The sequence below is a fragment of the Styela clava genome, chromosome 3 (genome assembly GCF_964204865.1).
Source record: "Styela clava chromosome 3, kaStyClav1.hap1.2, whole genome shotgun sequence".
Taxonomy (NCBI): Eukaryota; Metazoa; Chordata; class Ascidiacea; order Stolidobranchia; family Styelidae; genus Styela; species Styela clava.
The window spans coordinates 294,778-438,956 of NC_135252.1; the positions used below are offsets into that span (position 1 = coordinate 294,778).

Sequence of the window (144,179 nt, forward strand, 5' to 3'; positions counted from 1 at the left end):
CGTAAAGTTCAGTTGTGAACGAACTTAACATTATGTCAAATGTAAACATATTTGAAACATCGTGCTTTAAAATACAAAATGAAGAACAATTAAGTCAAATTTCGTTTAATTGTGTACCGGCTCTTCAGTTACCGCCGTGGAAAATTGAACTTCAAATATATACTGATTCATCGCTTGCTAAAATTCTATCAAAAACAAATTTCTTACCTAAGTGAAACAAGCATATGATGAATATATTTCCGATAATTACGGTCAGTACCTATTAATTTATACAACGGATGGATCAACGGCGGATACGGGTTAACAAATTTAATCTTTCATCACATTTGTGTGTTGCCTGTTCTATATGAGCATTGTACGTCAACTTATTGTTGAATACAACGCCAAGGTATTTATATTCGAATTAAATAGGCAATTCCTGTCCATCAATGTAGATATGTATTGGTAGTGGCTTAGGTGATCTTGAAAATAATACAGCACACGATTTTGTCATCGAAATGTTAAATCCTAACGCGTGACACCACGAACTGATTTGATTTAGTGTCGTTTGTATGTCTGATAAATCTCCCAAGTGGCACAACCGTCAGCAAATGTTTTGGACGTCGTGGAAATATTTTCGGCAGATCATTTGTCACAATTGTAAATGGCAATGAACGCTTCCTTGAACACTATACCCTTTCCGATTTAAAATTGTTAGAATACGTAGATCTAAGACGTACATTCTGGGAAGACCGGTTTGATAAAAAGGACTTTATCCAAGATAAGATTCGACCCCTTATAGTTATACCAAGGTTATGAAGTTTGTAAATTAGTCCTTCACTCACGCCAAACCATATGATATATATATATATATGTTTTTTCAATATACCGATAAACATTACAAAGGCGTGTGGCAGACTAATATTATTATATTATCCAATGTTGATCTATTTGCTCTGAACCCAGATTTGTGTTCAACTGGCCAGGAAACCATTCCAATCCGTTCCATATTTTTGTTCCGCCATTCGTTCCAAAACTTTACAAAGATTACTCGTAAGTTATAAGGCGATGCGACGAAGGAGAACTATTCTTCTTCCCTCATCCGGTATCAAAATCGAATGCTATCACTGCCACGCACTCGCCCCCAGGCCCACGATCGGTTAAAAAGCTGTAACAAGGTTGGAAGCATTCCTGTTGTAGTCATGAAACATAGGGTAACCTGTTTGATATTGGTCTGGCGCTGTGCTTTTACGCGATTCGAGCACGTTTTTAATTCGTGCCAACCGGTAGTAAACGGAACATTCAGACAGTTCTTATACCGTGATTCCCCGAAAATAAGCCTGTGACTTATTTCAATTTTCTTCCGAAAAATAACACTAAGGCTTATTTTTGAGGAATGTCTTGTATAATATTTTAATTTATCAAAATCAAAATTACAAAGAAGAGAATTACGAGATTTTCAAATATACAAAATATGAAAACCGATATCCACTTACTCATGAATAACACGCTTTATTCAAAATAATTGCAAAACATAGATTATCAATCATTTAAAACGTGTCGGAGAGATTTCTTGCTATCGACTAAATCAAAAAAAAAATCGCGTTATTGGCTAGGTCTTATTTTCAGGGTGGGTCATATTTTCGGGGAAAACACGGAAGTCGTGGTTTAAATTCATCGTTTGATATATACCCATCTCAAACTGTCGTTTTCTATCCAAAAACTGAATGATGTAATTCAGCACTTGCCATACAAAAGTACTGGTAGCTAGTTTCAGCCTTTCTTAGATTTTCAGTGCATGGCCGCTAGTGGTTTGCGTGTATGCCAGCAGGTTGATCCATTAAATTCAAAATTTTATTTTAAAATGTATGGATATTCCAATAAAAAGTACTTTAAGCCATTAGTATAATTCTAATATATCTTCGATTTCCGCAGCTAGCATTGGATTTTCGTATTCATCTGGGGGTGAGAAAAATCAATAAGTCAGCGTATTCATTTCGCAAATCTTAGCCTAGTCGCGCCGTTACCAGTTCATGTCGCCCATGGGAATTCGTTTGCATGGACTTGATGCTGAATTTAAAACTGCTATAGATGAAAACTGCTATCATAAACATAATTTTAATTGATACATAGCCTACCTAAATTTATGATTTTTACCTAGGGTTGGATAGCGATTATCCGGATAACCGGGAGTTATTTTGCTATCTGATATCCGGATATTATTGTGACGGTTAACCGGATAATACAGCAGTATAAATATTGCATATGCGCATTAGTGTTCTTTGTATTTTTTGTTAAGTGGCGACTGACATCTCGCTGAGAATATAATAACAACTTTTATTCACACTACTCTGCCTATATTTTGGCTATCCGTGGAATGCTGGTGTGAACTTCACTATTACATCACAAAACACGCAGAACAAATGTGATTATTGCGTATTTGCGTTAAAGCAGAGCTCATTCGCTTTATTGGACACGTTTAGTGGCCATAACGATCGTTTCAATATTATGTTGTTGTTGTTGTTGTTCTTTGACACGTTTTTAAAAAATCGCTTTTCTCTTCGAATACTGGACCAATTGCTTTGAAATTTTCAGTGGTTAAAGATTAATTTCTTCGCTAGAAGGCTATTACTTTTATTTATTTCAAAATTTTGCGTGAATTCTATGAAATTTGATATTTCGTCTAAAATTTTGCTGTATTATTTTTTATCCATGGGAACACGGATTTTAGTCAGTTTCATGACTGGCTGTACGTTTTGATTCTGCAAAATTCTTGCTACTGGAAATTCAGAACTTTTTTGAGGGTACCGGTAGCGTCAAAGGTACCGGTAAAGACTGATTCGCTCTGGTCTAACGTGTCCATATATTTGTGCGTAGCTCTCTTGTTATAAGTTAGATTGAAACTGGGGGTTCTGTATAAACCAGACTAACTTAAACGAATTCAGTTGAAAAGTATTGAATGTGTTGGTGTGAATTTGTCGCTTTTTGGTCGGGTGTGGCTTTTAGTTGTTGTGTAGTAGTATATATTTACGGTTGTTGCGTGCATTGAAGGAACGCATTTCGTGATGGAATAAGCCAGTTTGAATTTCGAGGACAATACTCCAAATTCCATGTGATCTGTGTAGCATTTCAAAATTTTCGGTACTCGGACTAATTTTCTATTCCGCAAAATATTCAATTTGTGGCCGATCAGAGCATTTCAAAATGTCTTTCCATAATAACTGTGTTTAGCTGTAAATATATACCACCTCGCGATTGCATCGACGTACGGTAAAATAAAAGCACTTATACTTTAAAATGCCACCACATTTGGCAGATATGAAAATACATGGTAAGCTGCACGAATAAATCCAGTTTCAATTCGTATTTTTGCGATCTTGCGAATTTGTCAAATTTGAGTTATTCATAATAGAATAGAACTGTGCGGTGGTGGTTTTTGTTCAATTCACCGCAAAAATCTAGTGAAATCGGTTCTTTGAAATCAGCAGCATCTATCCGGTAAACCGGATAGTTCAAATACGGAATATCCGGTATCCGGATAGTAAAAATTATAAGTATCTGAACTAACCGGTTCCATTACATTTGAACCCACGTACATTTGAACCCATGACAATTGCACCTGTATGCTATTGCACCTATGGAATTTATTTTGTTTCACGGATAGTTAAACCCATACTAACCCTAACCCATTGGATTTAGCACCCGCATATAGATTGAACCCGTGGATATACGCATGGGTTCAAATGTACATGGGTTCAAATGTACGGTCACCGAACTAACCTATTCCTTAACTACAGCGGAAAAATAAAACCCCAAACTACAACAGGAAAAACATGCTTGCAATGCTTTGTTGCTTAAAAAACCTGTCTGAGGGAAGAAAATTAGCTTCTAAAACTAAAAATACATATAAAATGAACATCTCAACAATTTGAATGGAAAACTTGAATTCATCGAAGTTCTATTGAACAGCCAACCTGAAACCTTCATTTGGCTATAAAAAAAGCATATTAATTATGCTGAAAACTCGACAAAATTTATCATCGTGAAAGCCTAAATACTGGCAACGATGTCGGCTTCAGATAGAAAAAGGCGGGAACAATACCCAGACGATGGATGACGACTAAATTGTTGCGACCTTGGCGCAAAATTTGTTGAAGATAGTTAGTCGGCAATCACAAACACGAGTTATGATTAGCGACTTGTTATATACTTCAAATAGACTTTTCCGTAAACTTGTACAACAACATAGCTTAAATGGTGACCGTACATTTGAACCCATGTGTATATCCGCGGGTTCAATCAATATGCGGGTGCTAAAACCCATGGGTTAGGTTAGTAGCCTATGAGTACAAATATCCGTAAAACCAAAAAATTTCCATAGGTGCAATGGCATGCAGGTGCAATTGTCGTGGGTTCAAATGCAATGGAACCAGCTTAAATACCGGGTTATCAAACTAGGTTAGGAGTTTAGTTAACGTTACTGGTAAGTTAACCGTAACTAGTCCGTCTGTCCGTAGCATGTGACAACGCAAAACCAATATAGTTCCAGATCAGTTAGGGGATATTAAAAAAATAAACAACCGCTTTTAGTCCTTATAAATTACACAAAAATGACGTGGACGGATGGCAGTAGGCTACTTAAGCTCAAAAATGTTATGCGGGAACTGCCGATCTCCTGCGTAATGCTCGCAGGTTAGTTGTGACGTTAGGTTAAACTAAATAAAAAAGTTTGAGATATAGGCTAGTTATTGTGAGCTTTGAAAGTCGGATTCGTCACAAAATCAGCTGTTCGCGCAAAAGACAACCAACTCAGTAGAACTAGCCTACCGGTTATCTTTGTCAGTAATTGATATAATTTTTAAGGTTTGCTTGACGACTAAAAATTGACATCAGTACTGAAGTAGCAAAATCTTCATTTTATATTGACAGTTATAGTAGACTGATATAATACACTGACGAAAACATCAGTCAATTCGTAGGTTTAAAATGACAGAAGCGAAGACGAAGCCAACTTTTAAGCCTAAATTCTCCGTACTTACCTCCACACAAACGTTACCGAAAAAAGGTATGTGACGTTGAATAGACAAATCAGGTAATCGCATATCTTGTAGGATATATAAAAATGAGTCGTTTACCCTATTATGTATTTAGAATTTGGAGTAACAATCATTGATTGTAATACAGTAATTATAAGATAGACTATATCACTATAAAGTCATGAAATATATATTTCGATAGTCCTATTCAAGAGCTACGAACTTGTACTATCAGGCCTAACATGGCCATAACAACCTTAACTCAATTACTGAAGTAAAAAATAATTCAAGAAAGCATGGATGGATAGATAGTCTTTTACGTGAAAAAATAAGAGAAATTATCATCTTAGGTTATTAATTCGATTACAAAAATTAAATTTATTAAAGTTTCACTATAATGGATATCTAGTAGTTCTCGATGAAAATGACTGAAAAAATCAATAAAATATTTTAACATTTCGTTGTTTTGCAGAGAAACATCAGACCAATGATTTAAAAAAAAATCAAGTACAAAAAGATGAGAAAATCCGAAAGAATATTGAAACAAAAAATACTGTGAGATATATATCAAAACCATCACTAACCCAGTCACATTAAATTCCTTCTGCCAGTATATGCCACTCGACTAAATTGCCGTTTTAAAACTCGAAACCATTTATATAATTTCGTTTACGTATGTGACTCCCTTTTTTTGAATATAATCAGATTGAAGTAGTCTTGGTATAACCTAATGTAGGTATTGAAAAATTAGTTTCGCGCTTAACGATAAATATCAAGCGGCGAAACATCGATTTCGCATATCGAATTCCACTAGGATAGAAATTAAATTTGTGTGTCGCATTGCAGGATAAATCAAATCAAATCACACAGAATAAACTGAAGCTGACATCGCTTTCGGATTCGCAGTATGAAGACATTTTTGCTTCAGTAACCGCCCGAGTCCTGGCGGAAGATTTTTTGACACTGGATGACCGATTTCCTGGCACGGAAAACGTGAAACGTAACGGTATGCCACGTCTCGTTGCATAGCTTTAGTTTGTACTTGACCTTTTTCCATTTTTAGTCGATATCTGTCATACGTATAGCATAATTAAATGATTTTACAGATCCTACGGACAAAATACGCAAATCTCTAACGGGTGGTAGAAGAGAAATGCTATATAATTACAACAAGCACTGTAGCGCTATATTTGGGTTATAACTGGTAGAATTGAAATGGAAGTTTGATTTTAAACTAGATATTTCGCTAATATTTACTAAGAGCATATTACAGCACAGCATATTAAAATTATTTGATGAGATGAAATATTAATGATAGACCATTCATATGTAAGGTTCCGAACCCAGTAAAACTGAAGAGATGCCTGACAAACAATGTGATGTACGCCCTGAAGAGACGAACAAACTTACTCCTGCGGAAAACTTTACCAAGGCGATGACGAATAAGTCACCTAGTTTGTAAGTACTTAAATTTACTTACCAAAGAATATTGCCTTTTAATTGATACCGTGATTTCTTCTTTTCATTGAAATAATTGTGGGTGTGATCCAATAATATTACTGTGAATTTTCCCAGAACCAAACGAACCAATGAGGTGACGCCACTGACAAGTCCATTGGATGGGAATGAAGAGAGTGTTTTGGTGAAACAACCAGTACTCAAGAAGAAAGAGAAAAAAACGAAGAAAAAATGTAATAAAACTGAGAAGAGAAAAAGTTTGCAGTATTCATCAGGTACACAAGTGGAACGAAATTTGATTTATCACACTTTCGCCCCAGCATGCACACAGTCAAGAAGCAATTGATATTTAGGGAACTGCTATGTTGGGAAACGATGGAAATTGTTAGGGCACATCATTACTATCACGCAACGTTAAATACAGGAGCGCCACGCCGATATTTGCAGCGACAAATTAATTAATTTCAAATTAACGCTATAATATCGCAATCGGTATTCGCTATTTGAATATTGTGCCCAACCCTATATCGTATACAATATACGTCAAATGACTCATTTTCTCATGTGTCCCTAATGCTTTAATCGTGGTTTCAGTTTTATTCTATATATATATACTTAATATAGGTACCCCTGAAGATCAAAATGTGAAGTCGGGACAGAATGAACATAATGACGGTGTAACCGAAGAAGGTTCTCCTTAAGTTTTTAACTGAGAAATTATTTTATTTTTGTTGTAAATGATCTTTGAACCTTAACGAAGAGTTTACAAAACGTGACCTAATCATTTAAATAATAAAAACTATTATGATGAACTCAAAATTTCTTTATATTGGCAAGCTCCATGATCACCGGTTACTACGCCACAACTGTCTTAAATACTTACTTACGATAAGCATTGAATTATTCATCCGTTTACCATTGTGAGACGAAATACGAACGCGATTTCCCCTTTTTTCTATATTGTAGCCTTGTTCTGTTTTGTTATAGGAACATGGGTGCAATGCGGTGCATGTGACAAATGGAGATTCCTATCTGAATGTTTAGATCCGTCCATATTGCCGGAACAATGGATTTGTTCATTTAATCCAGACAAAAATTTGGCAAGGTTAGATAGTACGGGATTCTACATGTTGTACATACTATTTAAGTCCTTCCTGTCTTTATTACCTTCTTTCTTCTGTTGAGGCTGACTTTTTTAATTTAATTTAATCACAGCTTGTACTCAAATTAGTTGGTTATTCGGTGATGGTTGGATTAAATTACAGAAGGCGTTTGTATGAGAACAATAATTTTATGTCTCTTTTTCAGCTGCTCGGCAGTCGAAGAAGAGTGGCATAGTTCGTCACAAGATAGTTTTATCTACACGCAATTCTCTCCCGGGTCTATCGTTTGGGCAAAGATGGCAGGATATCCGTCGTGAGTATTTTTGCATGGCTCTTGTTAGGTCATTTACGTACTTGGAGATGTGAAGTAATATGTCTATTGCACAGGTGGCCAGCGATGGTTGACATAGATCCAGATTTCAATACCTTCTATGAAACCTTCCCAAATGGAGAAGTGGTACGAACTTTTATGAAATATTTTAATCTCAAGACACAATATATATGCTGATAACTAAAACTCCGCTTTCGGCTTAGTCTAATGAAATAAATATACATTTTTCCTATGCCTGAATCAGTTTATCAATGGTCTTAGAAATTTGTTGATTAACTTTAACCAACAATATTTGTTTAGTCTTATTACCATGTTGTGTTCTTGGACGATCGGGTCAGCAGAGCATGGATTTCGCACCGATATATTGAAGCATATCGAGCAAGTGATACTCCGGTGAAAATGGTACGTATTTATCAAGTTGTTTAGAGGTTCTTTCCCAAGATTAAAATTCATCAAAAACATGCGGGGGATAATTGAAATATAACATTTCGTAATTTTAGGAAATCACTACGATTATTCATAAACTATGCGGAGCTCAGGAGTATCACCTGGGTATTTTCAAGTCCTACAATGTAACATATTGAGAGAAATATCTGATTCGGCATTATTCAACGGCGTCTATTCTGAAATATTTTACAGCCCGCAAGAAATAGTAAAAATCGTGATTTTGCAAAAGACGTGGAAGGTGCAAGACAAAGAGCCGAAAACGCACTAAAAATGAGCATAGCAGATAGATTGATGAAGTTTGCTTTTAGAAATCGGTTTAGTGGAAAGTCACATTGGAATAGAGGTTTGTATTCACGATGCAGCTAGAAATAACTATTCATTTTTTTTCTGATTCAGGAAATAAGAAATTTGGAGGTCTTAACTCATGACGTGACCAGTATAGAAATAGACATGTATACATTAAATTATGCCAAACTATTCTAGTTATTCTGCAGACAAAGTAATGTATAGGTGTATCAGTTTGCGATCAAATTCATCGAGTATGAGATTCTGATATAGGGTAGTATGAACAAGACAAAGTTAATCGCCATATTAACAAATCATAGTTATTTCAGACACAGCTGTAAACAGTTGGTTGTACTTTTTATTGAGTTCCTGGATATTTGTTATTTATCCGTCGCTGTTTTGTCGTATTTATAATCAGACAGAAATACCATGGAGAAAAAATTCAAACGAAAAGCAAAAGTTCAAGAAGGTAGGAGAAGGGAAAAAGTTAGCAAGTTGAAATCTACAAGTTCAGCTACGAAATCAATCGAATTCACTGGAAATATATTTGAAGAAAAACCAGCGAAAGACGATAAAAACATAGATGATTCAAATAAAGAACATGAGGAAAGTAAAGATGATACATATGTGTCGGGATCCGAAGTTGACGAAGGTGAGATTTTGAAAGGGCTATGTGCTGGAGGCCAAATGCGTAAAATTCGACTTCGAGGACAAATGAGATAATTATCATGGCAACGATATACATAAGTTCTAAACGAATCTTCTATTTATAATTTATATTTACAGAGTACTGGGAGAAGCAAGATGACGAGGAAAGTGTTTTGTTTGGAAATATGGTTGTAGATGCGGTTCATAACAGAAGCGATGAAATACCGTTTGTTGGAGGTAGGATTCGTAAGCATTTGATTGAAATAGTGTGGTCGTACAAGATTTTGTAAAACAACTGTGATTTAAACCGACGTTAGAAATTGGAGATATATATTAAAGAGTGTAAAAATCGTTGAAAGCTCGAACATAATGTAACTATATAAATCGAGTTTAGGAGTCTTTTTTTATTATATGTCCAGATGAAGTTACGGCTAAAGCATTGGAATTGAATTCCGAGATTTTTTCAATGGAAGCTGCCAAGTGTCCACAAAACAGGTGAATATTATAAAGACATCGCCATTGATGTTTTTACATTTAGTTAAACTCTTTTTATTTCCTCATCAGTTGCGAAGTTCTCGACCTGAGCCAGAACACCGGAGAGAAGACTTCGATAATCTTGCCAGGTAGGAATATAAATTATTAGTTTTATCCTTCTTTGTTTTATATATTTCAAATCCATTTACAACAGGTATGAAAGACAAACTGCCAAAAGAAGAACCTTTGGATTTAAGCGGCAAACGCTCAAATAGGGAAGACGAATATTGGCTAGCACCCGACAAACCAGGTCCGGATCGTACTTGAAGATCGAAATTTTTTTTTATATCAAGTTTTACTGAAAAATTATGACCCAGTTATTGTGGTTGGCGCGATCTGCTTACATCTTATAAATTTGTGGATGATAAGCGGAATTGTGAACAATTGTTATTGCAAGTTGTTTGCAGTTTATACCTTTCTAGTAAAACTAATTTGGCATAACTAATGAAACAAACATGAAAAACGACTGCGACCTAAGTGATTCTCGATTGTCATTTTTATCTCCAATAATTGTCAATTCAGCTCCACGTCAGGAAGTGTATGGAAACGCCTATAGATCAAACATGGGCAAAGTACGGCCCGTTGGGTAATTCAATCTGGCCCGCCTGATGCTGTCACAACCGAACTGAAACCAAATTTTGACGTTTCAGCTAAAAATAACTCAAGGAACTTGTTGAGATTGCTGTTAAATTTAGTTTTGGCACGAGGCTTATTTTTTCCACTGTTGCTTTTGTAACACTGTAAATATTGTTTATGAATTGTAACTTTTTACGTCAAACTCACATGGCCCGCCTGTCTAGGTGGGCAAACTTTTTGGCCACTGGTTTGAAAACCTTGCCCATCCCTGGTCTAGATGGACAAATCAATGTTTCGATCTCCCCTTAGGTCAAACTGAAGAACTATTTGAAAACATGAGAGATGTGCATATGGAAGACGAAGCATTGGACGCCGGTGCCGGCCTACAGCAATGGGAGGATTTTGAAAAGATGGTTCTAATGGAATAGAATTTTGTTACTTTCGGATTACGTTCAAATTTACGTTCTTGTTTTTATAATTTTGATGAATTGGAATAGTTTATTTATTAGAAGTTTTTTGAAAATTGTGAAATTACATTTATTCATCGTTTTAAAAATTTCTACAAAGTAAAATTTATTATATAATGAATGTATTCTGAAAGTAAATTCCAAATTTGGGACGGGCCCATGCTAAAGTAGAACAGGCAAGTGCCAAGATTTTACATTAAAAAATCCACATCCATTGTTAATATTAGAATACATAGTTGGGGGGATTCACTGGGATACAGAACACACCACAATCAAAACTCCGCTAAATTTTATTTAAACCAACCATGGACAGGGTGTATTTTTTACCAATATTCTTTCTTCCATATATCCAAGTAAATATAACACCATCACCTTAAACTGAATAATACCATTCTACTTGAGCGAATCGGCGTCATAATCTCAGTCATATGAAGTGATTTACAGGGAAACTTTGAAAAAAAACTAATTTACGCGCATAAGCATTCACCGTTGCAATGAAAGAAAAAAACTGTTGTGCTGACATGCAATTTTTTTTAATTCCCAGTATCTTTGAGTAGTATAGATCAGCAAAAAATAAATATTTCATGGTTAAATGAAAACATATTCATGCAAATAGGCACAAGGTTGAGCAAAATCTACAAAACAGAATTTTCACAAGGCTATTCTGCGCATCTGGTGTCACCCACACCACAGAGTAACCCGGTTGAGCATAATATGACAGTAACAGATAGATACAAGGTGAAAAATGAATACAACATCTAACTGGTAATTCATGCAAACTGGTGGCATATATACAATGAAACAAAATTGCAACATTCACAAATCATTATCTTCCTCTAATTGTTCTTTCTTATCCTCTTTGGAAACGGACATGATAGCCTCTTTGGTTCTCTGTTAAAGAAAATAGTTGAATGAAAATGGGCCAGTGAGACAGTCGCAACAAAAAGGCACAAATGAAACAAAGCTACAAACACCACAACCAATGAATTACAGAACACTGATAAGAATCAAAAACACACCACGTGGTGACACCCTGTTGTTGTGCATGTGAAGATCGGCCTCAAGATCTTGCATGTACAGGCCATCTAATGGATCGCAGTCGAACTCTGGTGCCTATGTTGAAGCATTGCACACAGTGAGTAAATGAAAGCCACCATATACACATTGTGATTAGATGTTACCTCGGAAATCATTAGTTGGATTTTGCCATAAACCAAATTCATTGGTAAAAAAGATGAAAAAAATATATGGCTTGCCAGATTTTTAAAAACCTCTGGCTGTTCAGGTCCAGAACACAAGTAGGGAAAATACTAAATTAGGCAGATCATGGATGCTTCGAAGCAGAATTACTACTTGAACCAGAAGAATGTGCCACTGAATCATTCTTTATCGTGATAATAATCAACTAACAATCGTGTTAAACTAAATTAGTATTTAAATCCGTGCTTGGTATCACAAGTAATCACTCAAAATTTGTTGAACAACATATTAAAAGTAACCAGATGTAGGAATTGCCATTCATGGAACATTTCTATCTAAATCACCAATTCACCGTCATGCAAAAAGTATTTGAAATTACTGTATACTGATATATCTATGATGACGTACCAACCAACTGATGGGGGCATGGTCAGCTGCTATTCCAATAAGAGCCTCAAACAAGCTTCCAACATGTTCTAAAGTGGAGCGAGCAGATGTGGTGAGAGAAGCAGACAATTCACGAAGAGATGTTTTACCAGCAAGGTTTTGTGCAAGGGTATCAGCAGATTCTTTTGCCTTCAAAATCTACAATGAAAGAATATATTTTTTGACTTATTTATAAAAAATCTGCGATTAGAAATCACTTTAATTTGAATAAATAGGATAAATTACCTTAGCATGAAGGTAGTCATACTGGGGAAGCTTGGTAACAACTGAAAGAAGTGCGCCACATGACTTCTGGATCTGTCCTGTCAGTGTTCTGGCTCTTTCTAAAACACGAAGTTCTGCAGCCTGGAATTTAATTATTTAAAAAGTTATAATATGAAATTCTGACTTAATTCAAACAAAAAGATTTGTTAACTTACAGCATCACTAGAACGATTTCGAATTTGCTTCCAAACGATTGCCACATTTTCTTGAGAAGCTTCAAGCCCATTTCGAATAGTTTCATTTGCTGTTGCAACAGTTGACACAATGTTCCCACGGGTGACATCCATATTCTCTTTGGCATATTGTATCTGTACAAAAAAAATGAAGAAATCAAATAAAAGTTACACTTTACAACATGACTATAAGGTTTATTCTCCTTACCAAATCAACAGTAAACGTCAACTTATTCAAAGTCTCAGTACTTCTTTTCTGCACACCATGCACTCTGTCCATAGCACGATGGTACGCCCTCTCGCGGACCTGTATGACAAAATTGCGATCATTCAACTGATATTTATACAATGACATAAGTTTTTAATATACAAACAATTATTTTTACCTTATGACTAATAACCCTTATCCTTTCTTTGGGTGAGACCTGTTCAGAGCTATCCACACTGCTGTTGGTATCTAAATATCAAATAGTATTAATAAGAGATATGTTTCATAGACAGGATAATGACTTAGCAATCAGAATTTTTAGACCTACCAGAATCATTGTCAGAATCATCTTCATCATCGCTACTTTCCACATCATCATCTTCATCTTTTGTTGGTGGCAAGTAGTAATCTACATATCTCTCGGTGGCAGAGAGAGCTGAATCTATCTTTCGATTTACAAGTGAGGTGACTGCTTCCTTTGTTGAATCATAAATCTAAAAAATGCCACTTGTTAATCCAATTTTAATCAACCCAATTTTAAGATTAAACAATTACAACATTTCAAAATGCTTCCTACAAATCTGATGAAAGTTTAGGCTTTCACTTCTAAACACATTTCATTCCAACTTTCAGCTATTCTATTACGTATAGTCAGCACTCTTTAGTCATAAAAATGCAGTGATATTTTCAGATACCTCATCTGGTTGATCATGAATCATTGGCAATGCATCTTCAAGCTTGTCCAAACCCAAATTGGCATAAGAGTTAACAGTTGGTGCCAGCTTGTTAACAACAGGCTTAGTAGTGGCAAAGGCAATGTTGGCTGCCCCAGTGGTGATCTTCTCCGCCAACTAATGAAATTAAGTTGATAACATATTTACACAATTATACTATGTTAATAGTGCCAGAAGCAATCATACGATAAGCTGTCTTTATTTGAAGTAAAACACTATTGGAAAGTGTAGTATACTTGGGAGTACAAAATTGGTATTACCGTATATGCTCATTTTACCGCCCGATCTTGATTAAGGGCCGGTGCTTGAATACCCGCCCGATGTAAAAGCTGATTTTTCAGTGGTAGAGAACAATAGGAAATAAGAAGCGCTTTTGTCACAACGCTGTTGAATTTTAAGCGCTGGTAGATAACACTCACGCCTTAGGCGTCCAATTACATAACAGAGAGCATTGATTATGTAACACCGTGGTTCTCAAACTGGGCGTTGCGACGCCAAGTGCGTCATTTCAATATTGACAGGGTGTCGCAAAACTTTTCTTCTTTTGATTTGTTGTTTCTTGTTAATAATATAAACTATGGGTTATATGAGGGAATTACTCTTTTAAGACGTGAATAATTTGCGTTTGACGTGAATAAATTGACATGGAAAAAGGATTAATGTCGTCAAATATTTGTCTTCAAAGATACCATAATTTTTGTGTATAATTTTACTGTAAAAAAGCGCCCGTGCTTGAATAAGGGCCCGGTTAGTGAGTTTGATTAAAAAAATATGGGCCCGGGCTACAAAACGAGCAAATACAGTAAACAGTTTATTAGAATTAGTAATGGATAGTTGGTATCAGCATAATATTAAACAATAAACAAGATGTCATATCACATCAATGACTGAATAAACTCTAACAAAGTTTTTTCCAAATTATTGTAAAAAAGCTTAGAAACATCTTGTTAGATATACAAACAACTAGAAAGGGTCACCTCACCCTTCAATACACACTTGAGAGAAAAATCCCTAAGTCATCAGAATTATTAATGCCAAGACAGTGATATCTAAATTAGTGTGGAGCTTGAGACTTGCCACATAAATTATCAGATGTGAAGATAGAAAGTAACCAATCAGAATAAGTTTTATTACCTCAATATAAGGTGTAACAGAAGGATAAGATTTCTTTGCTGATGAATAATAGGTGCTAAAAGCATCCCACGTGTTAGCAACAAAAGGAATGCTGCTAACTCTGTCAAAAGCGTTCATTTCCTAAAAAAAAGAAATAATATTCAGATATTCTAGTATTATTCGATTCCACAGTCAGACCTGCAGACAGTGAATATAAAGCTAAACTATTAAAATGAACATAAACAGACAAACACCATATCAAACCTCCAATTCCAATGGCTCCATGTGATCATATGGTGAACTTTCAGGCATGTATTCTTCTGGGCCATCGCTGTTTTCTATTTGTGTCTCCATGTTGACGAAAACAAAACTGTTGTACTTGTCAGGAACAAAAGTAAACTAAAGGCTAGTACAGTAGTGAAATTCTCCGATTCTTGTAAAGAAACAATAACGGTTTGAGGCTGATATAATTTATAATAGAGAACTATCACTGTATTATAACTCAAAACCAAGTCATGATACAGTGATACGGTATATAAAATTATTTTTGGTACCCATCTTATTGCCTTCTATGCTGATTACAGGATTATGGAGTCAAAATATATATATGGTAGCTATATCCTGATATCTCAGTACCGGTACCTGATATCTGGATATTCACCCACAATATTCTGACATTTGAAAAAAAGACTAAATACATGAAATACCAACGAATTCTTCCCAGTGCAGCAGTGCAGTAGTGCGTCAAGATACGAAATATTATCTGCTGTCTGACTCTGATAGAGGTTCCATACGCCTATTTATATTCCACCCACGAAGCAAAATTGGATGGCGTAACGCAATATGGCTGAACAGCTTGTGATTTCGCAATGGAGTCCAGGGTTCATACCATTATAGATTACATAGCCTACCGGTAAGTCGATTGTTCAGATAAGTTAGATAACCATTGTCAGATTGTGTACATGCGAATATTATCATCGTCACTGGCCTATTTCGTCATTATATGAAGCGATTAATTATTACCAAATAGTAAACACCGAATGAAAACTTGGTTATTCAAGCAAAAACGAGTGCGAAAATGACAAACGAATGATTGCAACACCGCGGAATGGAAACAACTCCAGCCTTTGGTACAAAGTCCAACACGATCGATGACGTTGTGGGAAGTGACACCATTACAACTGCTGGTAAATCACAAGCGGATTGCGTGATTTCTGACGTTTCACGCGTGGGCAAATGTAAAAGAAAAATGGAGAACAACTGGGTACGCTATTGCAATCAATCAAATTAGATTGATTCCATTGGTCTAAGCTGACTGGAACAAACACAGGTGCTGGGAGAAATTTACAACAATCAGCCTAGAACATCGGAATTTAGGATAGGATCACATATTCACATATTTATACCGGGAGAATGGAGAGCCTATTCTTTTCACTCGAGTTAAATTTATGCTTGATGTTTTTTACATCAAGATTATTGACTTCGTTTTCTCTTCTCCCCTAGCTACTGTAGCAGATATGTAATCTAACTATGGATTTCAATGTTATTTAATCATATGTATTATTAGCATGTTGAAATCAATTAGAATGGACCTTTCCCCGACCTTTGACCCCCGGAAAATTCTTCCTATACTTTACCATTGCAAAATTTTCAGTGCTATTTTAGGAGTGCTTTCGCGAGTTGGCGCCTGTAAAATGGGGTATGTGTTTCAAACCATCATTATGATTCATTGCACACAACAATCGGTTTTTTCAAAGTACCGGTAAAGAATTTCAGGCTAGTCTATCACAGCTATTTCTACACTAATTTTTATTACTGCAATTAAATTAAAACTCCTAGGAAGACAGAGTGATTATTGAATTATCTGATTTTTATTTAAGTTTCCGAAACACAACTGAACACTAACGAATAGAGTTCAAAAACGCGAAAACGAGGTAATGTTTACAACCACGCTTGAAAATCTGTCTGAGTGAGAAAAGTGTCTGAGCGGATGCAAAAGGGGGCATTGTTACGTCACTTTTTTCATCTTGCTGATTGGCCAATGTCACGAAGTAAACAAGGAAGTCGATGCTCGGGGAAAGGTCCATAGGCTTATGGCAATTTCCCTGATGGTGATTTATCGTAGCAGGACCTTAGACTTTATGCACTGTTTTTCTGTACCTAGCGATCAATCGCGGGTTTCCGGCTTCTATCTCAGAGTTGCAAATATAGCCTTTTTTTATGTTTTTGTGCCATTACGCCGACCCGACGAAAGACTTGAATGTCCCGGTTTTGCAGTATGACAGTCGTGAATAGTTTTTATTCGAAACTACCACAATATTTTTTTAACAGAGGCAGCCGATTCACCACTGATTCTCGTCTCACTTCACTAGTTCAGATATAGAGAAAAATATTCCTGTCATAGTTATGATATATATGACAGTATATATGAACCATGCGTTAATTTAACACCCAACGGTCGTTAAATCATCAAAATGCCGGAAACAAAGTGCAAGTTTTCTGATGAGTAGAACGATTTTCATTATTTGAAGCAAAGACCAATAGACGATATTTTAAAAGTAATAATTATTAGGCCAGTAATCTACCCACAATGGTATAGAAAACGTTTAAATTGAACTATAACTATGCCCCTGGAATGAAAGGTTGGCTTGTCAAATCCGCGCCGTCCCGGTTTTTTGCTTCAGAAATATAGTAAGCTTAATAAAGGTGTATATTTCAATATATCTGTATTTGAACCCGTTCAATTCGTTCGTACAACTCTACAATATACGAACACTTGGCCTTAAAATCTCTTGTGTGCTCTGATGATTATGTCGAGGTTACTCCGCAAAAGTACGTTAAATAGTACTGGGGTAGAACATGCGGAGTAGGGCCATCTTCTCCCTACACTACAATGGATGGGTTGGATCCAGGCTTGCATTTGAGTTGAGCTTACGTATTTTTTGGACTTTTAGCTAATAAAGCGTCTGTGATTTTCGGTACGCGAGCCAAAAAGCATGTGCTGGCGGAGTATTTTGAATTTTAAAATTTGCGCTGAAATGAATTATTTTCTGCTACGGCGCACTTTATATCCTTTTTGTTTTTAAAAATTGCAATTTTATCATCAAACGAAAAAGAAGTAGGAAAACATTGCTAGATGCAACAAATTTCGTTTAGAGCGATGTTATTTATCAACCTCAAAAGCAAAAGAACTTTAGAATGAGTGATTTTAGAATTCTAAAAAGTCCTAAAAGCTGTACGACGTTGTAATGGACTAGTGGCAACTATATATTTTACGTAGGCGACTTTGTCATTGGCAAAAACTGCTTGCAGAAACACGCATATTGGCGTGTAAGAATTTCATAACCTCGACGTTTTTGTTTCGGACGGCCACGTAAAAGCGACACTATTATTGTCAGATGTGCAAAATAGACGGTCAAAATAGAACCAAAGCGAACGTCTCTAGACGTTCAAAACAAGAGGAAAAATTTGTTCCTAAAATAGCTCAAGGAATACCTGCGGCACGGCTTGCCAAACACATACCACCTATGTTGACGAGCAGCACAAACGAAAGCGCGGACAGACTAAGTCCGTGACCTAACACTCGGATTCGTCGATTCCCTGTCTCATACCCGACCAGTTACCGCTACATTTTCTACCTTGTAATTCTTTTGGAGCACTCAACAGAAAGAGCCCAGCAAATAGCAGCATCAAACGAAACGCAGGCATTCATTACTCCTTCAATACTGGGACATTTCATTACTCCTTCAATACTGGGAAATTCAATCATCAAAAAGGTGAAACGAAATCTTCCCACTCCCAACGAAATCTATTCGTCATTGTAGTACGATAATAATTTATTTCATTTTTGTCAATGTTGCAGAATCTAAAGCAACAACCAGATTTCGTTATTATTATTTACAGGCAACAGCAATGACATAAGCAATCTACATACAATATTATATTTATTGTTAGGAATATATAGTTTTCAATCAAATTTATATCACACCCATTCCGGATGGAAAGATATCACTTGACTGGCCTCACACCAAACATTGTAATATGATCAAGAATAATCAACAAGTGTCAACGCATTATCTCGCAGGAGAAGTAGAACAACTATTTTTAAACATTTTGAAAAATTTGGGACAATACAAGAAATTTGCAAACGTACAATGGAAATAACACAGCAAATATTCAATTAAAATTCTTCAGGCGACAGCCAGTATCCAAAGTCAAATAATCAAATCCTGTCCCACAAACACGACATAACAGCAAAAATTTGAAATCGACATTGAAATTAATGAATTATTTTCTATATTCCAAGCTATAGTCAATCAATATATTTATTACTAGTCATTGACATGTTTTTACATATTTATGAAATCTTCCATTCTATATATTCTACATAGTTACACCAATCACATACATTTCCTAAATAATGTTAACATCAACAGCATATAGTGTAATAACAATGTGATTGCAAATAGAAATCTGTACAATTGGGTGAAAATTACTTCTGACAATTTACTATGATAAATACACACTACAAGACTCTAAAATTGGAACACATATCGTGGAGCTGCGACCGATGTGGTCTTCATTTTATGACTATGCAAATGCGATTATGTTTTATATATACAAAATCAATGGTAAATTAAAACGAACAGAGTGTACTGTACAAGATGAAGCATTTTGAAACTTCGTGATTTTATTTTGTTTATCTTATTTATGTCAAGGTTTAATGATGAGAAATTGTAGCACCTGGACCATGTTTTGAACAAACGACATATTGGGAAAATGCTGCAGCGCACATTAAAACGTCAAATAGATAGGGTATTAGTCACCACATAACTAATCAATACAAGATTATTACAATACATGACAAATATTTTAATTATTGAGAATGATTGAACAGCTGGGAATAAAAGCTTGTTTGGTCTGCAGTGGTTTCTGCACACATGAAAGAAACATTTTAAAAATTAATATATTAATTGTACATTATCCTTCATTCTGAAATTTTACAACCAGGTGTAGCAAGTGCCATTGTGGCAACATTTTTGATTGAATCAGCATTTATCGCTGCATGAGCATTCTTCTCTTCTTACATTCCATAGCCATAACCAGGATTTCCACCCATCATCTGTGGTGGCATACCTCCCATTTGTGGCTGCATGCCGGGTGCTGCCATTCCAGGCATACCTGGCGCAGCCATGCCTGGCATTCCGGGTGCAGCACCTCCGTAACCATAAGTTGCTGCTGGGGCTGCCGCAATCATGAGCTGCGGTTGATCTGAAGAGTAATATAATAGTTTATGACAATTTTAAATGCGCGCAAGACAAGATGATGAAAAAATATTAAGGACTGATTGCGCCATTTATACCAGAAAAACCTGGACAATTTCTAACTTACAAAACCATAAAAAAGTATAATTTACAAATTTAAAAGATTGATTCTGGTAGTTAGTTAGTTTCAATAAAGAGTGTGAGTGATGTTAAATATAATCAATATGTAAAACACAAATTAAAATAAAATCAGAAATATACATATTTGAAAAACTGAATGAAAGTTATCCTACCATAAACTATCGGTTTATTTTCAGATGATTCTTCTTCTTCTTTTCTCACACTTTCTGATGTTTCCAGTTTGGAAATCTGAGAAAAAACGTGGACAAGATTCAAATTAAACATGTTGAATTTAGTTATGTACGATTTATTAAGATAGAAAGTATTTGACAAACACCGAAGTGAATTCTTACATCTAGAACATGGATTAGTGTTTGAAATAAGTAAGCAATTTTAATATGCTCTTAATATATATTATTTGGTTTCATCATAGGCATGACAAGTAGAAAATCTGCCATTCGTAAGACTGAAAAAAATGCTTAGTGCATAAAAGAGTTTCTCCAAGAACTTCAGTCATGAGAAATTCACAAGTTGTGTAGCGTTTCAAAAAATTTTTGCCATCTGGGCTCAACAAGCAGAACTGTAATCAACGAAAAAAAATTTATTTCAAGAAATCAAAATAATCCAATTTCTCCAAATCTATTTGAAGAGTACAAGCAATACAACAGTAATATATCTATCTACTCACTCTTGTGGTCATTTCTCTCATGACATTGATCATGTATGGCATCGCATAATCTGTGATTCCATGGCGCCAAGCTTGTTCCAGAACAACATCGGGGCGAAGAAGATCATAGCATGAATATAAGCAAGCAGAAAAACATTCGTAACGTTCGTTCTCCAAAAACCAAGCAAGTAATTCTTCTGCCAGTTCTGTATCTCTTGATTCTCCAGCATAAATCATGGCATCCTATAACAATTTTAATATCAAAATATATATACTGAGTTTTGAATAAATATGAACCATGAATGTTAAAAATGAATCGAATACTCAAATTCTGGATTTATTCTTGACATTTCAGAAATAGAAAATCAATCGAACCAAAGTTCAATTTAATAACTATACATTAAAAAATCCAATTTCAATGAATACACGCTTCTTATAAATTTCTCAGTTAAACACGACTTAATTTAGAAAATATCCAAAATTGCATATTCGAAAATATTTTTTTAGATCATTTGTTTATGAAGAATCATACCTTATACAGAAGATCCTTCTTGCAGAGTTCAACAGATTGACGCCACCTGTTGTTACCTTTGTATAGGTAAGCTGCAATGCGACGGAATTCAATGAGCTCATGCTTTTCAAGACGCTGAAATAATAATAAAAAATGAATAGTGCTATATTTTAAAAAAGCATGCTTTGCTAGACTAATTGTTGTTGAAAGAATAAGGCTAATAATAATAGTATTTTATGATTTGGTTTTTGCGGGACTAACTACTTATCCATATAATGCAAGAATGCTGTAGCGAGAATAACGATGAATATTCTGATTAATTCAAGAGTCCTGCTGCACACCAACACAAATATGTTTCTGTAACGTTTCGTCTGACCAAGGTCAAAAATATGTTACCAGTGCAAGAGCGATGTTGTCGAAATTATCATAAGCATCAATAGATGTTTGCACTCCTGCATAATCTTCTTCTTCTATCAATAGATCATTGAGAGCTTCATTGATGGACTGAAAATTTTATAAACTTGTTACAAAAAACATCAAGACTATATATGCTGAGTGTTTGTTCCGTTTCACTCACTGCCTGTGAAAATCATTGCTTGTGGCGTTGTGTGATAATAAGGACAATATGTAATTTATTTCACTCAATATACCACTCTCCGATTTTTTTAAGTCGCCCGTATTTAAAAAACTAAGCCAAGAACAAATTTTGTTATTTTACTTCGTATATATACACATGAATCTGAAAGAACGTATATACGCATTTCTCAATATCCTATCTTGAAATCAGCAATATCCAAAAAAATTTATTACAAGTCGATGTGAAAATGAAAACTTTATTTTGTCAACTGTTCTTTTTCTTAAATTCATTCCAAACTTGAAATTTAGGTGAACCACTTTTTAAAGATTTCTATACACAAAATTTAGAAAATATATTTACTTTAGTGAACTGAATTATACCTTATTGTTGTGATTCTGGACAGATCTCAGGTACGGTTTGACCAGTGGAAGTCTGTCAACTTTGCGGAAGAATGCTACTGCCCTGGTATGGTCCATGCGTGGAGCCAGAACGTTGAGCAAATCATTGATGACCAGTGGTTTCATGTCAAGATAGAACTGAAGAGCTTTGTAATAAAGTTCAATGTTCGCCACCTAGACAGAAAAAAATTGTTAAATAGTTGCAACAGTAATATGGTACAATGGTTCTTAGGCAATTTGATTCATGTTCATATAATCTTGTATGTGACTGAATAAAACCGGAGAACTCCAGTTTGGAGTTCATTTCTAAATAGTCCAGTATTCTAGAATTCAGCCCTAAAAATATTTTGATTTTCAATAATCAGAACCATCTTATATTTCAGGAAAACCATGACCTATTCCAAATTTCATTCAAAATTGAGACATAAAACTGAATTTTTGAGAAAAGTGACCATTCTGATGAAAGGAATTATTAAAATAATATATATTTAAAAAAAATTAAATTATTGGAACTGAAACTATCTACACCCTAGTTTACACACTTTAGTGATGATATCTTTGAATTGAGATTCTTTCCATGCATCAGTTGGATGAGCCATCATAGTTACGATAGCATTGTCATATTCCTCATATTTGTCATAAAGGAATACAAGTTCTGCCCAAAGATGAGCTTGTTCAGCAGCACGAAGAACCTAAAAATGTTTGGTCAAGCATTATCTCAGCATATCACTCAAAAATCTAGGATGAAAGACAAATTTCACCAAAACCCCTATGAATATTATGTTTTGAAGATAGCTTTGAAATTGCTGTTAAACTATATTTGATTGGACTGCTATCTACCTTCCAAAGGAATGTCTGTGAGTAACCTTACGCACAGGTAAATTTTTGTTGTCGCAGTAGCCATTTATGCAATCAGAAATCACAGTGTATATATTTAAACCCCTAAATTGATTAGAAAGAAAACAAATGCAAAAAAATATTCAATGAATGTATTACTGTAAACCTACTTTTGGAATGTTGACTCTGGACCAGAATAATTCAAGATGTTCTCTCATTTTCTGTGGTTTGTATTTTGAATACAAGATAGCAAGTTCGGTAAACATTCCCATATGAGCTCTCTCCAATCCAAGAGCCGCTTCAAGCATAGCGATCAATTCCTCAAAATATCCACGATCCTATGCAGAAGAAAAAAACAAGTGTTACTAAACTGTGAGGCAAATAATATATAATCTATTCAAGTAATTTAATTCTCGTTCAATTCAAATTCCCGTCAGTGTTTCGGTTATACCAGTTCATCGGGATCTAATTGATGTATCTTGCACAATGTTTAAATGTTTTTATCAATTTCAATCATACCAATAGTGTATTGTTTTGATGTATTATTGTCACAAATATCAAATATAAATTTGAATGAATTGTTTAAACATCGTGCAAGCTAAAAAACAGCTCCCTCGCTGCGCCGTACTTTTCATCATTCGGGAATGTTTTTATTTCTACTAGTTTACAAAGTGAAAGAAGCTACAGAATATTTTTGCTTGATATATTCTGTTATCAAGTAAGAAACACTCCAATCTAACAGCAGTACCAACTTGAGGATTACCAACACACAACCTGATGGTATCTTGAATAATATTGGCAAGATACCCACGGTTTTGGTAACTTTGGAAAGATGTCAAAAAAATACCAATTGCACTTTAAATCTTACTTCATTTGATCGCAATTTGTTTCAAGCTTGATATTGATATCCCATATCATCAAATACAGATCAGTTGGTCATGAAAATGCATTCACTTTACTATGAATGATGAAGAAATGAAAAAATAATGATTTACCTGATAATAGTTGATGAGTTCTTCCAGCTCATCAGCATGAACAACAATATGAAGTCCACATGCTTGAGCAAGTCTGAATTCCTCTCCATCCACACATGCAAAGCATACCTACAACAAAATATATTTCTTACCCTTGAAAACTAAACATACATTTGCAACTATTGAAAGTAAATTATTCTTAGGATTTCAACATTCGCTCTTTTGCCTCGAATTATGCTCATATTATATTAAATCCTGAATACAAAATTAGCGTTTTCAAGTCATACATACCTCCTTCCAGGTTCTGGTCGAGTTTGCCTTTCTAGCTCCATCCACAGCAGCTTGATATTCTCCCAGATTTACAAGAGTACTTGCCAGACGAGCAAAGTTGGAAATGTTGTTGAAAAGCAGTTTTGCAGCCTCAAACATTTTTTGATCGAAACATCTGTCTCCAACCTCAAATTTTGAGAAAAAGAACAATTATATAAGATAAAGCAGAATTTTTATGGCACAGAGCTCAATATGGATTCGGATGTATGTCAGGATAATTTTCTCCTTAGCTAGATACTAAATGAATATGATCCAAAGCTACATAATTCAAACAAAATTTGTCTTTACAAATGTACTGTTTTGTTAAGAAATTGCATCAAAAAATGAACTGTGAAAATATTCAAAATAGTCTTTGACATAACTTCATTGACATTACATATTAAAGATACCAACCCTGGTCAGTCCTGTGACCAGAAGCCATAACTAATACCTGGACACCCAGCACCAAATTTGACAAACACAGGTCATTCCAAGCCGTTTGTCATTTGAGAGACTGCTTATATAAAACCCATATGCTTAGAATTACTAGAAAATGCTATTTTACTTTTAAAATTCACCATACCTGTTGAATGTTAGCATTGTTTGGTCCACTGATGAATTCTTCCAAGTCAGCAAGTCTGTTGGTTTTAGCATATGCAAACACAAGTTCAGTCTCAACATAGGATTCACGAGACTTCTTGCGAGCCATTTGCAAATATCGAACAAGATCTTCCCAATTGCCTGTGTATATAAGTAATATCAGAGTGGTTCTGACTATTGGGATTAATATGGCTTACAATCACCTTCTTCTCGATGAATAATCTCATTAAATGATTGTCACATGATTCTGTAGGCTTACTGAGCTTCTTTGATAACTCATAGTTGAAAGACCAATACATTGCCCTTGTTTATTCAAAACTATACAACTCCTTCTAAACAAATTCTGAACTACTATTTTCAAATCTAAAATACCACTTATTATAATAAGTATATAAACTGGAGTACAGTAATTTGTCATTGTTTCGACTCTCACCAGATCCACCAGCAGCTTCAACAACCTCCATATACATGCTCGGGTCATCAGCCTTGATGTAAGAGTCGATAGCTTCTTTCACCATTCCTGCGTTCAACTGAGCTTGAGCGAGTTGTGACCAGACAGTCGGTTCGTTGCAACGCTCCGCAAACTCGTATGCACGATCCAAATTGTTGACATGCTCTATCAAAACCTAGGTATGTGTGTTTAATAAAATTAGGCATCGCCAAGTTTAATCCACAAATGGCCCAAATATTAAATACAATCGTGGCAAAATTTGGCAGCAACTGACTGAGTGACGATATAAAATCCAATTTATTAATTGAACCAGCGGTTCCCAAGGGGGCCAAGTGAAGCTCTGAAAATTAACAGAATTGTGTTCAACATAACAAATATATGATCGAATCTTTTAAAAGGTTGAATTTATTATGAATGTTTTATTTTTTCTTATTTTGAATGCTGTGTATATGAATTAATAATTCCATTTTACGTTTCTTTATTCTTTAGGCCTACATGTCTTCAAACTTTAAATGACATAAAGTACAAATTAATGATAACAAAATCAAGTTTTATTTAAACACAATTTTTTTTTTATATGTAAGTGCGGCGTGATTTTTTTTTCTGATAATTTGGCACCGCACGAACAAAAAGTTTGGGAACCATTGCGTTAAACCAATGTCTGTAATATGGGTCATAAATTGAATTTCTTGGGCAACAAAAAAATCATTAAAAAGTCCACTGTCCACTGATTTAACAAGTGGAACGATAGCGGTGGCTGTTTCAGGATCCCTCGAATGGGAATTTCTAATTTCGAACAATGCGACGTAACAAAAGAAATTAAGCGAACGTCCTCGCAAGGTTGGCACACTTTCTAAATTACAATTGAAATTAGAAAAAACTATTCAAATAAAACGCAAAGGGAATATTCAAAATATTCAATATTCAAAGGGAAACGACATCCTTGCATGTAGTCTCAGTTGATAAAAAAAAGCAATAAAGTACAGGTAAGTGGAAAGGCTTATTGCTACCATATTTTATCCTTATAGCAACTTCCAAGTTTCAGAAAGAACTTACAGAAATAGCTGAAGTGTTGACATCAAATTTCTTGAAGATGGCAAAGGCTTCTTCGAAAAGCTCATTTTGAATTGCAATATTTGCTATATCTGGAGCATCATAATTATCCAATCTATTGATGTATTCCATCACTCTGGTCTTGTCTGCTTTGATTGCAGTGAGAATCAGCAGATTTTGGAGGTTTCTGTATACGAACATACAGTAAGGTAATAACAAAACAAATATGTTTAGTTGATATTGAGGAAAGTACCAATCCCAAAAAATTTGGAAATGTGAGGTGATTGAGGGTTCTGTATTGTAAAACACAAGCTTGACTAAATCACCATTGTATCTCTGAAATACTACTCAATGCATATCCCCTTTTTCACTTTGATCCAAACAAAATCTCGTCAGTGTTTCGGTTAAAACAGCTCATCGGAATCTGAATCATCCATTTTACAGAATGTTGGATTTTTAGACATCAAATTTTAAAGACCAAATTTTTCTATCAATTTAATTAATTTCAATTGCTTAAATTTTGTTCACAACAAACTGCAAAATGGAAGGAAAAGCTTCCTCGCTGCGCCGTACTTATCATCATCCGGGAATCGGCAGACAAAAGTTTTTGAATGTGACAATATAAAAGAGACCTAAAATTTACAGTAGTTAGTAATATAACAATAATGATATAACATAATTCGGATGCAATAAATAATGCTTCTATTACATGCAAGCTGTGCATAGTTATCAAAAAATAGCAATCACCTATGTGCATAGTTATCAAAAAATAGCAATCACCTATGGTCAGAGAACATAGAATTGTCCAGAACAATCTTCTCGAGTAGTTCGATCAATTCATTAGGTAGATCAGCAGACATGAATGCCTTCACAGTCACAGAGACTTCATCAGGATCCTGGGCTTCAGTGAGAGCAGTTTGCACAACCTTAACAAGAAAATTTAAAGCTGATAGCTGGAAAAACACTGTATTTCAAATCATGGGAGAATAGGTAATATGGGAAATACCAACGGAAAATGCAAAACTGCTGCAAATCTGACAGTATGAAAGGTGACAACAAATCAAACTCAAAACAAACCTGGTCAATAAGTTGTCTCCTGTAAACATTTGTATCTTCCAATACTTTGACCCAGAGGTCAGTATCCTTACGACGTACCAGGTATCTTGCTTCTGATTTGAACAAAGAATTTTCATTGCACACCTACAAGTAGAAAAGGAGAGGCATATTATTACAATCACTGTCGCTAACAGCAGGGCTGGGGAACTGGTTCGAAATCATGATGGCTCCAGTTGCAGATCTTAAGTCACAGTACATTCACACTGGGGCACCCAGCCTTGGTTTACAGAACAACATTAAAAACATTCAGATTGTAAATATGGTCACATAGTAGATTGTATGTATGGTGATGCAAGTATAGTAGTTTGAAATATATGGTTGAAATCCTTACCACAAACACATTGTCACGGTTACCTAAAATTATATCTAAATTATCATTCAAAATTACTGCTTTCTAAAGATTCACATATGATTATGCTCAACGCAGTAGTTTCATCTGTACAATTCTTCCTCTCAGATTGACCTCTCGTCATTTGTTATGACGAAACAAGTGAAAATTGGTGCAACTTGTTCATTATATTAAATGGAATAACCAATGTCAAACATGAAGACACATAAAAGTTAACTCACATTGATAAGCTCTTCATCACACAGTCCACGTTCATATGCAACACATGCCAAATGAGGGTCACGTTTTTCGCAGTATTTTCCAACAACACGGCTATCATAGAATGGATTCTCTTTCAGGAATCGTTCTGGGTTATTATTGGCGTCAATATAGATTTTAGCAAGAGCATTGTGAGTAGCTGGTTCTTCAGTACCTTCATGAACACGAGATTCAAGCCAAGGTAGAAGCAATTTCAGTCTATAAAAGGAAAAATTGAATTAGGATTAAATAATCTTTCAAAAAAAAAAAATTACAGTGATAATGATAACCGATGATCAGACCTAATATGGGCTACTTTGATTTACTGAAATCTTGGAGGATTCTGGATTGTTAAACACAAATCATGATTGTATTAGTAGCTCTGAAATACTACTCAATGCATGTCCCACTTCGATTCAAACAACATCCCGTCAGTGTTTCGGTTAAAACAGCTCATCGGAATCTAAATCATCCATTTTACAGAATGTTGGATCTTTATAAATCAAATTTTTTAGTGACCAAATTTTTCAATCCATTTAAATAATTTCAATTGATTATATTTTGTTCACAACAAACTGCAAAATGGAAGGAAAAGCTTCCTCGCTGCGCCGTACTTATCATCATCCAGGAATCAGCAGACAAAAGTTTTTGAGACTTAAAATTTACAGTAGTTAGTAATATAACAATAACTCTGATTTTACGCAGAAAATGCAGCTTAAATAAAAAATCATTTTTATTCGGACAATGGTAATATAGAATACACTCGTTTTATTCAGCCTTAACTTTCATAATATTATATAAATAGTATGGATGCCAATATACTTGTAGCTGAATTGGAAATGTGTAGACATAATCATGGACATAATAAAAGAAGTTCTAATTTCGCTTGATACGAATATAACAAATTATCAAACAAGTTTTGAAAAAGTTTATTAATTTACCTGTTACGTTTTTCAACTTCAGCCACCAGTTCATCAGTAGAGAATTGACCTCTGACAACCATTATCAAACTTTTGATCACATCTTCAGCACAATCAACATCCAAAAGTCCTCCAATAACAACTGGAAGACGAGATGGGTTCACCTATAAGAAGAATTTTGAACATTGAGGTTTAGACATTCAAAACAAGTAATGTTGGATAGAAAATAAATAAAATCCTAATTCTTATTATCACGAACTTCATTAACCAACTGATGATATTCATACTCTATTACATGTGTTTGGTACAAACCTTCTGCACATAAATCTCGATGTATTTCTGCAAATCGTTCCGGTACAAGTACAGAACAAGATCATGAACGAAATCGAATCTATCGCACACAATGATCAGAGGAAGTTGATCAGTCAGTTTTGCTTCTTTCAGGAAATTTTTCACCTAAAATATAAAGTATTTCTATTATGTTTTATCAATATATATTTTACATCAGATAGAGATATATAGTCTAAAAGTGAAAATGATCGAGTAAATGTAACAAAATAAATGGATTATAGAATATAGGAAGCAACAAAAATGTGTTACACAATTTGACAACATTGATGATATAAGAATTTAACATTGAGAGTTTACATGACCATGCTCCATTCCCATCAGTGTTTCGGTTATACCAGTTCATCAAAATCTAAACCGACCATCTTGCATAAGATTTAGAATAATTATATTATCAAAATAAACCCGAAATATAAATCATTATGCAAGCTAGTCAGAAAAGCTTCCTTACTGCGCCGTACTTGTCATCATCTGGGAATAAGTATATTTGCTTTGCATCCTCACATATGAATAACGGATGCAAAATACAAAAACTGAGTTCAAACTACGGTGTTATCTTACTTTGTCAGGATCATAGCAGTTGCTTTCTCTGCAAATTCTTTCAACTTCCTTAATTTGACCAGTCTTGCAAGCTGCCTGAATATATTTGAAATGAACTTCAGCTTCCTGACTGAAGTTGACAATTGATCCAAGAAAATAGAAGAGACCTGAATAAATAACAGAAAATTAGAGTAATCTTTTGCATAAAGCATGGTGTATCTCCAATTAATCCTATTTTGAAATTAGTTATGGAATGCTTATGTCGTTGTCATGAATCAAGTGGCAATCCTCAATATAACAACTTGGAATATTCAGCAATCTAGAAGATTTCCAGCAATTAAAAAAGTAGTTGCTGATCTACGAATATCAGAAAACTTGAGAATTAAGATAAGCTGTTTCTAAGAACACAGATAATAGAAATTTTCAATTTTTAAAGCGAAACCTTGATGTTAAATCGTTTCTCGTAAACAATTTGCTATTTTAATTAAAAGCATATCCATTCTCATATATTTCTGCATGTATCATTAATTTACATTTAAATAACCACTACTAATATACTTAAAACCATCAGCATAATAACAAGGAAATCCAAATAATTCTGTAAAACTAAGCTATGAGAATACCTTCAAAACTCTTGAAGCTTTCAAACAAATCAATCAATGATTGAGTAGAAAGTTGTTCATGATATTTTGTAGCAACTTGAACGCAGAGCTGGAGATTCTGTCTGATGTTGGCAGTCAACATTGCCTATACGGTAAATTGATTAGAATCATTACGAGCTGTGCAAATTGTTAATACGAGATGACATGATATATCTATCTCTATTTGCTAATAATGTAAAGGGACTAAAACCTAGATAGTCATTTTATATACCTTGAGGCATTCCAAAGAGTCTTCCACACTCAAACTTCCAAAGTAGTTGACAAGCCACTCAGGGTTGAGCAGATGAGTGTGAATGATGGCACGTTTGATATCATACAAATCAGTGTAATGTTCCAGAGCACGTTGCAACAGTCCCGCCTTCTCACACATACCAGCAATGTGAGCACGATCGTAGTGCGTGAACATTTGGTTGCCAAGAATGGCGTCAGCAACCTGAATTAACAATTAGTGTGAAGAAATTAGAGTTGGGCACAGAAAAATTGAGTACGAAAATGCTTTCATGGAAAATAGAAGCATTAGTTTTAAAAGTATCAATTTGATATTTGTAAAGTTTCCTGTCTTCAACCCAAACTGAAATGCACGTTTCTAGCTAGATAAAAGAAAACCTACAAAGTGAAAATGAGTGAGTAAATGTAACAAAATAAATAGAATATAGAACATAGAAAGCGAAAAAATGGCTCTAGAAGCCCTTTGTGTTACACAAATTGACAACAATGGTGATATAGGAATTTGACTTTTGAAGTTTACATGACCATGTTTCATTCCCATCAGTGTTTCGGTTATACCAGTTCATCGAAATCTAAACCCACCATCTTGCACAAAATTTAGAATAATTATAATATAATTATATTATCAAAATAAACCCCAAATATGAATCTTCATGCAAGCCAGTCGGAAAAGCTTCCTTACTGCGCCGTACTTGTCATCATCTGGGAATGAGTATATTTGATTTGCATCAAATTAGAGTTGGGCACAGAAAAATTAAGTATGAATTTGCTTTCATGGAAAATAGAAGCATTAGTTTTGAAAATATCAGTTTGATAGTTGAAAAAGTTTCCTGTCTTTGTCTCAAACTGAACTGATTGTTTCTAGCTAAATTAAAAGCAGTAGTATATAATTGTATACCACATACTACATTCAGAAATAGATAAAGACATGGTTAAATACCTGAGGAGCATGCATGAGATTCATTTCCAATAGTCTAGTTTGCAAGGGACCTTCTGCAGGTCTGTTGTTTTTCAAAGCATCCAACAAGAAAGCAGTACATTGTTGCACCAAATTGGATTCCATGAAAACATCGACGATCTGTACACAATGAAATAAACATTCAGTGGAATACCAAAAAGAAATTGAGGCTAGAGATTAATTCAAAGTATATATAAATATATACCTTGTATATTAATACGAAAAATATTATAATTATTACATGTAAAAAGAATACTGGCCGCGGGAATTTTTTTTGTTCAATTCATTTTTATTAAAATCATTGTTATCAGTAAACTGGGTATTTTTCACAGTGAATCTGTTTTTCACAGTGGTAAGCTGTGCTATAAATTTGGTTTTCTGCAGAAGCGCCTTATCTATTTTCTGTGATTTTGCGCTGACGGATCAACTATCATGCATTATTTTTGTCTTAGAAGGTTTGTATTTGGCATGTCTTAACATTAGAGAAATATGAGTGTGCAGCAGCCAGCAAAACTAAGGAATATTTTGTGTCAAGTTTCACAAAACGAAATCCATTTAGGTTGTCAAAATCTCAATAAATTTCAAGAGAGAATTCTGCACTTCAAACTAATCCAATATGTAGATTCAAAGGGACTTCCTTCCATTGTTTACAAGGATTCCACATCAAAATTAAAGCAACTGATGTTCAACTTCAAAATTACTGTTATTCTTTTCTTAATTTTAACATCACCTGCGACACATCAGCAAGTGGTTCATCATCAGCCACCAACATCATGGCAAATTGTTTTCCGGTTTCTGGATTGACTCTCATCACATTACGAAGCAGAAAAACGTAGTCTGGTGTATAACCAACTTTCTTCGCATACAACACAATCTTCTGAAACTGCCCGGTCTCAGCAAAGCACATGATGACCTGGATAAAACATAATTTCAGTTATGACGTCAAAGTGAAGGAGACTCTTGACTACTGTAAATCCTGGCGCCTGCCACATTGTTGAATGGAATTTTGCTAGAGTTGTAAATGGAAATACAACCAATTCTAATACAATTGTTATTATGGCATAATAAACACTAACCTTATTAGGAATATTAGCTCTCAGATAGATGGACAAAGCGAGAGTAGAGTCAAGTGGTTTGACGATATCTCCTAATTCTTCTGAACATTCCAACTTTTCCTCTTTCAGCCATTTCTCAATAAGTTGTTTTCTACCTTGCTGAAGCACAGGGCGACACAATTCCAAGGATTCAACTTTGTTCAATTTGTCCTGTTACAAATAAAATGAAAGGTTAATAACTTATACTGTGTGATCTTTAATATGAAAAACCTGAAACTCAGTTGTACGGGTTTACAAGCATACCACAGTCATGGCCTCTAGATTCTCTCGGTGAATTTACACCTGAATTGTTACATTTATTATATATTAAGCATCAGTTTTCTTATGCATATATGTATATTCAAATGGATATAATGATTCAGGTGTGAATAAAGTATATAACAAGTTGCAGATTCACTGTAATTTCCCATTATTCAAGATATTAAAGCATACAATAGCTCCAAATTTTTGTATTTTAGATAGCATTTGAATATTGTAGTATTTTAATGTATTGAAACACATATTGACACAATACAGAACAAAATATCCTCTGAGTGCGATGAAATATAGAATTTAAATGGGGCAATGCACAGAATATGTATCTCAACTCAACCCTTAAGTTTAAATAACTCTTATATGCAATTTCCATCAATACTATTAATAAACATGAGTATAATAAACAGAAATATTGGACCCAACTACAGCATCACACTGAAGTAATACCAAGGTAAGTAAATCAACATTTTTAACATATTCAATGAACTGAAAAATTCAAAGAGAATGTTCTGTCTACATTCATTGTATGTAATTGAGCAAAGGAATTCATGCTTATCTTGTAGGGTTAAATATAACACAATAGTGGGCAGGTACATGAATGTCTTATATAAAGTTATAATCAAATAAATTTAAGCTGAAAACACAGAGTTTTTATAAAATTGGCCTACTTTTCCAATATAACCATCTAGTTTTTAGCATAGCATACAATAGTTATACCAACACAGTCAATTTGGGAATATTGAATATAAAAGAATGATGATGATTCCTTAGAAAGAATTTGCCACAGAATGCATGATGATTTGTGGCAAGGAAAGTGATAATGTTTTTATTACAAATGGTGATGGAAGATTTGGGTTATTTACCGTCATTTTTATATCTTATTTCGTCTGATGAAATTGGATTATGGTCTAATGAAAGCTTACAAATACACTTGCTATTTTGGGCAAAAAGATTATGATATTCTTGAGGAATATTAAATCAAAATATTAAAAAATGGAAAACAAACCTGATCAAGGAGTATTCCAAAATACTGCAGCAAAGGAGATGTTTGTCCTGGCTGAGCTGGTACTGATTGAAAGCGCTGAATTGTTTGAGGCGTTCTCAAAATACCCTGAAACATTGAAAAGTTATTAATCCGGATACATTGAATACTAATACTGATATTATGAGAAGTCTCCTACGAATAAACCTAGTACCTAACCATAGAATTATGAAAGAAAAGGGGGAAAGTGCTAACAAAATTTACGTATTATTAAAGGCTATAAAATTAGTTTGAATATACTGTAATTCGAAACTGAAGCTATTCTGATTATTGAAATAAAAGTGCAGTTTTAACTTTATAATTGTGAATTGTGTCGAAATTTTTCAAGAACAATATTGGTACGGACAACCCAAATAATCATCATCAAGGATAACGGAGTACCAAAAATAGTATTAGGACCACAAATAATTTTGAACAGGCCGATACTCACAAATTTTATCTATTTAAATCACCTAATAGACCATTTCAAAAAGTCAAAGGTATTGTGAATTTTTCATGCTATTTGCTCTTCGCCATGAGTCAATTGAGCAATAATATCACACTCATACTCTGTCAAACATTAACTCAAGAGTTATTTACTGTGCCGGTGATGTACTTCCTTATATGAACAAAAGATGTACGACAAACTTTCAGAATCAAAAAATATTGTCTAAAGTACAGGAATTGACCGCTTATAAGTTTTTTGAGATTTCTATATTCATGTTCAATTGCTTAGGTAATATATTTCAAATTTACTAGCAAATATAAACCTCCAAAAAATTGTTAATTTTGTGCCCTGTATCTTGTATCAGCGCACCAATGCTATTGTTTCCTCTAATAGTTTACTGAACCGGCCGGTGACAGGCACTCTACACAGTGTGATTATTATTTCAGCGATATGCCCCGTTTGTCAAACATTAAATCCTAATGCATAATAATGCAAGTAAACCTTGTACAAAAGCATACCAACATGATTACACAATCTAGAACATACAAAAAGTCGAGAAACCTAATTATGAACTGACTGAGATTGTTTTACCATATCAATAGCCCAACGTTATCAATAGTCAGGTTACAAAAATACATAATAGAAACTCAAAAAGCTGCATATAATTGCAGTTTGAATAGTGAAGAATTATAAAATTTCCATCAGCACCTTATTTCAATTTCAAATATTTTAAATTGTTTCAAGTAAAATTTCATTAAAAACGCCAAAAGCACAGACATTTCTGTAACAACGCACATTTATATGTTATGACTCCTCTTAATTACACAAACATCCCCCGCATGATTTGAACAAAAACATACAACGCAATGTTCTAGTAACCATGATGTACTAGAATATTTTTGTTTCCAACTCCATATTCTGCAGTCCTAACATATGTGATTTAACATGGTATAATTTCAACATAACCAATGATCACAAAGGATTGTATAGCTGGCCTACTACTGAATTTCAGTTTATTACCTTTGGTGCATTGGCAGCTACCTTCGCTGCTTCACTGTAATTTCCTTGAGCAAATAAAGTGTTGAATTTCCTAGAGAAAAGTTCTTCTGCTCCAGCTAAATTGTTGCGCACAGCGAATCGAAGTGCGAGATCCGGGTTTTTCAAGGTATTGGTGATGTAAGGAACCACATTCTGATCATCCACTGATACTGTTAATACCTAAGGAGGTGGAATATAAATTGATCCAAATTGATCTAATCATAAACAGTATTTATAATAAACAATTTTGTATGAAATAATTGACAAATAAAAAATTTCAGTCATTTCACACATTAACAAATACGTAATTAGACCGAATATGTTACGCATCTATATGAAGACCTACCGGTATCTATGAAAATTGAAAAATCAACTCTATCATGAAATATGAATTAAATTTCTTCCTGCGGTCCACAGAAAAAAGAGATGATTTTCAAATTATATTATTTGATTCCTATAATGCTTACTAAGGTTCTAACTTTAGGTCTTTGGGAGTTAAAATCTATCAAAGCAAATTTTATAAAGTAATTCTTCGTTGTTTCAACACAGCATTGCAACTTTTCTTGGGTCAAATGAGTGTAAATTACTTTCTCATAAACTAGCATCAATTTTATTACCTGTCCTTTTCTATTAACGCCTATGATTCCACTTGAGGCATCATGAGGAGCAGTTACGAAGATTGTGTCAGCACTTATTCGATTCATGAAAATGCAAACAGCCGTTTCAAGATCATACAGATGAATATAACCATACTTGGTGACAAGGTAGAGAACATTGTGCTTTGGAGAATGCTGTAATTCAATGCTTGGTATAAAATCAGGCACAAGAAGCTTCAAAAACTTAGTGGCAACAAAATTAAACAAACTTTTGATACATCATGTGATATGATAAAGAAGTACATCTGAGCCCTAGGAAATATTATTTCCAATCAAACTTTTAAGAGAATGATAGAAATTCTAAGATTGAAAATTCTGATTGAATAAGTTTCCACAAATTGGGTACAGATACTAAACAATTCCTTCAACCAACTGCTGGATGATAAATCATCGTAGTTATAATTTAAATATCTAGGAATAATTTAACCATTACACACTATTCTAACTATATATTTATTGTTAATAAGGTTACATTGCACTTTCAAAAACCTATAATGGAATTGTGTAAATGTATAGAAAATGAGAATAAAGGAATCAAAATAGGACTACTAACATATTTTTACAATACGGCCATATCTTGTTACGGTAGTTTCAGTAAGGAAGAATATGTTTTCTGATCTAACCGCTCCAGCTGGGGATACCCAATTAATTATTTGATGAAGTTGGAACAAAACTAAACATTCGTTGTGTTGTATGCTGCTGCAGTATGTTGCGAGGTTCGGCCTTATTTTGCTCACCTATGTTGCGAGGTTCGGTCTTATTTTGCTCACCGATGTATTTAGAGTCAAAGGGGGTCTGAATTTAAATAGCCTAGTCGTTTAATAAAATTTTGCTGTGTAGATAATTTTGAACAACTTTAATGCTGTATGTATATATATACATGAGATAAACCATGATAACAAATCATGTAACTTCAACAAATCAGACAATAATGATGATATCCCAGCATCAATGGCAAGTTATGATATGAGCCAAAAACATTGCTTTTAATTTCGTTGCCAATCTCTATTAATGTTTAAAACACGTAACTGAAATAGAAATGAGAGCTAGCTCCATTTTTAATTCAATATTAAAATTAGCACTTTTTTATCAATTAATCACTTTAGATAATAACAGGTTTTAATTATATATTACCTTATCCGTGAGAATATAATTATATATGTTAGTAAAAGTCATATAGCTCTAACACTAAGGTTTGGTAAATCAATAAATAGCTTTAGCAGCCATTCTATTGAACAGGATACAAATAGCTTCAGTTGTGAAGCAACCAGCGCATAAGATCAATATCTCATTAATTTGTGAATGAAGCAGCTGACCAGAAACCAATATTCTGCAAGTGACAAGTGCACTTGTGAGATAGATAGCAAAAAATCACTAAAAATCAATAAATGTTCTGAAGTAGTAAGAAATATTGATTAAATGAAAGTTAGTAAGTTAATAAAACATATGTTGACTTGGTGAAATTCAGTCACCTCGACAAATTTATAAATGGATGAAGCAATATTTCCAATCACTCAGTAAGATGACAAATTCACAAGATTATTAGGCTATTGATCTTTACAGTTTAAAACTTTGTACTGGCAAATTGGAATGCATTAGAAGATGAGTGAAGAATGTACTTGATGCTTAACCAACTAGCAGCCATAGCTTAGTATTATTAAACCTAAATAAACATCTTTCCAGTTGGTTACTTGAAATACTCTTAGATCATACAAACCTGCATGGCGACTGGAAAATCATTAGGAGCTTCGGGTGGGAAGAACACATCCACTGCCTTCTTTGGGAATGGTTGATTACCAGCAGGGGCACTTCCAACTTCAATAGTATGCAACTTGCCACCTTGCGGGGTTCGAATCGCAAAACAAAACAGGGTTGATGGCTCCTAACATGGAAAGAACTTTATTAACAAACGGCTAAGTCGTTTTTCAAAATGTGGTAAATAAGCTTTTAAGATAAAGAAAAAACTGATCGCATTTGAATTATTATACAGAGAGTAAACTACCTTGAATGATATTAAATATAGATCAGTTCATCTTTGATAAAGTCACAATTTTAACTTGGTGAAGATTTTCTCCTACCACTACAGCAGAAAAATTTATCAAAATCCCATAATTCATGATAATTACTACATAACAATATTTAAATAAATATCTTTCAGATTTCAGTACAAATACAAAGTATAAATAGTGCTGAAATCATTGTTAATAATAATGGAGCTGTTTATTACTATTGACTGGTCACACTGCAATTTAATCTGCTATGTTCAACCACGCATAATGATACAACAATCCATTGTGTGATACTCGGCACTGTTCAAAATACAATTATATTTGAACTATGACAAGCAAAAATATTAAAACTTTAAATAATCTTTTAAACTTGATCGACAAACTCGCTCTAGATAAGTGTTACCTTGTTTCCTTCTAGCTGATAGTCCGCAAAAGTTGCCGCATGAGCCTCGATAGGCTGACTCACTCTTCGTTCGACAGAATACAACTGAGAGGCACCAATTACCCGGTTCGCATGAGCAGAAATCCCAATCAGAAGAAGCCATTTTTGTTTAGAGTCAGTCCTAACATAACAAATTAATTATAAATTTTATTATTGTAACTACGTATCTATTGAATAATAGTTTACAAGTTTAAAAATCTTTTTTATAGAATTCGAAAACCCAAGAAAACAGTCACCAATATGGATGTTTTTGCTGAATAACATTTTTATACCTTTCAAAAAAGTCACAAATAGCCGTAAGAGAGTACACATCGGTTTTTGAATAGAGAGGTAACCAGTAATTGTAAAAAATGAATTATATTGTGGTATGAATACAGTCAGAACAGTAACTTTACCTATAATTGATGATTTGACAACTAGCAAGCGAAGCATGACGATCAAACATTTTCGTAGGTTGCGAATCACCTGTCATTCAGAAACATATATAGGCATTTATTAATAAATAATTCATAATTCAATATTGCCCATAATGAGATGCATGAAGCTTGTACCTTCCATACTCCAATGATAGACAGCGCCCTCTGTGACAAGTGCTACCATGTTGGTGGAAATCCATTTCCAGAAAACAACGTCTTCTGTCATGTTATGAGCTTTCATTTTTGACTTCATTTCAATATTGAAAATTTGGAGCATACGACCAGCTGAAAATTAAGATTGGTTTTAAGATAACAGGAACAGACTTAAAAAAAATTTACACTAAACTGAATAATAAAATTGAATATCAAGTTTTCTGATTATACTATACCTTTAAGGGCGATAACTTTGCTAGCTGGATTCATAATTGCTGAATCAGCAGATATCGGTCTACGAATCGGATTAGCAGAGTCAGCTAAATCGATGATAACAACTTGAGCTTGTTCACCAACTTTCTCTCTTACACAAATATACTTATCAGACTCCATGGTGAGAGTGGAAAAACCAATGTTAGCTGCATTGATGCCAACATTTTGGAGCTGAAAAAAATAAAAGTAGTCATTCATAAGCCTTTACTAGCTTTAAAAGGACAAAATTTTATCTCCTAAACACAATACAGCAGAGTTTACAATAATTTTGGTGGATGTTACAACACTCAAGTGAAGTTAGTGCTTACTTCCATATAGAAGCTGATAATTTAGACAATAAAATTTCAATTGTAATAACAGTTACACACCTGCAGATGCTCTTGAAATTTGATTGGCAAAAGCTGCGCCATCTTGCTCACAAGAATCCAGAATTCACAAAAACTAACCAACTAATAATATTCTGATTATCAAAAAACTTTATCAAACACCTGGATGAATTAAAAATTTTCTTTTTTATACAAATTGAATTGTGAGTGGTTTATTCATGTAATATTTTGAATCAAGTCATCTAAATTGTGAGGCTATGACTACAGTGCCATGATACCACTTGACATATTAACTCCCTTTTTAAATACAAGCATAACTGAATTCAATTTTATTCTCCAAAAACTGTGCATGACAGTACAGCACAGTTCTCCAATTTCGGGAAAATCCCCCATATTAAAAAGTCTGGGCCTTCTTATCGGCAAACCGACAACACACAATAAACGAAAAGAAGTACAATCTACAAACGTCACCATTGGATTTATCAAAGGGAAATAATTTATCTGTGGAATTTGTAGTAAAAAAAAGCTATTTTGGTTACACAACAGCCAATGCATGTCACGATAGATTTGAATTAATATGGAAACAAGCATCATGCGATGTGACCATACGAATGCCATCGTTTAAGAAGCAAATCAAGTGTTTGTTTTATTGAACCAAATGTCGGGACATCTTGGAATTGGAGAACTGTGCCCTACTGCATTAGGTTGAGCAAAGTGAAAATACAGAAATAATTGTCACACAAAATGCACAAATATTGTTATGGAAGAAGATCTGTTTGGGAATTAGTAACCCAATACAGCAATAGTTTAAAAAAGATGGACAAGATCAGGTATTCTCATTAAAAATTATATTTAAAAATAGATGAACATTGGTGCGACTATCTCGCAGACATTCCTGCATTTAGACATTAGTCTATAATCCCAACTACGCGATTTAGTACCTCAGTTAATGATAAGTGAAAAATATGAACAAGGGTACGGCGTACCTGTACTGTATACTATTGAAAAAATCATCCCATTACAGCCCCTGAACAACACGCAAGACACATTTTCTGGCACTACACCCGAGGCAAAATTCCTTCTCGAACCGGCGCTTTTGGTGACGTCACACAAGTATGGAAAAAATCCTAATCAATATGGCAGATGAAAAATGCGATTTACAGCAAGATGTTGCATTTGTATCACAAGAATAATACCGTCTTCATTCATTATGTTTCAATCAATATTTTCTGACTGCCATCATTGAGAGCACAAAAATGTAACGAAAAACGAAACCTGAAAGTAAGTAAGGTTAAGTTGGTGGCGCTGTTTGGTGAGTCATAACATTTGACATCACGGTCTCGTGACCACGGAAGTCAGAAAAATCAGCCTCAGCCGTTGAGTGTGAGTCTCCTTTTTCGTTTGTGTTTCGCATCTATTTCATTGCGTTTATTTTATGAATATAGAAGCTGGTAGATTTTCTTGGTGAATTAATCAGACGTATTTATTTTATTGTTCCTGTTACACATTTTGCTTGTTTGCATCAAATACATAACAAACATACATACAAAAACATACAAACTAAGGTACCGCCGTATGATCGGTGTATATATACCACATACCACCAAGTGGAAAGACGGGAAAGAAATGGATTTTTCCTACCTTGACACTTTGAGTCCCAGGGAGGAATGAGAGCGAGAAGAAGATAAGCACATGTCAAACTCGCGTGTGGTTTTGAAATAGCTCCTTACTCCTTCATTACCAATACCCACTCGATCACAAGTTTCGATTGAAATGAAAACTATTATTTTAAATTACCCTGCACAGTTGTAATGTGGTAAGAAATTTTTAGATGCAGTTGGCCAGATTGTTAATGCGGTGATCATTATGCTTTCTTCTGGTAATACTGCAGTAGGCATACTGTGCGCGCGTGCTGATACATGATGCATTTATGTGAATTGATTTATGATGACATTCGGGTCTCGACCTATCTTGGAGAAAAAAAGCGTGTCATTCTCTTAACATTTTGTACTGTTATCTTACTATCAAAATATCCGGTACCCCGAGACCTACGCCACTTTGCTGAAAACGACGTCTTGAATTCTGGGAGAATTTGCTCAGGGGCTCTTGCTAACATACAGAAAGAACAAAATTGAGGAGATAATACAGACACGATAAAAAGTATTTAAGTAACTATAAGTCAACCATTGTTTTCATGAATACCCGCATTCCGATGTCAGTGAAGATAATATTGTTCGCCCAATATTCGGACGGTTAATTCACAAACAACCTGCGATAATACTAAGGGGGTCACGTAGAAGAGGGAGGGTGGCGGTCCTATGCGGAAGCGCCGGATTCCTGGTGCGTCAGAAGACCACATAAACATCAGGGCTGCCACTTTTGCCTGACTAAAAACATCTAGTTTGACCTAAAAAAACATCTAAAAGCATCTAGATTGAAAAATGAAACATTCAAAAAATATATCTGAATATGTAGTTATTAAATGTAATAAAAATGTCGCTACAGTTGCTTCAGAGCGACAAGGTAGTAACATTGCTTGCTTAGTACATTCAAAGAGATCTGAAAATGAAATCCCCTCCCAAATCAAGCGGCATTTTTAAAATCCTTAACTTGAGCCCAAAACTGCTCTATTTCTGTGTTATTGTTCCACTTTCTGACTTTACAAGATTAGTGTGTTGTAGGAGAGAGTGGGGTAGGTTGGGACACTTTTTTTCTTTTGCCTATTTCGAGCCCTATATTCTGCACATTCATTTCAGTTTGCGGGGCTAATGTAGATAGGGGTAAATGTAGTATTTATTCATCGACTAAAAAATTCCCTAGCAATACACATCTTTTGACTAAAATGCTCCAAAAAACGTCTGTCAAGTGTCCCACTGTACCACACTCGTGGGGCACATTCGGACAGGCCCTGGGGCACCTTCAAAAAAAAAAGAACGATGCTGTAATTTTGAAAATAAAATCACCATTTATATATTAACAAGTAAAAATTCTAATTCCGGCCAAAAGCAAATTATTTACTTTTTCGAATCTGTATCTGAAAAATATTTTTGAATCTAGAATATATATATATTTCATATAGGGCCATAGGACAAATGGCACCATAATATTACACAAAAAATAACGCATCTCTAGGCGTATAAGCACTTAATGGATCAAACAAAACCAATTTCATCCCATAACTTGCGTCGCTCTACACGGCCGTTGTCCGTTTGCGGGGACGTTGTAAATCACGGAAGAGCGATTCAAACATCGCACCGCAGGCCTGATTCCGTATATAGTATGAGTGTGAGAGCTGATTTTCCACTGTGCCCCGTGGCCCACCTTACCCTATCTGACCTGCCAATAATGCTTTTAAAGATAGCTATGTTTTATGAGTCCAAGGGTGCTAAGCACTACTACTTACAAGTATTCGATTCTCCTTCGATTCCACGACATGTTACCGAGAAAACCTATAGGCAATACCATATGATATCGAATCCCTCAGAACCCACAGATAATTTAGAAATAAATAAACGTAAAACACTCCTAGCAAAATATATATATATATAGTGAAGTTTGCGGCGTCGTAGCTACTCAACATAGTTTGCAATCCAATCGAGAATCGATTCCAGTGCATCGGAATTGATTCTAGTCGATAGTGGTAGCTAGTCGTGTGGTATCGCAGTGTGAACAAAAACTGATGGTGAGTACTATTTATCAATTTCATATTCCCTTGAATTCTTTGGGAGTAGCTACCTTAGTCGATGAAATCAATGCCAGAACTCCATTTTTGTTTGACAATGATATCACATTGCTCTCAATCAATTCTACAATCAGCTTTCATGATGGCGGTTCATGTAATATCTCTAGTCCAGTGGTTCTCAAACTTATTTGTATTGCGACGCTCTTCCATAAAACATGCTCAAGTTGCGATTCCCCGTGAAAAACGACTAATACAATTTAATTAATAAAAGACCTCTTTGGCAATGACAAAACGTAACGAAAGTTATTGAAATCGCATTTAATTTAGGGTATGAGTGTGTTTCCTTCTTTTATATAAATGCCATTGAATCTTGTGGTGCATTGTGAAAGATCCGCACGCATTTTTCTTTCAACATTTTACACTAGATCGATTCGTCTTAATTGCGGCCATACAGCTAAATTGAAACGACGCACTTGTGCGTCGCGTCGCCCACTACTAATTTTTGGAAACACAACTGAAAACTGTCTAATAACACGCAAAACCACGAAATCGAGGCAATGTTAACATCTCTGATTGAATATCTGTCTGAACGGATGCACAAATTGCATTTGTTACGTGCTTATTGGTCTTTGATTGTTATGGAAATAAACAAGTTAGTAATTTATAGCCGAATTTTAACCGAAAGAACAATAATATATATATATATATATATCTAGAAAGAGGATTTGAAATGGAAGCACAGTAGGAGAATGTGAAAAAAATATTAATACTGTTAAAATAATTCAAGTAATACAATAATATATAACTGGGAATCCTATATCGTCACACTAATAAAAAAAATTGCCTGAGTCACTATTTGTCGATTTTGGTATCGCTGGATTCGTTGCGGAAATATCTATCTTTCTATGTTATTTAAACACAGGTAGCCAATGCATATTCTAGTCTGGCAAGAACTTACAACATAGATATAGAGCAAAAATTTTTGGTGGCTGGACATACACAAATGGAATATTGCACAGCGTCATTGAACGAAAGATCGTAGGCGACATTTTTTCTGAAAGAGATTTGATCGTACTTATGGAATCCGCAAGAATCCATCCATCACCCTATCATGTTCGCCAAATGAGGCACACTGATTTCAAAATAATGAATCAATTGTTCCTTCAAAGTATTAGACCCGGAAAAAGAGTAGGAGATCCCAGAGTGCATGATTTGCGTGCCCTGAAGTACGAAAGTGATGGTATAGTATTCGTTACAAGCTTTCGTTTGAGAAAGCAATTTGGAAAGCGCTACCACACCGTGTACAGAATGTTCAAAGTCAATGGGTGCCAATGTTCAGATCTCGTATTCCAGTTTGTGCAAGGAAATTTAATGATCTTCAAGAAATGAAATCAATTATGCCAATTGACTGTCATCATTTTTATGACAACCTTCCTCACGAGTGGATTATACGAACTTAAATGAAGTATACTACTATAAATTCATGATTACAGTTGTTTGTTTATGTTGATGTTTTAGGTTCAAAAAAGTTATTTATGTTTTAATTCTATTATATTGTTTGTTGTTTGAGTTGTGAAATTTTACATTCTTTGTATCAATTGAATACAATACATCTGGCCTGTGGGCTGACATCTATTCTAATGTTCATCAAAGCCAAATTATGATTTAGGAGGAATATCGAATTTTTGACTTGGCTTTCGTGTCATATTAATTTAATGGAAGTCACTCTCTCATTATTTGCCGAATGGACTTTTACAAAGTATATAGGTCAAGCGAATGTACAGAGAAAATATAGGGCGAAGATGTGAATAATATTGCCTAACTCTGGGTGCGGGAATAAAAAAATGCCTAAGTCAATTTTAGCGCATATAGAATAGAATTTGGAAGTTATAGATATCCTAAAATAATTAAAAAGTTGATAAGATAAATCTAGATAAAAAAAAATTTGAAATAGATTGAAAAATGGGAAAGTTATGAAGTTTTTTTTGATTTACTCAAAATGTTAAAATTTGACTTAGGCAATTTTTTTATTAGTCTGACGATATATATAAACCTACATATATTTAATTTTTTTTATATACTTCTCTTGCTTGAAATTGATTTATGCAACTACTTTACACGCTGACTTTGTGTAATCGATCTAGCATCAATTATTTGTTAACAAGATATCAAAACATCATGAAAAATATGGCAAATACAAAACAAAAAAGGCTGACTTCAACAGGACAGGAGTCGCGAGAGACTTCGAAAGGGTTTCAAGAAGCGACACCTACAGCGCTGTAACAGTATTTCTTAACCTGGGTTCGATCGAAATGTTCCTGGGGTTCGACGAAAGTCATCTTAATTAAACGTTTGTATATCATAAAGTATTCCCATTATCCGGCCTATTAACTATGTAAAATAACTTTACTTCACAGCAGATATTCAAACTTCAACTCATAGAATAGCTCAACTTAGCGGGGTATAGTTTCAGCTTTCGGAACTCCGAAGTTACATTTTTTGCCATTTTCCCATTTCTACGCACACAATTTATACGACATAAAACATCTTTCTGCTAACAAGTCCCATCCGCCGACGCCATTGTGGCACAACAATGGGTATTTCGACAGAGTGTATTGATATTTAAAGTTATACCGCACTGATCACGGTGGTTGCTAGTTTCGATCGGTGGTTGATTGCCAATTCGATCCTAAGATTTGTGTTCACGGAGTAAATCACGGACCTCATTACATCAAATGGTTTACAGCAGGGGTGAGCAAACTGCGGCCCGTAGAGAAAAATTGTGCAGCCCGCGGAGAAGTGCCAATTTTAAAGGATGTGCCCGCGAAAAGAGCTTTTAGTTTGATTATCGAAACGTGCGAGCAATTTCAATCTCCTTGCGTCGCGAAGCCTATACCAGTACTCGAAAGATCCTGTTGAAAAATACACAATTTTATGAAAGCGTGTTTCTTTCTCACTGAATTCGTTTTAAAGTCGGTGTGACAATAAATTTGAATAGCAGTTTTTTTTAGAAATTTTTGTGTTTCAACTCAGAATTTCTGCCAGGGCCCCGGACAATGCCGCAAGATCAATAACAAAAGGGAACAATTTTTTGTGCTTTTATCTACAGTAGAAACTCTACCTACGAAAGGCTCTGGATACGAAAAAATCGTATGGTGAAAATATTGCTTTGTCTAACGTTTGATTTTCTACATACGAAAAACCGAAAACAAAAAACGCGTGTAGTGACATTTGTCCATTTTAGGTAAATTTAATGCAATGCTTTAAGCAGCGATGTCTAATTCGAATTTATTCTTCGAACATCGCGAACTTCGATTATCGTTTTTCGTGTTTGTAAGAATACCGAATATGGCGCACACATCATAGCGCCGCCGTCAACGTTTGGATTTAAAACATTTAACAATTATTTCATTTTTTATCGTAATCCTTTCATTTTGATCGTTACCAAACATAAGGGCAAATATTTTCATTTCATGCAATTTAGAGCGTTTTAAATAGCTCTTACATATTATTTGGTATCTATCGCGACGTCGTTGATGACAATATCGTTCAGGTAAGTTGGCGGTATTAATTTATGGTCAAAAATAAAATCATTACAGACGAAATGAAATATTTAGATCAGCGCCGATTCGCAAATCAGATTTTCCTACATTACGTTATCTCTTAGATTTCAACGCCTCCTCTCACCTCCCCCGACCGCCGTCCTCCAACTTTCCGCGGTCTTTGCTTAGCCAAGTCAAATATTATGCCCGTGTTTTGTGAGGGCTTAGAACGGATTAATGCATTTTCAGATGAAGAGCGTCCGTACTTTATACTTACCATGGGGAATGGAACAAATTAATTTCGTTCCAATTGCGGAAACCACTTATTTAAGGTACACATGGTAAAAAGAAAGAACAGAGAAATACCGAATGAAAACTACATACAAATTTTTTGTATTCAGAGACTTTTGTAAGTAGAATTTCTAGGTGCGGCCCGCGGCTTCACCCAGTAATTTGTATTTGGCCCGCCTGTAAATAAGGTATATTTGGCCCGCAAGTTTGCCGACCACCGCACAACACTATTGAGCACCATGTCTTGCAGCATTGATAACTACAAAAACGAAATATCTGTATAGATAAAGATGGTCGGCCTAAAGTTTGGTCAGGCTTTACCGGTCCTTCACTTGAAAAAGGTTGCCGACCACTGCCATAAACAATTTCAATACCATATTCCTTTTCGAAACTATCACGTAGACGTGGGAAACTGAAAACAAAATATAATCTTTGGATCACCAAAGGTATTTTAATATCCATCTAGGGAAAAAAAAGTTTGCGGAAATCTCATTTCTTTTAGGCACCCCCAGAAAATCGCCTTTTTTCAAATACAGCATAATCCTAAAGGCTGTAGCCGATGTCTAAAGAGAATGTGGCTTATCGGACTGATATCGTTATATATTGTTTGAATGTCTTGTGACTTTGACAGAAAACGATTGCTTCTTAGAGCAAAACTCATAAAATAACATCTTGAGACAAATTCATTTATGTTAACAAATTTTAATTTCCAGTTATCATCGTAACTTTTTTAATTTATCGTGACTAAAATACCACTCGACCAGGCGTGTGCCGCGCTTGGGCGATAGGAACGGATTCATCAGCGACTGGAAATTCAGTTTATATATATTTATTTGAGAGCGCAAAATAAGTGTGACAAAGCGCATTGTTTTGCGTTATAACTTCGTATTTTCGGAAACCAGGTGTCGTGAAAATTAAAAGTAAAATTTGATCTAAATTAATGGCAAATAATGTTTTATTATCTAACGTCGAATACTCACCATTTTCCGGGAGAACTCGAAAAGTCATTTAATATAAAATAAAGAATGTTTCACTATTTCAAAAAATTAAGATTATTGCAATCGCAAAATCGCCTGTAAGATGGCAGTCGGCACCAATGCTAACAAATAGAAATAGTGCAATAACGCCGTCTTCGCGTTCTGAATATTCAAGCTGGGATTACAGTGTTTGATATCGTTTGCGGGCACTTCGCGAGAAAACACAAGTATAATCACGCGAGACAGATTTCATCGCAAGAGAATAACGCTCGTCCCTGATTAATAAATTATAAATCCGAAGTACAAAAATTGACACATGGCGCCGAAGAGACGGAATCCTCCGGATTCGATATTCTATATCGCCCATACTTGGTAGTATCTGAATTCTCACTTTTGTGCTATAATCCTGGTATAAACCTTTAATTAGCATCCAATAAATGCAATCACAGAACAACAGAATTACTCTGCCCCTTCTCGACTTTGATAACTTATGGTACCAACGCAGAGATGGTTGGCAGATGCCACGACCCCCTACTTTATCCTAACGCGTCAGTATATCTTTTCAGTTATTTCAGCCAACAAAACCATTCCAAATACGCAAATAAATTCAAACGGAAATCCTCTTCCGTAAGCTTCAAAATATAGCAAACTGATGACGTAGTAACGCATCACTCATGCGTAGCGAACCGGCCGTGAGCGAACTGTATTCAGTAAACTATGCTATCACAATGTGCTTTTAGTGTCGAATCACAGAACTAAAATATCTGCTGACTCATTTTCCGTCTTTTTTATATTTATATTGCAGCAATCAATTCCGACTTTTTAGTAACAGTGTTAAATTGGTCAGGAGCCTCGATGACCTTCAACGGTCCTGCATACTGGCCAACACAAAATATAGTGTAAATTGGTCTAATACTATAAAAATTGTCGATATTGTTTTATACTGTTTTTCATTGTTTTCCTTATAGCCTAACTCTGTAAAAATTATCGATATTATTTAATATTGTTTTTTATTGTTTGTGGAAATAAATCTCTCTTATTCTCTCTCTAGTTGCTGAAGTGATTAAGTTTCACACTGAAGATGACTATTAGAAAAGTTGGTCTGTCAAATAATACTTTTGACAAATTCCATGTAATCACAGAAAACTATTGGGGGAGGGCATGTTTTGTTGAGAACTCAAAATGAGCGCGCAAAAAAAACCTCATAAGCCAACGATTTTAACAAGTACAAAAGCCTCATGATTTGGAATGTTTGAAACAAAAAGCCAAGAAAAATCCCAAAATATCAAACAGAAATTTTGACGCCAAACGTGTTTCAAAACGTGCCAAAATTGTGAAATTTGTCGGTAAAAAAGTCATCATGGTAACCCCGGACTGCCCCGATACGCGCGAGAATAGCCAAATAAAAACGTTGGATTGGACGCTTCCCTATAATCGATTTTATATTTGTAATAATGACCAATCAATAATAAGTCAACATGGCGTACAATTGCAAACTGTTCAGTCGACACTTGTATAGCTCAGACGGATATTCGGGCATGATTGTAAACCTCCCCCGTTTTCGTGGTTTTGCGTGTTATTTGTCAATTTTCCATTTCGTTTCAAAAAAAAGTTGTAAATCAAATATCTTAGTTGTCATTCTATCTTCCGAGTGTCTTTACTTTAGTTGCAATAATCAAAATTTAGTTCTAGAATCTCTACGATGGACTAGGCTGATTACATATTAGTACTTGAAAGCAGCATGTAGTAGGAATTTATTTTGTAGGTTTTGATGAAGTAGTCACTAAAAGACTGAACCCAGAATGGAAGAATTGAATAAAATTTCATCCGCGATTACGTTGCGCCATTGATTTTACTAAAAGATCGAACCCACGAAGGAAAGGGGGATGAAATATTAACCAGTGTTAGGTTGTGCGCCTCGAATAGAAGAAGAGTATAAAATTGCTTTCGGAAAAGGTGGTGTGGTTGAAGTCACTACAAAAATGAACATTAAAAGAAGAATTGAATGAAATTTTTCTCGGCCGAATATCGGGTGAATGTAGTCACAGAAAGACTGGACCCAAAAGAAGGACTTGGATAAAAAAAAAATTTTGACAAAAAGTTCGACTACTGAAGTATGAAGCTTAAAAAAAAAGTGGGCCTATTTTTTTCCGTATGAGTGAGGTAGTTAAAAGGAAATCCAAAAAGCGATATTTACTTGGAAAAAGTGAAATTTTTGTTGTCGAAGGACAGTTGATATCACTTTCATCAGAATCGAATTCACTTCACTTTGTTTATCTCAGAGACTATTTACGACTGACCCGCGGGTGACAAAGTTGACAATCGTTTTTTTTTTCAGAGACCGTCAAGTCACGCATAATTGCAATAAATGTGAAATGATTTCAACCATAAAAATTGAAATGAGGCCGTTGACAATACAATCTGATAATAAGTGAAATGCTCCCTCCATATGTAGGCCTATGCGAATTCATGGTATCACATATGGTTTGTTTCTGACGCTTAGCACGATAAAGAAAAAAGCTATAACGAAAAAATTACATATTTATCTCGGTTGAGAGAAAAGGCGAAAATAAAGCCTCATCAAATGGCGAACCACGGGCCTCTCGTTCGGTTACCAATCCATGTCGAGTATGGGATTAGTTGGTTATTTGTTTTCGGAAACATGGACCTGATGGTGGAGGAAGTCGTAACCGACCAGCGTTTACGTAAACCACAATACGGCAGCGAGGAGTCCAGCAATCCTCTTGCACATAACCATCCCCGCATAAGATTCGAACCTGCGAACCCACGAAGAGTAATCAGAGGTGCGATGGCATGCGTATTCCTAACGCTTAGCGCGATGAGCCACACTGTCATCTACTACTGATACCCACCTTTTTAGTCATCTACTGCTGATTCCCTCATTTTTTAGTCATCTACTGTTGATACCTACCTTTTTAGTCATCTACTGCTGAGACCTACCTTTTTAGACACTGATACACGTGGTGCCTACCTTTTAGTCATCTGCTACTGATACATATCTTTTTAGTCATCTACTACTGATGTCTACCTTTTTACACACTGATACCTTTGATACCTACCTTTTTAGTGCCTGTTGATACCTATGATATCTACCTTTTTAGTAGGGTCCAAAAATATACGCAGCTTCTAAGAAGATAAGTCCCATTTGAACAGGTATGTATTTTACAAAAAAGCTAAGCCTCCCCAAGAGACGAGACGCCTTTTCATAGAAGTCCAAAAGCAGAAAGGTAAGAGCGGGGAGAGAGACATAACGGGAGAGAGACATAACTTAAAAGTAAGGTTCAAGACCGGCAAAGCACATCTCTCAGCGACAAATGAAAATAATATTACACGATGCTCATATAAATTTAAGAAAAAAGCACTTTAATTAAATTAATCCTAAGACCTAAAGCAAAATGTTGCCCATCTACACTGGCGGGCCATATAAGTGTGACCAATGACATTAAACAATGTTTAATGTCATTGGTGTGACGTAGAAAGATACATTTTATGAACAACATTTACATTGTTACAAAAGAAAAGACGGAAACAATAAGCTTTGTGCCAAAACTAAATTTAATCGCAATCTCAACAAATTCCTTGAGCTATTTCAAAACAAAACATAAAAATTTGGTTTTAGCTGTGTTGTGGCAGCATCAGGCGGGCCAGATTGAATTACCAAACGGGCCGTAGTTTGCCCATGTCAGGTCTATTTACGGTTCTAGTGTCTATTCAATTTTAATCTCAAATTGCCATGTTTTTTTTTTGCTCAATTCATTTGTTGTAGTGCGTGATTTTATTTCATAATTTTCTGAAAACAAAGTATCTGACGGAAGAAAGTTGTGGCATATGTTTTGTTCAACGTGGAGTTTTCCGCTACAATGAAAACAGTGTTCCCTTCATGGGATTTTTGGTCTTGCAAACAGTAGATCGATGGTTCATGTTCCCTTTCAGCCTTTGTAGGTTGTTCTGCTGTGCTGATGGCGATGCGATCTCCATCGGCAATGAAGTAGTGAAAACTGTGTGTTTTGGTTTGAATTTCGCAAAAAAGACTACCGGTATGTATTTGTAATGTCATTGTTATAAGATACGGTATGTTAACCTAAGACAGTAAGTATTGTAAACACACACAGAAAGTAGGTACAGAGGTACCGGTACGGTACGCCACCCGTTGTTCGCTGTAAGCAAACAAACGGTAGTCTGGATTTCTCGATTGCTGATTGTTGAGCGTTTATTCTGTTATTGTAGTGTGCCAATCCAGGCAATTCTTTCGAAAACGTCTTACTAGCCTACCCTTAGTCTGTTAGTGGCTAGCATTGCCTTTTGATGGAATGATTCGGATATTCATTTCGTTTTTTAGTAAAAAAAAATTGTCACTGTGTTATTTTTGCAATATAATTGAAGTAGGCCCACAACATCATCATTTTTTGTCAGCGAGTGTTCTTTAATCCATATATCTGTATAGGAAAAGCACATACACGTCTCACATTTTAATTTGAATTTATAAGATATTGCCCGATGTCGCATCATGTTTTTGTTTTATTGTGTTTTGCCTGTTTTTGGGGGACGGGCACGTACTTGTACGTATTTAACTTTTTTATTAAGTTATACCGGTACCCGTCCTCCAGGTCCTCTGTATTTTGTTTGTCCCTTTGTTGTTGTTTTGTGTTTTGTTTGTATCAGAGTGACCGAATAAAATTGATTGATTGATTCGTCGTGCTTAAAATATTGTACACACAAAACTAAGCAAACATAATAATAAAAGTATAAAATAAACAAACATACAATACTGCAATATTTCCGCAATTGACGCGGGGCCGCGAAAGATATTAAGTAGTCTAAGTCATCATGTCAGCGACACCTTGAAAACATGGAACATATACTGATATACATCTGTACATGGGAAGATATGTTCATTTCAGCATTTAGAACAACCTATTTCAAGCAAATAGGTACGGTACTAGTGCATTACAGAGTTGCTCTTCATAATGGGTGTATGTTGTAACCAGATTTCAATTTTATTCACAAATGCTTGTATAACTGTATAACATCTTTATTATGTCTGTAGGTTCATATTTCAGTATTTATACAGTACTGCAGTATGAATAAACGGTGACCGTACATTTGAACCCATGTGCATTTGAACCCATGCGTATATCCACGGGTTCAATCTATATGCGGGTGCTAAAACCCATGGGTTAGGGTTAGTATGGGTTTAACTATCCGTGAAACTAAAAAAATTCCATAGGTGCAATAGCATACAGGTGCAATTGTCATGGGTTCAAATGTACGTGGGTTCAAATGTAATGGAACCTGAATAAACAGATATTATGACATATAGGCCTATATACAGATATATGCTTTGCGATTTTATATTTACATTTTATGTATGTTCATTAGGGCTGGGCATTTTCGAATACCTTGTGATTTCAGAATCGAATCGAATAATATTTTTCGAATCGAATCGAATCTCGAATACTTGAAAATATATAATTGTAAGCAATTTTATTATAGTAATTGGTCCTCCCAACACATGAATTACCGAAGACATATATTAAATCACCCAGATAGATTACTGAGCGCTCACACAGAATAACAAACAAGTTTTATCAATAACTCACTACAGAAAATAGTCATATGTTAGAATTTCGTTGGAAAAATATGACTCTAATGAAAAAAAATTCACCTCGACCATTGGCGAAAAGATAAAAACAAGATGGCGGCGATTCGAAATTTAGCTCTGAACCGATTCGAATAATTTACTATTCGATTCGATTCGAATATTCGATTCGAAATGCCCAGCCCTAATGTTCATATATATTTACTGTGACTGTGATAATTCTGGTATAATATAATGGTAGTTATGTTATCATAGTTTTGAGGGTAATATCACACAGATTCACACCTTCCTTGTATTTGAAATGCTATCTTGTCTTATTAACCAGAAGTGTGATACTACAGTACTACAGTACTATGGATGTTTAACCCCAGAGAGTACCAATTCCCTTGTTTTTTTCAGTAACAATGGCCAATCTGCAATAAGTCAATAACGACGTAACAATTAGAATTTACAGATTTATGCGACCGCTCAGACACTAGTTTTGCTCAGACAGATATTCAAGCATGGTTGTATACATTGCCTCGTTTTCATTGTTTTGCGTGTTATTTGCCAGTTTTCAGTAGTCTTTTCGAAAAGTAGTTTAAAATCAAACTTAATTGTCATTATGTTCTTTATGGGAAGCTTTAGTTTAGTTGCAATAATCACAAATTTGTCCCGCAAATACTGCAATAGACGAGGCTAAAACTGTCAGTACTTGCATGCGGTTGAGCACTTTTAACAAAAATAATGATTTTGAAAATGTAGAGCAGTTTATGAGCGCTAACCCTCCAAAATACTCTCAAAATAAGCTTACAGAATTTTTCCATAGTAAAGTATAAGAAATAATTTTCTGGGTAAAAGGTCGGGGAAACATCCCTATATACTCATGATTACTGGAGTATAGCACTGCTTTGATCAAAAGAATCATTTGCAGCAATATCGTTCTGCAATTCTGATGTGCAAAAATATTAGTAAATGCTAAAAAGTTAACATCCAATAAAAAAAGATTTATTTTATCACTTTTTAAAAACTTCAGATTAGCATAAATGATATAGCTACTGTTTGTCATTGTTGAGAATGGCATACATACAATGGCGGCGTTTCAATTTCTTCAATAAAGAAGTAATAGAAAGCAATGCTACTGGAAAAACATTCGACATGATTAAAGATGCAAATTTACAATGTTGCACGTGCGGTCGTGGTTTTCTTATTTTTGGCGATGATACTGGTCATATTCATATCGTGAATCACAATTTTCAAGTTCAATCATTTCAAGCATATCGGATCAGTGTTTCACATCTATTTCAAGTTATTCAGCATAATGTTTTGGCTTCCATCGGCATCGATGAAGAGGGTGTTAACCCTGTTATCAAAATATGGAACATGGATAAAAGAGATAAATCAGGTGATCCTTTTTGCTCCAGAATTCAGGCTGCTATTCCCAATAACTTGCCGAGTGATGTGTCTGCATTCTCTGTTCTGTCAAACTTAAGCATGATGGCTGCTGGTTTTGCTCAAGGTAGCATTGTATTGTATAAAGGAGATGTTTTGAAGGATAGACATGGTAACAAAACAATAATACTGGAAACCGGGCAAGGGGGGCCAGTCACTGGTCTGTCATTTCGATATGGTGAGAAAGATTCCTATTTGTTTGCAACGACTCATACTACGGTATTATCATATGCAGTATCAGATAAATACTCAAAAATGCATACGTTGGAAGATCAAGGATGCCCAATGTTTTGTACTGCGATATCTAACAGTGTACTTGATAATCAATTTCTTGTTGCTGCAAGTGATGCTGTATACGCTTATCAGCCTGACTCAAGGGGCCCTTGTTTTGCTTTTGATGGTGACAAAGTTTTAGCTCGCTGGTATCACGGATATCTAATCCTTGTCTACAAGGACAAAACCAGAGCGGGAGTCTCGTCCAGTGCATTGCGACCGACAACTGAAAAGAACATGCTCACAATTTATGACATGAATCAGAAAATCATTGCTTATTCTCATGCACTACCAGGGGTCAAAGATGTTTTATATGAATGGGGATCTATCTATGTGCTAACAGCGGACAATGTATTAGTGTGCCTGCAAGAGATTGATATTCATAGTAAACTTGAAGTACTTTTTAAGAAGAATCATTACTCTTTGGCAGTAAATATGGCTAAAAATCAAAACCTTGGAGAAGAGGGCTTGATGGAGATTTTTCACCAATATGGTAACCATTTATACAGCAAAGGTGATTATGACGGTGCAATACATCAGTATGTTAAAACAATTGGTCATCTGGAGCCATCTTACGTGATAAGAAAATTTCTTGATGCACAGCGTATTCATAATTTGACAACATATTTACAGGCAATGCATGAAAAAGGGGAGGCGAATGAGGACCACACTACGTTATTATTGAATTGTTTTACAAAATTGAAGGATAGTGAAAACCTGAATAGATTCATCATGGGCCCTGAAACCAAGCATAAATTTGATGTAGAAACAGCCATAAGAGTTTGTAGACAGGCTGGATATTATGAACATGCATTAAAACTGGCGGAAAAGCATCAAAAGCACACCTGGTATCTGAAAATTCAGTTGGAAAACACCAAAGATTATAAACAAGCTCTCGCGTACATACGAAAACTACCCTATGAAGAAGCAGAAATTAACATGAAGAAATATGGTAAGCTGTTGATGAAGAATGTCCCAGCAGAAGCAACAGAGTTATTGAAAGCCCTTTGTACAGATTACAAGCCAAGTAATATGCCACTGGTGAATGAGGATGATTATGAGAGTTTTGGAAATGTTTCAAATAAACATGCTAATGTAGAAGAGTTCATACATATATTTGTCAACAACTCGGAAAGACTGGTTGCCTTTCTACAACATATCATTAAAGTTGAACCTCAATCTTCAGAGCTTGTATACAATACACTGCTGGAATTGTATCTTCACCAAATGACACATCCCAATACAACCTCAGAGGAAAGGCGAAGAATAGAAGATCAGACCTTGGATTTGTTAAAAGAATTCTCATCTCTAGATTATGATACAGACCAAGCACTAGTGCTATGTCAAATGCATTGCTTCAGGCCTGGCATTCTGTTCTTATATGAATCTGCAGCACTTTATCAGCAGATATTGAGGTATCATATGGACCATGAGGCCATGGGATTGGTTGTTGAAACCTGTAGAAAACATGGGTCAAAAGATCCTTCATTATGGCAGCAAGCTCTAACTTTTTTTGCCCGACAAGAGGATGTCAAATGTGAAGAACATATTATGCAAGTTCTGACTCATGGGGACAAGAATAATCTCCTTCCTCCTTTGCTGGTCATTCAACTGTTGTCCAGAAGTTCTACAGTCTCATTATCAGTCATCAAGGATTATATTCTAAGACGATTGCAGAAGGAAACCGAAGAAATAGATCAACACGAGAAAGTCATTCGACAATGTCAAGAAGATACAAAGAAAATGAAAGAACAAATTGAGGAATTGAAAACGACTGCTACTATATTTCAAGTGACCAAATGCAGTTTATGTAATCATGATCTCGAACTGCCATCTGTTCATTTTCTCTGCAAACATTCCTTTCATCAGCATTGTTTTGAAAGTTATTCAGAAAATGATCAGGAATGTCCAGTCTGCGCAGGCGAAAATCATAAAATTTTGGAACATATGAGAGAACAGGAACAAGCTCTTTTAAATAACAGAAATCTCTATGATCAATTTTCTTCTCAAGTTCGTCAGTCAAGAGATGGTTTTTCTATTATTGCTGATTACTTTGCTCGTGGAGTATTTAACAAAGTTACTCTTGTTACCGAGTCAAAGGTCAGGGGAAACAGTGCAACCGCAAATCCTTTTGAAGCTAGTTCAGGCTCAAATCCTTTTGAAGATTCAGGGAGTCTCATTGATGTCAGCCTTCAGAGAGAACTGAAAATGATGCAACAAGCAAACAGATGAAATGATCTTTTATTTAAACTTTCTTAATTTATATTCCTATTTCACTAAAATCTCATCTGCATTATAGAAATAGAAATGTATGTATTGTCATTAATCAAACCTCTATTCAAATATTGTTTTCTCTTGCTATTTTTGTGAGAAGCGGTGACATACATTATGCTGCTTTTATGATAAACTGCATATTGAATAATTCCTATTGCTGTTGTCTGTCCTTATCGTACTTCACAGTCAATCAAGTCCTATGATAAGAATGAACACTTTTCAATAATGGACTGATAATCTATTGGTTTCGTAGTTCCTGTTTATTTATTCTCCCAGTCTGTGAACAAATAAAAACCTTGTAATTTACATATATCTATATGTGTTATAACTTACATGTATATTTATTAATTGAATGCTTCAGTTATGTTGTACTCATGTCATTGTTTGTGATCGTTTGTTCCATTTATCATTTGTATGATTTACCCAATGAGCATTATTCGTTGCAATATTTAAATTTATCAATTTTTTTTATCAGGTCTTTTAAACTTACATAAGTTCCGATCTTAAATACGGTACTTTGGCAAAATGATGGAAGAAGTGTCTCATCCTGTGGAATCAGGTACATTGACCCCTCCCCCTACTGCACCACCTGTTGTATCTTCTACCAGTCCACCAACTCAAGTTGGAATGACACCACCACCCCAAGCCCCTATGTCTTATTCCACATCACCACCAAGTAGCTCCTATACTCCAACTTCTGCTCCACTTCAGGGATCTGCTTATCCTTCTCCAATGGTTCAGAATCCTGCTCCACCCACCTATCCTACTTCAAATTATCAAGGTACTCCAGAAGCATCCACTATCATGTTGCCGGACATGCCTGAATATAACACAGATCAAGAAAATAGGGTCAGTAGAATTTTTTGCATTTTTATGGTCAAAATGGTCATCATTGCAGTCATGGTTTCGAGTTGGAATATTTTAAAGTATAGTTCATGTGTGTGTGATTTTGGGGATTATCATTTGCACACATAATGACATGCATGCACATGGAATGTTTAGCTATTCCTGACTTGGTCTGATATTCAGATAAGAATCCTATATGTACTCTCATCTCATATTTGGATTAGAGACCATAGTTCATCAATTGATTGTGCCATCTTATTAAATTTCTCTAGGAAGAGATATGATGTTTCCTTGTGTTATATTTCATGTTCATTTTCAGTAACATAAGTAATTTTGGACCGTTTAATAATTATTTACTAATTGAATTTTGTTGCCTAATCAGGGCGATTCTGGTTCAGCTGGAGGTATGTGGGGATGGTTCAGATCTGCTTCACAGAATACCTTCGTACAATCCGTTGTCGAAAAGACAAAGACTGGTGTTGATCGGATGATAACAACGCTTGATCCCGGGATGACACCATATCTTAGACAGGGTGGTGACATTTCTGTCATTGTTGCATCAGAAAAAATGGTTAAGTGGGGTGCCGTGAGAGATGCATTTCAGGTAATTTGAAGTTAGGCTCATTTACAATGGTCCTATGAATGGACATTAATGTCAGTAATATGTTACTTTAAACCATTTTTTGCCTATGTTGGATCAACTGGTGTTAGATTGGTAACTTTTATGGTTCATCATCATATTTGCTTTTGCTAATTTAACCCTTACTTCGTTCTGATATATTGTTTATAGTGGATAGTGTACAGATAACTTCCAACTATGAAATTTTTTTTATTTTATTTTATCTGATGACTCTCTATTAATGTCATTGTACACAGAGGGTTTTTGGAACAGCTAATGTGAAGGGGATTCCAGCTCAGTCAGGTGTGGCTCCACAGCCTGTTGGATATGCTGCAGGATTAAGAGGTTTGGACTAATTGAGTCTTTAATTTGAAATAGAAATACTATCGAGTCTAATGTTTATCAACATCGAGTAAATACTTATTTGTGTTTCTCATTTGGTAATATTACGTAGGTTTTGATGGATAATAATATTATAATTGAAAAATTAAAAATCATACCAATACCATGCCATGCACCTAAAACAGGTTATCTACTTACAATGTACTTTTTATCCCGATTCCTGAGGCTTCTTCAAATAGAGCACCCTATGAATTTAACTGCATCACTCTGCTTTATAGGTGCCCGTGACCGTATCAGCTATCTACGCAGGTCAGGACTGGTGGATGAAAGGCAGCTTTGTGTGGCAGTTGAAAGCTTTATTGCTGAGTTACTGCCTGATAAGTGGTTTGATATTGGGTAAGGTTATATCCTGATTTTGCTAAGAATACATGTTTTAATAATGTTATTTTTCTGATGTATAATTTGGATTGTCTAGTAATCATGCCTTTTTCCAATATTGAATTGCTTTTTCATAAAATCATATATCAAATGAGTTTTAGAGCAACTGTTAATAATCTGACGTTATGGATGCTCACAGTTTTAAAGGAAGTATTTGTTGTAAAATAAATTTTATTTATCCTGAAAAGTACTGATAGACTACACAAGAAACTGATGTTATTCTTGAGGCTACCTATCGTGCCATGCTTCCAAATAAGTTTCTAAGTTTGCTAGATGCGAGGTGCCAGAAAATATCAGTAGATATCATATTTGTAACAGTTCAGTTAATATTGTGAACAGCTTGTTAGATGCAAATTTACAAAGCAGCAGTTATAGGAAAGAAAATAATGCATAATGTACAAAATTGGTTTAATCACAATACTTTCTACTTAGATGTGTCATGCTCGAAGATCCTGCAAGAAACATCAATTTGGAAATGTTCACACAAGCTGTGCCAATCCCTCCCGAAATTGTAAGTCATGTTCAATCTGCTACACCCTCGGACTACAATTTAAGCTGGTCTGGTTTATCTGTTACAATTGGCCAAGCCTTTCAGCACCATATGCCGTGGGTGCAACCTACTGATTGGCATAAGACTCTCACAGGACAATCTCGACAAACAATTATTTATGATGCTGTTGTAACATTGGCTGGCCTTTATCAAGAGAAACTGCCGAAGACAACACCAGGAAGGCCAATATGAAAGATCCCGACTTGATAAAATATTTTTGCATAATGCCACGTCATTCCACGAGCTCATTTTTCTATAAAAAGATGCTAAAAAATGTCTGTAGTTTTAAGGAAAATTAGAGCAAATGAGATCTGTTTGTTGCAGAACTTGCAAAGCTTGACATGTGTGGTCAATTTGCCTTATAGCTTGAATAATTGGAATATATATTAGTTAGTCACCTCAGAGTGTGGTCGATTGACCTTCTTTCCAAAGTTCTCATCTGGGATGCTGGAATGAATTAAATACACAAATCTAATCATATTTCGCACGCAAATTTTCAACTATCCTTGTGTTAGAATAAATAGCAAGTTTGCTACATAGAAGGCGGTGTCGCCCTCGCTACCATCAGAGATGTGCAATAACATGTATTAAGTGTAGTTGATACCAGCTTATGTTGTTGTTTAGAGAATACTGATATATTTTATGTTGGTGCTGTGTGCTGTCAATCATAATATTGCTGGCTGATAGATGATACATTCTGTATATAAATCCATTTTATTATACATATATCTTTGAACTATAAAGTTACTGTCGACTTTATCGTTTATTGGAAATAAACAAAAAAAGTTGATCTTGTGTTTTATATTTTTAATATAAGGTTATTGGGGACGCTGCAGCGTAGTATCAGGGTGTTTCTTGGGGAATGAGAAATGCGACATCTGGGTGGTAGAATTAAACTTTGACAATCTTTCTTTTTGCTGTTGTTGGATATTTGGAGTTTGCGCTTCTGCTTCAATACAGCGCATCTAGTTGCATTTTATCCACAAACGCATTGGTTAACTAAATGCGTGTCCAGTACATTGACTTTTTTTCCGTATTTAGGGTGGTTCACGTTAGCAAGCGCTAGTCGGTTGCGGGCTTTTCACCATCAATTCCATACATCTGAAACAAATTACTGGTTAACTGATCCAATACCCAACCTGTTCACGGCGAGAGACCGTAGTACGGTACGCCATATGATTAAGCCGTCTTATCGGATTTCTTTCGAGATGAAAATGGATTGGGTAGGATAGGATTTACATATTTATTCCGGGGAGAGGAAAGTAAGTAGTGTAGGTAAGACGGCTTAATCACATGGCGAACCACGGCCTCTCGTCCGGTTTGCAGTCCAGGTCGGGTATGGGATTAGTTAGCCAGGTATTTGTTTTCGGAAGCATCGGCTTGATACCTTATCCCGGGGCAGGGATAAACCCACAGGAATAATGTGACAAGTAGGTAATTTGACGTGATTTTTTGAACCTCTCGGATATGATTATTTCGCAGAGTGATCCCGCTTTTGTTCAGCATTTAAAGGTTACACGATGCGCCAACCACTGTACATATTACCCGAGCAATTCGTCGATCCCTTGTACAATTTTACTTCATACAACGAAAATACATATAAAGTATACCAATAAATCAAAAATACAACAAATTCACCGCCTCGAAATCCACGCCGAACAGTCGCCGCGATTAAGCCACTTGGTTAAAAGAGCCGACTTTTTCAACGAAAAATCATTTTTCTCTTGTATAAAGTAATCAATCCATGACCGATAAGGGCATATTTGAAATGTCCTGCTTTATTAATTTAATTGTCTTCAATTTAACCTGTGGTTGCGTCGACAAAACAAGAGCCACGCTAAAACACCACAGAATTCCGCGGACAAAAAAATGGGTGGTAAACTGCCCGATTACATATTGCTTTGATCCGTATTTCTTCTATTTTGCGAATTCGACAAATTTGAGATGTACTTGTAACACTGAATCCGTTCAATCGCAATAATGCCACTCCGAATATTTTTAAAAACAAAAGCTTTCGAAAAATCTCCAAATCTGCCGTAATTCTCATGTAAAGTAAAATTTATTTCAGTAGAATGAAAATTGATCGATATACTTCAGATTAATTATCTTATATATCATCACATACCGGGAAAAAAATCGCGTTTCCAACCTTGTTTAATAATGATAACACGAAAATTTTCGACGACAATTTTAAAATAATAGATAAAAAGGCAAATCCCGCCCACAATTAACCGTGTTTCGAGTTTAGTGAAGGTGTGTTCCTAAACGGCCACCAAACATAATGTGTGCCGCAGGCACACGAAATTTTGCGACTTTCAATGCCTAGAAAAGCGTTGTTAGACTGCCGCGGGACCCAACAAAACTTATGTTGTTTACGGTTTTATTTTCAGTATTTTATAATGCGACTTTTCAATCAAAAAATTTAAATAGCGGATTCACTCTTTTATTTGTCTTTGGAACCTCGCCGCCGATGAACGTATAATCATAACTCTCACCGAATTCACAATTCCGTGCGAGGACAAAAATAAAATAGGTATCATGTTTATCGTGGTACAATTTTGTGATTTAGAGAGAATAAACACCAACGTAAAGGCGTTTACGGCCTAAATAACACGGCGGGTTAACACGCTGATGAGAACAATCGGCGATTTTAGCAGAAGGCAATTGCACGCGTTATCGGCGACTTTTTCAGTTTTCAAAAGAATTCAAAAGGGGGGGGGGGGGGGGGGAGGCGGTTCGACCCCGAAAACCACCCCCTGGCTGCGCCACTGAATACACCCATTAGCACACAAATCTAAAAAATAGTCACGTGCAATTTTTTTTGTATTTGAAGAGACGCAGATGACGGACTGTCGATAAGAAAAAACAATTTCGGTCAATGAGTATATTAAATGTTCATTGAATAATTAATATATATACTGATTAAATACGACCGGAATTTGTCGTGAAGGAAATTTACTGTAAACACCGAAGTGATAACTTCGAGGTGTATTGGGCTAATCTATATCTCAAATTATGGAAGTAATATGTACATAAAGTCTAAAGTGTGTTTCAATAATACTAAAACGGTACTTGTCAAATACTTGTTTATGTCATAAAATGGTTTTGTCTGGAAATATAGTCTTGTGTTTTCAAACAATAAAAACAATACTGCATATAAAGATGTCACAAATTGATAACTACTTAGTATTCAGTATCTATACTATGTTGGAATTACACTAAGTACAATCCGCCCCTTCCACTTCTTCAGCAATGCTACTCCTTCTTCGTGCGTACATCCGTCCAGGCTTTCACCATTTACTGCGAGAATTCTGTCGCCGCGACGTAACCGACCCTCCGCTGCAGCAGCGCCGTTGCTATAAACGGATTTTACAAAAATTGGAAGATCACCATGTATAGATCCAACTCCCCCTACAACACTGAAGCCAAGCCCATCTTCTCCTTGGTCAAGAATAATTTCTAGTCTCCTTGCCGCTTCCGCCTTGGTCAAAGTCATGTTATAGGTTTTACTAGTTGAAGAAGATTCATCTGAACTTTCTGGATCCGCTACTGAAGATTCGGGGGTTATTTCCAAATTCAGGGATGACGTAATCATACGAGAGACCGTGTTGGATGTCTCTGTCAAATAATTCACCAATTTTAATACGTCATCTTCTCCTCTCCTCACTTTCATCAATAGTATAGAATCAGGAGAAGCAGCTTTGATCATCCAAACAACTTCTTCGTGAGTTTTGTTTTCAGTTGACTGGCCGTTTATACTAAGAATTTTATCCCCAAGTTTCAGCTTTTTCGATGCTGCACCCAATGGCTCTACAGTCACAATGAAAACAGGAACATTTCCCAGAGGCGAATTTAGGCCCCCCGCAATTTTTATTCCTAATTGTGGAGATTTCTTCTCGATTTCCACAAAGCAATCGTTCGGACTGGTATCGAATTCATAACTTCCTCGTTGAAACAAATATGCCTGTTCCAGTTTCAAGCTCTCGCGCTCAATGTCAGCTAGTAGTTTTGCTATTTCGGATCTGTATTCACTTTCTTGTTCCTCGAAACGTCTGAGCCTCCCAATCTGCAGCAGTAAATTTCCTTTGCTAAACTTCAAGAGCTCGACAATGTCGGTTTTGGAATATTCAGTAACATCTTGTTCATTAATTTTCAAAAGCTGATCACCAGGTGTAATTGAGCCTTCGGCAGCAACCAAGCCCTCTGGAAAAACGCTGCTGACATAGATACCTCCGTTGGTTACCTTTTCGTAAATATTTATTCCTAGTTCTTCATTATGTTTTTTATTTAATTTCACCTCAAACGTCAACAAATTTTGTGCTTCCGACATGTCTTTTCTCTGTTCTGGTAACATTTTAGCGGAGAAACGTTACGCATTGAATCGCTTAATCATTAACTTTGGCCTGAAGCACAAAGAGTCGGACAGGCTTATAAGCACACAGCCGTAATTCACGCGTCACAGCACATAAGAAATTTTGTGAGAAATATTACAATATTGATCACGCGTCACGTGCGGTCGTTTATTCGTTCTCGACAGTGTGGTTAACAGAAAACGAAGGGATGACAGACATATCGTTATTCGACAGTTCGTGAGAAATATATTTATTGACCGTAAAGTTTTAAGGCTTACTAATGAATTATTCATATTGAAAATATGAATTCGAAAATTCATTTTTCATAATTCCACTTCAATACCTGTGTAGATGTTATAGCCGCAAAATTTACGGTAACATGGTGCTTAGCCCGGATGGGATTCATTTAATATATTGCATTATCGCCGAAGTTCCTCTGCCAGTGATTTTACACCCTGCATCGGTTCGGTGAAACTTATTTAATTGGTTCGCCGAAAGAATATATGCGTGTCATACGTGCTAATGACGAGTCATTTATATTCTCCATTTTCAGTTGCGTTTAGCAATTATTTCGCGCTTAAGGGGGGTCGGGAGGGTGACAAATTCGTGTTGAACTTGGTTGTTGGACAAGTTATATGCTGATGGAAAGGGGTTACATATATAACAGCAATTGCTGCCTGAATGACATCCTCCGCAGACTCCACCATAAGCTACCAATGCCACAATCACCAAAAAAAATTAATTCACTATCTTACCAATTTATTATGTTCAGAGCTCTCAGCAATGCAGAACACTAATATTAACATAAAGGAGAATTTTATCAGCGAAAATTATTTTATTTACAAATTACTAGTACCTAATCAAAAAATACCCAGTAATTTAAGCATCCAAGTGGAGAACACAACATAATGTGCATAAGAGAAAGGTAAAATAAGGAACTAAATTAGTGAGTGATATAATATCTTTGAAGCAGTTTCATTTCACTCATTCCATAGAGTAATCTTGCTTAATTAATAAAAATAGTAAAGAGAACTTTAAGAACATAATATGTAAGTAAAATCAGGCAACATCTAGAATAATGCAGGAAGTGCTGACAGAACCACCAGATAAGTATTTAAAGTTAAATCGGCTTGAAACTTGAATTCAATTTCAAAGGTTACTTACAGTACAACAGTAACATTGAATTTAGTTATTATAATTAGTAATTTTTATTGGAATAACAAAACAATTAAACTCATTTTAGCACAGAAGTGAAGAAACTTCCAAAAGGAATGTAAACACATAATTTTCTAACCAAGTGCATAATTCATTCAGCTTTGACTAAGACAAATTAAATAAATTTACAGAATTACAAATTGGAGACTTTAAAATATAAAGTAAAAATCACATCCACACACATAAAATCCTATATATTTGGTAACATGATAATCTGTAAATTTCAAACATATCAACATAATTCATCAAACAAACTTTTCAGATTCAGAAACCATATGAAAAACAATAATATTTGCATGTATACAGAAGACATTTACATTAATTCCTTTCATCTATGATAGGGAAGACGAGAACAAGCTTCCTTTATGCAAGGTACTGGAAATCTGGAAGAATCGCAGAAACTTGAAACAGAGTGAAACAACAAGGTGCCAGACATTCTGTGCAATGCCAGATGGAGCAATGAGCAACCGCCACAACAGTAGGAAAGTAATCGAATGGAAGAAATAGCTCAGTATTCGAAGCCTGCAAAAATAATTAAATTTGAAAGAATATTAAAGATAAGAATAAAGAAGCTATATCAAACTAAAATCAAGTATTGCTCCTAATATAATGGAAAGCAAAAATTACAGGTATTTTCCTTATATTTGTACCATGACAAATATAACTTTACCAAATCAGAATGCAACAACCTGAAACTTTTTCTAATAAATACTTTTAAAAGGGTATTTTTGCAATGTGTTACTCCACATTTTCTGTGCTAATGAAACTTACATTCTCAAGTGTCTTCTAGCCGCAGGATAACTTTCAGGATCATCTTTCAAGATATGTTTTCTGGTTCCCATCGTGAAATGTTTCATGTATTCGTGCCAATCAATACATCGGGGATCGAAGTTGAATGTCTGATACAAATAATTGCCCAATTTACCAAACTGGCTGTTATTCAACACATAATTAAACAATATTGCATATCATTTTGTTAACTTCGTTAGTAGTGTAGCTTTTTACAACTTCCACTTTCGCCTCGCATGAATCAAAAATAAAATAAAAATCTAAAGTATGCTTGTATTTTCTCATGAAGTGCATAAGTCAAAACCAAATAAAGCCATATAACAAAAACTGTGCTGCATTTGAACATGTAAACTTTTTCTGTACAAACGCAATTGAATATAAAACATGAAACACAGAATTAAGATACCTCTTTGTCTTCTGGTGACATATTCTGAAGTAACGCCATGGTGTTATCGTTGTCCCATTTGAAAGTGTGATTCAAAAAATATTGTAAAACGTCAAGTGCAGAGTCAACTTTTTGGGTCAATCTTGTCAATCTTTAAGAAAATACTTGCAGTTAGACATTTCCCTAACAATTTAGGTCAACTATTCAACTTGCATTTGGTAAGTAATATTTTGGATACAGTCAATGCTTTTAAAATCCTATAAACAGAGTTACAAATTAAAAATAGGACTAAATATTATAAAAAATATACCTGGGTTTCCTTCCACAAACTCGTAAAGCTATATCAAAGAAATAAGCAGGAACATAGTGGTAGAAAAACATAAGAAATCTTTGTGTGTAACTGTGATAGTAAGAATAAATAATATTAAAACGCTGGATTGGTGGAACAATAAAATAGGTTTAGTAATGAGTAAAACATGGGTGGGCAATTACTTTTCTGAGTGGCCCAGTTGCAGATTATATTACTTGGTTACTGGGTCGGGGGCTTAAAACTCAATATAAAGAACTATGAATAAAAACAGTTCATTTACAACATCTAGTCCAGTGGTTCCCAACCAGGGTGCCACGGCACATTAGTGTGCCGCAAAAAGATTTTGGTGTGTCGCGAAGAGATTTCATTTTTGAATTTATTTCAAGTGAATCCAATTTCCAATCCCTTGAATTCCACAAGAATTACCCCACGGGCCACGGCTCTTGCTAATGAACCGAAATGACAAATTTGGGGAGTCGTATTTCAGGTATTTGGGTATTGTTTTAATTCTAAGTTTTGCATAATGCGCGCCAACACCGTTTCGTAAAATTCAAAATGTCAAACAAGGTAACTAATTATTGTGCGAAATTTTTCCTAAATTTGACCAAGGAATTAATATTTGATTAGTAGAATTGCCATTACTGCCGATTTATTGCATTATTATTTAAACTCAAAATAACATTTAGAATTCATGCAATGACTTTGCAGTGTTTTTATTCACTATTTAATACGAAAATAAAACAGACACAACAGGAAAGTAAAATCATAAGAAGGTCAACTATCATCTTTATAGATATCCCCATTCCGACGTCAGAAATGATAATATTGTTAGTTTAAAATCGGGACAGTTAATTTACAATCGGTGGGGAGAAAGATCAAAACCGGCGTAAACGATAAAAATCAGAATAAAATCCCGAATTCACTCTTTAATAGCCGTCTTTACCATATGTCACCCATATGAACGCATAGTTCTCCCAGGAATATAAAACCAAATGTTACGTAGGAAGAAGTAGTCCTTGTAAAAAAAGGGAGGACGGGCGGAAATAGCTCACCAACATTAGAATGCCTAGGTTCCTGTACATTTGAACGAACGTACATTTGAACCCACGACAATTGCACCTGCATATATTGCACATATGGAATTTTTTTTGTTTTGCGGATATTTGAACCCATACTAACCCTAACCCATGGGTTTTAGCACCCGCATATAGATTGAACCTGCAGATATACACATGGGTTCAAATGTACGGTCACCGAATGCCTAGCATTCTGAATGCCCGTTGTATGTGTATTAAAAGAACCCGATATTCGGAAATTCGTTGAAAATATTCTAAATATTCGATAAAAATATTCTATTTTGCCCAACCTTGCGATCTGTAATCATGCCAGTAATCTGGCGAAACGCGTGGTAGCATAAACACTGATGCAATGAAACTTAATAATAAAACCTTCAATAAATTTATTAAATTGCAATATTTTACGAAAGCGTGGTGGAATTGACGATTATTTCATATCTCGAACACAGAAACGGTTATTTTTTCGGATAGTTTCTGCGGTCTGAAAAGTCGAATAAGCGTTTCAACATAGTAGATGCTGCGATCTTAGCCATCAAATTATGAACAAGCCTTGCACAAAATTCATAACGTGAGAAGATTCGTGCATCTGTGAAAATTGTTTAAAACAACTTTAAACCTATTTAGTGTTTTTAGCGATAATAATTACCGGTAATTGTTATAATGGAATACGGAATTAGGTTGTGCAAAAGTGAGAATACTCGTGGTAATAAATAGGCGTAATGTGGAACTGGGAGCAAGAAAAACCAAAGCGTATTAGCGTCACGTTATACCTGTGGGGCCGCGCATCTTATACAATAATGTGAGGTGCTCCGAAGGTGGCTCTCGTGTACATTATTGTAAGAAAACAGTTATAATATCGGTAACTATTAACCATCCATTTTAAATACAGGGTATGTTGTATTAACAAGAATAGAATTTCCCTCATCTGTTCTTCTATGTTTTTTATTATTTTATAGCTAAATGATTTCGAGAGTAGGAAATGTTTCTGTTTTGTGATAGGTGTGCCGCGAATATTAAAATAGCTTGATAGTGTGCCGCCGCATAAAAAAGGTTGGGAACCGCTGATCTAGTCATATATTTTTATTCAATAATAAGAAGTACGGTGTAACAAACTAACAATCAGGGTCATTATGACGTTATTTTCAACATAAATTTATATTCATAAAAACTGTAGTCATAATTTCTACAGGCACAAGTGGGCAGGATGAAACACTATGAAAAGTCTTGCAATCTCTCATATGGAAACTAATCCAGATATAAAACTACAGCTAATTATACAACACAACTTTGCCATTGTAATGCAAACTGCTGCACAGCATGATTCAGTAAACAATAAACTATGGAAAAATTAAACATTTTGTCAAACAACAATGGCTTGATTATGAACCATTTTGGCTTCCAGTCCTAAGTCATGATATGATGCTTTCGAAAATTCTCTAGCATCGAGAAGGGAAATTTATCAAATGTATATTTATTCTTACTCGCTGGTCGTCAAGGTGAATACTGGTTTTCTGAATGCACCGTTGAAAGGATAACTCTCAAACCAATAGAGCATGCTTTTATCTAAAAATATATAGATGTTCAGTATAATTCATTCTAAATAAAATATGGCACATATTGAAGCTTTGAAAGAACAAAACTAACTTACGCCACTCAGTAATGACATTGGGGTTGTATGTACCAGATGTCAAATTATAAATTGGAATATCAGTTCTGAGATTGTTGCCATCACCAGCTGAAAAAATAAAGGAAATTCCTTTTAAAACAATGGACTGAATTGCAATTTTGCAAACATAATAAAATATGGTGAACTTAATAATTGATGCTTCAATGAGAAATATCAATTGATCATCATGTGCACCATTGGAGACATCAAATGAAGGTTTAATCTGTCAAAAACTACTCTATACTCATGTTGTTAGTGGGTTGGCCCATCAACCTTGCCAGTTTGGCTCATAGACTAATATTACATTTGAAAAATGTACAAATCAAACTTACCTGGGTCTGGTTTAACATCATCAATTTGCATTGTCAATCCAGTAGAAGATTTCTTCTGTAAAAATTCAGTTCCTCTCTTCCATCCTGCAGCGATTGCACAATTGACAGTAAAATCAACTGGAATTATGTCTAGCACAAGATTTTCCTGAATTCTCATTGTTTGGAGGATTCCCTTTCCATATGCGACTATCACTCCAGTTGGTCCATTTAGTGTTGTTATCCATCCCTGGATACAAATAAGTATGGTGTAACAATGTTTACATGGTTCCCATGTAATAAATGACCTCCTCCTAATGGGTATATTGGGCTGCCAAATTTGACAGCAGGTTCGATTTTCAAAATAGCTAAACAAGACCTGTACTGCCAATCGAGTGCAATGTTCATGTGAAGATTTGCTCATTTATTAATGTGTTCACAGTTTTCTATCGAAGCATACACTAAAACAAGGTTTCAAAATTAGACAAAAGCCATGACCTCGTCAATTTATGAATCTTAATTCTACAAAAGATAAACAAAAGAGCACTTGATATTTATTACCGCAAATTTAAGCATATTTGCTAATTGGTGCCAAGATAATACATGTATTACATTGTCAAACATTTATTCATTTTGACTTTCGCAACAAGGTGAAAAGGACAAGAGGAGAAAGGAGATAGATAAGACATAAAACAAAATGCCTATAACGTTGACTCAACATGATTGTTCAAAAAACAACTGCATTCGTTATATTAATGTACATATAGGAATCAGAAAATGGCTACTGTTAAATGCTATGAGAAGTATATGGAAATGACTAACAGAGCAGTTGTAGTTTCATGGCATGAAAATATTCCCCTGACACAAAGTCGGTCTCAATATCTATGTGATTAAACAATCACATTCTTACCGGTATTGGATCATTCCATATTGCACCTATAATGCTAGGTCGAAGAATAACAACTGGTAGATCACAGCTTTCTCTGAATATGATCTCTTCTCCAATAGCTTTAGTGAGAGTATATGTATTAGGCCTGAAAATTAATAATCTTTGTTGAGTGAATTTTCCTTCTTAACAGAGTCAAACATATGTCATTCTTAGTCAGCTACATGTACAGAAAAGTTGCAACAAAAATTTTTCCCTCGTTTTTAAAACTCAACCAATACTGATATTGCGCAATTTTCAACAAGAGAATTCATTTTTTAAATAAATAAATTTCATGCATGTAATATAGATACTAAACAATTGGGGTTTTAGTTATCTTCAACGCTGTGGAATTTCCTTAAACACTATTTACTAAGTAGCCTACCTTGAACCATGACAGAAACTAGATAGTTCACAACAATGAATTTACAAGTGTATTCATTCAGTTGGAAAATTTTTGGTTCAGCCTAATAAACAAGCATATAAACTTTCAACCTCGCAATATAAAATGAAGTTCTATCAAAGAGAAATGGTGTATGAAAAATATTAAAAGGAAAATAGCAGAACACCTTTTCCCGATAATTTCAGGAGTGAGTTTTGTTATCATATCATCATCCATCCAGGAAACTGCATTTTCAATGTCTTCAAACTTCGGATTGGTGTCATAATGTTTTTCACCTATTTCTGTTCTGTCACAGTGTGAATATGCTGAAGGAATACATCACGTTTTACTGGAAATTCTCATCACAATTGCAGCAAAATTGAATATTGATTGAAGATATTTGAAACAAATCATTAAATACCTGTAGATAGATGGACCAGGCATTCTAAATGCTTCATTTTTTTGCATATACTAATAAGTCTCTTCACAGCAAGTGTGTTCAGTAAAAATGCCAATCTGAAAAAATTTCATTTTGTTGAAATAATAGGGATGTAGTAAAATAATTGAAATAGACTCAATATTATTTTGAAAGTTTACAGTAAAGTAGATATAGGCTATAAACAATAATTTATAAAAATTCATGTAAAATTTCTTATGTTCTATAATAACTTTAACTTTGATTTCAAAGGTTTCAATCTCAAAATATAAAAGGTCTCATATTATAGAAATAATATTCTTTGGGATTACAAATCAATACTTGCTTTGCGAGTGTGGAAGGGAGTGGCAAAAGCAAACATACAGTGTCATAAGAATAGCAAACAAAGTCCAATTTTACTTCAAATATGATGGGAATTGTATGAAGAGTTTATGGATATTCATGATAACATGAAATCAATGGCTTCATATGAAAATTTCACTTATTACTTAATCTTTTTTCAGTGACAAATAGGTGGCAAAGTTAAATTGAAAACCTTTTAGTCAAATACTATATGGATAGCTCTGATAAAATTCTACATAATTAAATAAAAATAAACTGTTTTATCTGATCAGAAATATCCTACTGGAACTGGATTGCTGTTATAAGCAATCATACTGTTGTTTACAATGTAAATAATAATTCAGATAACACTGCATACACGAGACGCCAGCTTGATGAGGTGAGACAATATTACGCAATAATCGTTCATACACATATTAATTTATATCAATATTCAAAATATGTTGCAAGAACATGAACATGTTTCCAAATGATGAGCGTATAATATCAGGCAAGCATTAGCAGCCTAAATTTATATTAAATATCACATTGACAAGCTAGTTTGATTTAATTTCAAATATTGCAAAACATTAAATATTGCTAAATCGAATAAGCCAACAGCATATCATTCTTCATACTTACAAAGCTTACCTTAAATGCTCATTAAACCTCAAAGTGGCGGCAGAATGGTAGAATATTTGTACTTCATCGATCAGTATTTGCATCGATTCATCACTGATTCCAAGATTCTCTTTTTCTAAATCACAGTTTATTGCATGGAGTTTTGTCTGAAAATCTGGATTTATTTCTCGAAGTTTATCGAATAGCTGTAATATGAAAACATTGAATTGAATATATTTAATTTTAATTCTAGATGAGTGATGAAAAAAAATATTGGATATACCTGTATATCATGACAACAGCAATTTCAGCTTTTTATACATGATAAAAAGAATCACCATACTCAAATGGAATTATCATAGTCTGACTTAATATGGAGCAAATATCTATAAGTATACATTAACTTTCCGTAGTTCAGCGTATTGTGTTCTATGCAATATAAAAGAGATGACAATTACCAAATCACATTTGGCCTTTAAAATTGACCACTACGATGCCAACATAATTCACATGAAATTGAAAGTAAAATTATTCATTATACAGATGTCTCTAAAGTTTTTTGAAAAATAAATGAATCATTCTATTGTTATGCCATTTTGATATCATATCTTGACAGAAAGGGTTTCATACTTGAAAAATATTTAACAATCCCATGCATCAAAATTTATTTATTACAAGGTAAACAAACATGTCAGTCTTACCTCTTCTGAAACAAACTTTTGAATTCTTTCTTCACCACTAACACCTTTTCTTGGTCGTACAAGTAAAAATATTTTTTTGATATTTGGACATGATCGAAGAAGCTTTTCTACAAGACATTGTCCTACAAAGCCAGTGCCTCCAGTCAAAGCTAATGTTTTTCCTGCATAGTATTCTTGGATAGATTGGTTGTCCATTACCTGTATATAAAATAAATAGTATATACCGGTAATAGGTTGAATTGTGATAGAAGTGTAAAAAAAACATGCTTATGTGAATAACAGATCACCATTAATAATTGTTATTATTATTTGAGCATTATATTTCAAAGAATTGCATAAATATCAACTTTGCTCATCCTATTTGCCAATTCTTTCATCTAAAAAAATGGCAAATTGCATATAATAAATAGCTTTGGTGAAGTTGCTCCTGGTCAATTCACAAACTATTACTTTTAAAAACATGAACCAAATAATGTTAATGGTAAACTTAATTTTTTTCTATAACTATGGTGCAATACCAAATTAAAAAGTTTTAAATTCTAAATTTTAAATACTCGAATATGAAAATTTCAATTTGAAGTTCGTATTGGTGTTTTGACTCATAATTCACTGCAATATCACAACCACAACATTTTATACTCACGCTCATTGTCTTTCAGAATCTTGGAAATCTCACATGTACAACTGGATTATGTTACTTATGGTACATTGATGAGCTTTACACATTGAAATTGGACTGAAGCAAAGCTTTTAATAAGCTGAAATTAAGCTGGAACACAATTATAAAACAGACAAATGAAAAAAAAACTATGTACAAGTACTTCGGACTTGATGCTATCTGGAAACCAACCACAGTTCTTAGATTCCTGGAGTAGCTCCCATATTGAAAGACATCAATTATAATAGTGAGTGCAAATTCCTCTTTTATAAGACAGTCTAGGCCTCCATATCGACAATTTGACACTGCGCAATAAACTAAAAGGAAGCCCAACCTAAAAATGGCACCATTAGAATCCTAACAAAAAATAATCCCATTAAATGAAGAAAAAATGTTACCATATCATTCGGGAGTTTTTAACAAAAAGCCTAGATAAGAATGGCACGACCTAACGCATCTGCCGCTGTGTCAGATGCCCACGTTTCAGAGACGAAGGGTGTTTGTCTTACTGAACCAAATGGCGGTAAAACTTGAAATCTGAGAACTGTGCCCTACTGAATTAAGAAGCATTTATATACTACTGTACTAATTAAGATATTTGGCATATCGTGATAGATAGCAGGGAGTGTCTATTTCAAACGGAATCCCGAATCAAAGTTTTGAATCATGTCAGCATGTGGTGCACAACAATAATTTTAGAAGAAGCAGCTAAAATACAATACATTCTCCATTTCAATCAGTCAATTGACATAATTTGTTTCCACAAAGTTCTAAAGAAATGACACTGCATAATGCATATGTTTCCGATAGGCTACAGGTACGTCAAAATACATAGGGACCTAACTGCCTAAGGCAGTACCGGTAGGGTGGTTAACCCAATTACGGTACCGGTACCGGTACCGAACTGAATTATGATCGACTTTGTTCTTAGAGCTATAAAATCTGATCTCGCACATAGGCTATAAGTTAAGGCTATAGAAAATAAGTTGCCAGATAATTTACGGCCAAGTAGACTACTTTGTAACGCAATTTTAACATGGTGAACAAATACTGAAATACCCATACCGGTAGTCTAAATTTTTCTACTACAGTATCGGTATGAATCTTTAATCTAATCCTGTACCGTACCGGTACCGGTACCCTGGTACCGGTAGTCAGTCTAGGCTTGCGATTAGACTACAGTCTACAGGTCTTACCTAAAAATGTAGCTAAAACCGTCTTACGCCAGTACTGCAGTACAGCAGTACCGGTATGGTACCGTACCTACCATGCCAAGTGACCGAAAGTCCAAGGGATTGGCAGGCAAAATATCGGTAAACCCAATTACAGAACTACGGTAAGTTATATGATATGGTACCGGTACCAATATCAAAAGCATGAAACAGTGAAAGCATTGCCTCGGTCTTACTACAAACTGAATACCGGTACAGCGCAAAACACCACAAACGGCGCAGAACAGAGGAAATGCTGCAATACGTGATATCACAGAGAATGATAATAGAGAATTCACTCGCGGGTTCAAAGGTCGTTCCACATGAGTAAAGAGGTACGGAAGTAGGAAATGCGATGTTTTTCTCAGCGCGATCTATTTCAGCGTTGGCCGTTTGGTGTCAAGATGTCGCGGGTTCGTATCCAGCCAATCCATCAGTTCAGGGTCATGATTCGGTAGTTTGCTTTCAGAATTAATAAATATGTTTCTTTACTGTATACTATCAATATTGTATTGGCCTCTGCGATTGAAAACCACTGTATTTTACTCTATTTTTATTGGACTGCTATCTTACCATTTATTCTCATACTAAATCGATGCTAAAACCGTTATCTGTCTGAAATCAGCCACATAGCCTAATTAGTGAGAAAAAAAAGGAGTGTTGATTAATTAAAAGTCAAAAGCATTACCACGTTTAGATTGTCAATTTGCACAATCTCTGTAATTAATTATTTTTCACATACCCAGCCTAGCTCTAGTTTATTACTCAGTAACTTATAAGTTATCTTACTTACTGTTATTCATCTGTAATGGCTACTAACGAGATACATGGAATTGTTGAGTTCCTTTTTGAGGATTTCGATAAAATCGAAGAATTTCCTCATTCGAAAGCATCAACACAAGTAAAAAATAGAAGAACTCCGGAAGTTTCCGATGATCAAGTTATAAAATTGGTCAATAACGTAAGATCCGACTTAGAGCTAACATTTGAAGGCTTGAATATTATAAAAGCCCTCATGCAAGTCTTTGCCAGAGAGAAAGGAGCTGACCAAGTCATGCTAAAATTCTCTCAATGCTCACACCTCTCGCCAAAGATGTTCGCTGGGCATACGGAAAAAATTTTTACAGCGAAAGCCATGTTGGAAATAACCAACTACATTCTCAAGCCACTGGATGACAATGTAACATTTGCCACCCCGAAGAATTTATTTTGCGAACAGGTCGACAGTTATGAAAAAGGCATAATTGAGTACATTGCAGGATATACCCTGAAAAAGGGGTATATTAAATTTGCAGAATCAGCAAAAGCCCTGGACTCCCTCTGTGCAAAAAGGCCCTCCCATTCAACAATCCCATTACTGCAGTTCCCGGAGGGAAAGCTAAAGTATCCAACTCAAGCATACTTGTTACTATTAGAAGAGGCTTACCAAAAAGTAGCGCAGGAATGTGCTAAACAGCCACATCTTATAGACTTTGCAGGAATTGAAAATAAGTTAGAAGAGTCTCAAAACTTTGATACCAATGTCAATGACATGCTACCCTATTGCAATGGACAAAAAGAAAGTGTCAAGATAGCAAGATATGTAACGAGTTTATTTATAAGAGTGCTTTCACATGCATATGCAAGAAAGTTGTTTTACAAATTATTCAAAAAGAGGGCCCCGGGGTCTGGTGTCTGTTCTAGAGGTACTAGACCAGATTTGGCAAGAATCAGCAACAGTCATATTTTCAATTAATTTTTTTTAGTAACTGCTAAAATAAAAAGCTTGAGGTACTTGATTGAGTCTATTGTTTAATTATTGTGTATCTCTTATTTCCAATGTTATGGCATAGTAATATAATATAATCTTCAAATGCTATGGTTGTAGATCTTTTTAGAGATTGTGATCATATTGAATAAAACCATACAAAAAATACAACTCACTTCCCACTCCAACAGTGAACCTATGAAGTCATTCTTCAACCAAGACAGTCTATCATCGTCGACGCATCGTATGGGGCAATTACAGGAACAGTTGACAATTTCATACCATCTGAATGGACGATACATGCATAACTGACACAAAAATAGGGAATTTTTTTTCTTTTAAAAAATGACCGACTTACTTTGCAAACATCAAAACAAATTTGGCAGTTCCATTCGTCCCATTCATTGTTTTTAAACATTGGCCGACGTTCCAGCTCAGCACATCAGTTGCAAGATTGACTTTCATCTGAAAATAAAAAAGATTTTCCCAAATCACTCTGTATTAAAAAAAATTAGTTATTGAAAATCCTGTTACCACAGTCAAGGGCATTGGCAGCGAATCAAAAATTTTAGTTGAAATAAGTCCATTTCAGGGATTTCATCAGCGTGTCGTGCGGCCAAACCAACACAATTAGACTATTAGCTTACCTTACTATATGGTGTTAACTCTACATGTGATGGACTCAGTCTGGTACGGCCAAGGACCTGAACAGATTCCTGCATATAAAGATCTTTAATATGCCTCCACACAATGTCCTGGCCACCTCGGCGCATATGCTTCTTCCCACCAACTTTTGATGCATATAACGAGTTTCGAACAGTCTGAACAAATGAAAAAAAGACTGTTGAAAATTAACGCATCATGGTAAACATTATACAATGCCATTTGCCCATTTCTTTTATTACCTTGATCAAATGTGATGGATCAGAACATAGGTATATGTTCCTGTCAGAGTCGCATATATTAGGAGCAAACAATACACCATCACAAGGCAATTCCAAGTTGCCACTTAAAAGTTGGAAAAAGCGACGGTTGGTACTGTGACCATCTGCGATTACAGCAAGGATCTTTACGCTTCGGCTCTCACATTCAATTAAAAGTTCCCAAAACACCCGACAAAGCTTGGAGGCTGGGGAGTTACGGGTTGCATACCACGCCAAAGGAATCGACAGATCTCGCTTCACGGTTCTAACGTAGAATACTGAAGAAACATGTAGAACATTAATACTGCGTTACATAAAAAGTCTACCGTAGTAAAACCCCAGTAACAACTTACCTAAAATGTGTGAAGCAAGCTGGTCATTATTGCCATTCCTTGCCATTTCTTTGTCCACGAAACCAATCAATTTGCCGTTACGACAGACCAGATTTTCTCTAACTGTATCAGAGATTCATATATATGACAATGATGTAAGATTGTAAATAAAAATTAAAGTGAGCTTACCCTTCATCTCATCGAGAGCAACAAATCCAATCAATGAACCCTTGTCTTTGATGACTCTCTCCATTTCTTTCAATGCCAGTTTGTTAATCCCAGATTGTGGTGGAATGACATTTCTGCAAAAATAAAAAATAAATCAGCAATCGCGAGTCACTGACCAATGTATGATATAATAAGTAGACAGATAATAGACAAAATATTTTTTTTAAATAGACTGAAAGAAAACAACATGGCCAAATGGTTATCAAAGTTAATTTAAATTCACCATAGTACACCCCAACAATTGTCAGAAGCATTACATTTACCTGTAGCGATTCAAAGTGCTTGGGGAAGGCAGAGTCAGCACCTGACTTGTTCGCAGATGATCATAGGCAGAAGGCGATCTGCAATAGAGTTCCATAGCCCAACGAATCACATCTGGATGGTACCGACGTGAAGAGGGGTGAGCATTGGAGTTGGCAAGCTGCTGACCAAAAACATTTGCTGCCAAGTATTCAAGATGGAACTTTCAGAAGCGAAAGTCAGTCATACAATTAATCTCTTGAGTCTAGTACATTAAAAATTATTTGATCGTGAAATAAAACAAAAAGTAAACATGACCTTGATCATATCATGCACAGTATCATCAACTTGCAACATGACCTGGCTTGGATGGTGTTCTTCCTCGTCATTTTTGAACTGTTCTGACATGCAGCTGCTGCACATTGGGCATCCAATTGACACATCTACTAAAAATATCCTGCAATCATATATATGCTCTCGAGACAGTCGAACAGCGATTTTTTACTAACATACCAATTGTGCTACATGATGTTGACCGATATATATTTTTGATATTAATCTTGTCACCTCCCCACGACAAAACTGGGTGAACCAATGTACTGCCATCCCGCCGATCAATACCGCAACACAACTCCAATTTGCCTAATTTGTCTTAAATGGATAACACAAATTTGAGTTACAGAATAAAACAAAGGTGAACTTGTCAAAAGAAAATGTATACCTAAAACAGAATTCAGAGTATCACATCTGTCAACTCCTAGCTTTGCAATCTCGACTTTCCAGCCAGAAAAATGAGCACTTTGCATTGCACCATCTTCTCCATACTCAACTCTTTTTTCATCATTGTGTAAAATTATTTCAGTTTGTTTTAGATTGATAAGTTGTTAGATACAATTTGGTATGTCATATGGCTCATGGGTATATTTGTGATTTGGTATTTGCAATTTATCTTAGCTATTTACTCTGTACAATCCTGTAGCCTCCTAGTATGAGTTTTAATATTCTGCCATCTAAAAATATTCCCTAACGACAAACTTGCGCTACAATGAAAAACTGCTAATTCATGCTGTCAAACTCAATTACTACTCAAATGACACAGCAACAAAATAATTGAAAACTAAAATGTTATCCTATTCTCTGCAAGTTGAAAACCAAACTATAATTGATAACTTCTGTTTAAAAAAAACTACCTTATACTAGGCACGCAGTAATCATCCTTTCTCATCTCTGCAATAAATTTTCCTCGGTGCTCATACAAAGCCCACTTATCTGTATAAAAAGTTCAATCAAAATTTGCTAAACAAGCAAAAAAAATTTCTACAGATGCATACCTTTCATATATTGCGACAAGTATGAAGTGGCACTGACCAAACTCCTAGTAGATCGATATCGAATTTTTTCCGGCAGTGGTTCACGCACAGCTGGGAGAGGTCTTGTTTTTTCCTGGTACACAGCTGAACTCCTGGGAATTTTTCTGCATGGAACTGCTCCGAGTCTTAAAGAGCTTTTTTTCCCATGCCGAAGTATATCGGTTCCCAGGAAATGGTCTTCACATATTGAGGCCCTAAATATAAAAAGGTAAAGTATATTGGTATAACAATATGAAGATGTCAAAAGCTAGCTATGGTCATTTTGTGCAAAATTTGAATTAAATGCAAAACAAATTAGATGGCTTGGTAGGCTTAGCAAATTATAACGATAAATATACGATAAGAAAAATTAACAAATATTCCGGGTTTCTGATAATCCACACAGCAGAATTTTTGAACGCAATTACTCAATTATACTATTATAGGCTGTATAAATTTGTTTATATGTTTAATATGCCTAGATAAGTACATTACGTTTCTTTGTGCAGCATAGCCTTGATGTTATCTCCTCTGCTACTGTCTCTCATCGCCAATAAAAAATTGGACAACCCCTCCCGGTGTTTCCTTTCCTGAGGAGTCTTTGCCAGATCGGGCCGAAGAACAGAAAATAGTGTTTTTACAGACTGTCCTGCTTTCCTAGACTTGACATAGGAGTAGCTGCATCCCGGCACTGCACAATGCGTTCCAGCTGGCATAGTAAAAAATATTTAAATCACTTAATATATATATATAACAATACTCACGTATCGATACCACAAATACTTGGTTTGCTTCTCCAAACTGTGTACAATTTGAGTATAATTCGACAAACAGCAACAAAACGCAGAAAAGTTGATGCTAAGTGCAAAGAGTTCAATGGCGCAAATATTTTCAATTGGAATTGTTTGAGATGCAACGCAATGAGGAAATAAATTTATATTCTATTCCAGAGGTGTATCACTGCTCGATTTTTATTATAAAAGGTATCTTCTTCATAGAAATATCTTCATAGAATTCATTCTATCTTCATAGAATTCATTCTATCTTCATAGAATAATTGACATATTTTGTGATGATTCCTGACACAAAGTGTTTGATTGTGTAATACAGTTATTTCATATGGAATTGACGCACTGGATTTAAGTTAATAAAGTTTAAATGTTTGCAGTGCTGTAGGACATTTCTTCACCCATTTAACGATTTATTACCAGAATTTTAAGAGATGATAGAGGCCGCTATTCCGAAATGGGAAAATGTTCTGTGGTGTCACGTCCTGTAGTGTCACATACAATATGCACATTATTGGCATGGATTTACCGTGTTACATTAAGTAACTTGAGCAACACATAGAGGGGCAGTTCATCTACTGCACCAGAAAATATTATGGGCTCCCACTGTACCATCGCAAAAATTTACAGCATTACACAACGTCTTGTTAGTGCATGATGGATTTGCCGCCCTGTAGTGTCACGCTATATTTTTTTTATCTATTAAGTAAGTCTTGGGTGTAACTTTTGTGCAATTTTTTACATATTCAATAAAGCAACTGATTGGACAATGAAACAAAACATGTAGCTGAAAATGTGAAAATATATTGCATCCAACAACATGCAAAATTTCTGTTGTGTCACTTGTCCTGTAGTGTCACTTGGAATAGCCCATAAGCACGTGCTTAGGGCACCAGGCAAAGAGGGGCACCACAGAAATTTTAGAGCAGAATTTTATATAGTTGATCGGTGTTTATTAAAATATTCACCAAACGACTCAAACTTTGAAATGTTCGCTTATTATTCGTCTTCAAGTATCATAATATTAACCTTCTTTATTAAAATAAACACTGAAAGTTATTTATTGGAAACGAAATGGGCCTATGAGTCGTTTTCTTAAATTGCTGTTGTTTTTTCTTTCTAGTATTCTCCTTGTTGCTGCATTTTTGTTTTAAAAAAATTCTTTTCTCTTTAACAATTGAACCAATGAACTATTTACACTTCGTGGCGGTTCCACGATCGCATTTCAACGATCTAGTGGTCAGCGAAGTCGGTAGTTTTTTGATAAGGAAGACTAGGGTGGTCCTGTCATGCTGATACATTCCGTGCGGCTAACAGAACAATTTTAGCGTATATTCGTATCGAATGGCGGAACGGTTTTGAGCTTTTTTTAGCTATTCCAACTGGGGCCGCGCAATCGATTTTTTTTAGCTAGGTCTCGAAATACCAACTTAGACGGACTTGGTTGGTATTTGACGATGGCACTAAGCTTGCTCACGCTGCAAGTTTTTAAATGACTCATATATACTCAATATAACAATTCGTAATAAAATGAGTGTCGCAAGAAAAGTGACATAAGGAAAACACGGCGGAAACGTATTTCCTTGCCCATCACACAGTGGCTGGTTTGATTTCAAGTAATTCCTGTCACGGAAGAATATAATTTGAAGCGACATTAAACGCGAGATGCGCAAAATACAACCGTAATTCTCGGGAATTAACTTTAATATAACTGAAGGTTTTATATATCTTCTTTAGAAGAACGCCACCCATGCAACATAATAATAGTCTGATTAGAACGGTAAACTCTCGTTGTTTATTAAATTAAAAGTAGGTAAACTCGCGATATTTCGATCATTTTTGGGCTTTCTCCGACTTGCGGCCCGCGAGACCTCCTCAAAAGTTTTTGCGGTCCTTCAATCTAACAACCTTGAACCACCCTGAGGTAGACTACCAGGTAGGCCTACCGGTAGAATTTCAAACTACAGTTGTGACTTGTATCCTTTGGTATTTCAATTCACGTTGAGACTGGAGGCATGAATCTTTATTGTCACACTCCCTCAGGATTAGAGCTCAACCGATATATCGGCCTGATATTGCGTGTTTGCCGATATATCATATCGGCAGTAAACAGCCGATATTTATATCGGCTATAAATAACAGAAAAAAACCTAAAAATGTTCGTAAAAGTTGTTTTATTTACTGTTGGTTGTGATTATTTTTAATGAATAATACACTTCCGTAAATGCTCGTTTTAACGCCCGGTCTTGATTAAGGGCCCTTTGAATAGCCGCCCGTGTGAACAGGACATGAAAATAAATAAGGGCCGGTGCTTGAATACCCGCCCGGTGTAAAAGTTTTGTAACGATCGATCTTATCTACCGGTATTTTTGTGTGTCATTTTACTTTAAAAATAACAAGCGCCCCTGCTTGAATAAGGGCCCGGTTAGTGAGTATGCTTAAAAAAATAAGCGCCTGGGCTATTAAACGAGCAAATACGGTATGTGGTTTATTGTTTCTATAATTAAATTATCCTGTAAAAAATCCTAATCCCTTACAGCCTTATGTGTGCTGCAGAACTGAAAGATGAACGGCCTCGTCTCGCGGCTAAAGGCCACTACTTTTTCCTTAAAAAATATTTATTATCAATTTATTGACGTAATATCACGTATTGCAGCATTTCCTCTGTTCTGCGCCGTTTGTGGTGTTTTGCCTGTACCGGTATTCAGTTTGTAGTAAGACCGAGGCAATGCTTTCACTGTTTCATGCTTTTGATATTGGTACCGGTACCATATCATATAACTTACCGTAAAATATTCTGTTATTCGTTTTTCATATCTTGTTTTAAAGCTCCCGACGAACACAAACGTATTTCAGGCAACATTGTACTACAAGATAATAAATATGAAGATGTATTTCATAACGTTGGCCTCCGAACTGTGCCTCCGTTTTTGACTTTTTGAATTTCATTGAGTGTTACATGTCGGGCGCGAAGTTCCGAGAGAAGATTGTTCCTTTGAGCGTTGACTGTTTTTACAATACGGCGTGCTCTTTTCCGAAATTTTGGTCCGTGATCGGTTCCTCATTCATGCAATAAAACACCAAATGCATGCACCATTTCATGAATCATAATATCCAATACCTTTTCAAGGTTTGTTTGCCATCGCCGATTTAATAAATAATTTCTATTTAATTCTATATCTATTTCCTGGCGTCACTACCGGTATACCCTCACATCTTTATTTAGGTTGATAGTAGTACTTAACAGAGGCTCAATTGCTACAATAAACATATAAATACTCGGCGAATTTCATTTTCAAATTTTAGTGATCCTTGATTTCATCCAGCTCGCTGTCACTGATTGCGTACCGGCATCCTACTGCCAGATTTACGATAATTTGACACGCTCAGTCATATTTTGCCATCTACATTCTGACACGCCTCGGCCGTATTCTGTCACCCCTAACCTGACACCACGCAACGGCCGTATTTCGTCACCCCTAATCTGACACGCAACAACCGTATCTGGCTATCCCTAATTTGACTTGACGACCCTATTTCGTCACGTCCATTTTGACACACAACTACGCATTTCGTCACCTCTATACTTGATTTAAATGTATTGATAATTAGACGTCCAATATCGCTGTAATATCTATCTAAAAAGTAAAAAGATAATTGTGGTAAATTAAGTTCAAATACAAAACCACTTTGAACTATGATACATATATATTTTTCATAAAATTACCGGAATATATATACGCTATGTTTGGTATTATATATGTCCAGTTCAAAACGTGATGCTACTATTCTGGCATGCGGAGATCAAATCATTAAGGTTTCTTCGCACCGACCGTATTTCGCCACCCTTAATCTGACACGCACCGACCGTATTTCGTCACCCCTAATTTGACTCGATGACCCTATTTCGTCAGCCCTACACAGCCAATAAGACTTCTATGCTACCAACCCAAATATGAAGTTATTGAATTTAATGAAAATTAACGAAACAGATTCATACAAAGTTTATTGTATTACATAATACTGTAAAAAGGAATATTAGATGTCGAAGAAGCTAACATCATAACCTAGATTCTAGAATTTCATTCCCACTAACAAAAGGCCTTGTTCGTATCATCTGACAGAGTGGAAGCCCTGCAGCAGGGGTGACCTGCTAAACCAACGACTAATATACCGCTAAACTGAGGACTATCAGTGAAGAGCGTGGACTTGCACTCATGCGCCCGACTATATGGACCTTTCCCCGACCTTTGACACCCGAAAAATAAGCGCCTGGGCTATTAAACGAGCAAATACGGTATGTGGTTTATTGTTTCTATAATTAAATTATCCTGTAAAAAATCCTAATCCCTTACAGCCTTATGTGTGCTGCAGAACTGAAAGATGAACGGCCTCGTCTCGCGGCTAAAGGCCACTACTTTTTCCTTAAAAAATATTTATTATCAATTTATTGACGTAATATCACGTATTGCAGCATTTCCTCTGTTCTGCGCCGTTTGTGGTGTTTTGCCTGTACCGGTATTCAGTTTGTAGTAAGACCGAGGCAATGCTTTCACTGTTTCATGCTTTTGATATTGGTACCGGTACCATATCATATAACTTACCGTAAAATATTCTGTTATTCGTTTTTCATATCTTGTTTTAAAGCTCCCGACGAACACAAACGTATTTCAGGCAACATTGTACTACAAGATAATAAATATGAAGATGTATTTCATAACGTTGGCCTCCGAACTGTGCCTCCGTTTTTGACTTTTTGAATTTCATTGAGTGTTACATGTCGGGCGCGAAGTTCCGAGAGAAGATTGTTCCTTTGAGCGTTGACTGTTTTTACAATACGGCGTGCTCTTTTCCGAAATTTTGGTCCGTGATCGGTTCCTCATTCATGCAATAAAACACCAAATGCATGCACCATTTCATGAATCATAATATCCAATACCTTTTCAAGGTTTGTTTGCCATCGCCGATTTAATAAATAATTTCTATTTAATTCTATATCTATTTCCTGGCGTCACTACCGGTATACCCTCACATCTTTATTTAGGTTGATAGTAGTACTTAACAGAGGCTCAATTGCTACAATAAACATATAAATACTCGGCGAATTTCATTTTCAAATTTTAGTGATCCTTGATTTCATCCAGCTCGCTGTCACTGATTGCGTACCGGCATCCTACTGCCAGATTTACGATAATTTGACACGCTCAGTCATATTTTGCCATCTACATTCTGACACGCCTCGGCCGTATTCTGTCACCCCTAACCTGACACCACGCAACGGCCGTATTTCGTCACCCCTAATCTGACACGCAACAACCGTATCTGGCTATCCCTAATTTGACTTGACGACCCTATTTCGTCACGTCCATTTTGACACACAACTACGCATTTCGTCACCTCTATACTTGATTTAAATGTATTGATAATTAGACGTCCAATATCGCTGTAATATCTATCTAAAAAGTAAAAAGATAATTGTGGTAAATTAAGTTCAAATACAAAACCACTTTGAACTATGATACATATATATTTTTCATAAAATTACCGGAATATATATACGCTATGTTTGGTATTATATATGTCCAGTTCAAAACGTGATGCTACTATTCTGGCATGCGGAGATCAAATCATTAAGGTTTCTTCGCACCGACCGTATTTCGCCACCCTTAATCTGACACGCACCGACCGTATTTCGTCACCCCTAATTTGACTCGATGACCCTATTTCGTCAGCCCTACACAGCCAATAAGACTTCTATGCTACCAACCCAAATATGAAGTTATTGAATTTAATGAAAATTAACGAAACAGATTCATACAAAGTTTATTGTATTACATAATACTGTAAAAAGGAATATTAGATGTCGAAGAAGCTAACATCATAACCTAGATTCTAGAATTTCATTCCCACTAACAAAAGGCCTTGTTCGTATCATCTGACAGAGTGGAAGCCCTGCAGCAGGGGTGACCTGCTAAACCAACGACTAATATACCGCTAAACTGAGGACTATCAGTGAAGAGCGTGGACTTGCACTCATGCGCCCGACTATATGGACCTTTCCCCGACCTTTGACACCCGAAAAATTCTTCCCATACTTTACCATTGCAAAATTTTCGGGGCTATTGTAAGAGTGCTTTACGAGTTGGGGTAAGTGTTTCAAACCATCATTATGATTCATCGCATACAACAATCTGTTTTTTCAAAGTACCGGTAAAGAATTTTAGCCTAGCTATTTTTACACTAATTTTTTATTACTGCAATTAAATTAAAACTCCTAGGAGGACAGAGTGATTATTGAATTATCTGATTTATATTTAAGTTTCCGAAACACGACTGAAAACTAACGAATAGGGTTCAAAAACGCGAAAACGAGGTAATGTTTACGACCACGCTTGAAAATATGTCTGAGTGAGAAAAGTATCTGAGCGGATGCGAAAAGGGAGCATTGTTACGTCACTTTTTGCATCTTGCTGATTGGCCAATGTCACGAAGTAAACAAGGAAGTCGATGCTTGGGGAAAGGTTCATAACGTTTGAAGGGCGAGGGCCTTTCGTATAAATAGTCGTGTACACAAGTCGTTTCTGTAATTAATTATGCAGTACCGTCTTTTGTGCTAATCAATAATCAGTGGTTCTCAACCTTTTTTTCTTTCGTGGCCCACTTTCGTTGCATGAAAATTCTGTGGCCCACTAACTTTCTCATGCAAGGGAAAAACTACAAGAGAAACGAGACTCGTTTTTGCAAAAATAAATACTTTCATTTTAATAATTAGAATGAGAAGCAGCAGCATCATTCATTGCTACCACCATAAAAATTTGATCATAATGACACAAATGAAACCAAACTTTTCAATAACTGTAGTAATTTTTAATAGGCTTGTGGCCCACTTGAAAATGATTCTATGGCCCAAGGTTGAGAACCAGTGTGCTAATGGATGAAAGAAAACTAGGCTACGTCAAGATGCCGGCGTATCCTGGCAAATCTTTTGTTTTGTTGACATTCGTTTTTTTTGGTCTTGATCCATTCAACAGCTCAGCACACGGAATTTTAAGTACTCAGCGTTTCATTTGGTTTTGCTTGCTTTCAAAAAAAAATTCGAATCTAATCTTCCTACGTGAAAGTGATTTGAGAAGCTATGCAAAACTAGTATTTAAATTTAAAGTCAGTCATCGATAGAGGCAATGTTTTTTGTTTAAGTAGGTAGCATGCGAGGCATTTTCTTATATAGGTCCTTGTTTCAAATTATGTGTGTTCTTCTCATCCTTCATCACGGAATACCATATTATTCTATTTGGACAAGGCATGACATAGAAACAATGCAGACCCTTTGGTACAATTAGAGTTATGCGCGTATAAGCGGACCCCAAATTAATTTCAAGGTTTTCCCGCTCGAAATTGAAAAAAGTTGAAAACCACCACCTTCCTGGCGGGTTGTATTATTTCGTAGCGATAAAGCAGCACTTTGTATCGAGACTGGAACCACCGTCATATTTGTTTAATGAAATAACCAGAAAAAAATGTTTCACATTCAATATTATTCAATTTTAATACACTAGACCCAATAAAATGAAAAATGATAAAAAAAAGTTCACATCCTTCCATTCTCTGCAGACTGGCACAGCGCTAACATTCTGTAAGACATCTTGAATTATAAAATCGCCCGAAAAATTCGACTGTTGTTGTTATCAGATGGAAAATTTTCAACGCGAATCACTTGAGCTTGATCTTTGTCGACGTCTTCTTGGTGGTGACCGTCGTCTTGGTGGAGACCAGAGAACCATTTTGAATATTGTTGCCTTATTAGTTACCGTACCCTTAATGCCCAACTTGACGTGGTTTCGGCACAAAGGATCAAAGGATTATTAATATAAGAATATTTTTTGATTTGGCCATATATGCAGACTTACTGTACATCCCGGTTTAGCTGGGACAGTCCAAATTTTGACAAGCTGTCCCAGCGCCCCGGCCGGTAGACATGTCTCGGTCATGCAGTATGGCAGTCACAAATACTTCACTTAATATCAATAAAATGTAAATAAAGAAATAAAATGTAAATAAAGGAATAAAGTTCCAAAATAGGCGAATTTGACGAGGTTGGGAACTACTGTACTATATTGGTATGTTATAATTATTATACATAATGCAATACGTCAATTCAACATAGCATCAAAAATTAGCTGTAATGCTGCTAAACTATTCAAAATGCTGAAAAGGAAGTGCACTGTGCACGTTTTCCAATTATTTGAATATTACTAATATTCATATACGAGTTGAATATTACTATACTACTAAGTCTCTGAATCGGACCAATGTTTGTCAAATCCGCACTATCCCGTTTTTTTTTATATATATGGTAAGCCTATATAGGGATGGGCAAAGCAGAATACCAAATCCTGAAGTATTCGAATCCAAAAGGATCCGATAGCAGGATTCGGTTTCCGCCTTTTCGACGCCGTGAGTCAATTTCTGTATTTTGGATTTCTAATTTATTAATCAGCGACGATCGTATTCTCTCACGACAAAATCTCTCTCGTTTGATCATACTTGTGTGTTTTCCCGCAAAGAACCTGCAAAAACCACAGACATCAAACACCGTTAAACCCAGCTTGCATATCCATAACGCGAAGACCGCGTTATTGCACCATTTTTGCGTTTTTTTACTATCTAGTTCGCTAATATTAATATTTATTATTGATATTATTGATATTTATTATTTCGATTACATGTTTGCAACAATCTTAAATTTTTGGAATACGTGAAACATTCTTCATTTTAAATTAAATGACTCTCGCAGCCTTCGAGTTCCCCCGGAAAACGATATGCACCCTACGTTAGATGTTAAAATCATTACTAGCGATTAAATTTAGATCAAATTTAACTGTTTACGACGCTTCCAACAATACAAAGTTATAATGCAGAACGTGGCGTTTTGTTACATTTCTTTTGTACTCTCAATAAAATACACATTTTTCAAACTTCGAGTCGCCGATGAACCTGTCTGTTCCTATCGTCCAAGCTCGACACATGTTTGGTCAAGTGTCGGGCGCTATTTTAGTAAACGATAAAGTAAAAAAAAGGAAGTTCACAGTTCTCATACCGGCCTTAACTATTGGTGAACATTATGCAACGCGTATCGTTAAGTCTGGGTAGATATATAACGAGAATTAAGATTTGACATACTTGATAGTCGTTAAATTTAGTTTCCACCATTAATCAACGCGCCCTACCAAGTACACCGCATAAATTGCAGTGGCCTCGGTCTGACCTGTGTGTTTTCTGCGCTCTCACATTAATAATGATTCAATGTTTTTTCATACATATAATTTGTATTTTACAATTTGTAATAAAGTGTAAAATGTATTTATTTATTTTATTGTAAGTATTTAGGAATCACATAAATTCTGAACAAATCAAGGCAAAAATTAATTTCCGAGTAAAAGTAAAATCCGATCAATTTTGCTATTTTCAAATTGTAATCCATCAATATGGTGGGAAAATTCCCATATTTAAATAACAATGAAAATAGAATAGGATTCGGTATTCTGGATTCGATTTTAAGTATTCTAGAATAGTAAATTACTCTATATTGCCCCCCCCCCCCTAGGTAAGCCTACCTTTATACCTAAGGCAGCTTATATTAAACTCGATCTTAAATTCTTTTAGGCATATATGGTACCATTTCGTGAACCAAACAGACAATGCTTGACCAACTTTTGTTTTCTATATTCAAATTTCTTTACTCAATTATTTTACCTTCTCATTGGCATCCTTGGTTGGGATCTTCGCCACATAGGAGGGGGTGGTGGTGGGTACCAAGGACCTCTCATTAACGGTGGTGGTGTTCTCCTGTAATACAATTGCATGGAATATGAAGACAACAGTTTGCAAGAATGTGCGATTTTAGCAAAAAACTAAATACTAACTAAACATAACTATCTAACACCAGTGATTATAAGGTATTCACCTCCTAGGCATCGGTCTTCTTCTTAAAGGCAGTACTGCTTGTATAGAAATTTCTTGTCCATCAACTTGCCCCCCATCCCCATCCATGTACTTGAGTGCTTTTTGCGCCTCTTCATGAGTTTCATACTCAACATATGCAACACATCGAGGAGGGGCATTTGGACGATTCATGGGAAAATCAACATTTTTGACCTATGGGAGAAAAAGCAATGTCTGTACCTCAAATTCAATAATATATATAACATATTCACGTACAGGTGAATCATAAAAGGGTTTCTATGATTGTGTGCTCGAAGTAAGAATCAATGTTTTGAGTATATTATAAAAAGATATTGTGATATTGACCTACATGCTAAAGTGTCAATGTGCAGACAGAAATGAATACTAACCTTTCCGAAATATGAAAATATCTCTTGAACATGGTCTTTTGTGACATTTTTAGTCAGTTTTCCAATATGAAGCTTTGTTGGCTTAGGACTAGGGCTATGAAGAAAATAAGAATTGAGATGTTATAGTTTTTCAAAAATTATTGATACACAATTTTGGCATTTTGACACAATCAATTTTTGTGCAATATTAAATACCTCCGTTCCCTTCTTTGTCTTCTTGGTGAATGTGAGCTTGACCTTCTTGCACATATTTGGAGTAGTCATCTTGAATTGCGTAGTTTTTGTGGAGTTAATATACCGTTAGTCGTCCTCGTTTCAGTAATGAGTAACTCGGCTAATGAGTATTTACGTTTGTAAGATGTCAGGCCGGCGATAATGAGGCAGTAATCTCGGTGCGCGGCTTCATTATCACCGATCTGGCACCTTATCTAATCTCCGTGCATGGATATCACTTCACTCAGGCTATCATGAAGAATGTGCGTCACAATAATTTGGCTCGCCTATACAACAAGTGAGTGGTTAACCATATTTATATATGTCTTTGTACATCATGTTTTTATTTTGTTTTAGGGACGCTGGAACAAGAGACCTGATCAAGCATGTCATGGCGCTGTGCTATATACCAGCTATGTTTATTACGTCCAGATTCAAATCACTGAAAGAAAAGATGCAAACTCAAGATCTCAAGAACTTGGCCGAATATTTTCAAAACACAACACATGGCTATACAACAGTGTCTAGACTCCCAATGATTTGATGTTGAATCAACAATCATCTGGAAGGTTGGCACCGCCATTTTAACAGTATAACTCGGAAAAATATGTCTTTTTACAGTTTAATCTCAACAATGTACGAGGTAAGTATAGGGATAGAGGCGGACGTTGTGGAGATTTTGGAAGAGAACGTTGTGGGGCGTGTCAACGGCAGGTATGCGGAAGCCAATGAGAGGGTGCAACGTGTCTGGGAACAGTTCAAGGAAGAAGAGTTATCTGTGGACTCTCTTCTTCGGAGGTGTTCAAGGATCTACGGGCCGCAGTATTGCGAAGAGTAAGTATGTAATGCAGCAAATTTCCCATAACGTTTAGTATTCAAATAAAATTCATTATTCGTAACAAAAAAGAAAACAAAACCTTCCATCCATTAAATTTCCCCATAACGTTTAGTATTCAAATATCATATTAAATTCATCAATCGTAACAAAAAGTAAACATCTTTTATCCATTCTTCGGCCCAGTTTCGAGTTGTCCGCCTCCCGTTTGAAACGTACAGATTTTAGTTGGAAAGGTCTTGTTAAAAGAAGTAGTACCGGTACGTGTTCGCTCACCCAAAAGTATTAAAACTAATTCTGTAATTAGAGCATGCACGCACACAAACCAGAAAAACACACAATCACGGAGACATGATGAGATCAGAAAAAAAAGCCGAGACATAAAATCAATTACCGGTACTTGAAAAAGTGAAAATATAGAAACAAATAAAATAAAGTTTTGCCACACCATATTAATAATTTTATGAGGATTGCCAAATTGGATACGGTAGTCTACCGTACCGAATTATACTGTGTATGGAATCTCAATCATTTCTTGGACATTTTTCACAAACTTGGTATCGTTTCTCTATTTTGTGACATGGGTAACAGGTTAGGGTTAGGCGATAATTTTTTTCCAATTTTTCTTATTTTAGTCCTATTATCAGTTCGAAGACTAGCCAAGAGCCTCCCGTAGTATTTAAACCTAAAATTATGGCCTAACCCTAACCTAGTACACATATTACATTCCGATGTCCGCCATCTTGGTTCGCATACTTCGGGAGCCCCCTTGCTTCTGTGCTTCGTAAAGTGGTGAATCTACAAGCTTGTAGCAATGCGACCTTTGTGTGCGGCGAAGCAGAAAGTTCAATCATCTTTGCACGAATTTAGGCTAATTCCATGGCAAGAGGAAAAAATAATTGATTCAATATTATCAAACAAAAAGTTAAATTACATCAAAATAGCAGATGACCACAATATAAAAGGAATGCCCTTTCACAACAATAAAAAAGAGATGAATTAAAATCTGAAAAGACTGTCTTTTCCCCGAGAAAGACAATATTTCATTGTTTTCGCTGACCAATGAAGTGTGTTACCTGAAGTTTTTCACACAACTCAAACCTAAACCTTAGATAACCTTCTGACATTTAAGATATGATTGATAAATATGTCACTGTTGATTGGCATAAACATCCCATATCCTATTGTGACGTAATAAGTGTATAATTTTGGGGTAATTGTAACTTTTTGCTTAAGTCGACATTTTATTCGGTATTTTTGGCAGCATGCTTGCTTAATATGCCACTAAAAAGAAACAAAGTGGGTATCGTTACCCAAGACAACGACGAAGGACACAGGGTGTCATGCGGGAGAAAGAGGCGAGGGCGAAGATTTAGAAAATCTTCCACTGAAGTGAGTTAACTTATTTTTTGATCTAACTAAATGAATGTAGTCAAATAAGTTGGTAAGAAGTGATGGACTCAAAATTATATTCTGGCTCAAAGTACTGCCAAGTGTACATATGCCGCATTTGTGAAGCAGAGTTCGAGTGCAACACCAGTAGGGGTGGGTTGCCAATGCTAGTAAAGCTAGGGTTACCATATTTTTGTGACTTTAAAGCGGGACGCCTCCAAAGACAACGATCCCTTAGCTGTGATTTTGTGACTTTACATTTTCCGATTTTACTACATATGCCTACATTTAAAGCCATCCCGGCTGTCTTCATTGACCATATTGCTATCGAGAGTTCATGTGCATATTCTCTGTCCAAATATCGGGTTCAGTTCGAAAAATAGGAAGGAATTGACGTTAATGATACAAATAATTCGAATTTAGATTTTTTATGTACAGCAAAAGGAATAAGGATAGCCTGCCGTTTTTCAAGCATTGAGAATTTACTTATTCACCCAAGCATGCTTTTCTGTAGATAACGCCTTTGTCAAAAAGACTTTGTTCAATGTTACATTCACGTAAACGTCAGAACAAGACCAATTAGGCTACTATTGATTTTACATGTTATACGTTACGGGAAACAACGAAACAAACAAAATAACGAATTTACCTCCAGCAAGTGGGCTAGCGCTGCGCTGCACAGCAACAACAGTAACAAAAACATGTTAATTGATAATGTTCGTGTATTATGGTGGATGGCTGAACTGAACGCCAAAGCGGGACTTTTGGCTGACTTGTCGGGACGGCGGGACAACACGCTAAAAAGCGGGACTGTCCCGCCTAAAGCGGGACGTATGGTAAGCCTAAGTAAAGCTCACCTCCTCCAATCACGAGAGATCTTTCCAAGATAGCGAGCAGTAGTCTGAATATTTATCAAATGCTCACGAGTCAAATCAGACAGGGAAACACTGATAAAAATAGTAATGAAGATACCCTAGATACGTCACTGTCTGACATGACTATGTGTTAGGACGGATTAGCAAGCAAATTTATATTTCAACATCAAAACAGAATCAAGGCGGCCTATATAACAATCAAATGAATTGCTTTCCATGTCGTAGTTGAGTTTTCCCAATAAAAATATTTACCATACAAAATTTGTGAAATTCAACAAAAAGAATTGGCTACAGATTCTTACAATTTTTGCTCTCCATGATTTTTTCAAAAATTCTCAAGACTTTTCAAAGTTTGAACCCATCACGACGGATTAGAAATCCGCTGCTTTCTCTTTCTCGCGTGTGCAGCTTTTGCTCTTTGAGTGTCGACTGAGCCTTTAAACACGCTCGTTCATCAGCAATGGCGGTAATGAAAATCCAATGATATTAATTCCTTGTGATTTATTGCTTTTTTTATGTAACGAAATCTGAGGTTTCACATCGAAATAAACATAAAAATTTCGTGAACATCAGAATGTCTTCAAACTTATCGAACACTAACAAACCAGTAAGTTATATGTGAACCGAACGCGAACGTTGGTGGCTCGGCATGATGAAGCAGAGTGTAGAAGCTGAAAAGAAGCGTAAGAACCCAGAGTTTGAACAACTTCAGTGAACAGATCACTTGACTGTGTCAACATCACTTTCATAATATTTATATATATCTATCTTCTATCCGGAAAATCGCTGAAGTAAAGGTTTTATCAGTACTATAATCCTTTTTCAGAGTAGAATGCGTATGAAACGCATAAAAGAATTAGGCTACAACGCCTCCGTGAATATTCGTCAATTAAAAGATCAATCTGATATTCCACAATTTTTTAATTGGCCGCTGTTCTCCATGGCCATACCAGTGATTTTCCTATACCCCCCGTAGAGGGTGAACAGTTTCACTACAATTTCAAACACTGAAATTTTGCAGTCGTTACGCAAGGGATATCGTCCATCTCAATCGCATTTTCATACTTTTATGTGCTACTTTGAGTCTCAATCGAGAAGTTTGTATCAAATACGCGTACTTGGAGTAGGACAGAATCACTGCTTCTATTTGGGCTTTTAGTAAATCCCATCCCGAATAGGAGCGACTACTAACTCGACTGGTAATACATATTTTGAGTAGGTGATAACAAAAGTTAGAAGTAGGCTATGATAATTGTGTCTATTCCGGGAGAAATTACGACTCTCGACTTCTGGTTTGATATCACTACTCCACCCAATGACGGGGAATTTAACGGCCCCGCGAAGTTTAAAACTTGGAGTTTTAAATCTAGTTCCCCGGGCCCGTTTTACATATTCAATGATATCAAGAAAGCATTCTTGAATATTAACGTTCTCGCAACACATTATTCAATTTTGTTAAATTAATTTCTCAGAAACAAGATGAAGAGAAACAAGATGAAGCTTCATCTTATTTGACTGCGGTGCATTGTATATATGCATTTGCTTCATGGTTCGGCAGAGGAATGGTGAAGGCTAACAAAGTCTTGGTGAGTCCGGAAGATATGTAATCAAAAAAAAAAAGATTTATTTATATATAAATGATTGTATAATCAAAATACTATCGGATATTTTTCTGATGTAAAAGCATGCAACATGATACTTTATATCAGTCACTTTTACCAACAGAACCGTGGTCACGATGAATTTGTAAGTAATAGAATATATATATTGGAATGTATGTGTATGATGTGTTCATGTATATTATGCTTGTGGGTAAATCCTTGATTTTGTATAACAATACCCATATATGACAGAGTACTCTCAGTTCAATTCATTCATGTTAAATACTTATATCAGACATTCTCTCAATGCCGTAAATCGTCGACCGTGGACATCGTGGACGAGGATGCTCACAGGGCCGACAAGGTATTATGGTATATATATCGTCTTTTATTGGTTCGAATGACGCTCTGCGATATATGAAATCTGGTTTATTTTACAAAACACTTCAAACTTAATTTTTTAAATCACTACATCGATATGCATTCTGAAAACCATCACCACCTCTTCAAGCGATAGTGTTATGATGAATCAACATGATCGTAATACCACAAATAAAATAACAATTTTACCTTATTGGATCTTTTATGGCGCGGTGCATATCGCTTCCAAGTTCAAGCTTTCTATTTAAGTCCCAAGGTCTGATATATGTTTATTCAACCACTATTCGTTAGACTGTTAGTAAAATGTTAGGTTTGAATTGGTCTCTGTGCTAATCAGTTTCAGTCTGAAATATTCAACGTGCGATGCTATCGTGTCTTTGCTGGCATCCATCAATTCCAAATGCATGAATCCACGAATGAATGTTGTTTAATAATTAATGTTCACAGATTCCAAATACTAATAAGACTCAGAACGATACCGGAATTCAAGAAAATGGAAAGAATCATACCGGAATCGGGTAAACAATCGGCCCTATCAATTACCGACCTCTTTCAGAGAGTAGCCTTGTTTTTCTATGATACATATAGTTTAGATAAAATGCAGCCTAACAGTTCATTTAGATTGCGATCTGTGCAAAAATATAATTATCTTATTTCAGAAATTAAAATAAATTTTCTTTTATATGAATGATTTTTGTGCAGAACATCTACGTCCGGGGACGAGCAGGTCCGTATGAAATTTTCAGAAGAGGACAATGCTCTTTTCCCACCACCTGTAATACCCGATGTTACATTGCCAACCTCAAGGTTAGAGTTTCGCCAAAATTAGCTAAACATGCCATGATATATTAGCAAATATCACAACTTTTTATCAAAGGCCGAGAAAGAGTTATTGAGTTCGAAAGTGATTTTTGATATTTATTAATTACAAAATGGCATTTTGCTCATAAATAAAAAATAATTTTCTATAAACTATCAGGCTATTAATATTATTCCAGAAATACCAGTAGTGACGACGTCGGAAAACTCTCTACAATGAATGTTGGAGAATTGGCGTCTGCATTATCGACTTCTCACGGTGATTCAAAAACAGGAATTATGAAAAATGAGACTGACCACGGCAATGAGAATCCATTTGTTGCTCCCCCAGTTACTCCAAGTATTCTAATTTGTTCTGTTTTGTGATATATATATAATTTTCAATCTGTGAAAATTGATTTTACTGTAAGTCTACTATAATTGCCCACAGTTGAGCACGCGCTAAACTTTTTTCTGTTTTGTCCCTTTTGGGGGCAGAATCGTGTTGTCAACTCCCATGTTTTCGCTGTTATTATGTTTGTCATCGACACACAACTGCATATCTGAAATCTTCGTCTATAGATAATTTGCGTGGGATGATTATGATTATGTATAGACCTAATAAAATTATATATACGGTATGTATGTTTTCAATTATGTTAGATTCTAAGACCATGGGAGTGCAGCAAGTCACGCCGCCACCAAACTCTGTTCCATCCATTACCACTGGAATATTACCGCAGCCTTGTCTGTCGCTCGAAGAACTGGACACAAAGATTCAACTCAACGCAGTTACAGCAGGAATAGACGACGATTTGGTACGTACGTATCCAAAGACGCCAAAGTTGTTTAGTTGTTGTCTGGCGTGATTTCTTAAATAAATGCAAATAATTCATTACCTCAATCATTAACATTTTTGCAGATGAAATTTATGAAACAATTAGAAGACCAGAAGAAATTATTAATGCGCGGTTTGGAATCAATTGTTTCGGCAAAATTATGGTTCGAAAAAAGCTTGAAGTATGTCAACGAAAAACAGAACCAACTAAATGTGAAAAGAAGTGGTAGTTCTGAACCAGTGAAAACAGTGAAACCAGCTGAAAATATATGCCACAGAGGTATACATAGAAAGTCTTGGCTTATCTGTCAATCATTTTTTCTGTAGTGGAGAGCTTACATAAAATATTTCACATGATCTCAAATTTATATGATAATATTATTAGTCGTTTTTCATTTAAATTTATTGCTTCAGATTTTTCTATCGGAGACGCGTTCGGCAACTTCAAATTCGACAGCATAGGTGAGACAGAAAAGCAGATAAAATCACTCGTTAATACAGCGAGAAGACTACAAAATTTTCTCAGATCTACAAAGAAACGGGTAAAATCCAATTTGATGTCGTAACATTTTGTAACTGATATGATAACAATAATATCACTAACTTTCTTAAGATTTTTTAATCGGAGATAAACATTGTTTATTTTGATCCAACCGTTTGCCAGTGAGCACTGAGCATGTATACTGCATTACAAATTCTCATCGGATTAAATTGAGGTTAAATATTTATTAAGTTTTATTTATAACTTTTTATTTCGCTTTAAACTTGAATATTTATCTCAGTAGAAATTATACCGGCCTTCAACTATACAGATCATACGTGGGTTAAGGGGGTGGTTTGAATAACATACAATCCAGCATGAAACTCTACCAAACTGCCAACTATCATTCCTAAACATTGCTATAATCGATTATATAGGGTTCATGTTTACTTATACAAATTCTTCTTACAGACAACAGACAAGAGAGATCGACACAGAACTAAGGTAGGAGATGTATACAATTTTTATTTTCATGGGGCGTAGCACATACATCGAGTCACTATGTTGTTAGTGTAACAATTTAATTTTGTGTTTTTTTTTCTTCAGAAATTTGACAACAAATCAACACAGACTTGCGGAGTTACAAATGGAAAACCAAAGGTAAAAAATTGTTTTAGTACGCATTTGGGCAGAGGATACGCATTGAGAAAATATAGCTAGAACCTAGGGGACATTACATTTCTAATAATTATGTCGATTTCCGTAATCACTCGATAAAAATATTTGATAACATTTTCCTCAAATTGCTTCCATATATATTCACTAATTAGTCATTATATATTCACTAAATTGGTTTTTATTTTCAGGCCGAAGTGGTTTCGAAACTGGACGACCATAATTACGAAGCTGACTATGAAGTAAATATCATAAATGTCACATTGAATCCTAAATATGTGCAATCTGGTGCAAACTAAATATTTACAATATTGAACTAAATCTAAAGCAACTCAATGTAGAACAATGAATCAGCTGGGACAGCAGAAGTATATGGGGAACGGATAACAGTTACTTTGGCATTTGTTTGTTCATTTATATTCTATCGGTCCGTTTATTTTTTACACTGATCGAATGATTTTCAATGGAGAATCCTTATATTGAAGAAATTCTCATAATTATTTTTTCAGGATGAGAGTCACGATGAAGATTTGAGAAAATCATTGGTTAGTATTTGTTTTATACGGCGTCCTCTAACTACAGGAATTAAAAGCAAGATTCCGAAGCGCGCAAAATCAATAGCAAGAATTAGTGAAATTTGAAACTTTCAATCCTTTGTGAATTGTTTCTCATCCACTCAGAGGATTTGATGTTGGGTTACTTCAGTTAATGCAAATCTCGCTGTAAATTTTCGTGTTTAGATATTTTGACGTACATGTTATAGTCACAGTATTTTTTCAATCTAATGATAATGATATATTAAACCAGAGATTAAGGTAATTGTTAACAAAACGTATTTTGTTCATAAGAAAAATTCCACTGGAAAAGAAAAACTGAAGCCAATCCACGACATACCTCGACGAGATTCTACATCAGCGGTAGAAATTAACTTTTTTTTTACGAAAATATTTTCGAAATTCATAAGAACCACATATAAGTATTCCAATATTCTGTAAGAGCAATGGTTTTCAACCTTCCTCTACTTTTCTGATGTGCTGTGAGTGAAATACGAACACTAGGAGCTAGGCTAAACATTCTTCTTGAAGGGAGAGCTTCAAAATCACGTCATCTGTTTCCCAGTGGAGTTTGTTTCAATGCCAACAACGTTGCTATCTGCTATTTTGTCTATCAGCCGTTTCATTTGTAAACCAATGTATCTCTTGTAATATTTTTTTTCATATTATGATTAGATATTTATTTTTTGATTATATTTCGGTTGAATATTTTAGGAAACTGACGATAGAGTAAAAGAGGTGAAGGAAATATACGAATTGAAACAGAACAAGAAGGAGGTATATATAACAAATTTATTTATTTTAGTTGAATGCCTAAAAAGCGACTTGGGGATGAAACAATAATTTGTTATTTGTTTGTACTAGTTTTACACGACATAAACTTTGATTATTACCATTTTCAGACCAAAGAAGATCAAGAAATGGACGTCAAATACGACGAATCATATTATGAGGTAATTACTTTAATCATTTTAGTCACCAGAAGTTCTTCAAATCAAATTATTAGGAGTTTTTTACGTGAGGGTATAAAAAAGGCCATCACATTGAGTTCAAATGATTTATATGTCCAGAACTTACTTTAATTCCATTCAATTATGAAATTAAAGTATTCAATGCCTTGCACATTCTGCTGTAACGCTGGAACATAATATCAAGTTGTCAAATTGTTATTTTCCTCGTGGTGTTACTAAATGTGCTGTAATGTAAATATAATATTTAAAGAATTGTGAACAACATTTTATATCGGAGTATATAAGCAGATGGCAGCTTTTAGCAATATACAGTTAATGAATAAGTTGCCATATATGCTGCAAACAATATTTTAGCAGTTAGCATTTTCACTGCGTTAGAATAAAATCACAAGATATGAATGGGTTTGCATATTTTTTTCTAGGATGACTTTGAAAGTGACGATGATGATTCATGCAAATCATCTGTAAGTATTTCAATTTGTAAGCCATACCCAGATTATTGTGCTATTGTGTCATGTTTTTAACGCGAACTTTTTTGCCGATTTTACATAACAATAAACCTAATTTCAATGTTTTCAGTCCGAGAAAGATCAGAAAATGGACGACAAATACTACGAAGCTTTATACGAAGTAATTATTTGTTTATAACTTTCCATCGGTAGGATATAGTGAGGTGAAGATTTATGAAAAAAATGAAATTAGACAATGATTTATTTTCAGTGTGTCTTTCGTTTCAGAAGCGTATAATCCAAATGTATTAGAGTTATAAGTGAGTAGCTTATTCACAAAATTATTGTTAGTCTGATAATTTTAGCGATATTACAAAATTGAGGTAAAATTGGAATCACTTCAAACATTACTAGAGCTCATATCCCATATATATAAAAGCCTAATAGGATAAATATATTATGTTTGTGTCTATCTACACAGGATGATTTTGAGAGTGACGATAGTGTTTCTACTAAATCATAAGGTGGGTATTTTGCTTAAGATAAGATTACATCGTATCACAAATTTCACTATATTATGCTTTAGATAATTCAGTGAAATCAAATGACCAGCAATCAAAACAACACAGAGGAAGATTTGAAATACAGAATTATATCACACCTTGGTCCTTCAAAACAGTATTACGAATAGTTCACCAATATCCTAATACTTAATTCATTTTTTTTGCATTGTCGATATTAATAAATTTCATATTTTTGTTCAATGCAATATATTAAATGAAATAATAAGTAAAAGAGTTTTATACGTTTGGTGGTTGTGCAAAAAATCGCTGAATATACCAAGCAGTAAAGAATAATTTTGAGGCGAATTTGCAATGAAAAATTGGTTTACCATAAATACAATATATAATTGTTAGTAAATTATTGCTTTGTTAAGGCCAAAGAAACGATCGATGCAGAACTCAGGCGATTTTAGAGCACCTGGATCAATTTGTCATGACCCGGAATAGGTTCGCAAGCATTTCTAAGACGGAGAATTTATGTTTGACGGTTCGGTTCAAAACGATCTGACTTCAATATAAAAAAAAAGTTGCCACGGAAACTTTGAGAAATTTTGTTCTATAGAGTTTTCTGGCGTTTAGTGAGAGAGATACAGACGCTCTTGGAGATTGGGAAACATCGCAAATCTTAACACAGCCAAGGCCACACTGTTGAGTGGGATGAAGATTTGATTCATAGATTGCAAATTAATTTTACGCTATTAAACATACTCGCTAATTAATATTAGAAACAATCGTAACTGAAACAATTTGGCGTCATCGAAATTATAGGTTCATGGATAAAAGATTAGACCAATCTCAACCGCTTCCCTACTTCGATCGCAAAGCTTGAACCTACCTACCTATGTACTAATTTACTATGTTATGTTCTTCCTTCATATACACATTATATACTCTAGACTAGAGTCTAGAGCAGTGCTCCGCAACCGGTGTGCCGCGGTGCACCGGTGTGCCGCGAGACGATGCCGGGTGTGCCGCACAGGAATGGCAACTTTTCTCTTCATTTCACAATTTTTTTTATCCCTTGGTAATTTTACGTTAGTCTACAACTCTACTCTACTAACGTAAATTTAACCTGCTTTTACGTTAGCTTGAGCGACACCAATTCAAATTTCTGACCCCCCACTGTGCATTTGTGACGTAACAAGGAGTAGACCTATATGTAAAGCAGATATATTGTAAAGCCCATTGTCGATACGACTGGATCCGAAATCCTTTCTCAACTAGTGCTGAAATGTCAACGAAAGAATTACCCCTGCGTATTCGAAAAAAATTCTTTGAAGTAAGAAATAGCAGAACGCTAAGACTGAAATTCAGCGAAATTCCACTTGATGTGTTTTGGATTTTAATTAAAGAAGAATATAGGCACATTTCCATGCAGCTATTGAAATATTGCTCCAGTTTTGCACAACTTATATGTGCGAACAAGGCTTTTCCTCTTCATTACTGATCAAAAACGATAAACGATCGTGCATAAAAGATGTTGAAGGCGAATTTCGAGTTGCTCTTTCACGTATTGGTCCTAATATAGAGCGATTGATTGTGCTAATTAAAACAACCACAAATCTCTCATTGAAATATGAACATAAAGTAAAGTTACACTTTTTTTTTCGTTTGTTGTGGTGTGCCGTCGAATTTGGCAAGATATATAAGTGTGCCGCATGTTAAAAAAGGTTGCGGAGCACTGGTCTAGAGCACTACTATTTCCAAATTTATACAACTTCATCGCCCACCGACACTACAAAAAAAATATAAAGTTAGAAACGAATATATTACAGATTAAATAAACAAGGAGACAAATCATAGTTCATAGTTTTTTTTAATGAGATGGATGAGCTTGGTGGTCTTCGGCGAGTTTTTTAATATTTGGTGACATTTTCGTCAGGTACAATCTCAAATCACCCCGTTTACTAATGGAAAGGCGATTTCGTTGTTTTGATAGCCATGGCGTCACGACTGAAAACCCCATTTCCACCATATAAGAAATCGGAAATCTAAGAATCCAGGGCTCTACCACTTTGGGAATCACTGGTCTAGAGTGAACCTGCTATACAGTGAACCCATCTATCTACTTACATTTTTACCTCGAAATATTTGTGTTCTACATATTTTTTAATAGAAAATAAAGACTCGACACAGAGATGAAAAAAACACAGCTGTTAACTATATTTATAAAGAGCAAGCGCAAGGGATGCAATATTCCGGGAAACTGACAAGCAATTATGTAAAAAAATATATATCTGGCAAAATTAATATGTGGCACTAAAAACTAACATATCCGCTGTAGAACCTGATAAACTTCTATTCCTAAAATAATATCATTCCACCAAACTGTTAAATTTTGGCTCAAGAGTTATATAAACGATAAAAAGTAATTTTTATACCTACCTCTGTTTATCGAGAGCTGTGGCCATTTTACCGGGAATACCAAAATCCTATTCATCCAGTTGACTTGGCGGCGCTTTCTATTTGGAAATTCATACAAGAGACATGTTCACACTCACAAAAATTCATGCTCACCAAGGTCAAAAAGGAATGGAAGTTTTGCATTTAAAATTCAGTGTTTTGCTTCCGCCATGAAACCAAAGTAGTTTACATGATAGATAAGATAAGCATGAATAAAATTGCACCTGCATCTGGCTCATATTTGACACTATCTTGATATCTCGGAAGATAATGACAAAAAACGGCCATATTCTTTATACAATTTTACCATTCCATTAAGTTCAAGATATATAGGCAGGATTTGACTTTATTCTCTTTATATAAAGTTCAAACTGGCCTTGGCTTTCGAATGACAAAAGCAGCTAGAAATTTGTCGTATTCCAATATACCGCCAATTTTGATGGAGCACAAATGAAGTAGGTATGTGAAATGTTTGTATTATTGCGCTGTTTTTTATTTCCCGTTCCGGGTCATATAGACAGTTGGATCACAGTTCAGAAATTTATCAATCAATATCGACATTACGCAAATACACGCGGTGTCCGGAAAAGTGAGCGATGGTTGATGCGATTGGGGTAATAATGTATTTATGTTACCCGATGTGTTACAACTTCTAATATTTTTTCTTGTGTTTCTCCATTATTTTTTTTATTCTAAATAGGGTTTATAAAACAGGCGTATGAAATCATGAAAACCAAGCAGTTGGACAGGAATTAACTGGTGGAAGTAACAGTCTACAATATTCAAATATAAAAACAGTTGATCATTGAGTTGATCATTGATCAGTAACCAAGTCAATCCAAGTTTGTTACAAAAAGCGCACTTTACAAAAAACCTGGCCAAATAATTGGTCCAAATTATACACGCTTTAGCGCCATTTACATAGTAAGATATGTTTATTACCAGTAAGAGGAAGTGAGCTAGAATCAATCTCCCCCGCAGTGAAATAACGTCACTAACGTTGCTCCGTTTTGATAAGCGTTTACAGAATATCATGCAGTCATATCAGCAGCACGTTCATATGATGGCGACGAAGATATACTTAAGTATAATATGTGCAATATTTATTTTCCTCGTCGGACAGTGTAAACCGGCAATCTGGCGTGAGTAAACCTAAATTTATTTTATTTGCCTGAAAATGACCACGGATTTGTATATATAAATATTTAAAATATATATTTATTATTTGTTATTACCTTTCAAGTGATATACCATTTCTACTCTCCATTGATTGTACCCAACGTACAATTCTGTATCATAATATCAACAAATAAGTTATTGTGGTGTAAATGAGGCGTACTGCCTTTAATGAGGCGTTGGGTAATCTTCAGCTTGGGGCAAAAGCTTGTGGTGCCCGAATTTTTTTGCCTAATATCTTGCCAAATTTATTGTTTAGGATAAGATTTTCATATTCAACCAGGAGACAAGCAAAAGCCGATAAGACAGCTTAATTATATGGCTAACCACGGCTTATAAAATAATAAAATGTGAAATAATAACGCCGTTCAAAAAGAAGCTTAGGACAAGCATTCACTTATAGGCTACAAATAAAATGGACATAATTCTTGCAGTTAGAGGTAGCCAGGAAATTTTTATACGCTAAATGAGTTCGTTAAAATATAGATGGTAACTAATATTCAAATGCCCAATAACTATATTTTTCAGAGAGTGTCGGAGAGAATAAATGCTACACAGCCTATGCAACGCAAGTTATGAGATTTTTGATTGCTTCACAATGTAACAACCTAGGGTGGAACCTGCTGTCCCAAACGATATACAAAGCAACAACTATATTCTTGAGGTTGTCAGTACTTTTCTTAACCTAACAAATTGTCAACCAGGCGGAAACACTACTGATAATTGCTATGTTTGGCTAGAACTAATCATTTTTTATGGAACTCTGAAAAGAGATGATAATTCTCAAGCTGAATTTTCAAATTGGGAATATGGATATCCATCTAAAGAAAAATATGCTTATGTTTCAATGAATATTCTCAATGGAAAGTGGATAGATGTAGAATTTAACGACCCAAGACATTATGGAGTCGTACTGGAAAACTATGGTATGAACGTCAGTCCTAATAACAAATTTTCATAATAACGTTTTAATAAAGTATTTTCTGCGCAATGAAGCTGACAGAATCATATATCTTGTATAAAAAACAAATGCAATAATATAAGATTGGGGGAGGTGCGTCACTCATTAATTAGTAGCGTTAAACAAAAAAATCAAAATGAATATGATATAAAGAATAGTACGAGAATGCGAAACAGATTCCGATCGACTGATTATTAGCTAAATGATTGATAAATATTTATAAAATTTTCAGAGTGCAAAATGTTACCGGGTTCCGGATACGACATGGTAAACGATGGGGATGATGATTTAAAAATGGCCTTTATATGTGTAGGAGCGGCAATGTTCCTAATATGCGTTATAGAATTTTACTATATAATAATGTTAAAAAGGTGGGTATAGATCGATTTTCAGGATTTTTCGACTATTCATTGTTTAAACTTTTACGGCTAAAAGAAAGTTAAGCACTTTTCCACATAAAAAGTGGTTTGTGAAGTGAAGCGAACGAAAAATTGCAATATCAAACATTAGAGCAAAATAGCATGGCCGTTACACGTAAGGGCTCTGTAGCTCAGTATAACTTCCAATAACATCGGTTAACACTAATTTTTCTCATGCCTAGTAGTTTACCATTTGTTTTAAATGTGACTACGGATTAGGTATAATAGTTCTATGATAAGTTAATGTATTTTACTCACAGCTGCTTTCCTACTTGCTTCATTATACTCATATCCATTTTCCACAACACCGGGGTCTTTTTTGGTAATTACCAACGCATGTTTAGACGCGTATCTAAAATAGTGCAGCCACGCATATTTCGGATTAATATTTCAGCATATATTAAACAAATTTCGATAAAGGTTTTTCAAGTATGTTGCAAAGAAGTGTATTTATATGAGGTAAAACTAAGATTTGGATCGTAATTCAGGAAACATCGGAAGACTAACTCAAGAAATGAAGTTTCACATCGGACACAGCGGCAATCAAGCTTGGAAAAAAAAATTTTTATATAGCATGGTAAGAACAAAAATAAATATTACACTTTAAATTTCAAAATGGCGTTATTCATTTTGTTGTCAATAAAAGAATTTCACATCTTGTTGCCGGTGTTGTAAGTACCATTGACCTGACATTGAAATAAGAAATCAAACATGTTTTCTAAACATGATTCCAAGTCAAAAACTGTACGACAGATCACATACGCTATCATAGATGTTGTTCCACTCAATATATTTAAATTATTCAATTTTCATGCTTATGATGTGAAATAATATTTTGGGTCTGTCCCGGAAATACGCTTTGCGGATGGTTTTTATCGAAATTATGGATCGCTATAACAACCATGCTGGATATGAGCTCGATCGCTCTGACAGACCACATATTCACTCACTAATATACCAGTAAACCTATTCATTTCCTATATGAACCGATTTATTTCTAGCGCGATTGCTTCCGCATTCTTTTGTCTCGTCATTTGATCATTACGTCCAATGACCTTTTCATCCCATTTGTGAAAATGAAGCTCCATATAACTGACAGGTTGAATTGATGAAATACAATGAAGATGAACTTTGACTGAGCCAAAGTGTTTTGGAGACAAAAATAAAAGTGATTGGGTGCTTGTAATGTTATTCAAACCGAACTTTGTAAAGCACGCTATTTGATGAATCTGACCGAAAATGGGGCAAAATTCTGTATTGATTATTACTGGCCTTAAGATATACCTTACCGTTGATAATCGAATGAATATTTTTTCATTTGAAAATGGAAGTCTCAGCTTTTTTCAAACATATGTCTGAATATTTTTAAGCAGAAACAAAAAATAAAATATGGACAAACGCGCTAAATTTCATTTCTGCTGAAATCATGATTTGATGCGGTTGTTCAGTGGCCTGCTCAGTATACCATTTTACATAGACCTACCACAAAATATGTTACGGAAATAAAGCAATTCAGCCATAGTCTTATTGGTACTCATCAGTATGCATGTGCGTAGATATTATCACAGACTCTTTCATTTACTGTGTTTCCCTGGCTTCGTATAATTTCGTCATCTTGGGCCTGAAAATGACACAATATGATGATATGGGCAACTGTATGAAAATTTGGCAATTTTAACAATTCTCAATGGATCGTTAGAATAACAAGCATGTCATACTGAACAGAGATGTTACGATATTATAACCTCGGAAATGCCATGTATTTAAGCCAGTGGTCGGCAACCTTTCTTAAGTGACGGACCGGTAAAGCCTGACCAAAATTTTGGCGGACCACCATTATACAACCGAACTAAGCTTATGTAATAAAGTTTACGCGTTAGAAAATTTTAGTTGACAATATATTCCAAAACAAAGGTGATGCTATTTGATGCGAGATCTGAGTTTGTTTGCAGAATATTAACTGTTACCAATTCGGAGACATGGTCGACAGTGATACACGAAACGGTTTCTTACGTCCAGCCTACTTCGGTATTTCGTTTTTCTAGTTAATAATGAAAACCCAACCTCACATAAAGAAAAAAGTAACAACGCGTGTGTTATTTTTCAATTCATAATCATTTGAAATTTCAATCAACTGCTCTATATAAGACAATCCCGACAAGTTTCGAGGGCTTCATTGCCTCATTTGAGAGCTTAGTATATATATATATATACGACAAAGATACGCAAACTAGCTGACTGGACAAATTTCATTGCATTGGCTTACGGCTATAAATTCATATAACAAATACAATTTACTGTACTTGCAATTGAAAGTTTTCTTCTTCGGATGATGTTCCCGGTATATCTACACTCTCAGTTTCGTTAGATATTGGTGCGCAAGATTCAAGAACTGCATTTTTGATGTTTGCTTAGCCATAACTAATTTTTTTTATTACAAGTTGTGCTAACTTGTTGATTTGTGTTGTTAAGATTATAGAGATGTTATTATGGCCTTGTCCGTTTTGTGTCACTTTTCTGAGGATCGGTAGTAACCTTTCCGTGGACCGGCGATGGGCCGTGGACCGCTGGTTGTCGATCACTGTCCTATAAGCTATCGCCTTGGCTCAGGACAGAGATTGCGAAAAAAGACTGGCGGACAAGTGAAATTAAGTATCCTATCACGCCCTAAAAGTGTTAACATTAAGTAAAATAAAACGGAATAGTTTTGAGTGAAGTATTAGATCCAAGGATGGTCCGAATGAATTTAAAAAAAAAATTTGTACCCTGCAGCGATTTTTCCCGTCTGTAATTATTGCAAATTTGTAATCGATTGGTTGGTTCATTAGTTGCGGACAAAAGCGTACTTCCCAACAATAGCTATAACAATTTAGCAAAATAATCCGAACTTCATATCCATTTATGCGTGTTCTCGAATAATTGTAAGTATGATATCGATGATTGCGCTGAGATATCATCGTTACAATAAAATGGGATCCCGCGTGCCTTTAACTCTATTAAACGCTTTCAATCTAGCACGGGTAAAATATGTGAATAATATTCAGCGAAATTTATGCTCTTTTATAATAGAAGAACAATTTCTGAATTCTACCACCTGCGTTGAAATGACTTTGCACATGTTAAAATTTCCTCTGCATCACATGATTATTTTTCTCATCACTGGCTTACATTGTAGGAAATATCATCTCAGTGAATTCGTATAAAAAATCTCACACTTAATATAACGGTAATAAATATATGATATAGAACATAAACATGGAACATCATCATAATAGAAGAACAATGATAATAGAAGAACAATGAAATAAAAATAAAATCGTGACAGACTACAATGTTCTTAGTCTTTTGTCCGGGTTTGTTGCGCTTGAATCCGTGGACGCATATCTTTTGACTCCGGAGCGGATGAAAGTTGGGCTTGACAACAATTCAGATTGTCGTATGACAGTTGAAAAAGTTGAAAATCTTTTTCTCAAAGGTGGGGTGGGTGGTGAGCTAGATACCGATCTTTTTTCATTCTTTTTCTGAAATGTTAGATCAAAATATAAGTACCATGTCTGAACTAGAATTGTGTATCGGGATAAAAATATTCAACTAAATAAACCTTAACTATCCATCCTATAACTTGGTATATGGAAAAATTAACAGGTTTGGCTTAGAAGACATAAAATAGGAAATAAGTACTACGGCGAGTTATTATATTTATTATATGCGTTTATAAATCCCCCTCTCTGATATCACTCAGTTATATCGTGATAGTTTAGTATATTCTAGTTCATAGAAATATTTCATCTTTTTTTTACCTTCGAAACCCCGTGGGTTTTGTGAGGACTTGGTATATCTTTAAGAAACAATAAAATTGGTTTGAGCCTCGGTGTATTTCCTTGTGGAGAACGTAATGTTGATCGAATAGTGCGGTTTCCGCTACGGGGGTCAGAGTATTTTAAGTCTGCCATTCTAATAAGACACTTTTCGTTGAGTGTATTCGATTTCATGCCATAAGAAAATCTAAAAACAAAGACAATTAAAATTAGTGAAAGATATTTTTCTCACACGAAGGAATTGTGAATTATTTGCAGGATGGTTACAGTTTGAAAAAAGAAAAAAAAAATTACCTGTACCATTTGCTTGAAGCTGTGAATGTTTCTCCGAGCCATTTTCCATAAACATCTTCTGTGATGTGATTATCCAGAAACTTTTGTAGCAGTTTCACCGTCTGTAATACAAAACATTCAATCATACAAAATACTAATTTGAAGAACCCATTGCTCACAACTTTATAGTCTATAATCTATATAGTCCATGAAAAATTAAAAAATATGAACAACTAATTATTACCTTTTGTCTTGTAACGTTTTCTGTTAAACTTTCACAATGAACTAACAACTTAAACATTACATTCTTCGCCTCACTACCGGTAAAACACTTTTCAAACTTTCGTAGATGTTGTCGGTGAGTTTTACAGTGTATAGCTTGCTTAAACGACAGTATGAGTTTGTTCCAAATATTAGTTGCTTTGTATTTCTGCTCATTTTTCTGTTGTTCGCTATTATTTGATACCTTTGCGAAATCACGTTGAAGTCCCATTTTCGCCTGTGCTGTGTCGATGTGTTGCAAATGCACACTGTTACTTTCAATGATTTATTTGCTCGTGTTATATAATATATGTTAAACTTTTTCTTATTTTATAATAGCAGCTTCCCAAATGCGTCAAATCCGCAAATCATGCTGCTTCTTCCTCCACTATCTGTATCTGTATCTTAGTGATAAGGTCAACAATGATTAATTGATAGTAATAGTATTCACAGCATAGTGGATAAGCAACTTCCGATAAAGATAAGACAATCGTAAGTTGATAATAGAAACTATCATTTTATCGAAATTGTATCAATTACGTTCATGGCATTAATTACAGTAAATAACGGGATTTTCATATTTGTTCTACAGGTGGGAAAAATATCAACTTATTATGCTAATCATATGATGAACCAATGACTTGAACAAGTCCCAGTCCAAGGACTGCATAAGAATAATTATTATTTACAACGGTTAGAGTTCCATATATGCTCATTAATATATTAGAACAAAATTAGAACAGTTTTAGCATATTGGCTACATGTCAACTCAGCAGAAAGTCGCCCTTTCGTTACAATATACAGATTTAATATATCAATGTGTCGACTTGTATTTGCGGATGATGCAAAACTCGCAACTGTAAAACTGACTATACATATAAGATAGCAATATGTGGACGCAAAGGCCGCGGATGTATCTGAACGTTCACGCCCGAGCTGTCTAGCTAGACAAAAAAGTGTGCCCGTGAACTAAACAAAAAGAAAAAAAATTCTGATGATTTGGAAATATCGGTTCCCATGATAATCAGAGGAAATTTGAAAATAAATAATATAAAGGTGATAGCACGACAGTACGCCTCACTATCTTTAACTACTGAAAATGTGAAATCAGTTGGTCCATAAGTTGCGACGAATTTTTTTTTTTCACAACTCAATAACAACAACAAGAATTTAGCCTAACCTTCCCATGAGAACTCTCTCGGGCCCACTTCAGTATCGGCACAAATATTTTTTAATATCCCATTACCCGACTGCTCAGAATTCAATAACTGTAAACCCGAGGTTCCCAGAATTTTTAAATTCGCGACTCGTTCATTTTCTTATTACACGTGCCCATTTATTGGGTGGAAAATTTGACTTTATTCACATTGAACTGTCACAAAAAAGAGTTTTTTATATTTACCTAAAATAAACAAACGATAATACACGACGGAATGTTCACAAACCGCCGTCATGCCTCTTTCAAGGTCATTCTCAACAAATTCAATCATTCCAGGATTATAGGAAATCGAGTGAAATACAGGAAATTGAATGAGTTTTTAGGTTATAAAAATGTTATACAACAGCCGAAGCAAGTGTTTGTATATCTTTATTGTAGTTAAAGACAGGTTGTTGGACCAAGCTGTGTATGAACACCGCTGGTTATCAAATTAGATTTTTCATAGGCTTATATACACTTTGTGAACGGTAATTTCCGCCCTACGGGATAATTTGACCTGGATACGTTTATGAAAGATTATTATTATTAATTCTTGATTCGAATATTCGATTTGAAATGCCCAGCCCTAGGCGCGAGCCAATGGAATGAAGAAACTTTGATAGGCGGCGGCGGCTCCCCCTTTTTGGATTGCGAAATGATACGTGGGCTTCGTCACCGGTGTCTCCAAAATGTCATGTCCCACGTGTCATACTTGTCCCACTTGTATCATGTGTACCATGTGGAACAAAGGGACACGGAGTACACGTGGGACAAGTGGAACACGTGGTACAAGTGGGACACGTGGGATAAGTGGTACTACACGTGGGACAAGTGGTACAAGTGATACAAGTGGGACAAGAAGGACACGACATTATGGAGATACCCGACAATCACTCATCTAGATCAGGGGTGTGCAACCTTTATTGCAGGAGTGCCAGATTCAAGTGATTGGGTGAAGCCGCGGGCCGCACTTTTTCCTTTAAGGTATAATTTTAGTAGTTTTAAGCACAAAATATATTTTTGTTAGCTAGTTTTGTTAATATGACAATGGCACTCGGGTACTTGTACTGGCTTTGCGACGCAAAGTGATTGGAATTGCTCGCACTCAAAACTCGTTTCGGGGTCACACCATTCAAAATTGGCACATCTCCGCGGGCCGCACAATATTTCCTTGCGCGCCGCATTTGGCCCGCGGGCCGCAGTTTGCACACCCTTGATCTGGATCATAGGTTCTCGAAGTGCTCCGTACGGACGCAGGGCTCCGCGGGAGGAACCTAGGGGCTCCGCGTGCTATTCTATTATTTTACAAAATACCGACTTTGCTAATTTTGTAGTTGTTCAAAGAAACAATGACAGCTTTAATAAAATTTGACAACAGTATAGCCTCGAAATATGGCAAAGAGGCGGAATTCAGAAATGACATTATTTATAAGCAGTAGCGCAGCCAGGATTCTTAAGAGGGAGAGAGGTTCAAAATTGGAATCGGAAATATTTGTGCAACATCCTTCGCGTTAAAAAAAACTTTTTCAGCGGATAACGAGATTTCTGTTGCGTAAAATATTCAATCCATGACCATTGCAAGCAACATTTAAAATGTCTTGTCATAATAATTTAATTGTGCTTATCGTTACTCACGTTTGATTCGAGATTACTATTAGGATTATTACTAAAATGAAAGATTACTAACTGCCAACAATAAATAAATTGAAATCGTACTTTTGCGATCAAGGTATTTGTCAAACTTGATTTGTTCTTTCGCACTCGATATTATTTTTAAGCAGGATATCGTCGTTACAAAAATTCCGAGGTTGACGTTAAAACTCAATAAGTACCATTTACAATTGTGCAATCTATGACCGATGCGGGCATATTTAAAATGACTCGTTTATCGGGTCAATTGTGTTCAATGTTATAAATCATTACTTCTCAAATTACCACGGCAAACCGCGGACATGAAATGAGAAACAAATTTACGTGAACGAAGTTCTTGTGGACTACCATATATCCTGAACAACGTTGTTATCATAAGATATTAGATAGAAACAAAGTCATATTGACCACAAAAGAACATACCTACTACCGGTGCCAGTAGTTTGATAAGATATTTGTGCCCGTCCCGATTAATTCATAATCGTAACCATGACTGAGTGCGTGGCAGTGTGTAGGAGATTTAGCGAATTCGACAAGTTTGAGCCGTTCTTGCAACACAAACTCCTACCGCGCAGGTCTGCCACTCAGATTCTTTGCAAGATATCACCGTTTAAAAATTACAAGGTCTGGGCAAAATACGGCTCCGTCGGTAGTTTCTGAATGAATAAAAGATACATCGTACGCATAATTGACTGTGTTTTGATTTCAGTTACTACGATGAATAATTGACACCAAATTTTGGGATTTACAATGTCTAAAAAGCGTTTTCAATCTGTCGTGAGTCTGGTAAAACAAAACTTATAGTGTTATCCTCCGTTTTAAGTTTTAGTTTTAATATTTCATAACGCCGCTTCTCAATCAAAGAATTTGAGTTGCGGATTTACCTCTTTATTAAATATTTTAGCATCTCGTCGACGATCAATCAATGACTATAATATGGTAACCATGTTTTCACATTGAACTTATAATTAATTCCCCACGAGAACAAAAGAGCAATTATCGTCGTCATTGTAGAACAATACATGAACAATACATATGCCGTAGGAAATTTTTGATTCAGGGAGAATAAACACCGACGTAAAGATGTTAAGGTTTAAAAAACACGCCACGCTGACGAAAACAATCGGCGATTGTAACAAAAAGCAATCGCGCACGTTATTAGCGACCTTTTAAGTCTTCCAAAAATATCAAAAGGGACAAGATTCGTATTAATATGTTTGTCAAGTGTCAAATTTACAGCCTTTATATATATATTTTATCTGTGAAATTTAGATTTATTCATGGCTTGTATTGACCCCATTCAAAAATGTTTAGCTTTTAAATTCGTAAAGTACGTTTAACTTACTCAGGAATATTAATCGAAAAGTAACAATTTTAATATTTATTGTGGGGCTCCGTGAATAGTAGTCAACCTCTTCACGGGCTCCGCAAGACCATAAGTTTGAGAACCCCTGATCTAGATCATACTGCGAATTCCCTTTTCCTACTATTTTCAGACAGATGACAACTTTTGGAGGCAGTTTGATAACATTGTTGTTCGTGCCGACAACATAAGTAACACAACTTTTAGAATTATGCTGATTATACTGAAACCATTTATTGTTATCAATTATGTTATTACAATTATGTTGAAATTCCGCGTGCTTAACTTTCTGTTTTGTAGAATAATCACTTTCTCTGTGTTCTTAACGAAGTCAAGTTTAGTATCTAGAATGGCGGTCCAAGGCTGTTGGCTCCTGGGGCGCAAAATTATTTTTGCATTGTTTGCGGGTCCAGCAGAAAAAAAAACAAAAAAAAAAAGTCTTTCTATATCTACATTGCGTGTGAGATTCTTCATTAGTAGTGTAACTCTTCATAACGGATGAAGTGCTTCCGCAAATGTAAGTGCTTTCGAACATCGTTAAGATATTCAAAGCAAAATCTAACTTTAGAAAATACCCACTGCTTTCAAGATTCTAAAAAGCCGTTTCAAATTATATTCTTTTGTCACCGACATATAAGGCAAGCATTGTGGTATTTTCCTTCCCACATCCAGTTCGAAATCTGTTTCAAACTCATATTTACAAAATAACTTACAAATAGCTGCAGACTGATTGATAACCATTTCTGATTTTTCTGGTTAATTTTACGAAGACACGACACCAAATGCGAATTTTTGATTACTCTCCGAATGCTACGCAGGCCACAGATAATGAAACTGCGCGCCACATGTGGCCCGCGGGCCTGGGTTTGGACTGTAACGAATGCGCATTGTGTAACTATGGATTATAATGTATTTAACCCTTTCATATTAATAGCATGTAATATTTCACAAAATAGGCCATATTATGTTTCGCACCAGCGAAAATGCATTCGTTCCATGTATTGCCTCTCTCGTTTCGACCAATTTGATGACGTATCGTTTCCGGTTTGCCGAGAGGACTCTATAATATTGTGCTTTTTGTTTCACTCGTGATCTGACCGTAATCTTACTGCATTAAAACTAAGTGCGTTACAATTTTATCTGTATTTGGAATTTGGATCGTGCATCTTTTCAATAATATACAACAATTCGACACTCAACATCGTGTGCTTATTATCGTCTGAGGGGATCCAGATTGGAGTCACATTCCATAACACGTGTCAATTTAATAACGTAGGAAACGAATACTACTTTGAATACTAGGGTGAACAGTCTTTATCCCTAAGATTGCAACGCTTCTCCCTATAGGACCACCCTGATCTATAAGTTACTTTTATTGTTGTAATACGAATGGACACTTATTAACTTGTCATAATCTGCAGAAAACAAAAAAAAATAACCATCTTGATTGACCGAATAAACTAGCTTACTAAGTAAACACCTACTATATCCATAATGTATATTCACTGCAGTAAGCCATATCAGCTTTTGTGGTTGATTATATTTATGCAATGTTTTTTTTATTTCGCCGACATGCTTATTCTTTAAGTAACGTAATTCGGACTTCGGAATCGGAGTTTTTTTTCCTGCTCAATTTACGCCATAATCAATACGTTCATATTGAGTGAAGCGCTTCAAATACATTTTTACGATCCATAGACAATAATTTGAAACGCAGATTTTTTTCTATATTCATTTGTTGTTATGAACTTTCACCTGCAGCCAAGTAGAAGTAATGGTTTACACACACAGCTCCCTGGCTACAATCATTACGTATTGTGAACTTTCATTCAATACATTTTAAAATAGTGTGTGTCTCATCAAATTTTATTTTCAAAAATATAATTCAATAAAAAAAAATATCGCCATACTTCGCGACCTTCTGGAGACTTTGAAATAAATTCTGCTGCTTCGTTCATTGTTATTCCCTCAAATACCTCTATGTCGTCCTGAAGAATAAACGAGAATATCGGTTGGAAACCGAAGACTTATCGATCGATAGTTAGGGGATCCCCCAAAACAGAAACTGCAGTTTCGATTCATCCGCTCTTGTAACTTGCGCACTGCGCATCGCACACACACACTCGGCGGGTTTCAAAATTCTCTCGCTTTACAAAAATCTAGATCACTATATCAATAATTGATTGATAACTCGCTAATTATACGACATAATTCGCCCAAAATCAATAGGCTTCTGGTCCGAGATAAGATGAATGCACATGCAAAATCTGGAGCAGATTCAATCTCGCTTTCGTGAGATATCGCGTGCATCTAACAGACACACACACAGACATACATACAGACAAATACCTATCAATATACTTACCGATCTTAAGATCGATAAGTAATAACATAATTAACAAAGGAAAAAAATAAATGATTTTACTTTAATAACGAAGTGGAGTAAAAAATGAGCAATTCGAGCTAGGGAGTTGTCTTACTTACGGTTGGTTCGATACGTTTTCAGGCCCAGTACAGTATATCTCTTTACCAACATAGCTTAATTAGACTTATTTATATATAGATTGAAGAATCTCACCTTTGTGCCTATTTGAAACGTTGCGTGTTTCATCATTCTACGTTTTCCAAATAAAACGGTTATCTATATTCAACTACGCCGAAAGATCGTTTGTATTGTACGTTACAGGCACCCCCTGTTGCATTTAGTGAACAACATAGTTCAGAAATGATCTATTCGTTTATGGATATAAATAGGTTATTTCAGGAAACGACTTGTGCTTCCTGCTCGCTGAGAATATAGGGCTTTTCCGGTTGCGTGCGGACCGCAATTATTGCAGCGTTAAAAGACTGCCACATTGAGACGCTTATGTATGTGTGTATGTATGTATATTTATTTGCCTCAAAAATGTAACAGTATCTGCATAATAGTTAAACGGTATAAAAGAGACGGGATACATGTGCAAGACCTTACTGGCCTAAACAGATGTGGACATGCACCCCAACAAGTATAAATGCAGTTTAGGACTGCTGCGTTATAGTAGGTCAACAGACATGAAATATACAAATAAAACTCTTGTACAAGCACAATACACATGACAAAGAGGGACGGCACCACGATGATATGTACAATAGGCAGTTTATGGAACGTTCATGTCTCAGGTTATGATGTGAAGGGATGGGAATAGAGTATCAATCGCATTTTTGTGTTTTTTACAAAAGATTGTACGAAACAAGTAAAAATTTGTTCGAGACATGAACTTGCCAAAAACTAACGTTGGGTGGGACCACGACACAAAAAGATTAGGTTCCAAAAAGGTAAACAAGAATATCGGTCAGAGACCAAAGACTTATCGATCGAAAGTTAGGGGATCCCTAAAGCAGCGCTCTTACTCCATAGTGACACCATCACTAAGTAATTAATAATTCGCTAATTATACGACCTAATTCATCCAAAATCAATAGGCTCCTGGTCCGACATGTGCTGAAAGCACATGCAAAATCTGGAACGATTCAATCTTGCTTTCGTGAGATATCGCGTGCATCTAACAGACAGACAGACATACAGACAAATACCTATCAACATACTTACCAATTAAAATCGATAAGTAACAATAAACGACATATGTAAAAATTCTTTGACACAGTTCTTTCACACAGTTGTTAATCATAAGTTGTATGCGACAAAAGAAATGAGAACAATAGGGTCTGGCATAAAATGCAGATCAATTTCGTAGGTGCTATTTTGTGGAATTTATTGTCACCACTAGGCTTGCACGTAATTGATAAAAATCAATTCCGTAATTACGGCAAAATCAATTACGTAATGACCCCGTAATTGCGATATTTTCCCACGCATTTAAACCTATCATAACAACCAATTGAATCCACTTCTTTTCCGAATGGGACATTGAAGTTGGGTTTTCATATTCTTGGCAGTACTAAACGCCGGCGGCAGATGTTAAATACAAATATCAAGGAGTGAATTCAAATTAATTTTATTCTGATTTTCATCTTTTGTGTTAGCTTTGGTTTTCCTTTATCACCTTCGCAAATTAACCGTCCCATTTTTATGCGATCAATTTTATTTTATCATTACCGACACTGGTATACAGATATTTATGAAAACGATAGTTTTTTAAAACCACCTTAGTACTGAATAAAAATTACGGGTTTCTAATTTATTAACCAACGACGAGCGTATTCTCTCGTTTGATTATACTTGCGATTTCCTCGCGACGAAGACTTGTTTTTGCAGCGTCTTCTGCATTATCCGACATTACTGCCTTGTTAGCATTTTATAATAATAATTATTGATGTCGACTTATTGACGATATTCCGATTACCATGCTTCATTTTACATTTAATCATTTCGCGGACTGAATGTTTATAACATTATTTGCGATAAATTTAGATCAAAAATTATTTATTTGCGTATAATTTAAATACCGAACTTATATGATATGCCTTCTCCGGAAATACAAAGTTATATCGCAAAACAATGCATTTTGTGACATTTATTTTACACTCACGACATTTATTTGCTAACTCAAGTCGGCGATCCTATCGGCCAAGATTGACACAAATTTGGTCGAGTGTCGGTGGTATTCAAGTCGACGATAAATCAAAATAAGTTGCCGCATTTGGTAAGACAGTTAATCATATATGGCCGAAATATTGAGAGAAATTGTGAAAAACATCATGAGCAAGGCCAAGTCCGGACTGATATATAACGATAAAACCGCTAACAGAACATAAAGATTTTGTAATAGAACATGGATCTCGCACAGAATAAACACACTGGCTCATATTTGATAGCAGTTAAATTTTTAGCGGTCCGCGAGGAATCCGTCGTTTTGTTGTTTCTCTGCCGTCTCAATCGCTTTACCGATGCCGAGAAGACGAAGTTGCGTTGGTTCATTACGCAATCTCTCTTTTGTCGTCATATTGCTATTCGATAAGCGCGACATTAATTATCACGGCGAGGTATTGGCGCGAGTAATCAATCGCTCTTTTCGCCTATTTGGTTCCAATTCGTCGCGAAAGCTCTTCGTTAAATTTCACAAGATCGTCGTGTTGAAAGGTTATGGATATTTTCCTGTTTATACCCCAAGTCTGAAATAAAACAGCCAAAAACAGTATGAAATTCCATGTTCATATATCAAGTGTTGATTTCAAATTAGTTTTCAAAAAGGATTGCAATTACTATATTTTAGACATAAATTTAGATTAGTTCACGAAATGCAAGATGACATCTATATACATGTGAAAACCATCATTTCAAAAAGGAATCATATCCAGTATCAGATTTAATATGACAAAGTTACAACTCACCAAACAGCAAGTTTCTTTTATAGATAGCAAAAAGGGAGAATGTGTTATAATAGAGGTTATAGCATGGTTTATTTAACAATGATGTATGAGGTAAAGTGACACAAATATATTAACAAGTCTTAACACAGACGTAACATTATTATTCATTTAGAGGTGTCTTTTTATATTAATTTTATCATTGCAACAAAAGTCTACATCAGTAAACAAGTCGGAGGTTGGTTTGGTCACTGGGACTAAACCCAGTCATCATTTCGGCCCTGGGTCATGATATATGGCCTAGGTTTAAGGTGGTTTTGAAAAAGTTTGGGATTAAAGAAATTTGATTATCGATCTGTATTCAACCGCATTAGAGTCACAACCATCCTGATTTATTTTTATTTCAGATTTCTGGATCGTTAATTTATGACTACAAAACATTTTTCGCAAACGGTATCGTATGCGGGAAGAGACTAAATTGCAAATCTACTTCTCGTATATCACCAAAAACATTTTGCACCCCCGAAAAACGCCCGAGAAATGAACTAATCAATTGTTATGTTACGTCTTCAACAATGTTAGAGCAACTTTGACAACAATTGCATAACGATATTCAGAAACGCGAGACACAAGAGAGCGCAGACAGCAGTAAAAAAAATTGTGAGGCTTTTTTGTTTCGTTCTCGTACAAGATATCGTTTCAATTTGTAAATTAGCATAATTGCCAGGTCGAATTTCAACAAGATTTGTCGTCGTAGAAAATCCAAATCGTTGACCCGATAATAACAATTTTGATCATTTTTATTGCAAATTCTATTCTTCAATTTCATCAACTCGCCGCCGATAGTAGTCCGATTTATTTTAAAGGAAGTCTATACGGGTCGTAGTACTTGATGTGGTGTGCCCATTCGACAACGGTGAGGCTGCCATAGAGGATGTGGCCCGTCGGAAGCATTCAAAGTATGAAGAGTTATTTCACTCCATTTCTCTTGCCCCTTACAAGAGGGTGGAGTTTCCCGCATTTGTGGTTGGTTCCCTTGGCAATTATGCCATGTGGAACCAGACCTTTTGAGTGTGCGACTAAGGCGGTCTCCGGTAATTAGGAACTCCATGCGCGCTTCCCGTCGCGTCTGGAGGGAAGGAAGGCCTGGTGTGGACTTTCTAACCGTTGTTGTGTTTGCGTATATGTTTCATAATTGAACCTCATCAAAAGTTTGCATGTTCCTCTATAATTTAACTACTAAAGTTAATCAAGTCTTTTATAAACGTTGTTACACCGATTTTCAGTTCTTCCGAAGTGTTTACTTTTAGTCCATCACAAATGAAATATTGTAACAAGATTTAACACTTACTGCATAGATTCATTATTCCTCGATGTACAACGTGACCTTATTATATTTCATCAATTGCTCGGATGGCGAAAATTATATTAGAGTATTCTACTGAATGGGCACGGTAATTTTATTGCGGGTTCCGATTGCAGCTTGCAGAATAGCATAGGTAGGCTCTCAGATGCTAAAAATGACTTCTATGAATGGACATTTTTCTGAAAAATTGCTCGAGCTCACCAATGCTTATTTGAATTCACTAAGCGAAAAATATGAGAAATTGCATTAGCCTGTATCGACTGTATTTTCTGTTTTTTTTTACAGAAAAACCAGAAACTAATCTTATACGTAAACCTCATATCAACAAAATTGTTGTCATTGCAGCAGCATACTACATTAATGCAATTTATCTGATTGAAATGAGTAAATTACGTTTAATTACGTAACAATAATTAACTAATTGCAGCACAAGATTTGTTTATTCTATTTGTTTACGTATGTGTTTACTTCTGAGCATGGGTGAAATCGGTTTGCTTTACATGTGGTTGTTGTATCATTTAACATAGCTGTATGAAAAATAATGTTCAATATTGATGTTGTAAGGAAACTTAAATGAGGAAAGGTTTGATGTAATTAGTTTTCGAAAATGATTGCAATTACTATATTTTAGACATAAATTTAGATTAGTTCACGAAATGCAAGATGACATCTATATATATGTGAAAACCATCATTTCAAAAAGGAATCATATCCACTATCAGATTTAATATGACAAAGTTACAACTCACCAAAAAGCAAGTTTCTTTTATAGATAGCAAAAAGGGAGAATGTGTTATAATAGAGGTTATAGCATGGTTTATTTAACAATGATGTATGAGGTAAAGTGACACAAATATATTAACAAGTCTTAACACAGACGTAACATTATTATTCATTTACAGGTGTCTTTTTATATTAATTTTATCATTGCAACAAAAGTCTACATCAGTAAACAAGTCGGAGGTTAGTTTGGTCACTGGGACTAAACCCAGTCATCATTTCGGCCCTGGGTCATGATATATGGCCTAGGTTTAAGGTGGTTTTGAAAAAGTTTGGGATGGATTCTCAAAGAAATTTGATTATCGATCTGTATTCAACCGCATTAGAGTCACCACCATCCTGATTTATTTTTATTTCAGATTTCTGGATCGTTAATTTATGACTACAAAACATTTTTCGCAAACGGTATCGTATGCGGGAAGAGACTAAATTGCAAATCTACTTCTCGTATATCACCAAAAACATTTTGCACCCCCGAAAAACGCCCGAGAAATGAACTAATCAATTGTTATGTTACGTCTTCAACAATGTTAGAGCAACTTTGACAACAATTGCATAACGATATTCAGAAACGCGAGTCACAAAAGAGCGCAGACAGCAGTAAAAAAAATTGTGAGGCTTTTTTGTTTCGTTCTCGTACAAGATATCGTTTCAATTTGTAAATTAGCATAATTGCCAGGTCGAATTTCAACAAGATTTGTCGTCGTAGAAAATCCAAATCGTTGACCCGATAATAACAATTTTGATCATTTCATTGCAAATTCTATTCTTCAATTTCATCAACTCGCCGCCGATAGTAGTCCGATTTATTTTAAAGGAAGTCTATACGGGTCGTAGTACTTGATGTGGTGTGCCCATTCGACGACGGTGAGGCTGCCATAGAGGATGCGGCCCGTCGGAAGCATTCAAAGTATGAAGAGTTATTTCACTCCATTTCTCTTGCCCCTTACAAGAGGGTGGAGTTTCCCGCATTTGTGGTTGGTTCCCTTGGCAATTATGCCGTGTGGAACCAGACCTTTTGAGTGTGCGACTAAGGCGGTCTCCGGTAATTAGGAACTCCATGCGCGCTTCCCGTCGCGTCTGGAGGGAAGGAAGGCCTGGTGTGGACTTTCTAACCGTTGTTGTGTTTGCGTATATGTTTCATAATTAAACCTCATCAAAAGTTTGCATGTTCCTCTATAATTTAACTACTAAAGTTAATCAAGTCTTTTATAAACGTTGTTACACCGATTTTCAGTTCTTCCGAATTGTTTACTTTTAGTCCATCACAAATGAAATATTGTAACAGGATTTAACACTTACTGCATAGATTCATTATTCCTCGATGTACAACGTGACCTTATTATATTTCATCAATTGCTCGGATGGCGAAAATTCTATTAGAGTATTCTACTGAATGGGCACGGTAATTTTATTGCGGGTTTCGATTGCAGCTTGCAGAATAGAATAGGTAGGCTCTCAGATGCTAAAAATGACTTCTATGAATGGACATTTTTCTGAAAAATTGCTCGAGCTCACCAACGCTTATTTGAATTCACTAAGCGAAAAGTATGAGAAATTGCATTAACCTGTATCGACTGTATTTTCTGTTTTTTTTTACAGAAAAACCAGAAACTAATCTTATACGTAAACCTCATATCAACAAAATTGTTGTCATTGCAGCAGCAATTTATCTGATTGAAATGAGTAAATTACGTTTAATTACGTAACAATAATTAACTGATTGCAGCACAAGATTTGTTTATTCTATTTTTTTACGTATGTGTTTACTTCTGAGCATGGGTGAAATCGGTTTGCTTTACATGTGGTTGTTGTATCATTTAACATAGCTGTATGAAAAATAATGTTCAATATTGGTGTTGTAAGGAAACTTAAATGAGGAAAGGTTTGATGTAATTAGTTTTCAAAAATGATTGCAATTACTATATTTTAGACATAAATTTAGATTAGTTCACGAAATGCAAGATGACATCTATATATATGTGAAAACCATCATTTCAAAAAGGAATCATATCCACTATCAGATTTAATATGACAAAGTTACAACTCACCAAACAGCAAGTTTCTTTTATAGATAGCAAAAAGGAAGAATGTGTTATAATAGAGGTTATAGCATGGTTTATTTAACAATGATGTATGAGGTAAAGTGACACAAATATATTAACAAGTCTTAACACAGACGTAACATTATTATTCATTTACAGGTGTCTTTTTATATTAATTTTATCATTGCAACAAACGTCTACATCAGTAAACAAGTCGGAGGTTGGTTTGGTCACTGGGACTAAACCCAGTCATCATTTCGGCCCTGGGTCATGATATATGGCCTAGGTTTAAGGTGGTTTTGAAAAAGTTTGGGATGGATTCTTAAAGAAATTTGATTATCGATCTGTATTCAACCGCATTAGAGTCACCACCATCCTGATTTATTTTTATTTCAGATTTCTGGATCGTTAATTTATGACTACAAAACATTTTTCGCAAACGGCATCGTATGCGGGAAGAGACTAAATTGCAAATCTACTTCTCGTATATCACCAAAAACATTTTGCACCCCCGAAAAACGCCCCGAGAAATGAACTAATCAATTGTTATGTTACGTCTCCAACAATGTTAGACAACAATTGCATAACGATATTCAGAAACGCGAGTCACAAAAGAGCGCAGACAACCGTAAAAAAAATTGTGAGGCTTTTTTGTTTCGTTCTCGTACAAGATATCGTTTCAATTTGTAATTGAGCATAATTGCCAGGTCGAATTTTAACAAGATTTGTCGTCGAAGAAAATCCAAATCGTTGACCCGATAATAACAATTTTGATCATTTTTATTGCAAATTCTATTCTTCAATTTCATCAACTCGCCACCGATAGTAGTTCGATTTATTTTAAAGGAAGTCTATACGGGTCGTAGTACTTGATGTGATGTGCCCATTCGACAACGGTGAGGCTGCTATAGAGGATGCGTCCCGTCGGAAGCATTCAAAGTATGAAGAGGTATTTCACTCCATTTCTCTTGCCACTGACAAGATGGTGGAGTTTCCCGCATTTGTGGTTGGTTCCCTTGGCAATTTTGCCGTGTGGAACCAGACCTTTTGGGTGTGCGACTATGGCGTGTAAGTTCGAAAATTGGTATTATCTACCATCAATGGGGATTTCCCTAAAGTGAAACTACAAATAGGAAGTTCCAGATGTCAACACATGTTGCAATCGACTCTCGCTGGACAAGTCTAATCTTGCCTCGCTGTCACATGACTCGCTGCCGTGTTTTGACGGTAGTTAGGATAGGATAGGATAGGATTTACATATTTATCCCGGGGAAGAGGAAAGCCGATAAGACGGCTTATCCATATGGCGAACCACGGCCTCTCGTCCGGTTACCATTCCAAGTCGGGTATGGGATTAGTTATATTGTTTGTTTTCGGAAGCATGGACTTGGTGGTGGAGGAAGCCGTAACCGACCAGCGGTTACGTGAACCACCCAACGACGGCGAGGAGTCCAGCAATCCTCTCGCACATAACCATCCCTGCATGGGATTCGAACCTGCGAACCCACGCAGAGTAATTAGAGGTGCGGTGGCGAGCGTATTCCTATCGCTTAGCCCGTTGAGCCACACCACCGTTGTTGCTTATTTATTCGCTAGGATTGTTTTTATGTGTTATATAAATTACGTTTAACGTTTGGTTGTAGGGGTATTTAATTGCTCGTTCCTGAGGCTTATATTAATAGAACATATAACTGCTGTAACTTTTATTGTAGAAATTTAAGTAATCTAGAAATAGACTATAATTTGATTGATTCCTGAACTGAATTTGAAGAAGTTATTTCTATATATTCTAAAGTTGAATTTGTTATTGCCTGGCTCAAAACGTTTCGGTAAGATTGTAATTTTTGTTTTACATTACTGGTTTATGATAATATTTTCCTCATACTGTCATACGGTAGTGCTGTCTTGGTTTGATATTAATTTGTGATCAACATGACTTGTTAGTGTTCGAATATTATTTACTTTAATTGATAATTTAAGATTACAAGTGCTTCAATGCATTATTGTTTCATAGAATTGAATTTGAATATTTTTATTTAAATTCAGAAAACCGCAACATTTGGATCATAACGCATCATTCTGTCATTACGTAATACCACACATCTACACGACACCTCTTTAACCTCATTCAACATTGTGAACTGTTTTACTGGATTTATTTCAATATATCAAATTTCATTGAACAACATCATTCTTTTGATATTTGTGGCACTGGAGGACACACTGAGAGTTGCGCGTTTTCGAATAGTTTTCCAAGAATCAAAGAACAGCCAGATATTTCAGTCACCCCCTTATGCGACACCTGTATTTGCCAGGATACATAGAAAAGGTGTTACATAGAAAGTTTTCGAAACGTTTATAAACGTTTCATATGAACAAAGTTTTGAACGAATTCATTTTCAATAAACCTACAGACTGAAGAAAATAAATCATGAACTTGAGTTCGAGTGATGAAGATTACTCACCCAGAACACTGGCTTTGAGGCAACTGGCTAACTATTCAACAGCCGCTTGTCAGAAGATGCCATCACTGGCTGATGTCAAAAAACAACGTACAATGTTAGAACATTTATATTTCATGGCTGAGAAAGCAATTTCTGATCGAGATTTGCATGTGCTAAATCCTGTTATGTCAAGTATTGATGATCCTTTTGCCAAACTTGTGGAAATGTACTCTGAGAGTATATCACTGTATCAGCTGCACCTAATGCATAATGATGGAAAAAGATTGAAATTCGAAAAGGAACTTCGGAATGTGAATAAAGACATTGACAACCTTTTTGCTCGAGTACGTGAATTTACACATTTACACAACCCCAAGACGTGGAGTTCAAATCAATGCAAAGATTCTAAACTTCCCGATTCCAGAAGAGAAAGAGCGGAAAGTGAAGTCATGTCCTTGTCTGGTAGCATACGAAGTAAACGATCTTACACGAGTAGCAAGACATCACTATGCAGCAAAGAGTCTGTACATATGGCCAAGGCACAAGTTAAGCGTGAAAGAGCTCGAATTGCATTACAAAGAGCAGAAGAACAACGAAAAATAAATGTTGAAAAGCGAAAAATTGACAATGAGGAAAGAAAAATTGAAGATGAAAAACGAAAATTTGAAGAGGAAAGACGCAAAATTGAAGATGAAAATCAAATATTGGAAGCAAAATTTGATTTGCAAGAAGCAGAGGCTGCTGTTTGGGAGAATTTATCTGTGATTGATGATGCTGGAAGTTCTCGGTCTTCATTAGATATATTCAGAGGGTCTGGTGTTCAAAAGGAGGCTACTGTTGGAGTAACTTCGCAGACTGTAGAACACGAACAACAACCTGAGAGAAAAGTTCTTATTCAACACGTGGTAAGTCAATCATCTCCTATAGCTGTATAGCTACAACTAAACCTGCTGTTTCACCTAAACAAGACGTGGTGTCACCAAACAAGGATGACAGCATGAATTCAGGGTTTTCCCAACAATCGGCTGATTTTGCACCGAATACAGATTCAAATATTGAACATATATCTAAACCTTTGGTCACTGACACTGATAAATTTGCTCACAGTATAGCCAGAGCATTTGGTGAAGCCATGCATGCTCCCAAGTTGGAATATTTGACATTTTCTGGCAACCCTATTGACTACTATATTTTCAAGAAAAATTTTGAAACCAATATTGATGCTAAAGCACCTACAGATGCCTTGAAATTAGATTTCTTACTACATCAATGTAGAGGGAAGGCAAAATCACTCATACAACACTGTTCTATATTTGAACCGGAAGTGGGTTATGCCAAGGCTAAATCTATTCTTCACAAGAAATTTGGTGATTCAGATGTTGTAACTGAAGCTTTTAAGGAACAGTTGAACCGCTGTTCGAATATAAAACCAGATGATCATGCAGCACTGCAGGACTATGCTCTTTTATTAAGAAAATGTGTTCTTGTACTCGGTAAGCTTGATAGCCTTGGAGAAATGAATACATCTGATCGTATTATCGATTTTGCCAGTAAGCTACCATACAGCTCACAAAAGGCATGGGAAAGGAAAGCTGTGAGGATCGAGAATGATACTGGTAAAAAGGCTCAGATATGGGACTTGGCTGATTTCATAGAAGAGGAAGCTGATATTGCAGGTTCAAATACTGCAAAATCATTGAACATCAGAAGACGTGAAGATAAGCCACAACTAAAACGACAATCAACACGAAAGTCTACAACTTATACTGTTAAAACTGAGGATGTCAAAGCAACTTCTCATGTCCAGGGTCCTACTATTTTGAAATGTATGTGTTGTTCCTTTTCCCATCTTTTGTCGAAATGTGAAAAGTTTAATGCAAAGTCGATTGAAGAATGAGTGAAGTTTCTGAAAGAATTTGGTTTCTGCTTCAATTGTCTACGTGGAGGTCACTTGGTAAAGGACTGCAAGTCACAATATACATGCACCGTTAAAGGGTGTGGCCGAAGACATCATACCTTGTTGCATTTGAATACTAAAAAATTTGAAAATGAAGAAAATGCAAACTTCAAAAGAAATGATGATAAACAAAGCCCAATTCAGAAGAATGTGACTTCTGCAGTTCAAGCTAATTCAAATGCATGTAAGAGCTCCATGTATACCTACAGGAATATTTTGCCTGTCAGGATTCGAGCAAACAATGTGGAAGTGGAAACATATGCTCTGGTTGATATTGGGTCTGATACAACATTTTGTGAAACAAGCCTAATTGAAGAACTCGGTTTGACTGGAAAACAAAGGACTGTTGAAATCAACACATTAGGACAACGACCAGTCATGCATGATGGTGTTGTAGTAAATCTCACTGTTGCATCAATCGACGATAAAGAAGAAATATTCATCGAAAATGCGATGTCTATTGACAAGATTCCAGTTCAACCAAATCCTATTCCATCTGATGAAGAATTCAAGCTACTTCCACATCTGTAAGAAATTGATCTACCTAAGATTAAAAATACAAAGGTTTCTCTGCTTGGAACTGATTGTCCATATGCTCATTATGTGTTGGAAGTTCGAACTGGAAACAAGAAGCAGCCATTTGCACAAAAATCTCCATTGGGATGGTCGATTATCGGACCATCAGTGAATATTCCATCAACACACAAGATCCATGTCAACTTTGTGAAGTCTGATATGCTACTTGAAGAAGAGATTAGAAGAACATGGTACACTGATTTTGAAGATGAGATTGGAGATTTGACATTTCCAACCTCAAAAGAAGATAGACATGTTCTAAATTTTCTGAAGAGCTCTGTAGAGCATTTCGATGGGCATTTCCCAATACCTTTACCTTGGCGTCCTGGAGCACAGCTGCCAAGTGGAAGTCATTCATTGGCTGAACGCAGACTGGAGTATCTCCAGAAACGTTTTCTAAAAATGATGATTTGAGAGAGAAATACACAGAAAAAATGCAGGAATATATTACAAAAGGTTTTGCGAAAAAGCTTTCGCAAGAAGAAGATATCCCTGCAGGTCCTGTTTGGTATTTGTGCCACCACCCGGTGTGTACCCCAAATAAACGAAAGTGCGTATTGTATTTGATTGTGCTGCAATTTATAAAGGTATTTCTCTCAATGACACTCTCATGCCTGGACCAGACTTGGTGTCAAGCCTTATTGGTGTGTTGACTCAATTTCGTAAGGGACGCATTGCTTTAGTTGCTGATATTGAAGCTATGTTTCATCAAATTAAAGTTAAGAAAGAAGATTGCAATGCTTTGCGATTTCTTTGGTGGCCAAATGGTGACATTTCAAAGAAGGCGGAATTATATTCCATGGAACGTCATATATTTGGAGCTTGCAGTTCACCTTGCATTGCTTCATTCTGCTTGAAGGAAACCGGGAAACGATTTGGTCATGAATTTGATAAAATAATTTGTGGGATTGTTGAAAATGGATTTTATGTAGATGACTGTCTTACATCTTCTGATAGTGATGAAGGTGCAATAGACACAAAAACACAACTTTGTAAGTTGATGAAAAAGGGAGGTTTCAATCTAACAAAGTGGATTTCAAATAGTTCCACTGTGATGGCCAGAATTCCAGAATCTGAACAGACTAAGTCTATAAAGGATTTAGATTTGCATGAACCTCGAAAAGAGCGTGTTCTTGGAGTGGATGCCGATGCTTTTCAATTTCGTTCAACTGTACCTAAGTTGAAGACATATACAAGAAGGACAATTTTATCTGCGGTTAATTCACTATTTGATCCTCTGGGAATGCTTGCTCCTGTGATTCTGGTAGCAAAAATGTTGCAACAAGAAATCATTGAAAAAGGATTAGGCTGGGATGAAGTAATTACAGAAGACAATGTCAAAGAATGGGACACTTGGTTCAACCAGCTCACTGAACTTGAATATATTTCGATTTCAAGATGCTTCAAGCCACAAGAGTTTGGAAATATTAAACATTGTCAGATACATCATTTCTCAGATGCTTCCAGCTTCGGTTATGGTATAGTTTCGTATTAAAGGGTGGTCGATGAAAATAACCAAATACACTGCTCCTTTTTGTGTGGTAAAGCAAAGGTGACTCCTCCGAGGGCTGAAAGCATTCCTAGACTTGAACTTGTCGCTGCTGTGCTAGCTGTAAAAGCAGACAAGTGGCTACGATTAAAGTTGGGTTATTCTGATTGTGAATCTGTATTTTGGACTGATTCAAGTGCAGTGCGTCAAAGCATATGCAATCCAAGAAAACGTTTTCGTACCTTTGTTGCAAATAGATTGGCCAGATTCATCGACAGTCAAATCCGTCTCAATGGCGACATGTGCCTTCAAAAATCAATCCGGCTGATGACGCATCACGCGGCTTATCATTGAAAACACTCATCAATAAAGGTCGTTGGTTGCTTGCACCTGAATTTTTATGGAAGAATGAAGATAGTTGGCCAATAAATTGTGAAGATAAAACAGACTTGCCTGATGAATTTCAGCCAATAGAAAGAAAGAAAGTGGCAACAATTATTGCTTCGAATATTGACACAATGGACAACTACATAAAAAGCATTTCTGATTTACAAAGACTCAAGATTTCTACTGCATGGGTGTTACGATATAAAGGTTTTCTTCGTAACCACAATTCTGTTACCACAAGAAATATAACTGTGGAAGAAATGCAATATGCAGAGCAAGCACTTGTGAAATATGTCCAGCATCAAAATTACAAATCTGTCATTGATAATTTATCAGACAAAAGTGAAATTGGTGACAGGAAGGCTCGTCATGAGATGAAGAAAGTTGAGCATACAAAGTCAATTGCAAAACTGGATCCAATAATACCTGATGGAATTCTACGGATTGGGGGGAGGTTGGATAAAGCTCCTATTTCATTTGAAATGCGACATCCCATCATTTTCCCAAATGATCACCACTTAACCAGATTGATCATTGACTTCTATCACAAGAAAGTTGGGCATTCAAGTGTTTCTCATACTTGGAATGTTATTCGTGAAAAATTTTGGATCACAAGACCAAGAGCAACAATTTGGCATGAATCGAATAAATGTGTAATTGACTTCTTCGGCCAATATTTGATCAAACGTGGAAGAAGTGAAATCAAAAGATATGGCTGCATATTTATTGAACTGGCTGAAGATTTGTCCACTGATGCTTTTATAAATGCTCTTAGGAGGTTTATGGCAAGAAGATCAAAACCCTTTGAATTACACAGTGACAATGGCTCCAATTTTGTAGGAGCTCAACGAATATTGCGAGAAGAAATACAGAAGCTTGATCATACCAAATTAGATGGGTTCTTCAGAAAACAAGAAATACGCTGGTATTTCAATACTCCAACAGCCAGCAACCAAGGAGGTTCCTGGGAAATTTTAATTCGATCAATACGAAGAATTTTGAACAAGATGTTTTATAAATCTCCTGTAGTATCTCAAGATGTTCTGCACACTGCGCTTCTGGAGGCAGAATACATAATCAATTCAAGACCTTTGTGTCGGGTTTCTTTTGATCCGAGAGATAATGCACCATTATCCCCAAATCATCTACTTCTACAAAGACCAACGCCATGTATTTCACCTGGATTGTTCGATAATCAAGATTCCTACAGTCGTCTGCACTCTGCAGTGGCGTCGAGTTCAACTTCTTGCTGACGAGTTCTGGAGAAGATTCTGCAAAGAATATTTGCCAACCATAGCTATTCGTCAAAAATGGCCTGACAAGACAAGAAACTTCACTGTTGGGGACATAGTACTTGTGGTAAACAACAGTGTACCAAAAGGCAAATGGGAAATGGGGTGAATTATCAACACATATCCGGATAGATTTGACATAGTTCGTAATGTAAATGTCAAAACTCAATGGGGAGTACTGAGAAGACCAATCAACAAGTTATGTCTCATTCAAGAATCAAATGTGGAAGAAAAGTAATAAAAGGACTGAACTGTTTAAAACAGCTTTTTATGGACTGTTTATTCAAGATGAGAAATCTTGAAATTATTGCACATGTACATACAAGTTGAGATTTTGTCAATTTTTATTATTTGACCATAATTTCGTTTTCTGCAATTTTTGAACTTTTTGTTTTTAGGGGAAATGGGGGGAGTTTATGTAAGTTCGAAAATTGGTATTATCTACTATCAATGGGGATTTTCCTAAAGTGAAACTACAAATAGGAAGTTCCAGATGTCAACACATGTTGCAATCGACTCTCGCTGGACAAGTCTAATCTTGCCTCGCTGTCACATGACTCGCTGCCGTGTTTTGACGGTAGTTGTTGCTTATTTATTCGCAAGGATTGTTTTTATGTGTTATATAAATTACCTTTAACGTTTGGTTGTAGGGATATTTAATTGCTCGTTCCTGAGGCTTATATTAATAGAACATATAACTGCTGTAACTTTTATTGTAGAATTTTAAGTAATCTAGAAATAGACTATAATTTGATTGATTCCTGAACTGAATTTGAAGAAGTTATTTCTATATATTCTAAAGTTGAATTTGTTATTGCCTGGCTCAAAACGTTTCGGTAAGATTGTAATTTTTGTTTTACATTACTGGTTTATGATAATATTTTCCTCATACTGTCATAGTGCTGTCTTGGTTTGATATTAATTTGTGATCAACATGACTTGTTAGTGTTCGAATATTATTTACTTTAATTGATAATTTAAGATTACAAGTGCTTCAATGCATTATTGTTTCATATGATTGAATTTGAATATTTTTATTTAAATTCAGAAAACCGCAACATTTGGATCATAACGCATCATTCTGTCATTACGTAATACCACACATCTACACCTCTTTAACCTCATTCAACATTGTGAACTGTTTTACTGGATTTATTTCAATATATCAAATTTCATTGAACAACATCATTCTTTTGATATTTGTGGCGCTGGAGGACACACTGAGAGTTGCGCGTTTTCGAATAGTTTTCCAAGAATCAAAGAACAGCCAGATATTTCAGTCACCCCCTTATGCGACACCTGTATTTGCCAGGATACATAGAAAAGGTGTTACATGGCGGTCTCCGGTAATTAGGAACTCCATGCGCGCTTCCCGTCGCGTCTGGAGGGAAGGAAGGCCTGGTGTGGACTTTCTAACCGTTGTTGTGTTTGCGTATATGTTTCATAATTAAACCTCATCAAAAGTTTGCATGTTCCTCTATAATTTAACTACTAAAGTTAATCAAGTCTTTTATAAACGTTGTTACACCGATTTTCAGTTCTTCCGAAGTGTTTACTTTTAGTCCATCACAAATGAAATATTGTAACAGGATTTAACACTTACTGCATAGATTCATTTTTCCTCGATGTACAACGTGACCTTATTATATTTCATCAATTGCTCGGATGGCGAAAATTCTATTAGAGTAGGGGAAAGTGGGGAAGGTTGGGACACTTTTTTTCTTTTGCATATTTTGAGCCGTTAATTCTGCATATTCTCTTAAGTTTGCGGGACTAATGCATAGAGGGGTAAATGTAGTTTTTATTCAGCAACAAAGAAATTCCCTTGCGACACACATCTTACTACCAAAATGCTTTGAAAAACGTCTGTCAAGTGTCCCACTGTACCCCACTTGTGGGGCACAATCGGACAGACCCTGGGGCACAATGGGTCAGTCTGTCAAAATTCAACGAAGTATGCCCTTAAAAATAAGCAATTAATCAGCATAATCGTCTAAAGTACGGGAAGACTTCGGATTTGAAGATTTAATATTTTTAAAATCAATGTTCAACTGAAATAGTTCAGATATTTTGACAAAACATTTTGCAAAAAAATTTGATTATTTCCTTCCTCGAATCTAAATCTGGAAATATTATTGATTCTCGAATATATTCCATATTGGGCCATGGGTCGAAAGAAACCATTATATTACACAAAATATAACGCATCTCTAAGTCTCTAAGCACTTATTGTATCAAACACTGTCGAATTGTGCCCTGTAGAGCATGTCCCACTGAACCCCGGTCCATTGTTCCCCATAGGAAACAAATACTTTCAGACCATCCCACGGCAAAATTCGGAAGGCACAGCCAATCGCTAACGTTAGGAATATTTTACAGTGGACTGACGCTAAAGAATATCAGACGATGGTTTGTCTCGTTGGAAAGGCTAAACTAAAAAAAAGAAAAAAACTGGAACGGTGAAATTTTTTTTTCAACCTCCCAAAACCAATTTCACCCCATAGCTTGCGCCGCTCTACCCGTCCGTTGTCCGTTCGCGGGGACGTTGTAACTCACCGAAGGGCGGATTGGAACATCAAGCCGCGGACAGGATTGCGGATATAGTATCAGTGTGATGGCTGATTTTCCACTGTGCCCCATGTCCCAACGTACCCCACCTTCCCCTATTCTACTGAATGGGCACTGTAATTTTATTGCGTATGCCATAGGGTGTCCATAAAGTACTTTTTTTAATTGAAAAGGGAATTTATCGATGCCATATTTTGTTTTGGCTCTCTCAGATGTATTAAATGAAGTAAAAATACATAAATAATTACTGATTCAATACGAAAAAAACTGGTTAGGTAATTTTGTGAAGGAATTTATGCACACCATGTATATATAAAAGCAAACAAATATGGCAAAATGATCTTCAAGTTGTAGCAATTTCCATATTAGTGGAACACCCAGTAGTTATTCAATTATATTTAGACAATATGCATATAAGGATATAAAATTCTGATTTAAATGTTAACTTGCAAACCCTTGAGCTGTATTGTCGGAACCCTGGTTGAAAACCATTGCAATACAGCATATTGTCTCTTTTTTGTAGATTTGGTAAGAGGACGTCTTATCGGGAAATTTTAGCAAATTCTTGGTTGTGTAGGTATTTTACATACTTCTGTGGGTATCATTCTTTACGGTGACCGTACATTTGAACCCATGTGTATATCCGCGAGTTCAATCTACATACATGGGCTAAAACCCATGGGTTAGGGTTAGTATGGGTTCAAACATCCGCAAAACGGAAAAAAATTCATAGGTGCAATTGTCGTGGGTTCAAATTTACGGAAACCCTTCTTCACTTGTTTCTGCCACGGCTTAGATGGTGGCACCGTTCCCATCAGGATGTGGGGCATGATGCAGTCAAGTGTATGTATAATAAGATGCAAGTAGTACTGCTCATGTTTGTGTTAGTCAGATTGATGGAGTAGGTAAACTGAAACCATTCGGTTATTACGTGTACCGCCAATAACACCAATTACTTCAACAATCATCACGCTCATAATTACCTCTCAAGTTTACATTGATAATAAGTAAATAAAAATAACGTTTACTTGAAAATATATCATGGCCAGTTACACGTCTCATTGCGGAAGGTTTTTAACACAGCAATAGAAGGTCCACGTGCGCCCTAATTTAAGTTAATGTGGCAATAGTTCGCAGGCGTAAATTAATGCGGCCCGCACGTTACCGGAAATGTGTTTATTTTTCCCGCAAGTACATAAAGTTTGCCGACCACTGGCTTAGTACGATTAGTCACACCGCCGCACCTGTTAATCTACTGGGAAATAAAAATAAGAACGCCACGAAGAAAGAAAATGCACTGCACATAGAAAACAATATAAATACAAATACGATAAAGTAACTGGACATGGACTGGTAACCAAGCAAGAGGCTATGATTATCGTATGATCAAGAAGTCTTATAGTTTTCCCTTCCCCCAGGATAAATATGTAAGATCTTACCTTATCTCATACCCGACATGGAATGGTAACAAGGCGAGCACATGTAGTGCGCCATATGAATAAGCTATCTTATGGGCTTTCCATTCCCCCGGGATACATTCAGGTTTGTTGCAAAATGTACGTAAATATCACTATATAAAGTTTGAAGTTTTTAGTGACCAATCAAACAATATAAAGCATATGATTGCCACCAGCCATATTCCCTTCGATAATAAACATAGCACAAGCATAATATGAAGTTTCCATTTGACATAATATATTATCCACTTTTGATTTATTGTGTGTTGTGTCTCGCACATGACATGCATTTATTAATGCTTTATATTCTTTTCAAATCCCACCAATGTTGCAATGGTACCTGGCATGTTTAGTAATGTTTAATTACATTTCATTTTACTGTCGAGTTCCAAGGTACATGAAGCTCTAAAAGAGGTAGCTCAGTCTCAGTCTTGTTGTAGTTCTGAACAATTACGGTGAGACCCAAACTTCAATATTTCCGAATTATTAAAATGTTCGAATATTGATAGATTTTGATATATTGATCAAATTTGTTGATACAGGGGTGTCACTGCGGACGCTTGAACACGAATTGGACATTTGATTCCTTCGGTCGCTTAAGAAATTTGCAGTTACTAATCTAGTAGCATCAGAAAATGTCATATACGTACATAAGTAGCACCCAATCAATAGTTGCCCATTCATGGTTACAGTTTTTGTTTTTATTTTCAAGAATGCGATTGAAGTCTGAAGTCAAAATTTTATATTCATTGCACAGGTGCAACTAGCAATTCAACTAGTACCATTTCCTTAACTCATATACGGAGGCCTCAAAATTATTTCAGGTCAGCACGAGTATCTGCAGGCTCTGATTTTATGAAAATTGGGGTCGCGAAAAAAAAGGTTGGGAACCACTTGAACTAATATATATGGCATCTATGTGGGCTCAAGCGACATTTGTCATGAGTTAGAACAATTGCAGTCAAAGCATGTTCCAAAAATGTATCTTGGGGATGGCAGCGTCCCACTTCGAGGCAAATTCGATTCCGATTTATATTTACAAAATGTTGAAATTCAAACATGGCATGTTGGCTGAACTGGTTGACAACTAGTTCGTGAATTTATGTGTAGCCCATGGATACAGCGCTCGCGTGGTGGGTAGTGTAGCTGTTTTCTCAATACGTCCAGTTCTATTATCAACTCGTTGAAAAAATTGCTGGGTCGATTCTTTGGATCATCCCGTTTATTGACAGAAGGGGGATTTCTTTGATTTGTTTGAAATAACGCCACGGCTGAAATCCCCTCCTTACAATAAAAGAATCAGCGAATCTAGTTTGTCAAAAATGGACGGGTATTTTCCGGACGAATTCCACCAAGCTATATTTTATGTGATTTTTTTAAAGCAGCTTAATCGAACAGAATGGAGAATGATTCAAATGAACATGACCCTCGTTAAATTGCATTTGCAATTCTTTTTTTTATATATTATCTATAAATATTTGGCTCAATATCAGATGTCAATAGCTAATAAATATATTCCAATCAAATAGAGCTAATGTTATTGAAAAGAGTACGGAGTATATATACTTAAGAACTACTAATCTGAAATGAGATTTAATCAGCATCAATCTTCTGTTAAAAACTGCCATCTTCTCAGTTAAAATTATTTGAAATGCACAGAATGCAAGGCATAGCTATTTCCAAAGATTGACCTAGTAACTTGGTTCACAGGTTCATATTGAGACTTTTCGGTCCCGTGAAAAAGTGTGCAGCGACTATAGTTATGTCGTGCGTTTCCTCGACGCTATGTATGTCATTTTAAACAGTCATAAAAGCTTATTCAAGCAGTATATGAAGGTTGAGCTTTGCATGAAAAACTAAAGTTGAATCTGCATTACTTCTCGCTTCCTTCGAAGTGGGATATCTTTGTAATACCTAGATGTCCCAAATAAAATGGAATCCACATATTCGTGAAAGAGTATACGCTACAATGTTTTGTTTTCCGGGGGTGTGCTACATAGTATTAAAGTATTCAGTCGTATTTTGCTCTCTATAGCTTAGAGTTTCTAGATATTTAATCCGCATTAGTATTGAACATTGGCACACAGTTTTTGATCAGTCACTAAAGTGAAATATCTGTCGTGCAAAAAAGTGACTCTGTTTTCGAACTGCTTCATCAATTATAGCAGAGGCTTGTTTCTCTCCTATGGTATATCATGCACCAGTGGAAGATAAAATTCTGGAAAATAAAGCACAGGGAGACCTGCTAGGTAGCACACATCAGCTATTTAGAAAGTTTACATTCAAATCCAAGATTCCGTGTTATTATTTGTACATTGCTTGAATATAATCAAATATTCACAGTATCTGGTTTGTACGATGCGATGCCTTAGGCTAGTGGTTAGCCGCGCCCTTTTTTTAGCGTGTTTCAAAATTTTATCTAACCTTCTATAGCTAACAATAAAACAGATGATTGAGGCGAAAATATGTTTTATCCAAAACACCTTGAAAATACATGGGTGGAATTGCAATATCTAAACAATAAATAAATGTAGATATCCAAAATAAGACAGGCAAGATCAAATCTAACAAATATTTCTATTTTTAATTAGCTTCATGCACTCTCCAAAAATTTTCGGTAAATAAAAGCGTTAATTTTCAGTTGTAGTCAATTTCATATTTTTTCAGAAAATACATCGATATCAGTTTTATAAAACCGGTTTCATTCAGAAATATGCCTTCACATTTTAAAAACTAACTGATATACTAATAGTTTTGTGAGACTTCAAAACTCGAAGGGCGTTGGGATTTACATATTTCAGAGAGAAAAAAGATACTGAAACGGCTTAATCATGTGACAAAACACGGCATATCGCCTGGTTGTCAGTCCATGTTTGGTATAGGATTAGTTGGCCAGTTATCAGTTTTCAGATGTATGGTCTTGATGGTGGAGAAAGCCGTAACGACCAGCTCTTACATGAAACACGTTATGGCGACAGGGAGTCCTGCAACACTCTCGCGTATATATCATTCCCGCATGGGATTCGAACCTACGCAGGTTAATTAGAGGTCATGTGACGAGCGTATTCTGAGTGTTCAGCATGATGCACCACAACACCGAGCCAAGAATATTTTTTGCAGAGCTTTGCTCAACATCATCATCCGTTCTGGACAATCTCAATAGGGCGCTGGGTCATATTGTATCTCTAATTCTGTAAAACCGTGTACAAACGCTTTTATCCGCAATTTAATGAAGTGTGATAAACAAATGGCTTGACATGTCGACGTTTTTGAGGCATCATATCATATTTCCAAAATTGCAATTTGTCCTTAGTTCTCCACCTTCTCAACCATCATTTTTTTTTAAACTTTGCACAAAATTAGATTTCACATTTATGAAGTCCAATTTCGCTCTCTCCACAAGCCGACCAAAATGCGGTGGGTTTCGATTGCAGCTTGCAGAATAGCATAGGTAGGCTCTCAGATGCTAAAAATGACTTCTATGAATGGACACTTTTCTGAAAAATTGCTCGAGCTCACCAACGCTTATTTGAATTCACTAAGCAAAAAATATGAGAAATTACATTAGCCTGTATCGACTGTATTTTCTGTTTTTTTTACAGAAAAACCAGAAACTAATCTTATACGTAAACCTCATATCAACAAAATTGTTGTCATTGCAGCAGCATACTACATTAATGCAATTTATCTGTTTGGAATGATTAAATTACGTTTAATTACGCAACAATAATTAACTAATTGCAGCACAAGATTTGTTTATTATATTTGTTTACGTCTGTGTTTACTTCTGAGCATGGGTGAAATCGGTTTGCTTTACATGTAGTTGTATCATTTAACATATAGCTGTATGAAAAATAATGTTCAATATTAATGTTGTAAGGAAACTTAAATGAGGAAAGATTTGATGTAATTAGTTTTCAAAAATGATTGCAATTACTATATTTTAGACATAAATTTAGATTAGTTCACGAAATGCAAGATGACATCTATATATATGTGAAAACCATCATTTCAAAAAGGATTCATATCCACTATCAGATTTAATATGACAAATTTACAAGTCACCAAACAGCAAGTTTCTTTTATAGATAGCAAAAAGGGAGAATGTGTTATAATAGAGGTTATAGCATGGTTTATTTAACAATGATGTATGAGGTAAAGTGACACAAATATATTAACAAGTCTTAACACAGACGTAACATTATTATTCATTTACAGGTGTCTTTTTATATTAATTTTATCATTGCAACAAAAGTCTACATCAGTAAACAAGTCGGAGGTTGGTTTGGTCACTGGGACTAAACCCAGTCATCATTTCGGCCCTGGGTCATGATATATGGCCTAGGTTTAAGGTGGTTTTGAAAAAGTTTGGGATGGATTCTTAAAGAAATTTGATTATCGATCTGTATTCAACCGCATTAGAGTCACCACCATCCTGATTTATTTTTATTTCAGATTTCTGGATCGTTAATTTATGACTACAAAACATTTTTCGCAAACGGCATCGCATGCGGGAAGAGACTAAATTGCAAATCTACTTCTCGTACATCACCAAAAACATTTTGCTCCCCCGAAAAACGCCCCGAGAAATGAACTAATCAATTGTTATGTTACGTCTTCAACAATGTTAGGGCAACTTTGACAACAATTGCATAACGATATTCAGAAACGCGAGTCACAAAAGAGCGCAGACAGCCGTAAAAAAAATTGTGAGGCTTTTTTGTTCCGTTCTCGTACAAGATATCGTTTCAATTTGTAATTGAGCATAATTGCCAGGTCGAATTTCAACAAAAATTTGTCGTCGTAGAAAATCCAAATCTTTGACCCGATAATAACAATTTTGATCATTTTTATTGCAAATTCTATTCTTCAATTTCATCAACTCGCCGCCGATAGTAGTCCGATTTATTTTAAAGGAAGTCTATACGGGTCGTAGTACTTGATGTGGTGTGCCCATTCGACAACGGTGAGGCTGCTATAGAGAATGCGGCCCGTCGGAAGCATTCAAAGTATGAAGAGTTATTTCACTCCATTTCTCTTGCCACTGACAAGATGGTGGAGTTTCCCGCATTTGTGGTTGGTTCCCTTGGCAATTATGCCGTGTGGAACCAGACCTTTTGGGTGTGCGACTATGGCGGTATCCGGTAATTAGGAACTCCATGCGCGCTTCCCGTCGCGTCTGGAGGGAAGGAAGGCCTGGTGTGGACTTTCTAACCGTTGTTGTGTTTGCGTATATGTTTCATAATTAAACCTCATCAAAAGTTTGCATGTTCCTCTATAATTTAACTACTAAAGTTAATCAAGTCTTTTATAAACGTTGTTACACCGATTTTCAGTTCTTCCGAAGTGTTTACTTTTAGTCCATCGCAAATGAAATATTGTAACAGGATTTAACACTTACTGCATAGATTCATTATTCATCGATATACAACGTGACCTTATTATATTTCATCAATTGCTCGGATGGCGAAAATTCTATTAGAGTATTCTACTGAATGGGCACGGTAATTTTCTTGCGGGTTTCGATTGCAGCTTGCAGAATAGCATAGGTAAGCTCTCAGATGCTAAAAATCACTTCTATGAATGGACATTTTTCTGAAAAATTGCTCGAGCTCACCAACGCTTATTTGAATTCACTAAGCGAAAAATATGAGAAATTGCATTAGCCTGTATCGTCTGTATTTTTTGTTTTTTTTACAGAAAAACCAGAAACTAATCTTATACGTAAACCTCATATCAACAAAATTGTTGTCATTGCAGCAGCATACTACAATAATGCAATTTATCTGATTGAAATGAGTAAATTACGTTTAATTACGTAACAATAATTAACTAATTGCAGCACAAGATTTGTTTATTCTATTTGTTTACGTATGTGTTTACTTCTGA

The 144,179-nt window shown here is 35.5% G+C and overlaps 13 protein-coding genes across 21 annotated transcripts; 6 read left to right on the forward strand and 7 right to left on the reverse strand.

Annotated features, from left to right (window-relative positions):
• The first annotated feature begins 4,906 nt into the window (after positions 1-4,906).
• Positions 4,907-11,302, forward strand: LOC120343006 (uncharacterized). Of its 2 annotated transcripts, XM_039412071.2 has the most exons (17): positions 4,907-5,044; positions 5,488-5,570; positions 5,862-6,021; positions 6,350-6,473; positions 6,591-6,748; positions 7,098-7,163; positions 7,461-7,578; positions 7,782-7,889; positions 7,964-8,033; positions 8,208-8,309; positions 8,547-8,697; positions 9,058-9,291; positions 9,426-9,524; positions 9,707-9,782; positions 9,852-9,910; positions 9,976-10,071; positions 10,707-11,302. In XM_039412071.2, the coding sequence occupies exons 1-17, from the start codon at positions 4,966-4,968 to the stop codon at positions 10,823-10,825; spliced, it is 1,902 nt and encodes a 633-aa protein (XP_039268005.2). In that variant the 5' UTR covers positions 4,907-4,965; the 3' UTR covers positions 10,826-11,302. The 2 variants fall into 2 exon arrangements, with proteins under 2 accessions (XP_039268005.2, XP_039268006.2); XM_039412072.2 differs by lacking the exon at positions 9,976-10,071.
• Positions 11,303-11,375: 73 nt separating this feature from the next.
• On the reverse strand, positions 11,376-15,458 carry LOC120343008 (perilipin-2-like). 2 transcript variants are annotated; one of them, XM_039412073.2, is made up of 11 exons: positions 15,268-15,458; positions 15,025-15,144; positions 13,852-14,007; positions 13,485-13,650; positions 13,335-13,405; positions 13,157-13,255; positions 12,931-13,083; positions 12,737-12,856; positions 12,473-12,649; positions 11,884-11,977; positions 11,376-11,755 (listed from the first exon to the last, which is right to left on the reverse strand). In XM_039412073.2, the coding sequence occupies exons 1-11, from the start codon at positions 15,355-15,357 to the stop codon at positions 11,715-11,717; spliced, it is 1,287 nt and encodes a 428-aa protein (XP_039268007.2). In that variant the 5' UTR covers positions 15,358-15,458; the 3' UTR covers positions 11,376-11,714. The 2 variants fall into 2 exon arrangements, with proteins under 2 accessions (XP_039268007.2, XP_039268008.2); XM_039412074.2 differs by lacking the exon at positions 11,884-11,977 and having other exon boundaries at positions 15,268-15,457.
• Positions 15,459-18,928: 3,470 nt separating this feature from the next.
• On the reverse strand, positions 18,929-40,470 carry LOC120341966 (clathrin heavy chain 1). The gene is made up of 33 exons (XM_039410586.2): positions 40,317-40,470; positions 39,912-40,119; positions 39,658-39,807; positions 39,502-39,571; positions 39,068-39,227; positions 38,373-38,537; positions 36,617-36,790; positions 35,982-36,179; positions 34,499-34,603; positions 33,199-33,387; positions 32,853-33,035; positions 32,105-32,242; positions 31,148-31,369; positions 30,898-31,021; positions 30,296-30,441; positions 29,699-29,842; positions 29,408-29,550; positions 28,451-28,685; positions 27,842-27,964; positions 27,545-27,690; positions 26,768-26,951; positions 25,694-25,886; positions 25,244-25,401; positions 24,643-24,807; positions 24,373-24,480; positions 23,548-23,715; positions 23,083-23,232; positions 22,523-22,714; positions 21,962-22,069; positions 21,587-21,700; positions 21,076-21,297; positions 20,561-20,636; positions 18,929-20,274 (listed from the first exon to the last, which is right to left on the reverse strand). The coding sequence occupies exons 1-33, from the start codon at positions 40,356-40,358 to the stop codon at positions 20,087-20,089; spliced, it is 5,091 nt and encodes a 1,696-aa protein (XP_039266520.2). The 5' UTR covers positions 40,359-40,470; the 3' UTR covers positions 18,929-20,086.
• A 14,115-nt stretch (positions 40,471-54,585) lies between these two features.
• On the forward strand, positions 54,586-58,839 carry LOC120342118 (vacuolar protein sorting-associated protein 11 homolog). The gene has a single exon (XM_039410809.2). It carries the CDS (start codon positions 55,443-55,445, stop codon positions 58,320-58,322), a length of 2,880 nt encoding a protein of 959 aa, XP_039266743.2. The 5' UTR covers positions 54,586-55,442; the 3' UTR covers positions 58,323-58,839.
• LOC120342119 (protein PRRC1-like) lies at positions 58,840-61,949 on the forward strand. The gene is made up of 5 exons (XM_039410810.2): positions 58,840-59,213; positions 59,593-59,814; positions 60,087-60,174; positions 60,450-60,567; positions 61,042-61,949. The coding sequence occupies exons 1-5, from the start codon at positions 58,890-58,892 to the stop codon at positions 61,349-61,351; spliced, it is 1,062 nt and encodes a 353-aa protein (XP_039266744.2). The 5' UTR covers positions 58,840-58,889; the 3' UTR covers positions 61,352-61,949.
• A 2,015-nt stretch (positions 61,950-63,964) lies between these two features.
• LOC120342260 (multiple PDZ domain protein-like) lies at positions 63,965-65,622 on the reverse strand. The gene has a single exon (XM_039411022.2). It carries the CDS (start codon positions 65,511-65,513, stop codon positions 64,362-64,364), a length of 1,152 nt encoding a protein of 383 aa, XP_039266956.1. The 5' UTR covers positions 65,514-65,622; the 3' UTR covers positions 63,965-64,361.
• A 627-nt stretch (positions 65,623-66,249) lies between these two features.
• On the reverse strand, positions 66,250-75,450 carry LOC120342697 (fatty acyl-CoA reductase 1-like). Its single transcript, XM_039411644.2, has 13 exons — positions 75,290-75,450; positions 74,647-74,844; positions 73,976-74,151; positions 72,989-73,083; positions 72,755-72,893; positions 72,171-72,294; positions 71,285-71,510; positions 70,935-71,021; positions 70,768-70,849; positions 68,211-68,300; positions 67,922-68,051; positions 67,498-67,625; positions 66,250-67,248 (listed from the first exon to the last, which is right to left on the reverse strand). The coding sequence occupies exons 1-13, from the start codon at positions 75,293-75,295 to the stop codon at positions 67,059-67,061; spliced, it is 1,671 nt and encodes a 556-aa protein (XP_039267578.1). The 5' UTR covers positions 75,296-75,450; the 3' UTR covers positions 66,250-67,058.
• Positions 75,451-78,363: 2,913 nt separating this feature from the next.
• On the reverse strand, positions 78,364-82,134 carry LOC144420789 (uncharacterized). The gene is made up of 13 exons (XM_078110437.1): positions 81,830-82,134; positions 81,354-81,549; positions 81,176-81,254; positions 80,707-80,816; positions 80,499-80,636; positions 80,304-80,428; positions 80,009-80,166; positions 79,707-79,819; positions 79,539-79,640; positions 79,168-79,463; positions 78,910-79,083; positions 78,621-78,727; positions 78,364-78,547 (listed from the first exon to the last, which is right to left on the reverse strand). Exons 3-13 carry the CDS (start codon positions 81,208-81,210, stop codon positions 78,364-78,366), a joined length of 1,542 nt encoding a protein of 513 aa, XP_077966563.1. The 5' UTR covers positions 81,211-81,254; positions 81,354-81,549; positions 81,830-82,134.
• A 7,468-nt stretch (positions 82,135-89,602) lies between these two features.
• Positions 89,603-94,376, reverse strand: LOC120343214 (uncharacterized). Its single transcript, XM_078110438.1, has 7 exons — positions 94,279-94,376; positions 92,670-92,711; positions 92,475-92,568; positions 92,087-92,277; positions 91,876-91,968; positions 90,554-90,564; positions 89,603-89,893 (listed from the first exon to the last, which is right to left on the reverse strand). The coding sequence occupies exons 1-7, from the start codon at positions 94,374-94,376 to the stop codon at positions 89,823-89,825; spliced, it is 600 nt and encodes a 199-aa protein (XP_077966564.1). The 3' UTR covers positions 89,603-89,822.
• Positions 94,377-94,704: 328 nt separating this feature from the next.
• LOC120342943 (uncharacterized) lies at positions 94,705-103,257 on the forward strand. The gene is made up of 20 exons (XM_039412000.2): positions 94,705-94,914; positions 97,262-97,375; positions 97,686-97,754; positions 98,219-98,289; positions 98,474-98,578; positions 98,770-98,930; positions 99,233-99,387; positions 99,492-99,687; positions 99,822-99,949; positions 100,360-100,392; positions 100,495-100,548; positions 100,755-100,805; positions 101,073-101,108; positions 101,412-101,480; positions 101,832-101,894; positions 102,020-102,070; positions 102,511-102,552; positions 102,668-102,718; positions 103,019-103,061; positions 103,124-103,257. The coding sequence occupies exons 1-19, from the start codon at positions 94,801-94,803 to the stop codon at positions 103,058-103,060; spliced, it is 1,605 nt and encodes a 534-aa protein (XP_039267934.2). The 5' UTR covers positions 94,705-94,800; the 3' UTR covers position 103,061; positions 103,124-103,257.
• Positions 103,258-106,457: 3,200 nt separating this feature from the next.
• On the forward strand, positions 106,458-110,881 carry LOC120343312 (uncharacterized). 4 transcript variants are annotated; one of them, XM_078111114.1, is made up of 5 exons: positions 106,458-106,645; positions 106,939-107,119; positions 107,208-107,605; positions 107,873-108,011; positions 108,548-108,719. In XM_078111114.1, exons 3-5 carry the CDS (start codon positions 107,527-107,529, stop codon positions 108,630-108,632), a joined length of 303 nt encoding a protein of 100 aa, XP_077967240.1. In that variant the 5' UTR covers positions 106,458-106,645; positions 106,939-107,119; positions 107,208-107,526; the 3' UTR covers positions 108,633-108,719. The 4 variants fall into 4 exon arrangements, with proteins under 4 accessions (XP_077967240.1, XP_077967241.1, XP_077967239.1 ...); XM_078111113.1 differs by lacking the exon at positions 106,939-107,119 and adding an exon at positions 109,159-110,808 and having other exon boundaries at positions 106,470-106,645; positions 108,548-108,636; XM_078111115.1 differs by lacking the exons at positions 106,939-107,119; positions 107,873-108,011 and adding an exon at positions 109,159-110,881 and having other exon boundaries at positions 106,469-106,645; positions 108,548-108,636.
• Positions 110,882-111,042: 161 nt separating this feature from the next.
• Positions 111,043-120,437, reverse strand: LOC120342682 (uncharacterized). 4 transcript variants are annotated; one of them, XM_039411620.2, is made up of 4 exons: positions 112,617-112,982; positions 112,172-112,272; positions 111,860-112,064; positions 111,043-111,580 (listed from the first exon to the last, which is right to left on the reverse strand). In XM_039411620.2, the coding sequence occupies exons 1-4, from the start codon at positions 112,641-112,643 to the stop codon at positions 111,386-111,388; spliced, it is 528 nt and encodes a 175-aa protein (XP_039267554.2). In that variant the 5' UTR covers positions 112,644-112,982; the 3' UTR covers positions 111,043-111,385. The 4 variants fall into 4 exon arrangements, 3 of the variants coding, with proteins under 3 accessions (XP_039267554.2, XP_039267551.2, XP_077967236.1); XM_039411617.2 differs by having other exon boundaries at positions 112,395-112,982; XM_078111110.1 differs by lacking the exon at positions 112,617-112,982 and adding an exon at positions 119,201-120,381 and having other exon boundaries at positions 111,093-111,580.
• An 11,270-nt stretch (positions 120,438-131,707) lies between these two features.
• On the forward strand, positions 131,708-134,226 carry LOC144420790 (uncharacterized). Its single transcript, XM_078110439.1, has 2 exons — positions 131,708-132,575; positions 132,959-134,226. The coding sequence occupies exons 1-2, from the start codon at positions 131,708-131,710 to the stop codon at positions 134,224-134,226; spliced, it is 2,136 nt and encodes a 711-aa protein (XP_077966565.1).
• Positions 134,227-144,179: the final 9,953 nt, after the last annotated feature.

Bases quoted from the DNA above. Each gene is read 5' to 3' on its own strand.
- LOC120343006 (XM_039412071.2), top strand. From the start codon at position 4,966: ATGACAGAAGCGAAGACGAAGCCAACTTTTAAGCCTAAATTCTCCGTA. The intron at 5,571-5,861 runs GTGAGATATATA...GTCGCATTGCAG, and splicing joins ATATTGAAACAAAAAATACT to GATAAATCAAATCAAATCAC. The intron at 6,022-6,349 runs GTATGCCACGTC...TTCATATGTAAG, and splicing joins GGAAAACGTGAAACGTAACG to GTTCCGAACCCAGTAAAACT.
- LOC120343008 (XM_039412073.2), bottom strand. From the start codon at position 15,357: ATGGAGACACAAATAGAAAACAGCGATGGCCCAGAAGAATACATGCCT. The intron at 14,008-15,024 runs GTAATAAAACTT...TAATTTCATTAG, and splicing joins CTGTTACACCTTATATTGAG to TTGGCGGAGAAGATCACCAC. The intron at 12,650-12,736 runs GTAATTTATCCT...CTTTCATTGTAG, and splicing joins ATGACTACCTTCATGCTAAG to ATTTTGAAGGCAAAAGAATC.
- LOC120341966 (XM_039410586.2), bottom strand. From the start codon at position 40,358: ATGGCGCAGCTTTTGCCAATCAAATTTCAAGAGCATCTGCAG. The intron at 31,022-31,147 runs GTATATAAAATG...TTTACCGTATAG, and splicing joins ACTCTTTGGAATGCCTCAAG to GCAATGTTGACTGCCAACAT. The intron at 25,887-26,767 runs GTAAGTTCTTTC...ACACATACCTAG, and splicing joins TCAACACTTCAGCTATTTCT to GTTTTGATAGAGCATGTCAA.
- LOC120342118 (XM_039410809.2), top strand. From the start codon at position 55,443: ATGGCATACATACAATGGCGGCGTTTCAATTTCTTCAATAAAGAAGTA.
- LOC120342119 (XM_039410810.2), top strand. From the start codon at position 58,890: ATGATGGAAGAAGTGTCTCATCCTGTGGAATCAGGTACATTGACCCCT. The intron at 59,214-59,592 runs GTCAGTAGAATT...TTGCCTAATCAG, and splicing joins ACACAGATCAAGAAAATAGG to GGCGATTCTGGTTCAGCTGG. The intron at 60,568-61,041 runs GTAAGGTTATAT...CTTTCTACTTAG, and splicing joins GATAAGTGGTTTGATATTGG to ATGTGTCATGCTCGAAGATC.
- LOC120342260 (XM_039411022.2), bottom strand. From the start codon at position 65,513: ATGTTACCAGAACAGAGAAAAGACATGTCGGAAGCACAAAATTTGTTG.
- LOC120342697 (XM_039411644.2), bottom strand. The intron at 71,511-72,170 runs GTAAGAATGTGA...ATTTGTATCCAG, and splicing joins TATGGAATGATCCAATACCG to GGATGGATAACAACACTAAA. The intron at 67,626-67,921 runs GTATCTTAATTC...TATTTGTATCAG, and splicing joins TGTCACCAGAAGACAAAGAG to ACATTCAACTTCGATCCCCG.
- LOC144420789 (XM_078110437.1), bottom strand. From the start codon at position 81,210: ATGAGAAAGGATGATTACTGCGTGCCTAGTATAAG. The intron at 79,464-79,538 runs GTAAGTTGTTAC...ATGTTTCTTCAG, and splicing joins GCTTGCTTCACACATTTTAG to TATTCTACGTTAGAACCGTG. The intron at 78,548-78,620 runs GTAAGTCGGTCA...TCGTCCATTCAG, and splicing joins TTTGTTTTGATGTTTGCAAA to ATGGTATGAAATTGTCAACT.
- LOC120343214 (XM_078110438.1), bottom strand. From the start codon at position 94,376: ATGATTGAACTTTCTGCTTCGCCGCACACAAAGGTCGCATTGCTACAA. The intron at 92,569-92,669 runs GTATTTAATATT...TTTTCTTCATAG, and splicing joins AGACAAAGAAGGGAACGGAG to CCCTAGTCCTAAGCCAACAA. The intron at 91,969-92,086 runs GTGAATACCTTA...ATTGTATTACAG, and splicing joins AGAAGACCGATGCCTAGGAG to GAGAACACCACCACCGTTAA.
- LOC120342943 (XM_039412000.2), top strand. From the start codon at position 94,801: ATGCCACTAAAAAGAAACAAAGTGGGTATCGTTACCCAAGACAACGAC. The intron at 101,895-102,019 runs GTATATATAACA...TACCATTTTCAG, and splicing joins TGAAACAGAACAAGAAGGAG to ACCAAAGAAGATCAAGAAAT. The intron at 102,071-102,510 runs GTAATTACTTTA...ATTTTTTTCTAG, and splicing joins ACGACGAATCATATTATGAG to GATGACTTTGAAAGTGACGA.
- LOC120343312 (XM_078111114.1), top strand. From the start codon at position 107,527: ATGAATATTCTCAATGGAAAGTGGATAGATGTAGAATTTAACGACCCA. The intron at 107,606-107,872 runs GTATGAACGTCA...TAAAATTTTCAG, and splicing joins AGTCGTACTGGAAAACTATG to AGTGCAAAATGTTACCGGGT. The intron at 108,012-108,547 runs GTGGGTATAGAT...ATCGTAATTCAG, and splicing joins TATATAATAATGTTAAAAAG to GAAACATCGGAAGACTAACT.
- LOC120342682 (XM_039411617.2), bottom strand. From the start codon at position 112,643: ATGGGACTTCAACGTGATTTCGCAAAGGTATCAAATAATAGCGAACAA. The intron at 112,273-112,394 runs GTAATAATTAGT...TTTGTATTACAG, and splicing joins AAAACGTTACAAGACAAAAG to ACGGTGAAACTGCTACAAAA. The intron at 112,065-112,171 runs GTAATTTTTTTT...CTTTGTTTTTAG, and splicing joins GCTTCAAGCAAATGGTACAG to ATTTTCTTATGGCATGAAAT.
- LOC144420790 (XM_078110439.1), top strand. From the start codon at position 131,708: ATGCCTGGACCAGACTTGGTGTCAAGCCTTATTGGTGTGTTGACTCAA. The intron at 132,576-132,958 runs GTATAGTTTCGT...TCATCAATAAAG, and splicing joins TGCTTCCAGCTTCGGTTATG to GTCGTTGGTTGCTTGCACCT.